The sequence below is a fragment of the Aphelocoma coerulescens genome, chromosome 4A, assembly GCF_041296385.1.
Source record: "Aphelocoma coerulescens isolate FSJ_1873_10779 chromosome 4A, UR_Acoe_1.0, whole genome shotgun sequence".
NCBI classification, from domain to species: Eukaryota; Metazoa; Chordata; class Aves; order Passeriformes; family Corvidae; genus Aphelocoma; species Aphelocoma coerulescens.
In genome coordinates, this window is record NC_091018.1 from 5237984 (window position 1) to 5380225 (window position 142242).

The 142242-nt window shown below is 45.7% G+C and overlaps 5 protein-coding genes and 2 long non-coding RNA genes across 9 annotated transcripts in view; 5 read left to right on the forward strand and 2 right to left on the reverse strand.

Moving 5' to 3' along the window:
* Positions 1-420, forward strand: part of HMGN5 (high mobility group nucleosome binding domain 5) — a 7951-nt gene extending 7531 nt beyond the window's left edge. For all 3 annotated transcript variants that reach the window (XM_069015077.1, XM_069015078.1, XM_069015075.1), the window contains one exon: positions 1-420. This exon is cut by the window's left edge and continues 282 nt beyond it. The gene's annotated coding sequence lies outside the window, so the exon portion shown is untranslated.
* Positions 421-13835: 13415 nt separating this feature from the next.
* On the reverse strand, positions 13836-20188 carry LOC138110334 (uncharacterized). Its single transcript, XR_011150894.1, has 3 exons — positions 20100-20188; positions 14422-14626; positions 13836-14142 (listed from the first exon to the last, which is right to left on the reverse strand). It is a non-coding gene; the product is annotated as an uncharacterized lncRNA (long non-coding RNA).
* On the forward strand, positions 19780-65166 carry BRWD3 (bromodomain and WD repeat domain containing 3). The gene is made up of 40 exons (XM_069015074.1): positions 19780-20003; positions 20089-20147; positions 20294-20323; positions 20575-20634; positions 28391-28541; positions 30596-30694; positions 36687-36847; positions 37883-38104; positions 39507-39607; positions 40246-40316; positions 41151-41251; positions 42396-42436; positions 43883-43987; positions 44928-45081; positions 45519-45653; positions 46046-46174; positions 46582-46807; positions 47461-47631; positions 49191-49374; positions 49826-49919; positions 50527-50676; positions 52156-52232; positions 52858-53035; positions 53808-53924; positions 54401-54508; positions 55556-55680; positions 55884-55966; positions 56394-56505; positions 56925-56986; positions 57072-57227; positions 57922-58042; positions 58538-58663; positions 58748-58829; positions 59378-59434; positions 59763-59903; positions 60121-60273; positions 61111-61274; positions 61789-61886; positions 62326-62484; positions 63677-65166. Exons 1-40 carry the CDS (start codon positions 19967-19969, stop codon positions 64462-64464), a joined length of 5388 nt encoding a protein of 1795 aa, XP_068871175.1. The 5' UTR covers positions 19780-19966; the 3' UTR covers positions 64465-65166.
* Positions 65167-72033: 6867 nt separating this feature from the next.
* Positions 72034-74304, forward strand: LOC138110184 (syntaxin-1B-like). The gene has a single exon (XM_069014894.1). It carries the CDS (start codon positions 72122-72124, stop codon positions 73001-73003), a length of 882 nt encoding a protein of 293 aa, XP_068870995.1. The 5' UTR covers positions 72034-72121; the 3' UTR covers positions 73004-74304.
* A 19456-nt stretch (positions 74305-93760) lies between these two features.
* LOC138110335 (uncharacterized) lies at positions 93761-97541 on the forward strand. The gene is made up of 3 exons (XR_011150895.1): positions 93761-93892; positions 95655-95735; positions 96226-97541. It is a non-coding gene; the product is annotated as an uncharacterized lncRNA (long non-coding RNA).
* A 10580-nt stretch (positions 97542-108121) lies between these two features.
* Positions 108122-122329, reverse strand: TENT5D (terminal nucleotidyltransferase 5D). Its single transcript, XM_069014895.1, has 4 exons — positions 122262-122329; positions 115406-115527; positions 114175-114289; positions 108122-109312 (listed from the first exon to the last, which is right to left on the reverse strand). Exon 4 carries the CDS (start codon positions 109295-109297, stop codon positions 108122-108124), a length of 1176 nt encoding a protein of 391 aa, XP_068870996.1. The 5' UTR covers positions 109298-109312; positions 114175-114289; positions 115406-115527; positions 122262-122329.
* Positions 122330-135771: 13442 nt separating this feature from the next.
* CHMP1B (charged multivesicular body protein 1B) overlaps positions 135772-142242 on the forward strand; it is an 8726-nt gene continuing 2255 nt past the window's right edge. Inside the window, exons 1-8 of the mRNA XM_069015079.1 lie at positions 135772-135898; positions 138069-138166; positions 138882-139028; positions 139822-139890; positions 140043-140150; positions 140497-140540; positions 140848-140920; positions 141505-142242. The exon at positions 141505-142242 is cut by the window's right edge and continues 2255 nt beyond it. Of these exons, the coding sequence (XP_068871180.1) occupies positions 135883-135898; positions 138069-138166; positions 138882-139028; positions 139822-139890; positions 140043-140150; positions 140497-140540; positions 140848-140920; positions 141505-141549 (600 nt within the window). The 5' untranslated portion in view covers positions 135772-135882 and the 3' untranslated portion in view covers positions 141550-142242. The remainder of the gene's footprint in view (positions 135899-138068; positions 138167-138881; positions 139029-139821; positions 139891-140042; positions 140151-140496; positions 140541-140847; positions 140921-141504) is intronic.

The following is a 142242-nucleotide window of genomic DNA, read 5'->3' on the forward strand; positions in this document are numbered from 1 at the left end:
GAAAGAATAAGTGGTGGTAGCTTTTGACTTCTGTCAGTGTGTCCCTTTTTGTGTAAGTCATGCTTACAGACTTCAGATTTTAATTTTTCCCTTGTATGTGTTGTATGGTTTCTTAAAGTGGGGAGGTCTCAAAACAAATAACCGTGTGAAACATTCCAGTGGTTCTGTGGGTTGCTTTTATAAAGAAGGTGAGCTATTTTCATGAAAAAACCTAAGAGCTGGAAATCTGTTGTTTCCCAAATGTAATTTTATTTTGTCAGTTTTGGAAAAAAAAAAAGAAAAATAAATAAATAAAAGTGTAATCCTGTTTTTAAATGAAATACAAACATTTCTTTTCAAAAAGGGCAGGTTGGTTGTATGTACCCACTGTTAGGAATTTTGCTGGATTTATCTTAATAAAAAAGACTCCTCAAAAGCTGATTGTGGTTTGTTGCTTGTGCTGCTGGAAAGCTCCCAAGTTCCAGGAGAGCTGCAGTGGGACAGGGAGAGCCCGCGGGGCTGGAGAGCTTTGGGCTTTTGGCTGGGGCTCAAGCCCCTCTCTGCCTCAGTTGAGTGAGTTCCCATTAATCCAGGCCTCCTTATTCTGGGACATACCAGCTGGGGTTAAGTCCCAGTTCTGTTACAGCTTTTTTGTGCAACTTTATCAACTCCTGCTCAAACCTGATTTCATAGAAAGTCTCTTCGCATCCATGAACCAACTACAGGATATGTTTAATAAAAAGAAAAATGTCTGAAATGCAGAAACCTCTCTCCCATTAAATTGTTCCACAGCCCAGCAATGGGAAATTCCAAGAGCTTGAATATTTTACTTTGTGTCTAAACCCCAAACAGCATCTCCGTGAGAGTGTCTTGCATTCAGTGGGGTTCAGGATCAGTCCCCCAGGGTCCCTAGAGGATGTTTAAACGTGGATTTCATTTTCCTGGCCTGAGGCACTGGGGGTTTTTATTCCTGCTGCCCCACCTGTTCTGTACAAGTGCTCAGGGTTAGCTGGGCTCCCGTTTCCTCAGCAGTGAAGGTGAGGGAGTTCTGAGGGGCCTTTTCCTTGGCAGTGTATCCCCTTAATCCAGCAGAGATTTTGGGGCATGCTCTGGTCTCTCCTCCAGTGCAAACTGATGCAGCAGTAACCAGATTCCCTGTGCCTGGTAGAAGTGTGCTGAGATGTGGGTAAAACCAGGGAGACTGAACATCCCAGTTGGAACATGATCCAACAACAGTTCAGATGTCAGCCTGACTCACATCTGAAAATGTTTCTCTGAATATCCTCTCTACAAAGACAGGCTGGGAGAGCTGGGGGTGGTCAACCTGGAAAAGAGAAGGCTGTGGGAGACCTTGGAGTCCCTTCCAGTGCCTGAAGGGGCCTATAAAAAGGAGGGAGAGGGACCTTTTTATACAGGCACATCGTGACAGGACAAGGGGAAATGGTTTTAAACGGAGGGCAGGGTTAGATGAGATATTGGAAAAAAATGCTTCCCTGTGAGGGTGGGGAGGCCCCAGCACAGGGTGCCCAGAGAAGCTGTGGCTGCTCCATCCCTGGAAGTGTCCGAGGCCAGGGTTGGACAGGGCTTGGAGCAGCCTGGGCTAGTGGAAGGTGTCCCTGCCTGTGGCCGGCAGTGGGGATCAGATGATCTCTAAGTTCCTTTCCCACCCAAATCATTCCAGGATTCCATGATTCTATGAGTTTAGCCAGCAGTCTGTGAGAAATCCCAATGCGCCTGTACTGCTCCAGGGAGAAAATGCAGATTGGAAATGTTTTAGATTTGTGTATTTCCGACCTCAGAGGTTTCTCTAAAAGGGCTTCAAACAGGAATCCAGTCCTGCAGAAAGGTGAAGCCCCTTCTCCCAGCCCTGGTGCCATGGGACCATCTCTCTTTGGCTCCAGCCTCCAGTCACTGAGTATCTCAAGCACTGTTATTTAAGCAGCAGATCCTGAATATAGGTGATATTTCCTCGGCACAGTATCTGTCCATATGCCAAGGTACAAACACAGTTTGGAATGAGGTCACTCTGGTCCCAAGTCGTGTCTCTCCATCTGAGTCCAGAGGTTGTTACACAGAACATACAACTGAGTGTTTGGTTTTGGTTATTTCTTTTTTAAGTGCCAGGGTGGGAGTTGTTCTTAATTCTATAACTATTGTTCTAATCAAATTCCTCTTTCAAATAAGTACAGAAAATTGCCCAAGAACATTTTGCTCAAATTCATAACTTTTCGGAGCCATGGGGTATTGAGAGAGTTGCACAACTGAATGGATTGTCTGGTTTATGCCAAACCCTCGTCACAGCTGTCCTGATGTCTAGACACTGAATCCAAGGCCAGCTCCATGGAGCTCCCAAGCTTGGCTTATTTTGTCTGAAAAGGAGAGGTTTCAAACTGTTGAGTCAACCTACTTTCAGGTTTATTTGGAACTTGTGGAGAAACTGCTTTCCCTGAGGTCCTTAGCTGGCTGTTCCCTGGGCTCTGGGTGTTACTGGGTCTGATGCTGATTAGGAAAGATCCACAGAATTGCTGATTATCATTATTCATCGTAACAACTGGGGACCTTGAAGATGCAACGGTGAAGAGATTCATGGTTCTGAGGTGGTGTCATAGGAAGAGATTTGAGCGATGTTGGCAATACCCTGCCATGGTGAGGTGTCCACTTCGCTTGTCAGGATGAGAGGAGACAGCCTCAAGTTGCACCAGAAGAGGTTTAGGTTGGATATTAGGGAAAAAAGGGTTGGCCCTGGCAAAGGCTGCAGTCACATCCCTGGGGGTATTTAACTGTGGATGTGGCACCTGGGGACATGGCCGGTGGTGGCCTTGCCAGTGCTGGGGGAACAGTTGGACTTGATGGACTTGGAGGGCTTTTCCAACCCAAATGTTCCTGTAATTCCATGATACAGCTTTTGGTGCAGGCTCCCAGAGCAGCACAGCGTCCTCACGCAGTGTCCTCATGGGATCTTCAACAGAACTGGGCAAGCATTTGCTTTTGTCTGCTCAGAACAATAAACCCACTGAAAACCACTTAGAAAACACTGGTCACTGTCCGGGAAGGGAGGGGGAAATCAGAGGAGGCACCTCCAGACTTCATCCTGGTCTCCACCATCAGCAACATGCTGGAGCAGCACAGGAGGATCAGGAGGGAAAAGGCACAGCTGCCTCAGCAAGCACAGAATAGAAATCACAGTGAGGTCCTTGGGATGTAAAAAAAGGAGGAATGGGGGAAAATAAAATAAAACAACCCCTCCAAGCACATAAAAGGAAGGGTTTTGCAGGTTCATCCCACATCCAGCTTTGCTCCTTTGAGTGAAGTGACTGTGCACAAAAGCCAGAAAAGCCCTCAGCTCTGGAGCCAGGCTGGGAGAGCTGGGGGTGTTCACCTGGGGAAGAAAAACCCTGGGGAGAACTTAGAGCCCCTTCCAGTGCCTGAAGGGGCTCTAGGAGAGCTGGAGAGGGACTTTGGACAAGCGATGGAGGGATAGGGCACAGGGAATGGCTTTAAGATGAGGGAGGGTAGATTTAGGTTGGATACTGAGAAGGAATTCTTCCCTGTGAGGGTGGCGAGGCCCTGGCACAGGTTGCCCAAAGAAGCCGTGGCTGCCCCATCCCTGAAAGTGCCCAAGGCTGGGCTGGATGGGGCTTGGAGCAACCTGGGCAGGTGTCCCTGCCCGTGGCAGGGGGCAGAACCAGAGGATATTTGAGGTCTCTTCCAACCCAAACCCGTCTGGGATTCTGTGACACTCCAACAGGTCTGATTTTCAGATCAAGAGCTGCTCCCTGGCAGTTAATGGAGTTACACTGGTGTTAATCTGATGAGGGAGACAGAAAATTGAATCCCTGGAATGGAAATGACGGCTCCTCCTTCTGACTGTCCCAGTGGTGCTGCTCCTTTCCCGTGCAGCTGCCGGGAGCCCCCGCTCTGAAACCTGATGCCCTGGATGGGCTCCAGGAGCCGGGAACACCCCGGGCCCGGCGCTGGGCAGCTTTCGAGGAGCCTCTGTCCTTGGAAAGAGCAATGTCAACGTAGCTTCCAGAGACTGTCCCAGTGCCTGGAGGAGCTGGAGCTGGTCACAAGTGAGCATGAACACGGGGACAGATGTCACTGATGACTCGTGTGGCCATTGTCCCCTGCTTTGGAAGGGGTGTGATTGGGATTGGGCTAGAGTGAGTCAAGGAGGGGATGGGGAGAGGATCAGAGCTGCTCCCACCCCCTTCATCCACACCTCTTATCTTTTCCCAGAGAAGTTGTGGCTGCCCCTGGATCCCTGGAAGTGTCCAAGGCCAGGCTGGATGGGGCTTGGAGCAACCTGGGATAGTGGAAGCTGTCCCTGCCCACGGCAGGGGATAGAATGAGATGTCTGTAAGGTCCCTTCCAACCCAAACCACTCTGTGATTCCATGATCTGCCCTGATTTATCCACCTCTGCTGGAAAAGACAGGGAGGGGCCCATGGGAGAAGATCCCAGAGGAATGACACTCCCTTCCTCCTGCAGCGCCAACTAGGGAATCACTGGAACTGTGTCAAATGGGAATGTGCAAGTGATGTCCAGGGATTAGTGTGAACTTCAGGCTGAAGTAACACCTGAAAGCACTGAAGGGAAGTTGGTGCTGATGTGACAGAAAAGGGAATAATGGCAAATTGGAAAGCTCTGTTCCTAAGAGTGGGAATCCAATTGACACCATAAAGCTCTCAAAAGGCAACTTAATACAATTGGACACATCTTAAACAATTCCAGACTTTCTTAAAAAGGGAGGAGGGGAGGAAGCATAAATAACACAGGGAAAAATGCTGGATTGAAACCTAAACACAGAGTGGTCAAGACCACTCCCTGCTCCCAGCCTCGGCAGCATTCCCGGTAAGGGGGTTCCAGGGCACGGCTGTTCCCCTTTGGAAGTGCCTCCCTCCCGGCGAGCGAGGCGCGCTGCTTCCACTGGAGATGAAGTGTAGCACAAGCCTGGAATTCTCAGTCAAAGCTGCTCCGAAGTTATCCAGCGCCAAAATCTCACAAAATCACCAGGATTTTGTTTGTTTAACATGAACAATTTGGGGAGGGGGTGGAAGTGCATTTCTTGGAGCTCAAACCAGATGTGCGACATCCCAGCCACAAAGCTCCGGCTTCTGCGCTGTTTGTTTTCCCCCCAGGAAGATAAAAGGAGCTGTGGAGAAGGTTTGGATTGCGGCAGCTCTCAGGTTTCACCCTGGCTCCGGGGGCGCTGGCAGAGGCTGCTCTGCGGGACCACAAATGAGCTTTGCTGTTCACGGATCCGGGGCCACCGCTCCCCTCGGAACACAGCTGGAGTTGGAGGTACGCTGTCCTTAAGCCTCAGGCTGAGCCTCAGCTTTCCAGCGGGATGGAAGTTTGCTTGGTTTGGTTTCTTCCTTCATGTAAATCCACCATCATGGAGGTGCTGACCAGAAGTGCTTCCCCAACTCGTGGTTCCATTTTGTGCCATCTCTGCCAGGAGAGAAGGGCCAGAGTTGCCTCTCCAGGCCTCATCCGAGGGAAATCCTGCAGGATCTGCCTTCCCCTCCTATAAATCCTTCCATGCTGCCAACAGAAAGTTCCAAATCCAGGCCAAACGTTCCCTGCTTTGGTTTCACCACCCATGTGGTTACAGCCTGGTTATCAACAGAGATCTTGGAGTAAACCCCGACTTCCCTGCTCCGTGTTTACTCCTATGCTCCTCTATACCTACAGCATTACCCTGGGAATAATTAAAATAATTAACAAGTGTAATTAACTGTTGGAGGGAAAAGGAGACTTTTAGGACATTATATCAGCAGCAATTAAATAAATTACCCTTTTTGTCTCGCAAAGAATTGACAGACGGAGGGGGGAAAGGAGGCGGGATTTGTATTCCCTGGTGCAGCAGCACAGGGACAGTGAATAGGGGTCGGTGGCTCTTGTGTGGGGACACAAAGCAAACAAAGAGGCCCCAAATGAAATTACTGAGTGGCAGATGCAAAACGAACATATTTCACACAATGAGTAATTAAACCATGTAACTCATTGCCCAAATTCAGCCCAGGAATCATAATGGCTTAGGAAGTGATTACACAAATTCTTGGAAGATGATCTGGTGGGGCTGTGGGACACAAAGACATGTCATCAGTGCAGGACCAGCAACCCATGGTGGTGGGAGAGGACCTGGAGTTGTCCCTGGCTCTGGACGGAACTGGGGGGTGAGGGGACACAGGTTTGTACCCCCACTTTGGTCTGAGCCCCTTCAGCCACATTCCAGACACTTTGAAAGGAGGAAAACTTCCCTGCTGTCCACTGCATGTGCCTGTTGGTGGGGACAGATGGCATGGATGTACCCAAGGTACCACCTGTGTCCCTGCCAAGCCCTGTGCCACTGACCTGGGCTGTGTACATCCCCTTGTGCAGGTGTGTTCCCAGGAATATTCCCCATTGGAGCTGAATTTTTCCCAGGAGGAAAAGGGCACCACATCTTCCTGCTCTTGGCAAAACTCCCTCCCCAAATGCCACCCTAGGGGCCAGGTTTGCTGGGTGCTGCTGGTGCTGAAGGTGGGGTGACGGTCACCACTGGACTGAAGAAGGGGTCCAGACTCCCAACTCTCAGTATTGCTCCATTTGGGCTCGGGAATTATTTCCAACTCCCTATTTTGGTCCATCTTGGCTATAAATCTTCCCAGCTTCACTTGGTGCTGTGGCCTCTAGGTGGTGATCCTAGCTGGCTGTTCCTGCACAGCTGCTCTGCACACACAGTGAGGTCATCCCTGGGAATTTGGGGTTATCCAGCTGCCTGGGGTGACGGCACCGGGATGAGGAGATGGTACCACAGCTCCCAGGGATGTGGCACCGTGGCAGTGGCTCCACAGGGCTTGCGGGATGGTGGCAGCAGCTCTGTCCCAGCTCCTGCTGCAGGAATGCCCAGCAATGATGCACAAGGCCAGCAAGGACCAGAGAGCAGCCAAGGCAAAATGTATCCATACTTCTTCCGCCATCACTTGGAAGTGTGACATCCCTGCAAGAGCTGGAACCTTCTGGAGTGCTTGGTGCTCTCCCTGCCTGCCCCACAGCCTTTTCACTGCAGAAATTTGGGGTGACAGGAACGGTGGTGTGTGTCCTATGAGGACAGGCTGGGAGAGCTGGGGGTGTTCTGAAGAAGGCTCTGGGTGACCTGAGAGCCTCTTCCAGTGCCTAAAGGGGCTCCAAGAAAGCTAGAGAGAGACTTGAGATAAGTCATGGAGTGAGAGGAGAAATCTCCTGGCCTCAGCATTCCATGACATCCTTGGGAGAGCAATAATGTGCCCATTGCTGCAGCAGGAATTGGTGATATCTGTGTATAGTTTATATACTTATGTTTTATACATATCACAGAATCCCAGACTGCTTAGGGTGGGAAGGGACCATAAACCCATGAAGTTCTACCCCCTGCCATAGGCAGGGACACCTCCTACTATCCCAGGTTGCTCCAAGCTCCATCTCACCTGGCCTTGGACACTTCCAGGGATGGGGTAGCCACAGCTTCTCTGTTCAATAATATTATATATAATATACATAATATTAAATATACACATGTATCTCTCTATAAAATGTGGTTCTGGGTCCCATGTTCAGATCAGAAGTGACTCTGTGGTGGATGCTGAAGTCTGGGTTGACATCCCGGCACCAAGGGCTGTGCACCCCCTCGCTGAGTGTCCCCAGATGCCCTGCACAAGATCCCCTTCCCTCAGAAGGGACAAAACTTGGTGGTTTTGGTTACTCCCTGGTTGGAGCCCTTGACTCTCCATCTCACTTCTCTCAAGATCTGCATGACAAAACCAGCGGTTCCAGCCCATTTTGGCGACCACTTGCTTCAGGAACCTCAGGAGTTTCATCAAAAGCCTGGATGGATTTCGGGTCTCCGGTTTTATTCATTCCAGCATTGGCTGACAAAGCCCATTACATCATCCCTTTGGAAGAGAAATTCTCTGCAGCTGCCTGTGTGGCACGGGGGGTGTTTAAAAAATAACACAGATTTTTGTTTCTTTCTTTCAGGGCAATTTTCCTCCCGATTGCTGGAAAACTGAATGCTAAAAAGCTTCAGAAGTGGGAAGGAAAAGGGTAGCGTGCAGCAGTTCCAGCCATTCCTGGGTTTATTATTATTATTTCCTTTCCAAAGACCAAGGGGGGGAAAATAGCCCCATTACCCCGCGCATCCAGCGCGCCCAGCCAGGCGTGAAAAGTAAAGCCAGTGTCTAGCAATGGCAGATGGCACGGAACGGGAGCAGGAACGGGAGCGGGAACGGGAGCGGGAGCGGGAGCGGGAGAGGGAGGGAGGGCTCCGGCCCCGACCTCCGAGCGGACCGCGCTCCTAATTAGCCCCAGAGCAGGGACTAATTAAACCCGGAGGTAAGGCAAGTGATTACTTTTCCTTGCAGAGATGGGGAGCAGGAGTGATGTGGATAGAGCCGTAGCCGGTGTTGGAGTCGTCCTCACATCAATGGTAGAAAATTATTTCAGTCTCGGCTCATCCCTCCCGCGCTGCCAGAGAGCAGGGAACCACAGCAGCTATTCCCTGCTCTCCCAATGATCACAGGCTGCAGAGAATGTGGGATTGCAAGGAAATACCGATGGGAAGGAGAGAGGCAGTGTCTGGATGCTGTGCTGATGACGTCAAAATGTGACATTCTCAATTATTAGCATTATTTGGCACCCAAGTATCCAAAGTACCCACTTGAACTCACCCAGGGCCAGAGCAGAACCTTCTCTTCCCTCCTCCACAGTGGTTTTGGAGTATTTTTTCATGCTCCATAACTTCATTCCTTTTAATCCACTTTCTCTAGTTTCCTATAAAAGAAGCAGTTGGAAGTAAATTATTTTCACTGCCACTGAACTGGGCGCAACGCTCTCAGAAAATGAGATAGAGGGAGGAAAATTATAATATTATATAATATAATTATAATATAGAATTATATATTATATTATATTATATAAGTATTGTATTGTATTATATAAAATACAGTTATTCCATAAATATATTTATTTTTGCACTGCAAGAACTGGAAGTCCAGAGTTGCTCATGGAGCTGTGGGTGCTGGCAATTCCTGCTGGGATGTGCTGGGCTTTCCACGGCTTTTATGAATGGGCTGAACTTTGCAAAGAACATAGGAAAACCTGTGACTCTGTGGAGTCTGGAGACTTCTTTGCCCATTCCCAGGCAGAGGCTCTGTCCCCTGCGCACACACACTGGGTGAGCACCACGCCAACGCCGGCTGCCTCTGCTCAGCTTAAAATAGCTCTGGCCCTGCCCTGCCCTGCCCGCCAGAGCATCAGGAGCATCTCTCCACCTGAACCATGATCACAGTCCCTGGGCACCACTGTGATTTCCAGAGCAACACCCCCCTCTTGCAGGGTATCATCTGGATGATTCAAACTCAAGCGCTGCCGGACTTCTGCTTCCCAGTGAAACACCGGACAATTTGTGTTCCTATTTTTACCCTGGATTAGTCAAGCGTCGCTGCAGGACCAAATCAGGGGTGCTGGGCTTTCCATGGCCTTATGCTTCATCCCATAAGTGCTCTTTGCCTTTGACAAGCAGGAGAAGAACCCGACAGGACAACTCCTCTTTGCTGCCAGGGTTTGGTCCCTGAGGAGCTGCCAGGGCTGCTGCAGCTCAGCACAGCACCCAGCCTCACCCCCACCACTGCACTTCCCATCCCGGCTTTCCTGACACAGAGGTGGTCAAAGTCACTCACTCCAGTCTAAAAAGCAACCAGGATTATGAGAAAACTTGGGAACATCTCACCAGCAGTGCTGTGGCTGAATCACCATGGTTCCGACCTGCCTGGGATGCTCATGGGATGAAAAGAGCCAGAGAGAGTCTGGAATTTCCAGAGAAATCTCTAAATTTCCACCTGTTGATGTTATTTAATGCAGAAACAATGGGAAAACAAACCTGTCTGCAAAGAACAAATATGGAAATGGAGTTTGGGATTGTTGGAAAGAGATGGATTATGTCCATGAAAAATATTAGCAATAATTAGTCCTGAATCACTGCTGTGAGCTGCAGATATCGATAATCTGCATCTCACATCCATCAGAATGACTTGTAGTTATCAACAGCTCTAGGGTTTTCCTGCCCTCCAGCAAAAACATTTTTCCTTCTTCTGGAGGTTCTGATCATGTTCTGTTTCATTTCATTGCTGAGAGAAATTAAAATATTTTTTATATCTGCATCAGCATCTGGTAACAGGGCAAGAATTTAGGAAGATGAAAAAATATTAAAAAACACATAAACATAAAAATATACACATATAAAAAAATAGGAGCTTCCTCCCTCTATTCCCTGAGCACATGAGGTTGCTTCCAATGCACATTTTATTTTAAGGTGAGTTATTTTGTTGCCATAGTGACATCATTCAGGTTTCCAACCGCTGCCGTGTTGGTTTTCTCCCAGGCAAGACTTGTCACAAGCAGTCAGCATCCCCAGCCCCTTCCTGGACAGCAGCTTCCCACAGTGCTGCAGGATTCCTTGGAACTCCAGTCTGCAGGATGAGGTGTCACTGCTCCCTGCTAAGGCACGGGGGGGACACGGGACCTGGGGGAGTCAGAGACGAGAGGCAGGCACGGAAAAACTCTGACCAAAAGGATATTCCTCTGCTCATTCCTTATCCTTCCTCCTCAGCCCTTGCAGTGGGCTGTGAGAAGGTCAAAAACAACCTGGTAGCTTTATTAATTAGCACTAATTAACACACTGAGCTGCCTCTGGTGTCATTGTGCTCATCTACCCCAGGCCCTGACATGGGCAAGAATAAACCGTGTTTGCCCCCAAAAGCTTAAAATCTCTGTAAATCCTATTTCTTGCTGCACAGGTGACTCATGGATTTATTTTATTACCAAGAGAACTGCACTAAAATAAAGATTTTAAATACAAAGGTCTGTAATAATGTTAATGAAGATGCAAAGAAAAGAGATTCCCTGGTAAGGGAATATTTGTGGGGTCATTTGGGTCAAATGGGCTTTGTAAGTGTATTGGAAATTAATATTTAATTTTATGTATTTTTATATTAAATATTTAAATTCATTGTGTTATTATGATGCTAAAGACTTTTAATGGGAAATGCTTTTTTTTTGGCTCTAATTCATCTAATTAAAGCAGGCAGAGTGTGCCTCATTAGCCTAAAACCTATTTCATGGGTGCCAGATCCTATATGTGACCAAGAGCCCGGGTGTCCGTTCCACTGCAAGGCCCAAAGGAGCTCAAAAAAAAAAGCTGTTTTAAAGGTTTTCTCTGTTTTTAATTTTAAATAAACCATTACCAGATTATCAAATCAAGGCTACGTTCCCCTGGCAGACCTGAGCGCTGCGTAAGCCTTCCCGGGATTGCAGCATCTGGCTAAATCCAGCCCAGATTAAAGCAAAGCTTTCATTGCACAAACTCTCCCTGAAAGGAGCAGGATGCTCCTGATGCCGGGAAAAGGACGGAGCTGGGAATTGCAGGCAGAGGATAAGGAATGCCAAAGCCAGCAGCAGGATCCAGAGGTGTGGAGGCAAGGTCCTGTGCTGTACGAGGGGCTGGTGCACTTCTCTGCAGTGCAGAGGGAATTCGGGAAGCAGAGCCATTCCAGAAGCATTGCAGCCACGGCCCTTGGGTGTTCCTGAGATTACCCCAGCTCCCTGATGGAAACCCTCTGGAACACAGCCTGGACACACCAGTCCACAGTCTCCACAACGAAGTTCTTTGCTTGCAGAGATTTTAGCCAAAGCCATTGTTTTAACACCCTTTTTTAATATTTATTTCTGAATGTCTTTGACTGGGGGAAGGGTGGAAGGGACTCCCAATTTAATTCCATAATCCCCATAAGCCTTGCTTAATGCACTCACTCAGCTTGGCCTCTGTGAGTTTTACAGTGGTGTTTTGGGTGGTTGCAGCACTGCACTGGAAAATGTCCCATCATTTATTTTGCAGATATTTGAGGGAAATGATTCCCAGGGCTGGAAGCCCGGTTGTTAAATCCATATTGCCAAAGGAAACAAACTCTGTCACCCAGATGGGGCTGGACCTCAGGGCTGCCACGCGGATTCTTGGATGAGGTAGCTCAGAGTCCAGCTGAAAACTCCCAAAATTAATGTTAAAGCAGGAGCAGGAGACTTTAGCAGTTGGTGAAAAATGTCATTTTTGGCTGAGGGGGTAGGTGGGGCTACAGGGAACAAAGCAGAGTCCCCAGCTCTGGGACACCCAGATCCCCTGGGATAAGTGCCCCCAAACATGGCCATGGCTCACTCCAACTGCCCTTGGGTGGGAGGGACGGAAGTGCTGCTGGAGGGAAATTCCAACAACAGATTTTGTCCTGCTGCTTTCTTCTCCCGATAGGGAGGGAGTGCTGCAGCCAGGCTTATTTTTCACATGTTCAAGAAAGACAAAACGAGGCTTTAGGAGTCTTGATGCATCTCACGAGCCTCTGTCTCCTTAAATCACTCCCTCAGTGCTCAGCTCCCAGGATTTCTCCAATATCTGCTCGACACCTGCACCAAGAGGTCAGCGTCTCTCTCAATGGGATTTTTCCATGTCCCATTTCAGGAGACACCGTGTCTCCCATGGAAATGTTCCTTGGCCATTCCAGAGGCATCCTGGAGTCAGCAAGGACAAAACCCCCAAATACAAGGGCATGGGGAACTGGCAGAGTCCATTGGCAGCAGCAAAGCCAAGATGGGAAGATGGGTTTGGAAGAAAGTCAAGGTCTGAAAGGTGTTACCTGTAACAACCTCAGTCACCAAGCAGGAGGAAGGAGCAAAGAGAGGAAAAAAAATGAAGAGACTGAGATCTACTGACTGCACAGAGCAGAGAGAGAAAGGTGAACAGAGACATCAGGAAACACATGAAGATAAGAGGATTCTCAGTAGGAAATGGCAGATCCTTTAGACTTAAAGGACAATGTGGAGAATGAACAGGAGATGCTTTTTTCCACCTTTACAGTCATATTCCACACTTACCCCATTGTAATCCAGGGGTAACACTGAAAACCTCAGGGAAATAAGGACTGATGGCACAATTCTGTCCTTATGGACACCATGTGAATTCACAGCTTCACCTCCCACCTACAGTGGTTTTCCAGCAGAAACTCAACCACACAGAACTTGGGGACTTCACAAACTCTAAATACACTTTTATTGGTGTAAGAGGAAATGAAAGGAAAATAGCCAACAGGGCAAGAGCTTGCAGGTGTTGAAAACCACCTCACTGGACATTAAATTAAATTAGTCCTTCTATAAAAATAAACACTTTAAAGGACCTTCCAAGAATGTAAGGCCTGTCCAAATCAAGATGACACACAAAACATATCCTAGCAGGTTATGTCTCAAGCACTAATAATTTGAGGCCAAAAATAAAAAGAGATTCTGAAATCTGAACTCCTGAGGACATCAGGGGAAAGACTTTCCCCAGAGATACAAAGCTGGAAGGCTACAGGAGAATGTGAATCTCCATTAAATGATGGAAGTACAAGAATTAAATTAAATATGGGTTGACTTTACTGCAGAGGAATTTATGGAGGTTTCCATGTTAAAGTTTTTCCTTATGAGGGATAAGAGGGAGAAGTCATCTCAAACTGAAGATCATGAGAAGAAGATTTATACTCAATAAATTTTAAAAAAAGGGAAGAGAATTCCTGTATGGGACAGCACTTTGAGAAATGTTCCAAACTCCCATCCTCGGATTCCACGATTAGTGAAAGTTCATTCTAAACTCACACTCCTGTGGACAGACTTACACAGGACAGTTTTCTAATCCATCACCTCATGCAGTAATTGAGAATTAATTTTGTAAGACTGTATTTAAAGAGTATTAATGAGGTTATTTACAATAACTGAATGCTAGGGATATCAATAAATATAAAAAATACATCAAATTGTTTTATAACCTTTTATTTCAATAAAAGCAGCACTCTAAAAAACCCTGGTGCACTCCTTCCCAATATTTCTGGTATTTTCATAAAGTGAAAATCGTAATTAAAACATAAAAATCCTCAAAACTTAATGGAAAAGGCTACGGGATACATAGGGATGCAATTTTATTAAACATATTTAATTAGCTGAGGGATTTCCAGTAAAATTTGCATGTCCAGGGAGAGAGGTGATGAATTCCCAGTTGCAGTTGGATGCTGTGTGCCCAGGCCTCCAGGAGAAGCCAAAATTGCAAGATTTGGCCCTAAAAACCTACAAAAATCACAAACCAAACATCAAAGGATTATTTACAAATATTTAGCATGACTTGAAGTTGCTGAATTAGCCCAGTAGTGATATGAGGTGGTATTTTTGTGGTGAGATCCCTGTGCAGGGGACCCCTGGACTGGTAGCAGCCAACTTTTTCAGCATCTCAGGAGAAGCTAAAAAAGTTGGGAACAGGAGGATTGATCCCAGCCAGGGGACAGAATCAGGCCCTTAGACAGGGATGGTGCTGAGTGCAGTAGTAACACCAACAGTAACAAAACCTACCTGGTCACTTACACCCAGTAGTGATTTTGCTGCTATAAAACTCGGGGGGTTCCAGGCATTTTGAGGTACACAGCTGGAATTCAGAGATGCTGAGGATGGACCTGACACTGACATCATTCCCTTGGTCCTTCTGCTGACAGAGCCCAGAGCACACAAGGACACCCCATTTTCCTGAGTGTTTCAGCCACAGCTGGATTTGGCATTTCTGTGTAAAATAGAGATAAAAAGAAATGTTTAGATAACAGGCAGAAATATCACTTCTTTGCAAACCAGGCAGATTAAGTTCTCCCAGTCGCAGCAGGGCTGCACACACTGATCACAGCTCACACGAGCTAATGGCTGCCATAAGGAATATGAGATATGGATCAGTCCATGGAGCAAGGGATGACACTGCTCCAGGCAGGTGGAATTCAGGCTCTGCTGAATGGATTTTAGGACTCTCAAAAGAAAAAAACATCATATTTACATCACCCAGAACAAGTAATTTATCAACAAGATGAACTATTGCAAGATAGAATTTAGAAACAAAGGCGAGTGGCGTCCTGGCTGTTCCTCCATTGCCTTCCCATGGGATAATGTTACACCCAACTCTTGGATGTCTGGCACCATCTAGAGGAATGACTGGAATGATGCAGCAGAGAAATTAAATATTAAATTATTAAAAATAGCAAAAATCCTAGAGCAGATCTTGTGTAATATCTAACAGCTATCTAGTTATTATTAAAGCTCTTGTCGAGGCAGAAAACCACAGGAAGGAGTGGGAACTTGGACATTTGTCCTGCAAAAACAGGATGTTGGTTTGCACACACGAGCCCTACATTCCAGCAACTGTAATTAGTGCTAATTATTTTGCATCTCATTTATTTTTTAAAATAAACTACGATACCAAAATTTGAGGTTTCTGTATTTAAAGATCCTAAAATAAGCTTGGACTTTTCAATATTCCCTTACTCACAACTGTGTAGCACAAGGCACCAACTCCTAAATTCCTTCCGAACAGCTTTTTCTTTTTTTTTTTTTTTTAACAGTTAAACAAAAACTTGGATTTAATTTAACTACTATCCTTGTTTGCCATTTAGCTCCATATGAAAGGCCCAAGATGAGCAGGATGTTCATAGAAATCCTTGTGGGTTGCTTCCAACTCAGGGTATTCTATGAAATGTGCACAGAAAATACACCCAAAAAACCCCAAACCAACCAACCAACCAACCAACCAAAAAGCCCTAAAGATGCTTAATTTGTTCCAGTGTTTAAATCCAGCTGGATTCAGGCATGTGCACTTCCATCTACATTTACTGGAAAGGTACAATGCAGGCAAACCCACCACACCTGCACAATTCCTCTCTAAACTTTCTTTTTTTCATTTTTAACTGTACATTTCTGGCTGTGCCAAACCACCATCCTGTTTTCACACACAGCTAAAGCAGGATTTGACTCATGAGGCAGAATAATCATAAATAAAATATGAGAGAGACACCTTTACCTGGTGTTACAAGCTGACTGTGGGGAAGTGCATTTAATTTTGTAGACAAATTAAACAAGGGTTTGAGTTTTACTGTCAACTACAACTGAGAGTAAAACTCCCTACAACACCCAACGGGGAGAAGCAATGGGTATTTGAATGTCATCAGTTCCTACTCCTAAAATCCCTCGAAAACTTTCATTTTTATTTATTTATAAAGCAATATGGAAAGAAACAGCTACAATCCAGCTTCTTCCTTAAAGCATCTCTGCTCCTGAATCCTTCTATGGCCCATTAGTCTGTTCTCCCTCCTGCCACCAGCTGCTTCTGGCATTTACATAACAGAGCTCTGCTCTGAGGAAAGATGAATCAGCACATCCATAAAATCCTGCTTTCACTCCGAGATTTACTATCACCCCCAGCATGCTGCTGCTTGGATGCAGAGGATCTGGAAAAAGATGAGTCACGGAGCTGCAGGATCCGCATGTGGTGTGGAAATGGAGCTCCTGGGGAAAGAGAGGATGGGCAGTACTCACCAGACATGACTCCTGGAGGGGAAAACCTGAGAGAGGTGGGAAGAGGTATCGATCACAGCCCTTGTAGCAGGCTTGGGGAATAAGGAAGCAACTGGGAGAGCGTTAGGGAGAGGACGCTGAGGTGCCAGGGAGTCAGGAATGTTGGGAAGAGGCTCGGGAGTGACTGCACAGAAGCACAGTCCAGCCACAGCCAGGCTGAGGGAAGTTCCCCAGGAGCTGTTTGGGAATGAGGAATGCTGGTTGTACCTGCCCTCGGTGCAGGTTCCTGCACAGCTGTGCCCTGCAGCACACACAGGACACACCTGGGGCATTCCTAACACTCTCCTCTCCTGCTAATGCAGGAATCCATCCAAGCTATGATGTGGAGCAACACTGAGCACAGCCAAGCACTGACACAAGGTCATGGATTGAGCACTAAGGAAGGAGCATGTGGCCAGGCTCCCAGCTGGAATGCTGCAGGAAGGACACAGCCAAGGCATGGATAAGCTTACTTTGGGAGCATTTGCTATCCCAGGCTTTTGAAAGTCCCTTGTAGTTACGGCAGAAATTCCCACGGGCTCTAGACAGGCCCAAACAGAACAATCCTGCCTGGTGGTGCTGCAGCTTCCCCTGTGCACCCCCAAGCTCAAATAAAAGCAAATCATGACTGGAGAGATTCAGCAAGGCACCAAAAGGTGCCAAGGAAATGTCACATTCCTAAAGAAATACAGAATCATGGAATCCCAGAATGGTTTGGTTTCAAAGGGATCTTAAAGCCCATCCAGTGCCACCCCCTGCCATGGGCAGGGACACTTTCCACTATCCCAGGTTGCTCCAAGCCCCAGTGTCCAGCTTGGCCTTGGACACTTCCAGGGATCCAGGGGCAGCCACAGCTTCTCTGGGCAACCTGTGCCAGGGCCTCCCCACCCTCACAGGGAAGAATTCCTTCCCAAAATCCCACCTAACCCTGCCCCCTATCAGTGGGAAGCCATCCCCCCTTGTCCTGGCACGCCAGGCCCATACAGTCTCTCTCCATCTTCTCTGTGGGCTCCCCTCAGGTACGGCAAGGCCACAGTTAGGTCACCCTGGAGCTTCTCTTCTCCAGGCTGAACAATCCCAATTTTCCCAGCCTTTCCTCACAGCAGAGCTGCACTATTCCTCTGATCATCTTGGTGCCTCTGCTGGATTTGTTCCAACAGCTTCATGTCTTTCCTGTGCTGGGGATCCCAGGGCTGGAGGCAGCTCTGCAGGTGGGGTCTCACCCAAGCACGGATACATCAAGGAGCTGTTGGCACCAGAATGCACCAGGACATGGCGCTGGGCAATATTTATGGGGCTGGTTTTCCCCTGACATGGAATTCTATTCAGCTCAGGAAGACGGATTTGTACTTTCAGGGCATATTATAAAACATCATTTGTGTTTTCTCCCTCGCCTTCCCATCATGCACAAAAAGATGAGCTTGCAGTTCTGGGCTCTGAAGACAGGTGGGAGAAACATTACCTCTCCGGGGAGTGGGATCAGTGTGCGCTTTTCCTGGCTGGGAATTTATTCTGAGAACAGCAGTTTCACACTGTCTCTCACAGGAAGCTCTGCTCTGCAGCTTTGAAGGCCCCAGGGTCCAGCTGGGAAGCTGGGAGAGCTGTTACTATTGGGAAGCCACTGGAATTTGCACCTTGGTGAGGTGGCACCTCTCATCTCTGCCACTGACGAGCTAAGCAATAAACCTGCCCTGAAAACATTCCAAGAGTAATTGTTTGGAGCCTACAAAAAAGATGGAAAGGGACTTGGGACAAGGAGAAGGGGAAATGGCTTCCCACTGCCAGAGGGCAGGGCTAAGTGGGATATTGGGAAGAAATCTTTATTGTGAAGGTGCTGAGGCCCTGGCATAGGTTGCTCAGAGAAGCTGTGGCTGCCCCTGGATCCCTGGAAGTGTCCAAGGCCAGGTTGGACGGGGCTTGGAGCAACCTGGGATAGGGGAAGGTGTCCCTGCCCAAAGTAGGGGGTAGAACAGGATGAGCTTTAAGGTCCCTTCCACCAAACCATTCCATGATCCTATGAACTGTCACTGACAACTGAAGAACTTTAGAGGATGATGAAGAGGAAACAGGGTCTACACATCACCCAGTTAATCCAAGCTCCTGGCACAAAACAACTTCCACAGCTGGATAAAGGAGCAGGTGAGTACAGGTGAATTATGTGAAGCAGCTTAATGCCAAATCCCCAAATCCTTCTCCCCAGATTGGCTGGGTGCCTGGAGGCACCCCATGGAGCTGCCAGCAGGAAGGACTGCATCCTGACTGCACAGCAGGAAAACTCTGAGCCAGTGGTTCACAGCAAACCCAGTCCTGAGCAGCTGCTATAAATATATGCTCAAGCTGAATTTATTCTTAATATTTCCAGAACATCGACTCACAATGATTCAGCTCTCAGTATTCCAGGCGCGAGGAGAGGTTGTCCTTTGTTATTCCATGATGACAGTGGTTTTTACACTGCCAAGGCTCTGGAGTTCTAACACCCAGTGTCAGGTACTTGTGATAAAATACAATTCACTTGATGTGTTTTAGCAACCTATTGCCAAAGTGACACTGATTTCAGGAGCTCTGACAGGATGCTTCCCATGGAAAAATATTTATTTCTGTTAAAACTATCTACGCTGACCCTGACCCCTTAGTTCCTTCAGGAGAAGAGGTGCTGTATCCATATTTTAATTTCCTGATCACTGGGAGAAAACATTTTTATTTAACCCCTAAAGCCACCCGAATTCGAGACCCTTCCCTGCAGCCAGGCCGTGTTTACCTGGAGCCAGGGAGGGCTGACACTTCCCCACCTCGCAGTCCTGTGTCCCCTCCACGGCATATGCGTGGGATCCATCCCCCTACCCGTGAGAGGATGCCTAAGGTTCCTGAATGCCTTAAGTCGCTTAAAAACTGCTTAATTTGAGGCACACATGGGGCTCCATTTCCCAGGCGCTGCCAGGTAGGAGGCCACTGAGGCCAGGAACACTGTGGCCGTGAGTGCTGGGAAGGGCTGGAGTCGCGAGAGCCGGAGCTGTGAGGGCTGAGGCGAGGAGAACCGGGAGCACTGAGGCCCGGAGGGCCGAAGCCGAGAGGACGGAGGCCGTTAGCGCTCCTCCTGTGAGGACTACCGGGCCCTCTGAAGCACAGCCCGGCTCAGCGCTGCCCCGTGACGGCGGCCAGACCCCTCAGGCACATCCCGGCCCACCCGGCCCTTCCTCTTCCTCCCCTTCCTCCTCCTCCTCCCTCAGCCACCGCCCGGAAGTGGCGGGCGCCCCCCCGCGGCGCGTCACCGCCCCGCCCTTCCTGCCCCCGCCCGCCCGCCCGGCGCTGCCGCGCGCGCCCCCCGGCGGCGGGCGGCGGCGGTGCGGGCGGTGCCGGCGGCGCTCGGTCCGCGGAGCCGCGATGAGCCCGGGCGGGACCCGCGCCCGCACCCGCACCGGGACCCGCGCCCCGCACCGGCACCACCGCTCCGGCATGGGGCGGCGCCCGCACTAGGAGCCGAGTCCCCCCGGGGCGCCATCCGCCACCTCCCCTCCCCCTCCTGAGGAGGATGGCGGCGGCGGCCGCCCCGACCCAGCTGGAAGCCGGTGGGTATCGCTGGCGGCGGGGGCTGCGCTCCGCATCTCCCCCGTTCTAACCGTGTCTAACCCGCTCTCCCCCGCCCCTCCGCAGAGCTCTACTACCTGATCGCACGGTTCCTGCAGTCCGGACCCTGCAAGAAATCCGCCCAGGTGAGCGCGGAGCCGGCGCTCCGGCCGGGCCGGGCGGGCGGCGACGGGACGGGACGGGACTGGACGGGACAGGGCGGCGGAGCCGCTGCGCTGCGGGCGCCGGACTCACGTCCTTTGTGTATGTCTGTGTGTCCCTCTGTCCCCAGGTACTGGTGGAGGAGCTGGAGGAGCACCAGGTGAGGCGCCTGCCCCGGCGGGACGGGGGAAGCCCTCGGGACGGCGGGGTCGGCGTTTGCCCTGCCCCGTCTAACCCAGCCCATCTCCGCCCGGGACACCGGGCAGGAGCGCGGCTGACCCGCGGCGGGGCCGGGGGCAGCGATCAGGGGGCTCCATCCCGGGGGGCGCGGGCGGGCACCGGGGGGGGGGGGGGGGTTCCCGGGGAGGGGTCGCTCGGGCTCTGACGGCCGCCCCCGTCCCCCTCCCGCAGCTGATCCCGCGACGCCTGGACTGGCAGGGCAAGGAGCACCGCCGGAGCTTCGAGGACCTGGTAAGACAAGTTTCACTCCTGACTTTTCCGACAACTTCCCCCCGCCCCCCGCGCCGCCGCTGCCGCACCGGGCGCCGCGTCCCCCCCTCGCCCCGTTTGTGTGTCCCCCCCCCCCCCCACCAGGGCTGCGGGCTGCGCCCCGCCGAGGCCGCGGCGGGCCCCGGGGTGCGGAGCGGAGGGGAGGGCAGGGAGCGGACCCGCGGCGGGGCCGGGGGCTGCCGGTGAGACCCCCGTGGGCCGCCCGGTAGCACCGGCGGAGCGGCCGCGCCGCGCTATTGTGGGGCCGGGGGTTATCCGAGGGCACGCACCGGGGCCCGCCGCGGCCAATGGCGCCGCGCCTTGCAACGCGGAGAGCGGTGCGCGGCGATGTGAGGCGGCAGCTGATTGGCTGCGGCGGCGCCGCGGCGGAGCCGGGGGGGCGCGGGGCGCGGGTCCCCCCCCGGTCCCCCCGCGTCATCGCCGCCGCCTCGCCCGCTGCCCCCGCGCCCCCGGGGCTGCCCCGCTCCGGGCCGGGCTCGGCCGCGCTCCCGCGGCCTTGCGGGGGGGGACGTGCCGGACGTGCCGCCGGGCCCGGCGCTGCCGGGCTGGGTCAGGGATTCCCGGCCTGCGGCGGCCTGCGCGAAACCCGCTCCTCACCGCGGCGTCTGGGCCTGCTGTCAGGCAGGAAAGGAGGGGTTAGGAAGTGTAATGTTGTGGCTGTTAAATGCCGGTGAAATAAACGGAGTGGCTGCTTTTGCTGAGGTATAAACCTTATGAATGTGTGTCATTGAGGAAGGTCAGTCCCTCTGCAGGGCCGGGAGTGGGGGGTGGCCCTTGGCCCCGCACCCCCGAGATGTGTCTGTGTGAAAGCGACAAAACTGAAGTCGTTCCAGCCCTTTTCCAAAGAGTTCAGACGGCCTTGGTTTCATTTCTGGGAGCTCTGGGCAATGACGTGTGGCGCTGATGTAGCACTTTGCAGCTGGAACGCTGTAAACTTCCCAATAGCGTTTATAGCATTGATACCTATGACCAGCACTGGCACCTCACCTGGAAGGAATGGAAGGCACGTCCTGGCCTCTCCCGGCTCCCAGGGAGAGCCATGGTGACGTGGGATTTTGCCATGACTGTTGCTCAAACTCCTCTGCATCTGGCTTAGGAGGTGGTTTTCCACTTTAGCGACTGTGTAGAAGCTCAGGTCTGGACAGAACTCCTTGTGTGCAGAGGAGACCTTTGGACCCCGCTGCCTTTCTCTTTCCAAAGCCTGTTCAGAATTTCAGGTGGAAGTTGGGCTTCCTCACACCTCTTGTGGATAATTCTGGGACTGTAAATTGAGTGAACAGACATAGAGTAAGTTCTGCATTCAATAAGTTTTGGTGCTCTATGGTCTTCCTAGAGAAGGTGAAATCTAACTGTGGGCTGTCTCAGGTTTAGCTTGGGACTGCACCCAGTATCCAAGAGGAATATTAGCAGTGCCACTGTGAAGTCTGGTGTCAGACAAAGTGGTTTTGCCTATCACTTAGATTAACATCTAATTTTTTCCCTCTTATTCTGTGTGGCACAGAAAAGCCTTAAAACCTTTTTTTTTAATGTGTGTGTGAACATGTTGAAACATGTACTTTTCTTAACGTTTCAAAAATGAGAGAAAAACAATTATGAAGTGAGTTATGGAGTTAATGAGAAATTTCTTCTTTCTGTATAAACTCATCATAATTAAATTTCAGGGTTTTTTTCCTGTATGCTAAACTAATCAGCACTAACTAATGCTTTTAGTTTGCCTTTTAATCTGGTATTATTTAACTATTTCTCATGGTTTACAGTAAGGACCAGGATTATAAATGAATCTTTACAGTGAGACAGGTTGATGCCAGGTGGGATGAGCTGAGTTTCTCTCTGTAAATCCTCAGAGTGTTGAGGATATTGAAGGAAGGCTTTTTCTACCCTCATTGCTTAGGGTTTGCTGTGTTTGGAATTTGGACTTTTGGCTGCATATGATTGTTTATTAACCTGAGCTCCTCGACTTCAGGGCTGGCTGGATGTCTGAATGCCATGTTCAGAACAGAGCCAGGGTTGTGAAGGACACAAAGCACTCCAACCTTAATTTTAATTATCTCAGGCACATAATGAACCAAAATTAAATTGGAGATGCCAGTGGTTGGAGGTAAGGGGTTTTTTCCTACCCATTTCTGGTAACTTTTTACAGAAGAAACCCAAAATTGTTTACAATCTCAGCTGGATGATGCAGCTACTCTGGTCAGGCAGGTAATTGAACTGATGACAGTTTACAATCTGGAGAAGTCTGATTTGTTTGTTTGCCCAATATTCTGACAGAGTATTTCTTGTTCTGGTGTTTCAGCTTTGTTTTCCATCCTCAGTGTGGCTGTTTAGGTTCGGAGTGGTGTTTTTCAGAAAATATGCCAATACTGTGACCACTCAGTATGTTGTTATTGCTCCTGGGCTTTTGAGAGTGATAAAGATGGAACAGCCCAGTGGCTACTGGGTGGTTTTTATCTAGGGAATGTTTACTCCCACTTCACTCGAGTTTTTAGGCAAGATCTGAAAGCTCTCTGTGAGATTTCTTTGTTCCTTTTTTTTTTAAACTTAATCTTTAAATGTCAGGTATCTCAGGGCAGATGAGTAGTTTAAGACACACTAATAAGAATTGTACCTAATGGAGCAAAATCACACAGAATGCAAGTTTATGTGCATTTGTGTTCCCTTTGTTTTTCCTGTTTATTTCCATATTGGAGCACTTTTTGCGCAGTGTGTGGCTGCCTGTCTAGGTAGTCACAGAATCACAGAATATCCTGAGTTGGAAGGGACACACAGGATCATCAGTCTGACTCCTGGCCCTGCACAGACACCCCAACAATCCCACCCTGTCCCTGGGAGCGGTGTCCAAACACTCCTGGAGCTCTGGCAGCCTCAGGGCCATGACCATTCCCTGGGGAGCCCTTCCAGTGTTCAACACATTCTGGGAGAAAAGGAACCTTTCCTGATCTCCAGCCTGACCCTCCCCTGGCACAGCTCCAGCCTCGGGTCCTGTGCCTCTCACAGAGAGCAGAGATTGGAGCTGCCCTTCAAGAGGCGCTGCAGCCCCCGATGACTCTCCCCTCAGTCCCCTCTTCTCCAGGCTGAATTCTCCAGGTGTACTCCACAGTGGTTTTACTTTGTCATTGGCTGCTGGTGGTCTCGAGACATGAGATGTGTTTGTAAAGGGGAGGGTCAGTGAATCACAGAATCCCAGACTGGTTTGGGTTGGGAGGGATCTTCAAGCCCATCCCATTCCACCCTCTGCTGTGGGGAGGGACACTTTCCACCAGATCAGGTTGCTCCAAGCCCCATCCAACCTGGCCTTATGAAGGTCTGAAGTGTGTCCAACTTGCAGGCAATTAGTGCTCTGGTTTTAAATGAGCTGCAGCAGCTCGGTGTGGAGTCAGCTGCTGTACAGATGAGTCAAGCTGAATGACTCCGATTATCAGCACAGTCTCCAGTGACCTGCTGTTCCACATTATCTTTGTTTATTCCTGATAAAGGTGACTGGCTCTGCTCTGGTTTTAAGAACTTTCTGATGGGCTGAGTCTTCTGGCTTGGCCTGGTTTGGTCTTTGTGTTGCAAAGCATGCAATTCCAGGCAAAACAGAAAATCAGCTGTTGTTGGACAGTGGGGAATTTGCATCCATGAGCGGCTGTGCTGGTATGGAACAGCTTATGGGATTTGGCTCTGAGTTCCTGACTTGCCCATCTGCACTGATTTAAAACTAGCCCTGTGTCCGAGGTGCTGGTATTTATAGATCCTGCCAATCCCAGCATTAGCAGAGCAGAGATGTTACGGTTTTGTCACCTCAGGAAAATGTCATCTGGTAGCATGGTCGTTCCAACCTGTTCTTTCTGGAGACCCCAGTGGGTAAAGGCTTTTTTAATTCCTGTCTATTTGCATATTGTTGGCATGTTGTGCAGGTCCAGTATCTGAGCTTCCTTGTGCTGAGATTCCCTGTTTGAGGTCATGAGTAATTTCCTGCTTGCTCAGCTGCCTCAGCCTCTTGGCCTCCTCCACTACTTTTTGATACAGTTGTCAATTGATTCTTAATTGATGGTTATTTTGGCAAATGAGGGAAGTGTTGGAAGACTACCTGGAGGATAGAAATCCACTGCTGAGGCCCAGCGGGGCCTGCCCACGGGAATGGGGATGGAGCAGCCTCTGAAGGGCCACGTTGCTGCCTCTTTCAGTCTGCAGCTCTTGCCTCAAATCTGTGCTTTGAAGAGATGTTCCACTGGGCTTCCCAAAAGAGGTTGTTCCCAGAGCTCCCTGGTTCCCATCTCTGGGAAGACAGACATCTTATTTTAAGTAGTAATCACAAAGAGTCTTTTTTGGGTTGTTTGTTCCCTGTTTATTGAAGCCTTCTTTGGAGGAGGAGTTGTCAGCAGCTGTAGAATCACAGACTCCTGACTTGGAAGGGACCCACAAAGATCATCAAATCCATCTCCTGTCCCTGCACAGGCACCCCGAGAATCCCACCCTGTGCCTGAGAACATTGTCCAGACAGGGATCAGAGTCACACCAGGGGATTTTGTTTCAGGGATCAAGAAGCTGCTTCTCCCAGCTCCAGGGAGGACTCTGTGCTCATGGTCTCTGAGGTGATGCTTCCAACCACGGGACCATGGACAGGTTCAGGGGTTGAATTTCTCCACGCCCTGACGTGACTTCACTAATAGTTCTTTCCTTATGCTTATCACTGGAGCAGCTTATCTCAGCCTGGCTCAAGCAGTCAGGACTGGGAGAGTATTTTCAAAAGAGAGTTTTTTAAAAAGAATGGATCCACTTCACTTAATCCATCACTTTTTAGATCCATTGTACCTGTGTGGTTACTGTGTCAGAGGACTCATCTGTGATACAATTGCATTCTTGTGCTCTCATATTTTAACTTTTATAGGTTTTTTTCACAATCTAAGGCAACAAAACATATTTTCTTTATGATTTATCCCAAGATGCAGCATTTGTTCTCACTTAGTATGTTTTCAGCTCTGCATTATTTTAACATGCGTGATTTAGGCCTGTACTACTCATCTCTAATTTTTTCCAATTTTCTGATTATTTTCTGAAATATTTTCGCATTATATTCTAAAATACTTTCCAATTATCTTCTAAAATATTTTCTAATATATTTGAGGAGCTGATAATATCCTTGCTGCTGTTTCATTTTGCCATGTGGGATTTGGACGAGCACACACTAAGAGGTGTAGCTGTACTTTTGCCTTTTTCCATCCTTCTTTAAAGGAAAATCTGATCTGGGAGACTTTGTTTTTTTCAGCTAGATGTTTGCAGCTTCATGTTCTAGAAAAATACTTAAAATCCGTTTACAACTCTCTCACACAGAGGTGAAAGGAAGGATTTTTGATTCAAGTTCTTTTGGGAACCTGAAAATAGAATTGCTTGTTTAGCTCTGGGCTGTGATTTAAGCATTTTTTCCCAGAAGTTATTATGGAAAAAAATCACCAGGAGAATTTGCTGCTCTTGCTGCTTGCCTATGGAGCTGTTTGTTAGTAACAGCAGTGATAATATTCAGATTAAGGGCTGCTTATTTGGGGCTGTTGTGGGTTGTAGAAACATGGAAATGTGCAGGGAAAGGAGTGTGATCAGGGAATGCTGTCAGGCCCCATGTGTGTCAGTGTTTGCTCTTTGCTATTCCCTGTAAAATTGTGTCTTCAAGCAACCAAGTCCTTTTCCATTCTGGAGTCAGTCAGGACTGCTTGTGGAACAACTTGGGCTCTGTCTTTGCAGTGGGATATTTGCTGCCAGGCTTAATTCAGCACCTTCCTAGGCATGGAATGTGGTGAAACTCCCAAACCAGCTCCAGGGTGAAGAGGGGAGTGTTTGCTGTGCTATACTGGGAAAATGGTTTGGATTTTTTACATTTCCAGAAAGAATGGTGTGGTTTGGATTCTTTTGGTACTCTGGAAGTAAAATTCCAGAGCTTTTAGGTTGGTCTTTTTGATCTTTTAATCTTAAGCTTGATACATTGCTGTTTGTTGGCAGTTGGTGACTGCGGGGCTTGTTGCTGGTTATCAGAGATGGAAATAAGAGTTTCATACTCAGATTTTACTTAATTGCAGATTCTCTCTCTAGAATTCCCCTTTCAGACCCTTTCAGAAATCTTACACCCTGAAGGGAGGCTGGTGCAGCATCATAAAATATTTTATAGCATGAACACATTTGCAGTGTTTCAGGAGTGAGTCAGAGTGAGAGGCAAATACCAAAGTTTGGATAATCCTTTTCTCTCATTTCAACTTCTGTTATATCCCATCATTTACAGTGAAAGACAATTCATGCTCATACCCTGAACTTCACTGCTTGTGTGACTGGGAAGGTGTCAATATAATTTTGGAACTCTGATTTTGGGGAAATAAAGCTAAAATGACTGGAGAAACCTGTCAGTGCAGGAGAGCATTCCCAGGGTCATTCCTTGATGCTCACTCACAGGATAAAAAGTCTTGGAATGAGAACATGTTAATGCAGTCGTCAGGTTTCTCATTCCTGCACTGAAAAAATGATGATTTTGGATCTTCAGAATTATCATGATTGATGAGATTGATGAGATGATTCTTTAATCAGCAGTGACTGAGGGATGAGTAGAGGGAGAAACCTGTCTCTTCTCCAAGGGTTTCATTCACACTGGAAGAGTTAGATTTAGTTAACTGTTAAGTTGTATATTTAATTAGATATATTTCCCTTTTCTTTGGATTAAAATCTTAATTATGGGACAGTGTTGATCCTGCTCATGGTGCAGGTGGGGACATTATCCAGCCCTGCCTGGCTATGCTGGGTCCTGTAGCTCCACTGCTGTTGCCCAATTGGAATGAAAAAATTCCCAACGCCATGTCCTAATAATCTGTTTGATGACACAGTTGAGTGAACAATGTTTTGGCAGCAGGGCTGAGGGAATTACAAACCTTCTCCTCCTTCCTGATGCCTGGCACTCCCTCCGGTGTGCTGGGGCGGGAGCTGGGCACATCCCTGGGGTCTGGGTAGGCAGGAGGCTGTTGATCCATGAAAAGAGGTGGATGGAGCTGGGTGTCCTGTGTCAGAGGAGCTCTGATGGGCAGCTTTTCTTGCCAGTTTGTAAATACAGGAGTCAGGCAGTGCAGGACATTCTGGATAATGCGGCACAATTTATTTGTTGTTCAAACAGAGTGTCAGAAAAAACTGTTGTCACTCCATAGAAAACAGTCTCTGTCCAAAGGGAGAAATAAAGGCTGTTTTCCCAACATGACAAAGTTGGACCTACACGTGTGGGTCTTAAAGATACCTACTCCCAGGAGGTGGAAACTGGAGACTGAGTATTGATTTTAGGGTCATGTTTAGGGGTTTTAGGTAATTTTTAAGGTTTTTATTCTTTTGCACACATGCTTCATACAGTAATGTAAATGCAAGGCTGTTTCAGTTAAGCAAAAAATGGGAAGAGAATGAACTGAAAGGTAAAAAGGCTTAAAAAAAGTTGTTTGAGCAGAGCACTCCACTGGGAGCTCCAAATTTCAGGGGATTTTTGTTTCTTATTAAGGGAAATCCTGAATTTACAATTAAGCTGTTACAACCTGAAATTTCTGGTGTGGCTTTTGCAACACTCCACATCACTTTAAAATGCAGTATAATTAATTTTGAGGGGGTTTTCAGGGGGTTTAGGCTTGGTTGCAGTAACTTTACGCTTGAATATGAAGCAAAGTACTACCAGTAGAAGGAAAATAAACCAGTTTTCTAATGTCTGTGTTGTTTGTGTGTTTAGGTGGCTGTCAATGCACACATCCCTCCAGATTATCTTCTTAGGATCTGTGAGAGACTTGGACCCCTCTTAGACAAGGAAATCCCCCAGAGCGTGCTGGGGGTGCAGACTTTGCTGGGTGTGGGGCGCCAGTCTCTCCTGAGGGCAGCAAAAGGTAAGATTTTCTGCATTTACCTGGCTTGAATTCTATTTTAATGATTAACTCCCTTTTGTTTCCATTCCTGTTGGGATATCTGTGTGTTTGCATGAGCCCTGGTTTGTCTCCTGTGCTTGCCGGCTTTTTTCTTCCTAAAATGCAATTGTTGCTGGCCCTGTTGGATATGTTTTCTTGGGTTGAAAATGCCATTTTATGCAATTCTTGCCTACAGTTGCCTGATCTTGTTACTTCCTGTGCCTCCTTCCCCAGTGTGTTGGTGTTTGTGTAAATGATGTGAATGGGATTAAGGGTTTGATCCAGTTGAAAAAGGCCATTTTTTCCATATCCATTTACACACACTTGTGTCTAAAATCACTGAGCTGGGCTGTTTTTCAGCCTGATTTCTTCCATTCTTTGTCTCCCTGGCTGTGCAGACACAGGATGGGGTGGTGGCATTTGGGGCAGCATTTAGGGAGTAGAAGAAGGCCAGGCTGATTCTTCATTGACAATTCCTGCTTGTCCTTGCGTCAAGTTAATTTGAAAGCCCCCAATCCTTTCATGAAGAGAGCACCAGTCCTATTCCCTTTGAAAAACTCTCTGCTTGAGAGAATGATCCTGAGAGCAGTTTTGTGTTAGAACGAAAGAGTTCTGAGAGCCATCTGCTATTGAAGTGATTCCTGCTTCCCTCCTCACTCCATGCCCCTGCCACTTCCTCCCTGTAGGAGCCAGAACTTCCTTGATCCTGTGATGTGCTGATTCAGAGAGCTGAAATGTTGCAAAATTTGTTGTAGTGAGTTAAATGAGCTGGTGGAAAAGGATCACAGGGCTGGAGGTGACACAGGAGGAGGAGCATCATCCTGGGAGAGGAGGAGGGATGGCAGAGCAGGACCTTCCTGTTTTGGTGGCAGTTGAGCACTTAATTCCCTGCATCCTGTGAAGTCACACTGTGATGCTGACGAGCATCTGCTGATCCATTGGATGTCTCCTGGAGGGATGTGCCGTTCCCAAACATGTTGCCCTACACACTTTTGGGGCTGAGTCTTGTTTTGCCTGTGCTTTGCTGTAATTAGGTGCAGAAATTCAGGTTTGCAGAGAAACATTCCTTCATTTCATACTCAGTTTGCAGCTTAGAAGCGAACAGCAGCAAAATGTAAAGAGAAAATAAACATTTTTCTGCAGGGGAACAGAAGGGTTTAGGTGGATGGATCTATTTTAGGAAGTGTGAGTGCTGTTTTTAATGAGTATCATTTAATACTCTGTGCAGCAGTTTGGGGTTCAATCAGAAGGTGCTCTCAGGAGTCTCTGAGTCACCTCAGCTTGTGCACTTTATGTTCAGAGATCTACATGGTGCTACACAGATCCACCAACCTGCGGCACTGTCCTTCTGTTTCAGTACTTACTCACCGTGGAAGCTCATTTCTCTCCCTCCAGATGGCCAGAAATGGAAGAAATCCAGGTCTAATTTCTGAGGCACTTTGAACAGTCTCAGAAAAATCACTATTGTTCTAGAGAGGAGCCTCTCCGAGGCCAGTTGGCAGCAGAGGGCTGGAGAGTCTTTAAAGAGAACAGTCTTGACTTTAAAACAATTATTTTTTTTGAGGGGGGGAGGGGGTGGGAGGGTGCAGAGGACAATCTGAAAGGAGGGCATGTTGCCACAAATTGCAGGAAAACAGATTTATTGGAAAAAACCCTCACTTCTCCCACTTTTAGGCAGCAAAATGTGTATTCTCAAATGTGCAGTTCCTAAGCAGAGGTGTTTTAAGTGTTGAGATTGCAGAAGGTAAACATGGCAGGATTTAGTCCTGCCTCCATACAAAGTGCACCCACTTTTTGAATTCACTTCTTCTCTCCATGGATTTAGAGTCAACAATCACCCAAATTAGGCAAAAAGAAGCTGAAACCATTTACAGTGACACTGGCGAGGAACTGGAAATCAGAGTTACAATCTTTAAATGAGGAATCTCTGACAAACTATTTAACGAGACAAATCTCATTCTGGGCTGCTGGGAGTGGTGCTTGATCTCTTGGTTATTTAATGTATTGATTATTTTTTGTCACTCTTGCTGGTGCAGACTTCAGACACACGCTATGGAAAGGATCTGCATTTGCAGCTCTGCACAGGGGCCGGCCCCCCGAACTCCCGGTGAACTACGGGAAACCACCAAACGTGGGTGAGTTTGGAAGTCCATAAAATGGTTTTTTCTCCTATCTATATTTATTCCTGTCCCACAGAAAGTTCCTCTCACTGACTAAAACACTAGTATGAGTTTGCATTAGTATTTTCTTTAACATTTCATGATGAATTAGTCTAAAATAAGTCTCTCCCTGACAATAGGATAATTTTTGTGTTTTTCAGGCTTGGATTTTCCACATTGTGTGTAGCCATGTTTTGCAAAGCTTTGCTTGGTTGTTTGGAGGGCAACGGGCTTGAGTATTTTTTTGTGATATGCCTCCATAATATGTACATGTGCTTGTAAGATTGGATGGGCATGGTCACAGGAGCATGGAATCCTGGAATCATCATGGTATCTTAGCCAGAACAGAGTCTGGCTGCCAGGGAACTTTTTTGACTCAAGAATTCCTTTTAGTTGGATTATGACAGAAAACAGACTGCTTGCAACATCCCTCTCCAAAAAGGAAATAATCACCAAAGCAACATTTGTGTTCCTTCAGCCTCAGTTGTCCACACAATTAGATAAAGAACTTGTATAAAACTCAGATATATGTGGGCTCTCAGCTTACATCTCATCACAGAGCTGCTCTGTTTTATATAAACTCAAGTGTTTGCCTTGTATGGTTTGAACTTTCATTAACTGTTTTTATAGCAAAAAAATTGATTCTTGCAGGCATGAAAGTAAATCCTGGTTTCTTTCTTCTTTAGGGTATTTTATCTCTGTTTATGCAAGTGGATACATTTGCCTGGTTTGTCAGGGAAGTCCTTTCACGTATGGATCTTCCCTCCCTTTGCAGAAGAAGGGATGGTTCTGGCAGTTTTCTGTTTCTACCCTATCTGTGTATTTATTATTTTAGGCTGGTTCTGCAGTTACTTTACTGTGAGCAGTTGTGCTGATGGATTACAAATAGTCTGCATTGTAGATTTATTGCACACAATTCCTCTGGTTGTATTTCTGCATGGATTCTTGGATCAATTCTTTCATCAGACTGGGTGTTTTTGGAATATGTGGTATTATTAATGAGGCATCCTGGCAGATTGGACTTCAGCATTTGTCATGCTTTCATGGCAAAGGGCTGTGCTGCTTGTTTGGTAACTCTTTAGTGACTTAAAGAACACGATAACTGTTTGGTTTGGGTGTTTTCCTAATTGGTTTTTTTTTTAAGAAAGGCAAAGGTATTATATGAAAAAGGGTCTTTCACAGCCAGGAATTAATTTTTATAAGTATTGATTCCTGGAAGAATGAAGTTCTTAGTGTAGCTACATAAACTACTACTAAGAGAGGGAAATGTGTATAAATATTAAAATAAGGATTTGACTTCAGACAGGAATTTGATTTTCCTTGTTAATCCTGAAGGGGAAGTTAGAAAATTCTGTGTCTATTTGTGCAAAATGGGTGTTCTTTTCCTGGTGAGTGGTGCCAGCCAGAGATGCTGCAGTGTGTGTGTCTTGTTTTAAGTGCAAGATGAAGAAGTGTGCCCAACCTCTTTGGTGTTTTGGCATAACTGAATTCCCACACTGTGCTGGCTCAGGCAGATGGACTTTTCTGGAATTACTTGCTGAAGGAGTTGGGTTGAAGTAAAAGATACCCATTAATGTGTGTGATGATTGTGTAATTACCTGAGCAAAGTGGTAAATCAAGGTTTAGAATGAGCAGCCAGGAGTATCCTCACATCGTTTTCCTTCCAGTGATAAGGATTTAAGCTTCCCACCATAAATGCTGTGAGAATGGGGTCACTGATGGTCCAAATGGGATCAACTGGGAGGGCCCAGCTGGAAGAGTCAGGAGCTGCAGCGGTTGCCTTTCCATGTGGTTGGGTTGGGATGGGACCTTGTGGTCTGTACTCCAAAATGAAAGGTCCTGCACAGTGGAACTGGAGTGGGAAATCCGTATTGCCTTTTCCCTGCGTGTTTGTGCAGAGCTGGGAATCTTTTGTGGGGGGAAGTCTCTGGGAAAGTGCTGAGCTGTGGAAGTCATTCCCAGGGATGTGGTATCTGTGTGCTGGGGCTGTGGTGATCTGCTGGAGGGGGACGGGGAGGGAAAATGCTGGCTGAGCTTCCTGCTGCCGACAGGACAACACAGAGGAGAGTCTGGTTGAGCCTTTCTGGGCAGCTTTTGCTGTAGTGGAACTTCTAGGGTTCTCTTTGTGCTCTTCCAGACAGAAAGTGGAAAGACTGGTCATGCAGTACCTCAGCACTGGGAGTGATTCCCCTCTGATAAACCTGCTTTTGATGCTACTTCGATTTTGTCAGGGCTTTTTTTTTTTTTTGCAAGCAACTCAAAGCAGGTCAGAAAGAAGGTTGTTTTCAGTCTTTAAGAACTGCTCTAACCTGAGGATGGAAATATTTCTGTGGGCAGCTGTTAGTGAAAACAACACAAAATTTGGAAGCAGAGAGTTTTCAGCACAGTCTCAGTGAACAAGCATTTTCGTCTGGGTGGAAATTCACAGTCAAGGTGATCCAGCTACCTTGGGCCTGCCAAAGAGCAGCGCCGGGATGAGGTCAGGAATCGATGAGGGCTCGTGCTGGAAATGAGTTCCATGAGGTCAGCAGCTCCCAGAGCTGGAACACGCTGTGCTTTCGCTGCTTCTCCTGCGTCCACACTCTTTGTGGCCACACAGCCATTCTCAGAGAAGGTGTTTTCCATGTGGAAGCCAACTGTGTTTGCTTCCTGGCATTCCTATGAAATCCTGACTTGTGTCTCTCCCATGAGTGGTACCTGATCCCTGCTTGGATTTGTGATGAGGGCAAAATCTGGGTCCTCGTTACAAAGTTGCAGTGCTTCTTGCAGAGGGTAAAACAGTCTGATAAGAGCTCATCACCCCTGAGAAACTGATTTTAACACGAACATTTGCACCAGTTTCCCATTTTCTAGTTTTCCTTGCAAAAAGTGAAGCGAGACAAAGGTTTTTAGGGAGAGCAGGAATTCAAGCTGATGCTGCCCAGTGACTTTGCCTCACTGAAATGCTTTAATTCCTTCTGAGGTTGTGATTTAACTTTGAAGTTGAGGCTGTCTGATGATTGTTTTTTAAATCTGGCTTTCACTGGTGGGTTGTTGTTGCAGGGTTTGAAGTTTATCCTTCCTAGGTGAGCTTTCTTGCAAGGGTTTTTACATTTGTGCTGTCACCTGCAGTAGAGTGTGGGGTAAATTGTGATTTAGGAATTGCTGTTGTCAGCCTATGTGACTTGCATTAAGGACTGCACTTTTCCTCAAGGTGTGGTCTTCCAGGACCAAGGGCTGTGGGAAAGAAAGAGAAAAGTGCCTGTATTTTACAGGTTGGTAGTTGGAGGAGCTGAGATGGCCCTTCAGTGTTGGGACAAAATTAACTTTTCTTATCAAGAAGGCTGGATCTCCTCCTTTTTTATGGGAAATAACTGTCTTGAAAGTTTTTCCTGGCAGGGAATAGTGAGGGGGTGGACTTGGCAGCTCTTACACCCAGTGTGGCATGAAATACATCAGTTAATGAGATAGGTTAGTAAAATTTTTTAGGGTTACTAAGTTGCTGTTTCTCCATGTGGGAATTGTTGTTGGGTTTTAATGCTTTGGGGCCTTAGGAGGACAATAGCTTCATTGTGCTGTTGAAAGGAAACTTCACAGGGATTTTTGTCATGTGGGGGTAATTCCCTATTTAGATATTGTGTATTAATCTTCCTAAAAATACAGGAATGGAGAATGTTTGGTTTGTTCCTTTGAAGCAGTGATAGGTTTTTTTTTTCCAAAGATGCTGTTGGCCTTGATAAAGTTGTTGCTCCTCATGGCTCAGCAATAGTTCTGGATGTCTCTGATGGAAGCATTTCATAAACAGGGCTTTTTATTTTGTAATTATCCATGGGAGATGGAGGAGTTTTGTCCTCATTGTGCAAATAGGGAAATAAACACAGAAAAAAAAAAAAATTACTTTCATATCCGCTGAAGCTGAACTGATCGCAAGGCTGGGAATCGACCGGAAAAGTGAGGTGCCAAAACTGTGGGATTTAGGTGCCTTTTGGTGCTTCCTTCATGGGATTTACAGCAAACAGCAGTGGTAAATGTTCAGAAGGTTTGCAGGGGGACACAGAAAATACTGTGATTATTAGGAATATTTTGACATGAGAGTGTATCTTTTTGATTCACACAGTTGTTTGTGTGGTTAAAAAAATACTCAAAGCCATTTGAAATTGCTTACAGGCAGATACACTGTTATTATGTATTTAAATATATAAATATAGATGTATTGAAATGCTTGAAGCCTTGAAAGGCACAGCAGAATCACCATGTTGCTGAATGACTCCATGTCTCTGTTGGCACACAGGGTGGGGGAAAGGGAGGTGTAATATTTTTAAGAATTCAGCTTTTAAGCTGTCATACTTGAAGAGTAAATAAAATAATGTGTAGGCAAAGCTGGGGTACCTTTGGAGAGCATTTATCACTGCAGGATCTCTGCATTAGAGGTAGGAAAAAGAGTTTAAAATTTCAGTTTTACTTTGCTTGGGGAGACAGTTTTGTTTAACAGCCCTCTGTAATATCAGGTATCAATTGAATAATAGGTAGGTAGTAAATTAATTTGTTTTAGTGTGTTTTGCTTTTTAGTATTGCTGAATATGTGTTTTTACTTGCAAAGCAAATATTGACTGAAGGTGAGGTTATGCTGGAGCCTGATGGCTTTTGCAAGCATCTTTTATGCAGCTTTTTTCCCTTGTGTCACGTTTCATGCTTCAATTGCCATTGAGGGATTAAAAATAAGCCACATTTCGGAACTTAAAACTGAGACACAAAAATACTTTCTTTAAAGCTGGAAACAATTTCTTTCCCTTGCTTGTGTGTAAATACTTCAATGGTATCAATTTACACAGGGAGTTACAGGTTAGGAACCCTTTGAAATGGCACTTCTTGACTTTGTAGATTAATTTTTTAACGTATTCCATGATCTTTTTTTGTGTAGATTGGCAGTGATATCATGAGACAATTAAGAAATGGCTCGAGTTTTTCACTAGACTTTTAAACTGAAGGAGTGAAAGGCACTAAAGAGCTTCGTGGGGCTCCTGTGAAGCCCAGCCCACATCAAGGTGCAGGAGAAGATAAGGAGTTGCTCCAGGGAATCTGGTATCACAGAGTCTCCACAAACCCACCAGCACAGCTCTGTCAGATCCTCAAGTGCCACTGAAAAACCCTCTCAAAACTTTCAAATCCAAAGTTCAAGTGCTGTGAATGAGGATAGGTTAGGGAAAACAGTAATAGGATAGGATTGGTGAAATTAAGTACCCCCAAATGGTCTCAGAATTGTGCATCCAATCAAAGGCTTTTTTACGGGATGGTTTTGTGCATTTAGGTTTTAGGCTGTTCTTGGAAGGGCTGCTGGCTATGGAAACAGGAGGGAATTTGTTGTTGCTGCAGTTTTCTCTTACCTGCCATTCTGCCACTGGGACTTTTCCATCAGTGGCACCTATTCCGTGTTCTTGGATTCCACTGCCATAGGAATGCAGTGATGTGGGTGTGGAGGTCCTTTGGCCCTCACATATGATCTGGAAGCCATTCCAAAGAAAGATTTTCATCACCAAAGAAGCACTTAAAAGAAACTATTATTATACTCGCCTTGTAATTGATATTAGTAATATGTAATTTCCTTAATTTCTTAAATTTCCTTTCTTCCTTCAAAGATTTTCCTTAAAGATTTTCCTCGTCTGTGTTGGATAAATGTATCTGTTACCTGTTCATGAACTGAGCATTGGAATAACTCCCAGTTGTGGTGGGAACTTTGCATTCTGCTTTCATTTTTAGTAAGGAAGCAGGTGCAGTCTGTGGAGGGAATTGAAAGGCTCCATCAGGAGTGGGATTTCTTTTTATAACACTGGACAGAATGTTCTGATAAGGTGGAAGAGGTTCAGATTTATTACTGTTTCTAATACTAAAGTTGTTAATAAATACTGTATTTTATTTAATAATTATCTATTCTGAGTTCTGGACAAAATTCATGTCTCAGTCTTCTTTCTGCTTTGTTTTTCTCTCCCAGTTCATATCCTTTCTGCCAGGCAATTAACTGGATGTGGCCGTTTCAGCCACTTGTTCCCAACATCCACCTACCAACACATGAAGATGCACAAGAGGATTTTGGGGCACCTCTCCTCTGTCTATTGCATAGCCTTTGATCGCAGTGGGAGGAGAATTTTTACAGTAAGTTTAAAATTTGGACTTTTTTTTGGAAGATTGCTTTGTTTGGTTTGATTTCTTTCTTTCTTGAGTCCCTCAACACCCTCTTAGTCACTGATTGAGATGCAGACATGACTTTGTTCAGCTGCAAGTTGTTTTTCTACTAAATTTACCTTCCAGGATTTGTAGTGTGTCAGTGAATACATGATAATTATTGTAAGTTTTTCTCCAGAATACAGTGACATCCATTTCTGTGCTGATGCCCTTGCTTTTTGTTGGGCATATTTAAAAATCAACAGATTTTTCATATGAGCATTGCATTTTTAGCTGTCAGTGTTTGTCACTGTGCATGGAGTGCCAGGACAAGGGGGGATGGCTTCCCACTGAGAGGGGGCAGGGTTAGGTGGGATGTTGGGAAGGAATCCTTCTCTGTGAGGGTGGTGAGGCCCTGGCACAGGTTCCCCAAAGAAGCTGTGGCTGCCCCATCCCTGGAGCCAGGTTGGACGGGGCTTGGAGCAACCTGGGATAGTGGAAGATGTGTGTCACTGCCTTCCAAATAGATCCTTTCCAGCATAAACCATCCTGTGATTCCATGATTCTCTTTTATCAAATTGAAATCCTGACTCCATAAGATGATCCCCAGACTCTGCAGTTCATAGAACCATAGAATCAAAGAGTGGTTTGAATGGGATGGAATATTTCAAGGTCATCCGGTTCCACCCCCTGCCATAGGCAGGGACACCTTCCACTGTCCCACGTTGCTCCAAGCCCCATCCACCCTGGCCTTAGACACTTCCAGGGATCCAGGGGCAGCCACAGCTTCTCTGAGCAACCTGTGCCAGGGCCTCCCCATGCTCACAGGGAAGAATTTCTTCCATATATCCACCTTCACAGGGAAGAATTCCTTCATAAAATTGTGCCTCTGTGGAATCCCACCGAAGCTGTTCTGTCAGTTCATGGGGCTTGGGATCCCTGTCCCTCCACGGTGACCCATGTGTGATGTGCACGGAACGTGTCCCGTATTTTCTGTAACCTTGGGGAATTTCTGTGGAATTTCAGGGGTCAGATGATTGTTTGGTGAAGATCTGGGCCACGGACGATGGGCGCCTGCTGTCCACCCTGCGGGGCCACTCGGCCGAGATCTCGGACATGGCTGTCAACTACGAGAACACGCTGCTGGCCGCGGGCAGCTGTGACAAGGTAGTCAGGGTGTGGTGCCTCCGGACCTGTGCCCCCCTCGCGGTCCTGCAGGGCCACTCAGCTTCCATCACTTCCATACAGGTAAGGACTGAAGGGGTTTTTCCCTAACCCCTTGAATTGGAATGGTAATAAGAGCTGTGGTGGTCAAGGATAAAATTGATCTTTTTGTCTCTCGTTTGTCCCAGCTCGAGGATGTTTTTCCTGGTTAAATCAATCGTGCAGTGCCCAGGGGATCATCCTCCTGCTTCCATGTGCTCTTAGCTGTGTGATCCCACTGCTGCTTCCTTAGGTCTAGAAAATGGGAGATCTGATGCTCTTTTAGAGCAACTCAGAGAGCAGCAGCCTCTCCTTGGCTCAACTTGCTGACATGTTTGGCATCTTTGGTGGTGCTCCTGGCACAGCACCTGACCCAACACTCTTGTATTTACAGAGAGCATTCGTTTTGCAGAAGGATCAGTTAAAATTCCTTACTCGCCATTTCTTGTTTCCTTGTTATCTTAGCTTGTAGCATAAGGAGCTGCTCTGGATGTTGTAGCAAATGCAGGTTTTCTTTAAAAAATCCTCACAACTGCCAGGCAGAAACCTCCAAAAAACAAAATTCCAGGATAAAAAAGACAATCCCTGCAATTTGGCAGGTGATGCACATAGAGGGGAGAGTGAGTGGGGCTGTTTGGCTCAGAATCCCTCTCTCCTGGAGTGGTGCTGCCTTGGATTCAGCACAGGCTTCTCCATCATGCCAGTATTCCCCAGGAGTCTCATTTCTCCCCATCTTCCCATCTCCCCAGACTTCCAATTTTGTCTGATTTCAACCATGTTAAGATGATTGTTTTGGAAACGTATTTTACACCTGGCTTTATAACTGGTGTATTATTTGTTTACATGAATATGTGTATATATATATATATATATATGTGTGTGTATGTGTTTCTCTCAAGCTCTCTATAAAGCTGATAATTTAGAGTATTATCAGTCATGGCTTTTTGAGGAAGCAGTGCTGGATTCCTTTATCAAATTACTGGGTAGCCTGAGGATTAAAGGTATTGCTGCAGTTACGAAATTAAGAATAAAAAGCTTTCCCACTCCTTGGAGAGATTTAGGAAGATAGAGGAGAGGGGATCCTGCTGTGCAGCTGTTCTTCATTGGGCTTGGATGCAGGAATCATTGTATTTGCTATGTTTGATCCAGTTCTATCCTAAAAAGAACTGTTTCCTCGTGTTTTTGCCCCATTTACGGGGTCTGGGCTTGTTTCATTTCTCCAATTTCCTTTGTATGATAAAAACAAAGAATTCCTAACCAAAACATAGGTGTTTTCCATTTCCTCAGCTTTATTTTTATGGAAATTCAGATTCTGTTCTTACCCCTGCTCTCTGTACTCCTGGGGAAGAAACTAATGTGTTAGTGAAAAACATTCTTGTCAACAAGTTTCCAGCATGATAGAAGAGAGGATAGGAGCTGGTTTAATTGTTACAACTTTTATTTTTAGTTCTCTCCTGCAAGGAAAGGAACAACTCGATACCTCACTTCCACCGGTGCCGACGGAACAATCTGTTTCTGGCAGTGGCATGCAAACACCATGAAATTCAAGTAAGACTGTTTAGATAATTATAATTATTTTAACTCAAGGATGAATTTATTTTTAATTTTGGCACAGAGAGGAATGCTGAGGTAATGAAATAAGGGCGTTTTCTTGCTCAATAAACTGGTGTGTGGGGCTGGAGCAATTTGGGGATTCTGTGGCATTTGAACCCAAAGGGGAGGGAGAGATTGGGGTTGTTATTTCTGGGGTTTGTGCTTTGCAAGCCAAAATTGTGGAAGAAATTCCAGCTTTTATATTCAGGATTAAATCCTTGTCCAAAATGTACAGGCAGAAGAATTAATTTGCTCATGATAAGAAGAATGTACATATGTAGATGTCATCAAACCCATATTTAATTGGGAGGAAATGCTATTGGATTAATGGTTTGGCAGGGTCTGTTTTAAATAGATTTGAACTGGTATCATGATAAATCAATTAAATAATCTTCAATTTAGAGAATTATGGCTTTCTTATTAAACTGAGGAAGAAAATTCCCAAAATGAAAACTAAGTTCTAGCAGACTTAGGTGAGAATTATAAAATTAAGAGATTTAAGATGAGCATGTTGACCTCAGCCTGCTGAACTGCAGGGAACTGTTTGTGTTGAATAAAGAAGGAAAAATAAAAATGTTGTGTTTTGTGTGTAGGGATCGTCCTGTGAAGTTTGCAGAGAGGTCCAGGCCCGGTGTTCAGATCTCCTGTTCATCTTTCAGTTCTGGTATGTGTTCAGCATCAGCTGTTTCATGAATTTGGGGCCTTTGGTGACAGTTCTGTTATTTCTCTTTAAATACAAAGAGTGTTAAACCCTTTTCCAGTTATTTTTACCACTGTCAAATTGGGATTGTTGGAAATTTTCCCTGAAAAGTGTCTGCTTCAAGCTGCTCTTTCTCTTTTTTCCTATAATTGAAGCTGAAATCTTGACCACTTCCAAGGCTTTCAGTCTCTTGTTTTGCACATCAGAGATATTTCTCTGTAACATCCTTTTAAGACTTTACCTCGTAAAGTTTTTGAGTGAAAAGTTCTGGAAATCCTCTGTTGAAGATTCCACTTTTGCTAATCTTCCAAATTTGGCTGAATTCTAAGAGGATCAATTCAATGTATTGGAAAATCTCAGCTGAACAGACCTCCTTTGCAGCTTTGAATGAGCAAAATAAAATGATTTTTACAAAGAAAATTATGTAATTACTCATTAAATTTGCTTTTTGAAATTGAGAGCCCTTGTAGAGCCACATTGCTTTTTTAAAGCTAGAAATCCTGAATTAACTAAACCCATTCCAATTCAGCAAACCACAAAATAGTGCCATTTTTGGGCAATATTGTAAAGAAATTACAATAAAATACCTTAATCACTGCATCCCAGTTCAGCAATAATTTCTCTGCTGTGTGTCAAGTAGATATTGAAGTTGCACTTAAATGTTTTATTTGTCATTTACCTGTTTACATTGAAATTTTCTGTTTAAAACTAGTTTGCTGCTTTGACAAGAAAGCAGCAAATTAAATGAAGTTAAGTTGTTCCTTGGATGACTTCTTCACAGAGAATTCTCTGTTTTAGGTGGCATGTTCATTGCAACAGGGAGTACTGACCACGTGATAAGAATTTATTATTTGGGCTCAGAATCTCCAGAGAAAATGGCTGAGCTGGAATCTCACACGGTAAGAGGCAAATCCAAAAGAAAATCTATTTTTCTACCCCTTTATCTCATTTCAGGAACTTGGTTTCTGTACATCCTATTTTTTTTTATTAACTGTCTAGAATTTGTTTGGCTTTCAACACTGTGGTATTTAAATGCCTGGAAAATTGTGGGATGTTTATTTTTAAATCCCTCTGAGGCAAGAGGTTTGTGCAAAATGTATTTCATTCCCCCAGAAAACTGAGGGAGCAGGTGATTTTCCCTCATTCTTGAAAAAAGTTTGTATTAGAATGAGGAATTAAAACAGTTTTAATGCACAATGTCATTGCACAATGTCATTTTTTCCCTATTAAACTTGTTGAATGTTTAGTTAAATCCACATAACAAGACAAAGTAATTCAGGTTTTGGTCTGTGCTGTCAAAGTTCGGATCATGATGGTAATTTCATTTCGAAAATAAAGCTTAAAGCATCTTTTTTTCAGGTAATGCAGAAGGGTTCCCATAAAAATTCAAACTACAAACTTACCTCCTCAGGAACATTTTATGGATTAAGCCCAAGGTCTGAATTGATTCCCTGAACTTCAGTGGGAGTCATGGCTCTCACATTTAAGTCTCCAAGCCAACACATCAAACAAGTATTTTGTTCACAAAAGAAAAGAATATTTTCTGTGTTGAACAGGTTTGGAAGAAGCTGTAATTCCTTTAATTTCTTTAAATCCACTCTTAATCCTGCAGACAGCTGTCAGCCCTCCCTAAAACAAATCCCAGTTACCAGGAGTTAGAGACATCAGTGGGAGTAAGGAGAGCAAAGCATGGAGCCAGCACAAGTATTTGGCAAATTAAAAAAGGGCAGAGCTATGTCTGAAACGTAACATTTGTTTCTCAATGATTTTTAAGTGTTAATAAAGCCAAGGTTTGCATTTTTGGGATTCAATTTTTTGATGCACTTTCATGTTAGGTCTAAAAATGGCAGGAAACCATCACCTCTCTGAAGTTTTCTATTTCAGTGTTTAACACAATGTGTCTGGGGAAGTTTTAACTTCAAATACCACTGTTCTGTACTTGAAATTTTTTGACAGTCTTTTTATTTGCTAAATAAAAAGCTTGTCATGAAGATCTTTTAGGCTGAGTCTTTCACTTCTGTTGTTTCCTTCCTTCCTGTTTAGGACAAAGTGGTTGCAGTGCAGTTCTGTAACAACGGTGACAGGTGAGTGCTGGGCTTTGGACCTGACAATGATGGTATTTAATTTTCCAAACAACATTTCATGGAAAATTTGGCGCAACAGGAAGATTGCCCATGGGCTTGGCTTAATCCTGGGCAAATTATTGCAGTGTGTTGCAAGATGTGTGTCATGTCCACAGGCTTGAACTCGTTGTCCTCTGCTGTAACAACACAAATGTTCTGTAACTGTGCTTTTAATTTGTTTTTTCTTTCAAACAGCAAATTGGAACGCAAATTCCCAAATTTTATGGCCTTTCTGTGTAAGAAGAGCCTTCCTTCCCAGGTAGCCCCCACAGAGGGGTTGCTTGTGGAGTCAGAGCGTTGTAATCAATGTAGTCTAAAGCAGAAGTTAGTAAATAGAGATGTTGTTAGCCCAGCTTTTGCTCCTATTCCTTATTTTGCTGGGAAGGAGGTTTAAGGGATGTGCCTTTAAGGGATGAGCCTTCCAAGCCAAGCTGTAGCTGTGCACCTGTGCTTGGAGAGCTTTGTCATGTGAAGTTATGTGAGAATGTGCTGGTGCAATTGTACCACCAGTTCCTTCCAAGCCATGTGAGAGGCAGTGAGGTCACATACTCACTGAAAATTATATTCTGTAATGATGTTTTGAATGGAAAAAAGGGGCACCTTCCTTTTTATTTTAATATAAAAAAGTAAAATTAAGAAGAAAATTAATTTGTCACAAGCATTTTCAAGCTCTTTTTCATCACAGTGAAAAAAATCAGACCAAGGAAACTGAAAAGGTGAAACAATCACTTCATAAAATTGAATAGATTTGCCTTTTAAGTGTAATTTTGTATATAAATTGAATATACTTCCAAAGGTGTTGGCCATCCTGTGAAAATGTATTACTTGAGGAGCTTTTTTCCCAGTTTCTCAACAAAAGTGATTTCTGTGACATTGATGGCCAAAGCATTATGGTGTGGTTAAATACATTTGCTGGATGCTTAAAATTTTTAAATAAGAAGGGGTTTAAAAATTAGAGTATTCCTGTTCAGCTCCACAGGCAGGACAACCTCCTTGTGCTCCATTTGGCTCTTTCCCTTGCCTGTCTTCACCCTGTCCCTAAGTTAATGTATTATAATTTATGCCAGACTCCTGGCACGCAGTTTCCCTTTCTTTGCTGCCACTCTGAGCTGCTCCAGGGATTTGCTGATGTCATTAAAAAGGGAATGTGCAGCTCATATGAATTACGACATTGAAGTCATTCCAAGGCCATCTGCTGCTGGAGCCAAATGTAATTAATGTTGTGGGCTAGAAACTCTCTTGTACCCCACAATATCTGATAGGAAAATTGTAACCTCGTGAGCAGGAGAGGTAGAGATACACAAGTACACACTTCCAAGTGTATATATATCATTTATTGGTGTCCATGTGGGGATGAAACCATCTTTATTCCGAATTCCATGGCTTTTTTTTCCCTTTGCCCCATAGCTTAAGGTTTGTCAGTGGAAGCAGGGATGGAACAGCAAGAATCTGGCACTACCATCAACACGACTGGAAGAGTCTAGTCCTGGATATGGCTACAAAAATGACAGGGTAAAGCAAAGCAAGCAGAACACACCTCATGGGCACATTTTACCTGCAAGCTAAATCCTCCATCATGTTGAAAACTGGTTATTTGCTTCCATTTTGAGTTAATTTCAGTGCATGTATTGAAAATGTCATGGCTCTGTCAATTTACACAGTCAATTCACCCCCAAATAAATAGTAATCTGTTGGTACTTCCCTATCCTAATGGTTGAGGAATATTTAGTATTTTACACATGAAATAAGAATGTCAAATAGTTTATCTCACAGAAGGAGGTTTTGGTGGAGCCCCAGAGATCATATGCTAATATATATATCCAACATGGTTCTTAAAATTGTATTTCTACCTTATATTTCCAAGTAAGAGGTGAAATTAGTGTTTGGTTCTCAGATTCAGTTAGGGTTTCATGTTTTTCCGAGATCCTCAAGTGACTTCTTTAAGTGCCCTGTAATTGAATTGTAATTGAATATTCCCAACAACAAAGAGCAGAAATGGAGATATCCATTAGGTTCTTGCTTTGCAGAATTCTCCATATTTCAGTGGCTACACTTGCAGTGTTTGCAGTTGGAGTGTGAGTTGGGTTTATTTAGCAGGTTCCTGCTCATCATGGAGTTTACTGATACTGATGACTGATAAGAAAAATGCCTTGTAGAAAAAAGCTTAATAGGTCTGAAAGTAAGAATTGGGGTAGAGGAGGGTGATGACAGTGGAATAGAGGAGGAAATGTCCTTTTTAAGGAAAGAGAGCTCTATAAATCTCAGTGACACTGAATATTTCCCGTAGCTGGTTTTTACCACTGCAGAACCATCCTTCCTTCTCCTGCCTTAGCCACAGTCACAGAGGTGGCTGTGAACCATCCTTCCCCAAAATTCATACTGAATTAGCTCTCCTCAATGTTCCCATATGTCGTTACTGATTTATTCCTTTTTAAATTACTGATTTCCTTAGAAACAATGTGGCATCTGGGGAGGACAAGGTGACCAAGCTGAAGGTTACCATGGTGGCTTGGGATCGATATGATGCCACTGTCATCACTGCAGTCAACAATTTCCTCCTCAAAGTGTGGAACTCGTCCACAGGGCAGCTTCTCCATAGCTTATCCGTGAGTACAATTCCAGGGGGAATCCCAAATGGATGTAGTTCACTCTGAGATTGATTTGATTAAACTGCATCACCATTCCCCTGTGAAGGATTTGGTGTTGAAGTATCCAGCTGTCCCATGCCTGCCAGGAGGAGGGTGTCCCGTGGGGAAAGGAGCTGATTGCAGAACCCTGGTGCTTGCTGGCTAACAGGGAACCCTTTGGAGGCTCCATTCATGCCCTGATTTCTCCTTCCTGCCCATCCCTCCCCATCTCAGCGGTGCCAAGCAGTGACAATGCCAAACCTGTGGCAGGAATGGTGACCAAGCACAGTTCCAGTAAATTGAGGTGTCCTGGGTGACTCCCTGCTCCGGGATGTCCTCTCAGTAACTCCCAGCACATCTGGAGATACCACACGGAGAAATGCAGCTTCTTTCTTTACCCCCTGCTGTTGTTGCAGGGTCACGATGACGAAGTTTTTGTTCTGGAGGCTCATCCCTTTGACCAAAGGATTGTGCTTTCGGCAGGACACGATGGGAATATTTTTGTTTGGGATATAGACAAAGGAACAAAAATTCGCAATTACTTTAACATGGTAAGAAGGATCACAGAAGGTTTGGTTTATTCTTTTTTCACAAAACTGGTCTTGAGACAAAAGCAAATTTCATTAAATACCTCTAGAGCGAGTACAGCTCTGAGATCTTTGGTGATCTTGCCCTATGTTTACAATTAACATAAAATGTAGACTTCCAGGTGGTTGTTCCAGAACATACATTAAAAGTTGGGCTGAAATTTCAGAACAGGGAGAAAATGTGAAGTTTTACTTCGTTTTTCAGTTTAATAAATAGAAGTGTAAATCAGTCTTGAGTGAGATGAGAAATCACAGAATGAGGATTCAGTACGTGTTGGAGCACAGGGGAAATGTTTGTGAAAATGCTGTTATAGAGAATGTATGGTTGTGAAAGGAATTCTCTGTGCTTGGTACAGATTGAGGGCCAAGGCCATGGAGCTGTTTTTGATTGCAAGTTCTCACCAGATGGGCAGCATTTTGCCTGCACAGACTCTCATGGACATCTGCTACTATTTGGTTTTGGATGCAATAAATATTATGAAAAGGTGGGTTGAATGAATTTTAAACTCTTCCCTGTCTTGACCTGATTTTGTCTTAGAAGTATTGTGCTACAATTTATTCCCTCACCCTGCCCCAGACAAAATAATAATTAGGTCATGGAGCTAAATCAAATTACCTGTTTATCTAAATCAAAAAGATTTCAGCAATAGACGCTATAGATAGAGGAGAAAAGCATTAACTTCTCTGTCCACCTCTCTTGGCCTATTTTACTGTTGAATTTTTGCATCAGGCCTTCGTAATAAACCACATTTGTGGCAGGAATCTGTTCTTTGTCATAACATTCCTTGTGCTGATCCCAAGTGTAGGAGTTGTGGTTTATGGGAGCCATTCCAGAGCAGCAAGACAGCTGCAAATGGCCATTGATTTATTTCCTAAATTGCTTTTCTTTCAGATTCCTGATCAGATGTTCTTCCACACGGATTACCGGCCCCTGATCCGGGATGCCAATAATTATGTGCTGGATGAACAGACTCAACAGGCTCCACACCTTATGCCTCCTCCATTCCTGGTGGATGTTGATGGAAATCCTCATCCCACGAGATTCCAGCGGCTGGTGCCAGGGAGGGAAAATTGCAAGGATGAACAACTTATTCCTCAGCTGGGATATGTGGCTAATGGTATTCTCTCTGAACATCATGAATAATACAAGTGTGGCACAGTATTGAGCACCAGCTCCTGGGATGGTGCTGTGGGGATGTATAAATTAATGGTTTAAATTCAGTATACAGATAGAAGAGGAGATGGGGTGGGGTTATGGCAAAAAGGAAGTGTGTGGAATCAGATTGACTGGAGGCAAGAGTATTCCAAAACCTGGGGATTTTTCCCTGATATATGGCAGATGTTTAAAGCACTGTCTATTAGCCTCTGTAACTGTGGATGTGAGGAAGAAAGCAGGAAGGTGAGGAAGACATGGAAAGAACAGCTTTTGTTTTTTAAAACAGTTCTTTTTTCTCATAGACACAAACTTTTGAAAAATGCTGATCCCCAAAAAAGACTTTCCATTCTTACCTACTGATGCATAATTTCTTTCTGCTTTTTCTAAGGGTTTGTGTTTATGTTCTACATGTGGTCTGGAGTTTTAGGATGTTATTGTAACTTCTCTTTTAAACTTTGCCTCCATTTATTACATGAGAGCAGAAAGCCAGCTGGTAGTCAGATGTTTTGCAGAGCAGACAAATAGTGGTGCAGAGTTCTAAATGGGATTATTTCTATGGTGTTTGGTAATACAGAAATCCATTTTATCAGTATTTTTGGCTTTGTTCTTGTCAAGGTGATGGTGAGGTGGTTGAACAAGTCATCGGGCAGCAAACGAATGACCAGGATGAGAGTATCCTTGATGGAATGATCAGAGAGCTCCAGAGGGAACAAGATCTGAGACTAATTAATGAAGGAGAAACTCCTCCAAACCCTCCACTCAATAGATCCCACTCTGTTAATGGAGGTTAGTGTCCCAGCCTTGTCTCCATCAGTTTCTTCCTTATCACAGGAAGGACTGATCAAAGTGTTAAAGTCAGGTATAAAACAGTGTCTTTGAGGATGCTTTCCTCTTCTCTTCTTGTACACCTTAATAACCCCTGTGGAGCAGTGGGATGTTCCATGGATTCCAACAGAGGAATTACAAATTTAAGGGGCAGCTGAGGGCACCCAGCGGTCTAACCGGACTGTATCTGATTGCCTGGAGTTGTTAGACTGGAATTATTCCTGTTCTAAACCAGTTTTCTGAAAAATAAGCATGAAATCCACTGTATTGTCTTGATATCGATGCAGAGATGAAACTTCATAACTGCAAAATGCCAAAATGAAAGCATATAATTAGGGGTTGTCAGTGGAATACAGTGTTGTGACAGACTAATGGTTTCCTGCTGCAGCACAAGGCTGAGCATCAGTGCTAATAAAATAAACATGTTGCTCTGTCTTAGTGTTTCCTTAGAAAGCTTGAGATTATTCTCCTGGTAAGTGTTCTGCTACTGTGATTTTATATTTAATACACAAAGTGATTAAAAATTGAAACCACACTCAATCAGATGTGAGCAGCTGAGTGAGTGCAGCTGATGGGAGGGAGCAGATGCCCAGGACTGTGCTGCGAGTCAGCCAGAGCCTTGGGAGAATTCACAGCTGCTAATAAATCACTTGTAGGTTAAGTGACTGATTACATGTGTTTGAAGTAGACTTCCTGGAAAAGCTCATTAGGATTTGGATTTGGAATTGCTTGTGTTTCAATTCAAGAAGGAGTAAGAAAGATATCAAGGAAATACAGGAAAATGCATTTTTGCTTTGATCTAAGTTGATACGTCAAAAAGGTTGCCTAAAAGGCAGCTTCAGGTCACACAAAGTCTTTCCTGCCACTTAGGATACACTGATGTTTTGTACAGCCCCAGTTCCCAGTTTTATTTGTGTGTCCCTGTAGCTGTGTAAAGGAATTTCCAGATATGACTAGTGTGGAAATTAAAGCAGTTCCCTTCTAGAACTTGCATTGATCAATGGCTTTGCCGCATGAACTGCCCATTTGAGTAAGTTAATTAGATGATGTATAAAGTATTTAAATAACCAGATATTTTTATATAGCTTTGCACAACCATAAATGCAATATTTTCATGTGATTTACTGTATTTAAGCCTATGGGAATTGTGTTGATAGGTAAGGACAATGATTGCAGTGATTCCATTATTATCAACCTTTGTTTATCGATCTTTGTGCCTTCCTTAAGCTTTAAATTGTGGATGGGATACAGGAAAGGAATTGTTCCCTTTGAGGGTGGGGAGGCCCTGGCACAGGGTGCCCAGAGAAGCTGTGGCTGCCCCTGGATCCCTGGCAGTATCCAAGGCCAGCTTGGACGGGGCTTGGAGCAACCTGGGATAGTGGAAGGTGTCCCATGGCAGGGGGTGGAACTGTTTGATCTCTAAGGTCCCTCCTAACCCAACCATCCTGTGACTCCATGATTTTATTGATGGTTCATGGAAGTGAGGAAGCTCTTTCTCTCTCTCTTTCTTCCTCCCCCAGCTCTGCGCAGCCCGGGCTTGGACGTGGCCTCCCCGCCCAACGTGGGGCTGCGCAGGAGCGGGCAGATCGAGGGCGTGCGGCAGATGCACCACAACGCGCCCCGCAGCCAGATGGCCACCGAGAGGGACCTCATGGCCTGGAGCAGGAGGGTGGTGGTCAACGAGCTTCCTCCAGGCATCAGCAAGTAAGAGGCTACGTGGGACAAGGGATTGAGTAGTATAATGTGTCTGATCCTTCCGTACTCCCGGAATGGTTTTTCAGTGATGCATCAGCTTTGGGGCTTGGTTGGTTGGGTTGTTTGGAATATTAGGATCAGAATGGAGCGTTGAGAACGGTAATTCCTTCTTTTCACAATTCAGTCTTTCTTCAGTAGTTCAAATACTGCATTTCCCTCCAGCTTTGTCTAAAAAAGACTTGACAATAATTTTAATACATTTGAAAATAATTGTGGATGCTCAGCTGACAAGTTTGCTTCCTTAGCTTGTGATTCCAGGAGTGAATGGATGGATGCTGCTAGGGGGATTTGTGCATGGATTTCTTAGAGCAAGACAAGTATTTTAATGTTTGTATTAATGAGGCTGTTGAGTTACATGATGATTTAATGAACATAATGTGTGTTTGTTATGTATAATTAGGGTCCAGGAAGAATGTCGAGCTGCCAAAGGTGAAATAGAAATCAGTTTATACACTGCTGACAAGAAGAGAAAGCCATCCCACACCTTACAACGGGTGAGTTAATGTCCTGGAAGAGAAAACCTGGGTGGGAAGCAGTTCTGAGCACGGAGCAACAAAAATAAGACCAACAGAAAACCCCAAACCAATTTTATTGAATTATTTAGAAGATCAGTAGTCCTAATTGTTTCTCTGGCTCACTGTCTTCCTTCTGTAATTGTGATTTCGCTGTCTATAACATCCAAATATTGGTAAATCTCTATCCTTGAGGCTTCAGTGGTGGGAAGTGGTGGGAAAGGAAAAGAGCAGAGCCACAGTGGGTTTTCAGTTGGACTTGTGGAAAGTAGAGGTGCCAAACTTTTACAAAGGGCTGGATTTATCTTATGCAGCGTCTGCAGGAATTTTATAGAAAAAAAAATGGCGTTTTCAGTCATTTCCTTTTCAAAGACTGCTACTTTATAAAGTAGAATTTCTATTGAACCAAAAATCCACACCTGAACATCCACAATGTGTCAGCGATATTATCTAATTCTACAATGATTTCCTACTGCTCAGTTGCAACCGAGGTGCCACACTCAGTCACTGTAACCAGGCACCTTTTAACTGTGTAACTCATGAGTAACTCCCTGCTCTGTCCCTGTTTGTGCTCCTGTCCCCCTGGCAGAGCGAATTGCAGGCGGGAGGCGGCCGCTCCCTGCGCAGGAACCAGCGGAAGCGGCAGCACGCGTACCAGACCCGCTCCACCATCGAGCACAGCCAGCAGGGAGCCAGCCAGAACCCCTGTGCACGCCACGAGTCCGACAGCTCCTCTGAGGTCTGAGCTCCCAGCAACCTCCAACAGCTCCCTTGTTCCCAAAGCGTCCACTGTAGGGAGGAAATTCATGCAGCCAAAGCTCAGCTGGAGCTGGAGCTGCCAGGACTGGAGGGGACAGTAAAATGAGGTTTTTCAAATGTATTCATGGCAAAAGGCAGTGTAAAAATAACATTGGCCAGTTCCAGGATGGGGATGGTCACCTCACAAACAGGGACAGGGACAGGGCAGAGGGATTTAACACATCCTTTGCCTCTGTCTTCAACACAGATGATGGAGCAAGGGGGTCCCAGTGCTCTAAGCTGGAAGGCCATAACTGACAATGATAAACTCCCAGTCAACCCTGAACTTGTGTGGGACCCGCTGCTCCAGCTGGATCCCTGCAAATCAATGGGCCTGAGAGAATTCATCCAAGAATCCTCAAATTGCTTCTGATGTCATCACAAAGTCTCTCTTGATGATTTTTGATCAGTGTTGGGAACCCAGAGAGGTCATGGCAGTGACAGGACCCAGGGAACAGCTGGAGCTGTGCCAGGGGGGAGGGTCAGGCTGGTGCTCAGGAAAGGGTTCTTCCTTCCAGAGGGTGTCAGGCACTGCCCAGGCTCCCCAGGGAATGGGCACGGCCCCGAGGCTGCCAGAGCTCCAGGAGTGCTTGGACACCGCTCCCAGGGATGCACAGGGTGGGATTGTTGGGGTGTCCATGCAGGGCCAGGATCTGGACTCTGATCCTTGTGGGTCCTTTCCAACTCAGGATATTCTGTGATTCTCCATGTGGGAAGAAACACTCAGGTCATTGAGCCTAGATCTGGGATTTGTGGTGTTCCTGTGGCATGTTGGTCTTGGAGAGTGAAGGATCATTTACCTGAATGCCAGGACAGGGTTCAAAAGTAGCTTAAAACAGCTCCTGTATTTTTGGAAACCTGAAACATTCTCAAGTAAATTTAACTGGGTTGTGTTAAACCACTTGCTATTTTGGGATTTCATACAGCACATGGATTCTAGGTCAGCACTTTGATTTCATCTTGCAGTGCTTTGATTTCATCTACATCTGTAGACTGCTGTTGAAAGAGATTGAGTATTGGTATTAATCATTGATTTTGGCAAGGGAAGAACTTAAAATATACCAGATTAAATATAACTTGTTCTCCTTAAGGAAGAGACTGAACATTGTTGCTTTGTAAATGCATTGGAAGTACAGAACAGCTCAGAAAGCTGGGCCCTGAGCACTAAACTTATTAATCAAATATTTAAATAAGAATTCATTCTATACTTCTGATATAATTAAAATTCACGTTTGTTTCTATAGGAGCTATGTAAGGATATATTATAATATTAATTAAGGAAGAAACTGTGGACTTATTTATTTAAAGCTAAACCAGCCCTTAAATACAGAGCTTTCCTCAGGTGACACAACTTGCTTGCAAACAAAACTGATACATTTTACCCTTGGCCCCAAAGTGAATCCTGTTGTTTTCACTACAGGAAGATGAGACTGTTGGCACAAGTGATGCATCCATGGATGATCCTGTGGCAGCCTGGCAGAGTGAAAGCAGCTCCAGGTACCTCCACTGGGCTCTGGATTGGTAACACTGCTTTATTGCGGGATTGAAGTAAGACAGTTGATATTGAGATACTCAGACTTCATTTTGAAGACTGATTTTTAACCCATTCTTCATGAACCATTTTATATTGTGATTTTTTTTCTGTTCTTTTTATTTTCAAAGTCAAAAACAATTTTGAAAGACCATTTATAAAAAAAAGTTGTCTTTAATTAAGAGCTACTTGAAAAAATCAATGCCAGTTTGCCATATAAATCCTGTACGTGTGTTATTTGGTATTAAAGAAGTCAGAACTGGATTTTTAGGGAAGTGCTCTAGTTCTTCAAATGTTTTATGCATTCTTTGCTGCCAGTTCTTACGGAGTCAGTCTGTGAATCAGTGAGATAATGAGAATTGATACCAGCCATAGATGTAGTTTTACTGTGAGTTTCAACTTGATACAATAATTTACTGAAATCACCAATCAGAGAGCACTTGGTTTCCTTTAAGTTCACATGATAACAAAATTTTGTGTTAATCCTGAGCAGAACCAGGAGAGCAAGTTGAATGTTTGGACTTTCCAATCCACTGTGAGAAAACTGAAGTTTTCTGTTCTCTTTCTTACAACTTTTTTTATTATCTACAGTGATTCATCAAGTGAATATTCAGACTGGACAGCAGATGCTGGGATTAATCTGCAGCCTCCAAAGAGACAAACCAGGCAGGCAGCTCGGAAAATCTGTAGTAGTTCTGAAGATGAAAATACGAAGGGAACAAAAGGGCTGGAGCCAAAGCGAAGGAAACTTAAACAGCCAAGGAAAAAGGTCAGCAAGTGTAATTCCTAGTGTCTTTTTTACTTTATGAATATGAATTTAGGATTTAGTGGTTGTTTTCAAAGTAAAATTTTTCATAAATGGGTATAGAGTAAAAAAAAAAAAAATAATAGCACAGTAATTGTGGTACCAGTGGTACCAAGAAATTTTATTGTTTGTTTTATTGTGCTTCCATGCTTCCCACAGGTGGTTCTCCATTACAAATGCCATTTTTTTCCCCCAGATTTATGCTCTTCACCACAGTCAGGTTTACTCCAGGGTGGTTTTGTTGTAAAATTATAATGGATCTGTATTTTATTGGCTTGGTCAGATTTCTTTTTCCTGTTTGGTTTTTTTTTTTAAGATATTTAGAATATTTATAAAAATACAATTTTTTTCTTTATTATCATGGAACCACGGACTGGGTTGGAGGGCTCTTAAAGATCATCTCATCCCACCCTCCTGCCACGGGCATTTTAATGATTTATGAATGTTTTAAGGCATGTTAATGATTTATGAAGGTTTTAATTTTCAATTATATTTATAACAAACCTTTCTTATTCCCTACTATTTAGTGGAGATTTTGGGAAGGATGACACTCCACAATTTGCTTTTCTTTGTATCTTATCTGCAGTACCTGCTGCATGATGAGTTTCCATATGTTCTGCCATAGTAATTAACTGTATTCTGAATATTGGATTTTGATTGCATTCTAAATATAATGCAATATACTTAACTTCTGTATGTAACTTACCTGTATTAACTCCTGATGTGCTGTGTTTAGAAAGCCAGTGGGCTGCTGTCCCTGGAAGGGGAGCCCAGTGAGGAGTGGCTGGCTCCACAGTGGATCCTGGACACCATTCCCCGCCGCTCGCCCTTCGTCCCCCAGATGGGAGATGAGGTACTGCCCTCAGCAATTCCCACATTCCCAGGGAATCCTCAGCTCAGCTTGCTTGGGACTGTTCTACCCAGCAATATTTGCAGGGCATTTTGCTCAGGACAGGCAGAGTTTTGATAACTTTGGTAATTCCCAGACAGTTTGTTGTTTACAGATCCACGTCCTGCGTCCCTTTTTCTGCACGGGTAATTTGGGATTAGCAGGAAGAACTGGTTGTGCATCTTCACCTGCATGTATCTTAATGATCTCAGTTTTAAAGCACAGAGCAGGTGCCAGTTTGGGGGCTGATATAAATATTTTTAACTGGAACAGTGGTTTATGATGAAATGAATCAGTGTGCAGTGTGTTCTGAAAGGGATAAAACCTGGTATAGAATGAACAGGAAGAGCACTATCAGTAAAATAATTTTCTCTATTTTTCTCTTTTCATTTTCTCTTAATTTTCTCTCTTAATTTTCTCTTTTTTTTTTCTCTTTTAAGATCATTTACTTTAGGCAAGGCCATGAAGCTTATGTGAGGGCAGTGAGGAAAGCCAAAATTTACAGCATTAACATGCAAAAACAACCATGGAACAAAATGGAACTCAGGGTAAGTTCAAGAAATACTTCAAAGAGCTGAATGTCTCTGTAATGTTAAACTGACGTGAAAAACCAGCATGAAAAATGTAAAGAAAGCATTACTTTAAAATGTTAATATCAAAGTTTTAATTTTAAATATTAAAGTTAGATTTTATTAGCACAAAGTCTTTACATCTGTTCACTTCCTGGTTTTGGACTTGATTCTCAGGGGTCTCTTTCAACACAAATTATTTTTTCTTAAACACTGAATTCATTCAGAAGCCAGCACTGCCGACCTGTTCGTGGTTCTCTCACCACTCCACAGTGACCTGAGTTCTGTTTCTTGTTTTTAATGCTGTGGTAAGAAGTAAGAAGTCATGGTGTAAACACCTAAATGTGTGCAGGAGTCCTCTTAAACGCTGGATCTTGCTTTGCATGAGTTCCCAATACTTAATCCACAGGGTCACCAGATTTTTCCTGCTTTCCTCGGATTTCATATCAAGAGAAGAGCCCATCTATGTCCTCATATTCACTGAACCATGCCAGTGGTTCTTTTAATGAAAATAATTACTTTACTGGGAAAATACCCAGTTACCAGTCCCAGGGATTCAGTGATTCCAGCTGCAATTTTCCAAGGCATCATCAGTTTGTGAGGAAAAGGAAATAGCTCTTCACTTAGGATGGGCTTTGACAGGACATGAACATAAAGGCTATTGTGGAATTTCTGTTTTCAGACAAAGAATTTCCTTTTTTCCCCCTGGGCAAGAGTGAGGGGTCCTGGGTTAGGTCAGGGAGAACCTTTGGTGTGCTTAGAACTGGGTTTGTTCCCTTAGAATCTTCTTAAATAATTTGTGGGAATCATGTTCACATACCTACCAAGGGCATGAGCTTCTTCATTTTTCTGTTTGAGGTGGCAGTGATTGATTTTAGTATTTGAAAAAGAAAAATTAATGGGTGAAATTACCTGTGCTGTCGAGTGGAAACATATTTGGGGTTTATTAATATGTTTCACTTTAAAATGGATATTTTTGTTGTTGGCAAGTTAAAATAATGCTGTTCCATGCTTCTTGCTAATTAGGAACAAGAATTTGTGAAGACTGTAGGAATTAAATATGAAGTTGGGCCTCCCACACTCTGCTGCTTGAAGCTTGCATTCCTGGATCCAATCACAGGCAAAATGACAGGAGAATCCTTTTCCATAAAGTAAGTCACTGAAATGCTGATGACATTCTTCAAGAGCTTTCCGTGCTGTGTAGAAGCTTCCCCCTCCTCCTTTCTTATTTCCTGTGCAAGGCATGATGATGGCAGTAATGATTATCCCAAATGCTTGGAATCTGAGGACTCTGTAGTTCATCTAGAGCTGTATTTCTGGGTAATAATAATTTTTTTGGTCTTATTTCCTGAAGGTACCACGATATGCCAGATGTTATTGATTTCCTTGTGCTGCATCAGTTTTATAATGAAGCCAAAGAAAGGAACTGGCAAATAGGTGAGTATTTTTCCCCCATTTCCATGTGTTTTGCACCAGTTCTGCAGCTGTTTAATGGGATACAGTGTCTTTATTACATGACAGAAAGGACTATACACACGTGATATTGTAAAGATTATTGGAAACCTTTATTTGATGTTTGCTGCAATTCCTGTAGCAAAAAACAACGAGAAATGAGAGAAACTGTTGCAAGGGCTGTGGTAGCAGGAGAATCTCCTGATCTATTGGCATCTGAGGCATGAGGCAGCTGTGAGTAATTCCCAGAGATGTGCAAGTCCTGCCCAGAGGGGAAGGGCTCAACTCTTGTAGTGCAAAATGTAAGGATGGAATTAGGGCATTCACAAAAGATGGAGTTGATTCTCTAAAAGGAAATATTTAGCAATTTTTGATGATGTTCTTTTGCTGAATGCAATGTCTGCCCTTCCAGGGGATAGATTTCGCAGTATAATTGATGATGCCTGGTGGTTTGGGACTGTGGAGAGTCAGCAGCCTTTCCAGGCAGAATATCCTGATAGTTCCTTCCAGTGCTACAGTGTCCAGTGAGTATTTCCATGTCCTGGGGCTCCTACACAACTCAGAGAACTTGAAAAATAGGATCAAGAACCTCAAGAAATAGAATCCCTTTTTCCATTTCAATACATACCCAGGCACTTTATTTACTTATTTAATATTCACTTATTGTACTTTTTATTTGTTACTTACTTTTTATTTATTTTAGAATATTTGGAATATTTACTTAATTTTAATATTTACTTATTTAATTTTTGAATTTATTCCTAAAGCAACACTTCTGGTATAAACAATAGTGCAGTGACTCTATAGGAGATACAAGAGAATAATAGGGAGTTGGAATGGCTTATTCCTAACAGGAGTGACCTTTTGGGTCAAATCTGGTAAAGAAAAGGTGTATCTTTATATTCAGCTCTAACTTGTGTATTTGCATGTATTTTTTTAATAGCTGGGACAACAATGAAAGAGAAAGGATGAGTCCATGGGACATGGAACCAATCCCAGAAGGAAGTAAGTGTGTGTGGGATTCCTGTCCCTGTACAAAGCAAACAGCTTTGGGGCCCTGGATTTACTCTCTGGAATTGTTCCTCTCCAGCTGCGTATCCGGAGGAGGTCGGTGCTGGAGTTCCTGTGACCCCAGAGGAGCTGACAGCTCTTCTCTACAAACCCCAGGAAGGAGAATGGGGGGCCCATTCCAGAGATGAAGAATGTGAACGAGTAATCCGAGGGATTGAGCAGCTTCTTTCCCTTGGTATGTCTGGAGAGAAAAGGGGGAAGGATTAAGAATATCAGAGTGGTGGCACAGGATTGAAGAGTAGATGGGATGGAGTGCTGGGATTTGGTGGGGAGTATTTGAAGTGTGCTCAAGTAAATTACTGAAAAGAGCCTTTTAAATTTCATATTTCAGTTTCCAAACTATATTCCCTTTTTTTCTGGGGCTTCACCTGATTTCTTCCAATGGGGCTTCCCAGTGGGTCATACCTAAGTGTTAAAGAACAAAACATTGAACTAAACCCCTCAAAACCAACCAACAAATCCTCACTAAATACCCTCACCCCCAAATTCCTTGTAACTGGTTTGAAGCCATTTAAGAGCACACTGTAATTTAAATTCTGCCTCTGTTCACACCCAGGACATGTCTGTGTTCTTACTTTATGTTGCCTGCTGTAGTATTCCTGTTGTAAGTGCATATGCCACGTTCCTTTCAGTCAGATTTGGCTGCTGGCACACAAATCTCAGATGTGATACTTAAACCAAAAGAGCTTTTTCGAGAGTAGGAATAGATGACACAAGAGGAAGAACCCTGCCCTGTGGGTAATGACATTCTCAGCTGTAGATCTGTGTTGCTTTTGCTGAATTCTTAGAAATCCCAGAAACCATTAAAAGGAATATTGATATAACATCCCTTGGAGGCATCTAAATTACTGTGGTCTTTTGTCTTGCAGACATTTCTAATCCCTTTGCTGTTCCAGTGGACCTTAGTGCCTATCCCATGTATTGCACTGTCGTTGCTTATCCAACTGACCTCACCACGATCAGGAGGAGGCTTGAAAACAGGTTTTATAGGTGAGTTTGGGTTTGTAGCTGATATTTATTACAGCCTCATGAAGGACAGTGTGGAGCTGAATGCTGTGTAAACTGCATAACATCAGATTGGCCTTGGGCAAAGTGAGTGTTCCTGAGCAATGAATTCTTCTGGCCACGTTGTTGAGGCAAAAGCTGCCATAGCTGGATCTGGAGTGTTGGTTTAATTCCCTGAGCCTTGCTCTGTGTTGGAGGCAGAGCATGTTTGCTTTGTTTCCATCCCTCCTGTCTTTGAACAGCGGCTTTGCTTGTGTTGCAGTTGCCAGAATAATGCTGGAAAACTGGAAATCTCCGTTTTTCTAGTTAATTTGGGAATAAATAATGTCCTGCTCTTCTTTTCCCCTCTGAGGACCACCTGTTTCTCCTTGATCTGAATTCCTAATTCCATTTTTTACCAAAGAATCCTACTGAATGTGGAAGAAAACTAACATACACCTTCCTCTCCATGCCACTCCTTTCATTTTGTGTATTTTTCAGGAGAATCTCTGCCCTGATGTGGGAGGTAAGATACATTGAACACAATGCCAGGACTTTCAATGAGCCAGACAGCCCCATAGTCAAAGCAGCCAAAATTGTGACAGACGTCCTGCTCCGCTTCATTGGGTGAGTTTGGACCTCACAGACCCCACAGCTCCAATTCCTGAGATCCTTCATTGTGTACCTTGGTTTTTTGTCACTGTCCTGCAGAGATCAGAGCTGTACTGATATATTAGAAATCTACAACAAGGTGAAAGCAGAAGACCTGAGCAGTACTGATGAGGAAGAGGAGGTAAGATCATTTGCTTTCCTTTTAAAATTCAGCACATGAAAGAAATTTTGATTTTTGTTGAGTCTTTATTTAATGGGTAATTGCACAGAGTTTTGGAGATGAGGCTGTTTAGGCTCACCTGGGACAATAAGCTCCCTGAAGTAAAAATGCTTCTTGGAACTGCCTGTCTTTAATCTTCTCTCAGCACATGCTGTTTTGTTGGAAGGATGAGTAATGAGGGGAGCTGGGAAGTGGAGCTGTTACTCAGTCAGAAGGACAACAGCTCTCCATTGTCAGCCAGGCAGCAGAGCTGTTTCCTTATGTAATTCTGTGTCATTTCCCATCAGTTGATCCCTGGAGTGAAATGTCAGGTAGAATCCAGGTTAGATATCACTGCCTTGAGCTGCTTCTCTCTCTTTACACCTTCTCCCCTTCAGTGCAGTTTGAAATGTGCTGTAGTTCCTGTTGCCAAGTGCCCTGTGGTTGTTGTTGGCTGGTTTTTAACCCTTTTTCCGTGGCTGAGGGTGCATCCAGACCTGTCTGTGTGTGATCATTCCCTTTGCCTTTAGGTGGCAGAAGTAGATGTGGATTCAGACGCTCCAGGCACTTCCTCTGGGAAAAGACGAGTGAGTAAACTTTCTGCTTTGGTCATTTTTTTAAAAATCTGATTTAAAAAAAATATCTCCAGCAGTCAATTTTCAATGCAGCTAATCAAAATAGCAAGGCTGGAGCTGAAATATGGCAGCTTCTCATGGGTCTGAGTGTTATATATGACCAAAAAAGGCAAATTTGTCTGATTTGCACATTGCTGTGCCATCAGCTCTGCTTTAATCTTCCTGGATTTCTGTTTTTAATAGGGGAATGCTTTGAATCAGAGCACTGGGAAATTAATAGGAACTTCAAGTGAACAATGTGAATATTCTGATAAAATCTGCAATACCTGTTTCCCTGCAGGTGAGACGAAGAGTGAAGAGGCAGCCCATGAAAGCCAGTGCTGATGCTTGGAAGGAGCAGTGCCAGCAGCTCTTAAACCTGATTTATGAACGAGAGGACTCCGAGCCTTTCAGGCAGCCTGTTGATCTCTTCTCTTACCCTGTAAGTGCAGCTTCCACATCCAGAATTGTTCCTCCTTTGGCAGGGCATCCATGCTGGACATGGCTTTGTCCTCTCCCTTTATGAGCTGATGTTTTCAGGGAATTATTGCAACAACTCTCAAAGTAAAATAATGACTTGAGCCACTGGATGAACACTGAGGTGATTTTAGTGCTGTAGGATTTGAGAGCTTTGATTTTTCTCTTGTGTGTTCTCACAGGATTATCGAGATATTGTAGACACTCCCATGGACTTCAGCACTGTGAAAGAAACCTTGGAAGCAGGAAACTACACCAGTCCTTTGGAATTCTACAAAGATATTCGCTTAATATTCTGCAACTCTAAAGCTTACACTCCTAATAAAAAGTCTCGTGTAAGTAATAAATTTTAAAGCCTTTTTTTTAGAAAGACCTTGGCCCTACATGAATAAACACATGAAATGAGGTCTGAAGAGCAAAGCGCTGCTTGGTGTAATAAAAATAACCAGGGTACACCAACTCTGTGGTTATAAACTTGCTTTGTTCTGCTCTCCCAGATCACTTCTAACATCCATTTTCATATGGAACGATGGTCACTGTTGTAGCTGTTCTTTGCAATGTTTGTAACAGAAAACTGGTCACCAGTTGCTTTTACTTTTTTCAATAATTTGTCCCTGGAAACAAGGAATATAACTTGATAACTGCACATATTATGGATGAGGCTACACAGAGGCAAGGCCTAGAAAGAGGACAGGAAAGTGGTTTAAAGATTTTGACATCTGGTTTACAGAATTTCGGAACGAGGACATTTTGGGTTGGTTCTCTGTACAGCTCTGTTGGGGTGGTGTAAGGACAGTTCACCAGGGATTTAGTGCAAAAACAAAGGTGAGGAGGCATGAAATCCAGTTGTTTTTCCCTTGGTATTCAAGTTATCTTAAGGCCTGCTTCCATGCTTTATGGGGATTGACAAAGTATTCCAGTAATCCAGATAGCCATTTTCCTTCAACTCTGGAAATATTTTGTACTGTTATTAAATCCTTTTATGAAAACACTTTCTGTTGCAAGAATACACATAGCCCATGGAAGGAAATAATCTGTAAAGAACCTCATAGTGGAACATCACCTTGAATTCTTTCTTTGTGCTACAAAGTCTGGCCATCTTTGTGATGTTTTTTTGGTTGATCTTCAAGTTACTCAACTCCAATAAGCCTGACCATTTTTCCTCACTGCAGATTTACAGCATGACCCTTCGACTCTCTGCCTTATTTGAGAATCACATGAAAAACATCATCTCTGAGTACAAGTCAGCAGTGCAATGTCAGAAGAGGAAAAGGCCTCGGTACCGAAAGCGGCTGAGGAGCAGCAGCAGTTCCCCTTCAACCAGCAGAGCATCCAGGTAAAACAGGGATGGTGAGCCTGGCTGGCAGTGCCATTCCAGAAGACAGTGGGAGATGTGCTTTTGGGAATAACCAGCAACAGTGTTGCTCATTTCCACATGAAGTTGCTCTTTTGGGAGATAAAATCATGCTCAGTTTGTAGTTTGTAATTCTGGTAAGTGAAAGATGATGTGGTTACAAGTGTTCCCTCTGGAGGAAATGAAAGATCAGCTGTCTCTTTACCTTTTAACTGTTGAAAGAAGCATTGTGTAACACTTCCCTATGTTCATCTGATACATTATTTAAGTAAACTGACTGTTGGTTTTAAAAAGGGAGATAAAATCTTGTCCCTGCAAACTCCTATACCTGTAGCAAACAGCACCATGATGTAACTGTTTTTAGTGTTATCACACGTGGGAAAAAGAGATCATTTGTGTGATGCAAAAATCAAGGCACTTTGCAGGAGAAATCAGTTTTGTATTTGAGTCTTTGGTGCTAACAGATTTATCTCTTTGGGGTATTCTGTGTTTGCAGCCCAAAAGGGAAACAGAAGCAAATGAAGATTCAACCTAAACCCAACCAAAATACCTCACTGCCCCTGACCAGGACTAACTCTTCAGTCTCATCTCATGGTGAGGAGAAATCCAGCCTTTCTGTTACAGCAACTTGTCTGTGCAGGTTGAGTCTGATCCTCATGAGACACCCACCTGTTGAAGGAGCAAGGTCCTGGAAATGTGGTGTTTGTAGGTTGTTTTAGCTGAGTTTGGCTGTTGGAAAGTTCTGGGTAAGGATCAGGGAATTGGGAACTGGGTCTGGCCATGTTAAGAATTAGTCCAGTGACAAAAGCCCAGACTTCCTGTGTATGGGCTTCTCTCCTACAGCAGTTATGGATAAATTAATCCTACTTGGGATTACATTCAGGAGGAATTTGTCTTTCCATGGCTGCAGAGCAGCTTGGTGAGATTACCCTGACTTGGGCTGTTAATTCAGGGGGTACAAAACCTCTCCAGACACAGCCCTGTAAAGAGAGCATTAAAATCAGCCTGTCCCCTTGTGGTGTCCTGTCTGCAGTTTCAGATACAGCAGAAGAACCTCTGGGTTCAGCCACTGGTGAAGAGCTGGAGGGTCAACCATCTTCGTCAGGCTCGAATGCACAGAGCCGGAGTGGAAATGCCATAGATCCAGGGAAAAGCAGACCAGTCAGGAGCAAATCTACACCAGTGAAACAAGGTGAGAAATAATAAGATTCTGTGCTTTGACTGACTGGTTTCACTAGACATGAAAGATTTTGCTTCTGTCTGATGTTTATGGAATTATTGCCTGAGTGTAGCATTAAATGTATCCCCAAACCATACCCAAAAATTGAATTTACTTTACACCTTACAGTTCTGTGGTGTCTTGTCTGAGGTGTGGAACGCAGATGATTCCATGTGCAGTTTAATGAAGTCCTTTAAAATCTCTCCAGATGGAAAACTTAATTGCTCTTAAGCTCCTACAGTTCTATCAGGAGTTAAAAAAAGCAAACAAACCAAGAGAATCCCGACCCCAAAACCTTCGCCTTAAACCAAAGATGAAAAAAAGTTTACAAAACCATTTAAATATTTTTCTCACACACAAGACAAAGTAGGTGTGATTAGAAGGGAAACACTTCCAGGTGTGGTAATCTCTGGGACAAGTTACTCAGAGTTTCCACCAAGGTGAGCCCTGAGTAGGCATTTCCTGAACCCTGCAGCCTTTCCCAAGTCCACACTCCTGAGCTGTAGCAGTGCTGGATGCTGTAGGTGAGCTTTTCCTGTCCTGTGTTAAAGAAGATACTTAATCTTCCTTGTCAGATTCATAACCCCGAAAATATGGAGGATTTTGGGTCCCAAGCCAGCAAGATACTTAATTTAATTTTCACTTAAGGTGTTCAGCAATCCCAGTGAGCTTTCTTGGGTCATTTACTCTCTTGAGTTAGGCTTTCCATTAATATTCCCTGGACTAAGCCTTTGGAGAACGTGCATTTGATAGGGAATAAATGCTGCTTGCAGACTGGTATTTTTGTGTATATATAGGTTTGAAAGGGATTTTAGAGTTTTTCCTGCCTTGGCACCCCAGGTAGGATTCACCTGACCTGAGTTTTAGATGTTTGTGTCCAACCGGGTCACTCTGGGCTTCTTTTATTGCCTCAATCTTCACTGAACTCTTACTCAGAAGAGTTTGCAGTCACTGTTTCCAGAGAAAAACTGTTTACTAGATAAGATTTCCCCTTAGAGCACCTGCTTGTGTCCACAGCATGTAAAGGGGGAGTACCTCCAAGCTGGATCAGCCCTGAGCACACCTCAGAGGCAGCTGAGGAGAATCCCAAAGGCAACTGAGGCAAACCCCACTTTCTGTGTCCTGTTTGGCTCTGGTGTGATGGGTTTATTCTGTGTTTGCTTAGATCACTCTCCTGATGGGCCACTCACCAACGGGGATGGCAGAGAACCCCGGGCAGGAGTGAAGAGGAAGCTGCTGAGCGCCTCAGAAGAGGACGAGCACTTGGAGGAGGCGGAGGAAGAGGAAAAGAAGAAGAGAGAAGTAAAGGAAAAGTCTGGTTTGTCTTCATCAGAAAGCGGGGAATCGGGATCCAGCTCCAGCTCTGAAAGCAGAAGTGGCTCTGATTCCGACTCGGAATCAACCTCCAGAACAGACCAGGATTACATCGATGGCGACCACGACTACAGCAAAGTTGTGCAATCCAAAAAACCCAAACGGAAAATCAAACGGAAACTCACCGGGGGCAAACGGAATTGGCAGGGCCGAGGGACAGGGAGGAGGGGCAGATGGGGCAGGTGGGGCAGGTGGAGCAGAGGGGGAAGAGGGGGCAGAGGTGGAAGAGGCTGCGGCAGAGGAAGGGGCGGCGGCCGGGGAGGAAGGAGAGGCCGAGGAGGCCGAGGGGCCTCGCGAGGAGCCACCAGAGCGAAACGCGCCCGGCTCGCTGACGATGAGTTTGAAAACCTCTTTGGGGGACAGTTTGGGGAGAGCGTGTTCGGAGGGAGATTCAGCCGCCCCCCTCGGATCAAAACCAGGAACGAGGGCAGGAGAACTGTCCTGTACAACGACGACTCCGACAATGACAATTTTGTGCACACCGAGGATCCTTTGAACCTTGGTACTTCCAGGTCAGGCAGGGTGCGGAAAATGACAGAAAAAGCCAGGGTCAGCCATCTCATGGGATGGAATTATTGACAGATGGAAAACTTTGGAACAATTTTAAAAGAACTTCAATGGCCTTCTACTGCAGGGATTTTACCAGAAATTCTACCAAGCAAGTTGTGCGGGGACTCCACTCACGTTTCACAGTGGTGCTTTTCCATCCTGTCAGTTTGTGTTTGTTTTAAAGCTTCAGATCTCCACACTTCATTGGTCAAAACAAGCCTTAGTCATTAGGCCTTAAATTACAGAAATTCTTCCCCACACACTACGAGTTCATCACATTACAGAGGCTTCCAGCTTCTCAGTAAGAACATGACATTTTTGAGTCACGCTTATGACTTCCCTCCCTCATTTTGTTTTTGTATTATAGAAATAGCACCTTCTTACAGAGTTTTTATGTGGTTTCTGCCATAAATCCTTAGACACAGTAATAATTATAACTTTTGCACAATACACCAATCCTAAAGGCAGCTATAAAATGTTTACAGTTTCTATATCGTAAGAAGGATCTGGATTATTTTAATCTTCCCAGGCCAAACGTTGATGGAATTGTGCTGAACTGAAGTATGTCCATACTACAGTTTTGGGGGTCCTGATGTGCTTTCTATCGGTTCTTTATTCGTGTAAAAAAGTGACAAAGGGTTGGTGCCTTGTAAATATGTAGCAAACCTTTGATGTGGTGTGTCCTATGTGTGCATTAACTTTATTAAAAAGAGAATACTTGAGAAGTATGAATATCTAGACAAAAGGTGCCAAATGCAAAAGTTACTTGCATCTATTTTCTTTTTGTCCTCTCATATTTTTATAGTATTAATTGAGATTGTGCAGCTAAAGGGGTGACTTCAACATTTGAAAGGTTCCTCCTCTTCAAAGCATGATTTTTAATTGTAGCTCAGCTACCTCTTATTTACAACTACTGGAAACTGAAAAGAAAATAGATGCTGTTATTCAGAGCGTGGTGAAGAAGAGGCGAGAAGGAGCGTAGAGGGGTGGAAGTTGTGAGTAGCTGTATCTTCCTTGTATTGCCACCATAAAATCAAATGCAGTGGTTCTGAGAGTTCTCAGCAGCAGATGTTTGGGGCAGGTGGGGATTTGGTTGTGCAGAGGGGCTGGCTGGCTCCCACTGCCCCGTGCTCCATGGAAATGTGGTTTGGGCCCTTCAGCCCCTTGGAGGTGCCGAGGGAGCTGTTGCTCTCCAGACTGACTCTTGTGTCTCAAGCTTCCAGAAGAGAATTCCTGTTGCACTGTGCTCTTGTTGTCCTGGGAAATGCTGACTTGAAATCCTCTGGCAGTGGTAGTGCAGTTGGTGAGGAGATCCCTGCTCACGCTCCTCGGTGACCTCGGCGTTGGCGTGGGCTGAGTTGGAGGTGAGCGGCCTCTTCCTTCCTTCCTGGGCTCTGGCTGGAATATATGTGGGATTCTGATTTCCTCCCGTTGTCTGACAGTGCAGAGTCAGGTCACAGAGAGAACAAGTCAAAAGAAACTACAAAGTTCCAGTGGAGTTTTTCAAGGTTTTTAGGTTTTTTTTAAGCTTTCATCCAATATCCTGAAGTTCTTCTGTGCACAGCTTGGTCAATAATTCTGGAAAACCTCAGGCAGCAAAGAGACCCATGTACTTTCTCAGATGCAGAAGGAATTTAATTTTTGACTTTCTATATTAAGCACTAGCTATTTTATCTCGCTTTCCAAAAAAATCCTAGTTAGATGCAAAAATGACTTGAAAATAAAAAAAGCAGAGGTTTAGTTTTGTGATGGAGGAGAGTATATCCTAAATTGCTCATTAATATGAGTTTATGGTACAGTACAAAACCCACACTTTTAATTTTGTAAGGAATGTTTGGAATCTGCCGTAATCCATTGCTAGACTTGATTTGGTTTTTGATGGGGGGGCGGGGGAACCAAATGCAGAGGCTCTCCTAGTTCTTTGTTGGGCTTTAAAGTATAAAAACCTGTCCTATCATCTCTCTCATATATCTGTATATATATACACACATATATATTTATAAGAAACGTATTATTTGTTTGACTGATTGGTCTTTTTACATATGGTAACCAGGAATAGCATGTATGCATCAGTCCATAGTTGGAGTCATATCCCTTAGATCAGTCCTGTGAGCTAATGTAAACACTATGGGTTCTGTCCTAAAGCCTGAAAAGCTTGAAATGCAAAAGAAATGCTTTTTCCTCTATTTCTGACTGGCCGAAAATCCACTTATTCCTTATTTATTTTGTGTAGGGGTCGGGGAGAGAGAAACCACAGGGATTCCAGAGAAATCATTTTATAAGTTGGTGTATTTTAACAGCAATTAGAGCAAGATTAAATATGTTCTTAACTGTATCTTTTCTCTGTACTGTGAAGATACCAGTGAAGCATCACTTGGCTGTGGCGTAAGTATTACTGTGTCCCATGACTATGAGCTAGAGCAGGGGGTGCTGGGACAGCAGAATTTAGTGTAAAAATTGAAAAAAAAAAGCTTTTTTTTTGTGCATGAGAACCTTTTATAAGCATGACAAATAACTTGGGTTTAGAGCTGTTCTTTTTGCTTGTGTCTGGATTCTTTCTCTGAGTTGGGCAGTTGATTTCTCATAGTTCTGTGGAATAATGGCACTTTTGTAGGAACATGGATGCTCTCAAATCCCAGATCCTATCAGGGGCCGCTTATGAGTGTGGCAAACTTAGGATGAGCCCACCAGGTGCAGCAGAAGCAGGATTTAAAGTGAGTTAAACCATCCAAAAGTCTCCCTGCTCCAGACTCTGCCTAAGGAATGGGATTTAAAGTCTGATTTTGAGTGGGATTCCTGAGGGTGAGCAGGCAGGCCGGGGGCTCTTCTGTTCCTGTAGATACTTGGGCATCGGTGCCTCTGTTCCCTCGAGATGTCCTGCTGGCAGGATCCCGATCCCGAGCTGCTGGGGCACTTCGGGGCACTGGGGGACGCCTTGGAAAAGGCCTCAGGCCCCCACACTCCATCCTCCACAGAGACAGGGCTGAAATCCTGTGTCTTTGCTCTCAGCTTCTCCCAGCCCCAAACCAGTGTCCCTGTAGTGCTCCCCTCTCTCTCCAGACCAGGGCATGGATGACAAGGCTTATTTGGCAGTAGTGAGGTGCTCTTGGATACTTGGATACTAGGGAAAATTTTTTCATGGAAAGAGTGCTCAGGCATTGGAAGAGGCTGCCCAGGGAGGTGGCAGAGTCACCATCCAAGAACTGAGAACATGCAGCCCTTGGTGGTTCAGTGGCCGTGGTGGGATTTGGTTGAAGGTTGGACTTGATGATCGTGGAGGCTTTTCAGACCTTAGTGATTCCGTGATTCAGCCCAAACCTCACCTGCTTTTTATCTTCTCCATCACTTTTTATTTTTCTCTTTGCCATGCCCCACCTTTCTCCTGTAGTTTCCTTTTATAGGCTGTTTATTTATTCTCTTGGAAACTTCAGATACCGTGATGAATTTTATTTCAGCTGGCCTGCCAGGCTGTAAGGTTAAATCCAAACCTTTGTGTTGGTGCTTGAACTTGGATGGATTTGGGCAGTTTTATTCCTCCTCCTCCTTTCCATCACTCCTTTCTCCATCAGCCGAGCAGAGGCCACCCCCTAATCCCAGCCACCCCCACCCTGCAGACAAAAAAACTATAAAGAATTGTGGAGAAATAATTCATGGAGGATTTTTGGCTGCTTCAAATTCTGCGTCCTGTTTGTGTAGTTTCATTTTCCTGGAATGTTTTCCTTAATGTCCATCAGCTGCTCCTCCTGTGGGGAAGCAGAAGAACTGAATAGTTCAGAGAGCATGGAAAAGAGCTCGCACTGGGGGTGTGGCAGAGAGTTTTTAATTAATTTAAAAAATTAAAATACATGGCAGTTCTCTTGACTCCCAAAAGCAAGATGACCCTTGCCAAGCACTTGGAAAAGCTACTCATGGGTATCTTGAGAATGTTCCTGTGCTCCAAATCACAGAATATTAACATGAGAAAATCAGTTTGAATCACAAATTTTTGATAAGAACTTGATTAATTCCATCTTTGAGTGGTGAACACCAGGGAAAAGTGAACAGCTGTAGGTTTAAGGATGTCGTGTCCTGATCTGGAGCGTCCTGTCATGGATCTCATGGGTTAAAAACGTCTTTGTGTGTTTACATGTCTTAATTTTATCTTATTTAAAAACCATCCTGCAGAGTTTTATAAAATGCTGATGTTTTCCTGAAGGAGCAGTTAACCCTCCAAGGCTAACTCTATATTTAGTAGGTAGGGAGCTGTTGTTGTGTTCTTACAATGTGTATTATAGCAAATCCCTGCGCATGAGCGACAGAGACTTTTCAACTCTTTAGTATATCCGAGGTTTACACAAGGTAAAAAAACTCCTTTATGTACAGTAAGTAACAGCCTGCAAAATTTAGCCTAAAAACTTGTCTTTTTTTAGTCTTAGAAATGCAAAGACCTGTTGGAAGCTTGTACATTTTTACTACGTCCTGTTTGGCCCACAGCGAACTCACACAACTGTGCTACGAATCCCTGAAAAATTTAGGTTTCCGGTGGGAATTGCTGTCACAGCCTTAACTCTAGTGTTCTAAAAATGGTGCTGAAATACATTTATGTGCGTGGATGTGGGTACCTGATCCGAGTCTGTGAGACTTCCAGGGCAAACCAAGCACTTGGAATTACTACTCCTGGTAGTAACTGCAGCCATGCTGGAGAGCTGGCAAATGTGTAAATAGTTGGGAGCTAATTCCACCAGTGGGCAGTTAGGAGCTGTTCCTCGGTTTGGGGGTTTTCATTGGCAAGCAGTATGGATCTTCCTGGGTTTTGAGTCTGTGAGGAGCCATTTGGGGGGGTGGGGGGTGAAATCCTGCCGGAATATTTGCAGGTAGAATCCAAATCTGCCGTTTCTCTTCCTAAAATTCCTCCTCAGAGAGTGGTGGCTGCTTGGGTGTGTTCAGAACTCAACATCTGAGGATTATTTTTCTGTAGAAATATTAATTCAGGCTCTTCATTCCTCCATGAGTCATTAGAGCAGATTTCATGTAGAAATACCACTTGATGTTGGAGCAAAATTCACATGATTTAGGCTCTCCAGGTCGTGTTCTGGGTTTAAAATACTCCAAAAATGCACAAAACTATTTAGAATTATGTCTACTTTCTATATTAATTTTTTTTCAGGTGATATTTATGCCCATATCTTCACATCTGCTATCTCAGGTCCCTTTAATGAATACTTCAGGGATTTTGATGCCACGTGTTGGCAGACCAAATGTAATATTTATATGCAATGAGCTGTTAGTTTTTTGTATTGTACAAATGTAAATTTGTAAAGATTTTTTTCTAGAGTTTTTTTGAAGTCACTGATGTAATCTAGGATGTTTCATTTTCCAGCTGTGGGATTGTCTTAATAAAAAAAAAATAAAAAGAGAAACTCTTACTTTGGTTTTGCGTTGCTTACTGAGTAGCTGAGACATTAAAACATTTTTTAAAAGTAGGTAAAATGGAGGTTTTAATGTAAAAAGAAAATTGTTTTTTAGTTCAACTGGATGATTTTATATTTTAATGGAAAGGTTTATAAACTGGATATAGAAACTTTATTTATGAAGTGGGCAGAGAAGCTTTATAAACTGAAGATCTCAAGCAGGATGGGATGAAGACCCTCACCCCAATCACCATTCGATCTGGCTCCAAAGTACCATTTTTCTGGGAAAAAAGGATAGGAGCAGTTAATGATTTCTTGGGAAAAGAAGGGAAAAATGCCTGAAAGTGCAGTGAAATGGCTAAAAATGTCATGAAGTAGCAGGGGAAGAGGAGGAGGCTCCTGGGTGAGGTCCCTCAGCCATTGTGGGACAGGGGGTGGGTTCTCCTCAAGCTTGGCTTGAGGAGAAGGTTTGTACCTGTTGTCTAAGGGATATTTCATGGAAAACAAGGAATTACTCCTTTTCCACCTCTGTTGGCGCCCTCTAGTTAAATAGCAGAGATAACAGTGTTTAAACGGGGATTTTTGGGGGTGGGTGGGTTTGTGTAGAGCTGCCGGGGGGGGCTCCGGGCTCAGCTGGAGGGAGGTGCTGACAAATACATGGAATAAACTCGGGAGGAATTTCTTCATGGAAAGGGCGGTCAGGCCTTGGCAGGGGCTGCCCAGGGAGGTTTGGAGTGCCCATCCCTGGAGGTGTCCAAGGAAGGACTGGAGGTGGCACTCGGTGCTCTGGGCTGGTGACAAGGTGGGGATCGGTCACAGGTTGGATTTGATGGTCTGGGAGGCCTTTTCCAACATTAATGATTCTGGGATTCTGTCATTCTATTTTGACTTTTCCCCTCATTAATCTGCTGACTTACTTGACATTTCACTTTATTGCGCTGATTCCAGTGGCATTTCCTCTCCAGTGGGAATGAATATCTCCTTTTTAACACAACACTCATCCTCCAAACCCCAGGGACAAAAGGACTTTTTTTTTTCCTTGGCCTCAATGATTACAGAGAACAAAATTAAACTTGTTTTGCAGAGATGCTGGAGCCCCCCTTTATGTACATCCATCAGATGGCATTGGGGGGAAGGAATTCCACTCCCTTCAGAGCTGCTTGACCTTTGTTAAACTCCCTTTGGCTGTCCCTGTGTTGGTATTATATCAATATTATATTGATATTATATCATAGCTGTTAAATATTTTATATCATCATGTTTAGGTCATATGTGATAATACATGTTATAAAATACATCATATAAAACACAAGTTATAAAATACGTGATATAAAATACCAGAGTGGTAGAGAACAATTCTTTTTCCCCTGCCCTTTGGAAATGCATTTTGTAGAAGTACCTTTTTAATGGTAATTTTTATAGATGTCTTAGAATTCAACTGTGATTTTTATGCACTTCAGCAGCGTGTGAACTCAACACTGCCTTGCAGTGATGTGCAGGCCAGCTGGTCATCCCAACGCTCATTTCCAGCCTGGAAAACCCCAAGAGCACCTTTTTGAATCCAGGCATTCAGGGTGCTGCCGGTGATATCGGTGGCCCCTGGAGCTTTCTCGACCTGCACAGCAGGGAGAGGCCAAGCTTTGCCTCCATCCCACCTTTCCAGTTCATATCAGGCGCTGGAGTGGGATGATCTGAGTTCCGGAGTGTTTGGACAGCGCCCTCAGGCTCAGGGGGGGATTTGGGGGGATGGTGCTGTGCAGAGCCGGGAGCTGGACTCCGTGATCCCTGTGGGTCCTTTCTCACTCGGCAGAATCAGTGACTCTGTGTGATTTGCCCTTCCCTAGGTACACGCGGGAGCTGGGTTTGGGGCACAGGGTGAGGCCGGTGGCTGGCTGGGTTTGTGCACCTTTGGAGCTGCGTGGAGCCGTTTCGAAGGCCGGGGGGTGCCGGGTGAGTGACCCCCTCCTTGCCCCGCCTGACGGGACTTTTGGGTGTCCTTGTTTCTGGGTGAATAAAAGCGTCTTTGTGCCGAGCCTCGGTGGATCAGGTGTGGAGCCGGAGCCCGTGCGGTGACGCAGGTGCGGGCGGTGCTGGCAGCGCTCCCGGCCCGGGCCTTCCTCCCGCTCTGCCCCGGGACAATCCCTTCCCTCCGCCGGCGGTGTCCGGCCTGGGGCTGACGCAGGACCTGCCCTCCTGCACCAATATTTGCTCTGGTGCCAGGAGGGAAGGCTCGCAGCGCTCCCGCAGGAGCTCCAGCCTCACACGTCCCCGCAGACGGTGCTGGAGCCCCGCGGAGCATGAGGGACCGGCTGGCGGAGCTGCAGCAGCGAGTGGCGGCCGAGGGGGACCCGCACGACGACTCCCTGCGCTTCGAGAGCCCCGCGTTCGTCGGGGACGACGCCAGCCCCGTGGGCCGGGCGCTGCGGGAGGCGGCCGAGCTGTGGCGGGCGCTGGAGCGGCTGGAGCAGCTCTCGGAGAGCATCGACAGGACGCAGCAGTCGGTGCTGTGCTGCACCTCGGAGGAGAGCATCGCCCGCGAGAAGAGCGGCCTCGGCGCGGCCCGGGCCGCCTTCGCCCGCCAGGCCGCGGCCCTGCAGCCCCAGCTCGGAGCGCTGCCGGCGGCCCCGGCCGGGGGCTCGGGGCGAGCGGGGCCCCGCGTCCGCCAGACCCAGCTGTGGCTGCTGCTGCGCCGCTACGGCGCCGTCCTCGCCCGCCACTACGCCCGGGAGAGCCGCTATCGACACCGGCTGAAGGAGCAGATCCAGAGGCAGGCGGAGCTGGCAGGCATCAACCTGGGCGCCCAGGACGTGGATCTGCTGGCCGAGAGCCCCCAGGGGCCTCGCATCGTCGGCCGCGACCTGGAGGAGCTCAAGGCCAAGCATCACCTCGGCCTGGCCCAGGCGCGGCAGCGGCAGCTGCTGGAGCTGGAGGCGCAGATGCTGGAGCTGCGCGGGCTGTTCCTGCAGCTGGAGGGGCTGCTGGCCCAGCAGCACGGCGCTGCCGACAGCGTGGAGCAGCACGTCCTGCGCACCCTCGACTACGCGGCCCAGACGGGCGGCGAGGTGAAGAGAGCCGGCAAATACCAGCGGCCGTCGCGGCTCTCGGCCCTGCTGACAGCGGCTCTCGGCCTCTGCTCCTGCTGCCCCTGCCTGCCCTGCCCCGGCCGGGGTCTGCGCTGAGCCGGGGCTGCGCAGGGAATTCCAGCAGCGCCCGGGGATTCACCCTGTGCTGGGCAAGAAACGGTGTGGGGAGGCTGCTGCTGTCCTGTGCTCCTTCGCGGCACCTTGTATGATGGTGCAAGGACCATGCACACCTTGTACAATGGTGTAAGGGCCATGCACACCTTCCTTGATGGCACAGAGACCATGCACAACTTACTCAGGGATGCAGGGTCCATGCACATCTCACATGGCAGCATGGGGAGCACACACACCTTTCCTGATGGCCCAGGGACCATGCACACCTGGATGCACAGGGACCAGCTGCACCTTGCACAGTGATGCGGGGACCATTCACACCTCGCCGGGCAGCACAAGGACCAGGAGCTTCTTGCACGGTGGGACAAGGACCACCAGCACCTTTCCTGATGGCACAGGGACCCTGCACACATTGCACGGAGCACGGGGACCAGGCACACCTTGTGTGGTGATGTAAGGACAGTGCACAGGTTGTATCATGGTGATGATACCATTGCTCGATGGCACAGGGACCTTGCACACTTTGTTTGGTGGCACAGGGACCAAGAACACCTTGCCTGGTGGCATAGGGACCACACACACCTCTCCTGGTGGCACAGGGACCCTGCACGCCTTGGTGGCGTCGTGGGGACTGTGCATCTGCATTGCAGCACCCAGCAAAGAAAAGCACTTTGAGCACTCCAAAACCTGACCTCAGAACTGTAAGATTTCTTCTTTCTGTTATTGTTCAAGGATGAAAACAAAAAGCCTGTTGAAGTTTTTGGCAGGTCTGTGGTTACATGTGAGGGGGCTCAATGGCTCGGTGCCACCAAGGAGCAGCGTGATGTGGTGAAGGCTCCACCACATCCCAGTCCTGATTCTCCCCGCTCTCTCCAATTTCTACTCCCTTGGGGTTTTTTGGTGCATTCATGTTGCATTTTGGTCATTGCTGGTTTGTCAGGCAGTGGGTCAGGTTTGGGCTGGGTGTCCCACATGGCTCATCCCATGCTCTGACACCAGGAGAAGGTTTGCACAATTTTTGGGGAATCTGCAGGCTTTTACTTTAACCTGCAAATTGCCAAACCAGCCAATATACCACATGTGCTGGAAATGCTGGAAACTTGGAGTGGCCCTTTTTTCTGGTCCTCATATCACCACCTGCATTTCCCAAAACCTCTCAGATTAGAGCCTGGGGCTTGGTTAAGCTTTTTGGGGCCCTTTGTGGAAAGTCCCTCTGTGTCCTGGCAGTTCCTGGCAGCTCATCCCAGTGCTCTCAGCCACCCTTACATTTATTTTCATCTTCTGGCTGGGCTTTAATAAAACAATTTCTCAATAACCTCTTGAGCGTGGAGAGTTATTTCTTTGCAGCAGGGAGCCCAAAGCTAAGGAAGAGTAGAAATGGAATGACTTCTCAGTGTGTTGATTGAGTTAAATTCTTAGGAATGTAGAAAACTTAATTTTCAGGCTAATTGATATTTTCTGTTGACCTGCAAGATCCCCACATCAGGAATGTCCATCCCTATGAGAGCTCTGGGAGCCAAGTTGAGTGGTCTCTGTTCCTGCCCTCTTCCTCCTTCTTTATTTTCCACTGGTGAGCTCTGAATGAATATTCCTTTTTCATTCAAACTTTGATGAATGGAAGTTCACGTTTATGATTTTCTTTAAAAAAAAAAATAATAATCCACCACTTCCAGCCCATTGGAAACACCTCTTGCATCTCACATCCAACCCCACATTTACTGTGTGGCTGCAAGAGCAGCCTCCTGGGAAGCACTGAAGTTATTTACAGATTCCCAGGATACAGAGAGAAGGGAACTAAACCTGCTGAGGTTGGGAGGTGGCAAATCTAAGCTAAATAAAACATATTTAACCTCCTTTCACGCCCCACTGTCACTGCTCCGTGCAAACAACCTCCCCGGAGCCCTCTCGGGTGGCTGGGCAGCGTCTGGCCTGACTGGTTTTGCTGCTCAGGAGATCATTATCCATAAAAGACAGGCAAAAAAGCTGTGTTCCCAGCAGTGCTTTCAGCCAGGACGTGTTCCCAGGGGATTTCATGGAGCACAACTCCCCCCGGAGCCTGGCACAGAGGGGATGGCCCTGTGCTCGTGGGGCTTCAGCAGCCACGAGCTCTCCTGTGTGTGGGATTAGCAGGAAAATAACCCTGATTTGTGTTCAAGGACCCATGAGGAGTTAAAGGAGGAGGAAAAGAGGAGAAACTTTACACCTCAGAGTGGATCTTCCCACCAATGGGTTCAGTGGTTAATGAGACTTTATGTATTTATGAATTTATTTTTTTTCCTGCTGCCTGGTGGCCTTTCATTAAATGCTGGCCTCAGACAGGATCTAATTACTGCAGAGCAAAATAATTAGCGATATTGTAATGTGGGCATGAACACCCAACAGGATGGGGAAGATTCCTTTCTCTTCCAAGGAAAGGCTGGGGTGTCATCTGGAGCACATTCAGGAGTGTTCCTGGAGATGGTGACACCGAGGTGGAGCACCCGCTGTAACAATTCCAAGAATAGACATGAGAGAGCTGTTTTAATGATGTCCTAAGGGAGCATCAGAAATGTAAAAAGGTCACATTTAAGGGGAAAAATAAGAGAAAGCCAAAGTTAAAAATTCAAGCCCCTCAGCTCTGCTCTATGCTCACACACATGGAAGGCACTGGAAGAGGAGTTTTTGGTAAAATGTGTAAAAAGGAGCTGGATGAAAAGCCCAAAGCTTTTGTAACTGTGCTGGCAGCACTTGCAAAGCCTTTCAGTTGAAGAAGTGTCACTAAAAATAATTTTTATTTTAAGAACACAAAATCTTTTGCTGACATTTAGACAAGTAAATAATTACAGAGCAAATTAATCACCCTGCAGAACTCGTTTCTAAGGTGAGGTGGGTTAGCACAGCTCACCAGCTCCTGCTCAGGGACCCCGGGGGGGTTGTGAATTTCAGCTCAAACACTGAGCTTTGGTCCCTTTGATGCTGCTGATTTTTGATGTCACAACAAACCCCCACAAACAGAATAATTTCTTGTAAATGCAGCATTTTAAAAGCCTCCTGAACACAGAAAAGGAATCCAGCTCCCTGAATTCTCTCGCGTTTAAAGCATCTCTTTGGCCAAACCTCTGGACAGCCACATCTATCAGCAAAACTGGAGGGGAAAGTTGAGCTGTGATTTCATTTCGTTGTTCTCCAGTTCCCCAGCACGAGAGGAAGGATGAATTCTTCATTCAAAATATTTAGATATTTTAATTCAATAGGAGATATTGAATGGATTATGTTTGCATTTTCTTCATTGAAAATCATCACCCAATATTTCCATTTCCAGAAATTTTTCAAGAAGGGGGTTTTTAGTTCTCAAATCACACTTGGTAATTTTATTGCAAATGTACTTAGTGTCAAATCAGAAATTCATTCTTCTGTGGGGGCTACCAAGTGATTGCCTTGCTTCAAAACACTTTTTACATTTCCCTCCCCAATCCAAGAATGTGTCAGCAGTTTAAATTGACTTGATTTGTTTTCTCCGTGGTTTTTCCTGTATTTTCCAGTGAATCAACAACTCTATTCACAGAGCTCATCAAATATCTGCTGCTGCCTCTCCAGAAAATACGGAGATCTGGCTCACAAGCCTTTCTGCAGGAGTAGGGATCCCTGCCAAGAAATTCAGGGGAGACACTGCTTGTCTTGGAAACCCCATCCTTGGGTTTTATCAACAAATTGAGTTCATTTGTGGTGTTTACTTCAACTGCATGTCTTTGGTGTCTCTGATCTGTGTGGGCAGCCTGGAGCAGGTCACATCTCAGTTTGAGATCATTTTTAAGGGTGTTTCACTACAGGCATGAACTAAATTGTGTTTTCCAGGGATAAAATATTGTGGTTGGATTTCCCTGTCAGGGATGAAATTTTATGTCCATGTCTCTTCCTGCAGTCAACTCATACAAAACCTACCAGTAATAATTTAGGATCACAGAATCCCAGAATGGTTTGGGTTGGAAAAGACCTTAAAGCCCATCCAGTGCCACCCCCCACCATGGGCAGGGGCACCTTCCCCTATCCCAGGGTGCTCCAAGCCCCTTCCAGCCTGGCCTTGGACACTGCCAGGGATCCAGGGGCAGCCACAGCTGCTCTGGGCACCCTGTTCCAGGGCCTCCCCACCCTCACAGCCAGGAATGCCTTCCCAAAATCCCACCTGACTCTGCCCTCTGGCAGTGGGAAGCCATTTCCCCTTGTCCTGGCACTCCCAGGCAGCTCAGACTGGAAATTCCTGTTTCCCAGAACCTGAAGCCCTGTGTGCACAAATCTTTGTTTTTCCAAGCAGAGACTCAGATTTAGGGGCTGTGCCTGGCTGGGAGGGCAGAGCTCTCATGATGGGAGAGAAAGGAGAGGGATTTGTGGCAATTTTTTACCCTCACCATGTTCCCATCACACCGTGGGAATGACGGATACGTCACAGCCTGCCAGGACCCCACATTGGCACTGGATGATGAGTCAAGGAGGCAACAGCTTCTCCAGGGATGATTTGGTGCCCAACTGCTGTTTGCAAAGCTCCAAGTGAGATCCAGGGGACAGCTGGATGTTGTCCCTGGCAATCTGCGTGGCTGAAGCTCTCGAATGAGTCACGCCCGGGACAGGACAGTGGTGATGTCCACGGGATCAGTGACCTGGCTTTGCCTGGAAATGGGGTCAGAGTCACCTTTGCAGCCACGGTGATCACCAAGGCTTTAAATAATCCCAAATTCGAGTTCTGGTGCAATCCTCACTTCAAAGGAAGTTTTTTATTCGGCTTCACACAACACATCCACCCTTCTCTAAAAATGGGCTTTGTTTGAATGATTTTGTCAATCCATGTGCACTACAACATTTCCGTGGAGGCTTAGATAAAGCCTTTCACTGGGAATACAAAGCTTTTCAGGCTGGATTAACGCTGAGAGACAAAAAATTGACTGTTCAAGCCCAGCATATGGGTCAAGCTGAACACTGTTGTATCAAATACACCTTAAAGAGAGTTTTACCTCCTGTTTGTAATGTCACAGAGCCATTTGTGATGAGGAGCTGTTTTACAGCTCCAATGTTCTGTCTGGCTTGCAGGAGTCTGTCTCCAAGACAGATCCTGTGGCGCTTGGTTTTATGGGAAAAGGATGAGGCCTCTGTGTCCTCCAGGAAAAGCCTGGTGGCTTTTATTCTTCACAAAATTACAGTGGCTGAGTGACATCATTTCCCTCATATTCCTCAACAGTGAATCCTACTTCCCAAATATTAGCACAGCAATAAACCTGAGACCTGTAGAAAGCTTTGGAGCCATCGGCTGACAGTGAGCGAACTTCTGGCGGTGACTTCCAGATGGAATCGTGGGCAGAAAGCACCAAACAGGAGCAGCCAATGTCATAAATCACAATTAATAACTGACATCATTCTTTGAGCCACAAAGAACAGTTTTTACTTGTCTTTAATTTTTTAACAGAGATGTGAATCAAACATGAAGTGGGAAAACTGGAGGAGTGGTTTCCAAGAGTGGTTTTCAAGAGCAATCCTCCTTCCTGCTCTCTGGGTGACATGGTGGAAACCTTTGCTGCCCTTTTGTCCCCAGGCCATATCCTTCAGAGGGTGAATATTTCTGCATTTAATCTGATGTTATGCAAATGGGAAGAGAAAAAATCGTGTCAGTGCCTCTCAGAGGTGAGGGTACAAAGGCTTTCCACACCAGGATGCCATAACTGCAATAAGACTCTCTTTTACTCACTACTTTACACTCAGCTCAACTCTAAACCAGCTCCTTTTTAAATCATTTACTCATTTTCTTTTCATATGGAGCCTGCCAGGCTTCAGAATAACTGAAGTGGAGAATATTAGGAATAGAGGAGCAGGGAAGATAAACAATCTTGAGAGCAACGTAGAAATGCAGCTCATTCCCTGCTGGAACGGGAACATTCAGGCACTTTTTCCAAAAGAAGCAATTAGCACTTTTTAAATAGCTGTATTATGTGGCTGCAAACGCTCCCCGTGTTCAGTGCCATGAGGAATGGATGAGTTTTATTCACCACAACAAAACAGATTTTACTGAAAACAGGGAACAGATAGAAGACCTGAAACCCAAACTTTTGTTGGAAGTTAGTGGCTGTATAATCCGAGTGGGGAAGGGAGCTGGGTTGGTTAAGGTGGACAGCAGATATCCACAGGTTTGCTACAGGAATTTTTTAAGTTTCCATAGTTCTTACCCCAGCATCCTCAGAGCTGAACTGTTTCCAGGTGTACTATTTCAATATAGAGTCCCAGGGTGGTTTGGGCTGGAAGGGACCTTAAAGCCCATCCCATTCCATCCCCTGCCACAGGCAGGGACACCTTCCACTATCCCAGGGTGCTCCAAACCCCACCCAGCCTGGGCTTGGACACTTCCAGGGATCCAGGGGCAGCCACAGCTTCTCTGGGCACCCTGTGCCAGGGCCTCCCCACCCTCACAGGAAAGATTTGGTAGCTGAAAACCATCAGCATCCAGGAAGAGCATGGAATTCCTAACCCACACCTGTAGGAATGGTTTGGATTCAGCCCTATCCATAATAGCTGTGGGAAATCCAAATCCCAGATGGGGTGACAGGAGGGACCGTGGGGCTCCTCCAGTCCAGCATCCCACAAGCACAGATCAGCTGGGGCTTTGCTCAGCCAAGTCTTAACAACCTTCAGGGATGGAGGCCTCAGTCTCTGGGAAATCACCCCTCAGGTGGATCTGTTAAACCAATTTCTAGTAAATTTGGTGGATATTGGGATAACTGAAGTGCAGGTTGGCTGTAACTTGGGATCTGCAATATTTCCTCTAATTTTGCTCCATTTTCTTGCTTTTTAACCATGCCTTGTCAACGTTCAGAAATGTAAATAGATACTGGAGCAGATGCGCCCCAGTCTCGGAGAGAAAAACAGTATTTTGTCCTTTTGTCTCTGAGCTGTTGAGGAAGCTCTGGGAGAAGATTGTGGACATGACCCAGCAGATCTGCTCTGCTGTGGAACACGGGCCCGCTCTCTTGTGCTGCCTCAGAATTGAGTTTAAAAGAAATAAGTCTTATTTCCATACTGAGTCATTGCTGGCACTTTGTTGAGTGAGTGAATTTCGTTTCAGCTGGTGGTGAATTGGGGACAGGGGCAGAGGATCAGCTTTTTGTTTTCCTGGCAGATGCAAGGAGGGGGGAGAGCAATGTGGTTCTCCTCCATAAAGCAGCCACAGAATAATGGTAAACTAAGACTAAAACATTTCTGATGAATAAAGGCAGAAGCACAAAGTTCCAGAAGAAAATGTGCTCCACAAAAAACCTGAAATTTTCAAACTTGCAAAATACAGATTTATTATAAAGCCAGATATTCATCATTTGTTTTAGTGAGTTTGAAACTTGTTGTGGAATCATTTAGGTTGGAAATAACCCAGCTGGAGGAGCAGAAGGTGGATGAAGTCACCCAGCCCAGCATATCCTGGTCCCAGGTAGGTGGGAGGTGTTACAACAGGTACAGACCTCAGTGCAGACCCTGCCCAGCACCTTGGACCCAGCCTGCTGGGTCCTGGCCACCACAGACATTTCTCACCAATTCTTTGCAATCTGTTTTTCACACTTATATCATTACTAAATGTGTTTTGGGGTGATTTGGGCCTGTTGTTTTATTCTTTAAATGGTTATTTCTCAATTAGAAAAGGCTACAACAAAAGTCTTCAGCAGTGTCAAAGCTCTACCTTGAGAAAAGTGAGGTAATAAATGAAATTAACTATGAAACATTTGATTCACTGATTAAATTTGTTTTTTAAACACTGGCAAACCTGCAAGATACTTTTCGCTGTTGGACAGTGAATCCTCCTGGCTTTGGGGACAGCCAGTTTTGAGGCAGGCAGATGTACAAGCACAGGCCTTGGAGTGAAAGAAAGCCCGAGTGGTGTTTTCAGGTGAGCTCCACCTCAGGGTTCACATCCTGCCTCCGTTTGTGCTTCCAGGGATAAACTCTGAGTTGTAATTCCACCCCAGGTGGGCAGTTTCATCACTTTTCATCGTTTTCCATCGTTTCATCGTTTTTCCAGCCAGCCACAGCCGTGCCCCGGCTCCTCTCCCGGGCCGTGGCAACACAAGCAGCCGCTTGGCAGCTCCAGGGACGCTGCTGAGGCTCCCGCAGCCCATCTGCCGCGCGGGTTCCAGGGATTTGTGTCTCCAGCGGGGAGGACACAAGGAATTATTTATGTGTGGGTTCACACGGGCTCCTCCTGGAGCAGCCCCGGCAGATGGATCCCTCCGGAAAGCCACAAATCCTTCGCTTAGCCCCCTCCTGAGCGGAGGGATGGGGAGTGACTGCTCGGACGGGGGATGCTGCGGGAGGCGGGTGCCGGAGCCAAGCCTCCTCCCGGTTCCATGTGGCCACGGGGATGTCCATGGCCCTGAGCCCGTGGACACTCCTGCAGGTGGGAAAGACCTGGGCGGGTCTGACGGTGCATTTTAGAGGAGGAAAAGCGCCAGGGAGAGGAAGGAACCGAGGCCCCGTGGGTGGTTTGCAGGGAGGCTGCAGGCTCTGCTTGCAGGGAATGACGGGCTGAAATCCTGGAATTCGGCCGTACCATCCCTGTCTCATCCAGCGCTGTCACGGCCGCCCCGGGCAGTGTCCAGGGAGCTGGAGCCATCCCTGAGCCAGCAGCAGCGACCCCCTGTGCCAATTAACCCCAGGGCAGTGGGTAATTAACCCGCGAGCGAGGGCACCGCGGGCAAACCCCGGCTCTGCCTCTGCCCGTGGCCGCATTCCAGAGCGGAGCCTCCCACTCAGCTCATCCCGGACTGGCTCATTCCCACCAGCCCTCGGCCTAATTAAAGGGTTTGATGTGGAGTAATGGCTGCACTAATTAAATGTTGCTGTTTATCATTAAATAATGAGGCTCATTAGCATAGACTGTGCAGTGAGACGCTCGTGGCTGAGCTCCACTGCCTGACTGCCCAGGAAACCTGGGAGTTCCCTGCTCCAAAACTGGATGATCCATGGTTTTTCCAGCATATTGAAGCATTTTGACTCGTTTAGCCAAAAGAATTTAAAATTGGGAACATTTTAAGAGGCTGTGGAGGGAAACATCCATCTGCTGGCTGGTTTGGGTCACTATTGATCCCTTCAGCGTTCCAGAGGCACGGGGAAAATCTGATATCGAGCACATTCCCAAAGGGAACATTTTTGCATGTGTACAAAGCTAATTGATTACAAGAGTGCAGCCAGCGCTGTGACAGATTTCAGCTGGTTGTTTTGCTGGTGCACCACAGAACAATGTTTTTTGTGTCATTTCTGCACCATAATTCTCAATTCCCTGAGCTAAGCAGAGAAAAGGTTTGAAGAGCAGAATATTAAAGACTCATATCCACTGAAATATTCACAATATAAAACCTTAACACATCCCCAACACTAGTCTAAAACATTCCAGCCACTGGGTCAAAAGAAAAACTGGGAAAAAAATGCCCAAAACACGCGGCAGGGCTGAAAATCCAACTTGCTTTCACCACTCGGTTGCAGATAGCCCTGGTGAATCAGAGTCCTTTTGAATCCTCATTTTATAGAATTTATTATCAGAGGGGCCAGCTGGGATCACTGTGGCTAAAGATTATGAACATTTCCATTACCATCACTTCATAGCTTGGCCATAAACATCCCTCAGAACTGGGATGGTCCAAGGCTTTGCTCAGGAAAAAATGTTTACCCTCAAAACTTTGAGTGACTTAGAAACCATTAAGGAGGGCAAAAGGAAAATAAAAAGTTGATTTTGCTCATGGTAGATGTTTTTTTCACCCTTCATAACATGGAAGGCCAGTTGTAGTGGACACTGCTCCTTCCTATTTGCTTGTTTTCTTGGAAAATAGCTTTGCATCAGGAGCAAAAATGGGGCAAAAATAGGATTTTTTTTGGTGCTAGGTCTGTTTCTGGGATGGGGTTTGTGCCTGTGCTCCTGCAGTAGGGCAGAGCTGGGATTTACCCTGGCTGTGATGTTTTTCCCTCTCCATTAACAATGGAAAAAAAGCCTGGATATAGTGCTGTGAAACTCCACTGAAAGAGGGAAAACTGGGAGTGATGAGAACCGGAGCAAATGCCCTTTTGCTGGTACAATGGGATAATTTTATTCATAAAACAGCAAATGATTTCCATGCTGGAATGCATTTTGCTCTTTTCTAGCAGGAAAACAATGGGCACAATTCATGCAGACACCAAGGAAAACATGTCTGAAGGCAGAGAGAGCTCCAGAGGCTCCATGTGAGCGTGGTAAATCCTCCTTTAATTCCACATTCCGCCCCGGAGCTCCCAGAGGGATCATTGCCATGCATGGTGCCGTGCCCTGGATCAATAGGTTAAAGCTTCCTCATCACTTTGTACCTGTGGGTCAAATAAAGCTTGTTTTTAGCTCAAAATATTATTGGATACCACCTTTGTGCTGTGGTATCCAGGAGGGAGGAGCTCCCTGGAACCTGCTGGATTTGGAATTCTTTCCTGTTGGAGTGTTATCAGTGTTATCTCCTCGTGGGCATCAGACAAGGGGTTTGACCCTGATCCATTTATTTCCCATTAGGGGAGCCCATTAAAGGAGATTAGAGGCCCACTCAAAGTGCACAAATGATTCTTCTTGCTGCTGAGAGCCTGGAAAATAAGAGAAAATAATTTTATTCATCCCTTGCCAAGCAATTCCAGGTCCTGGGGTCATCTGTGTCAGGCAAATCTGTGTCAGGCAAATATTCAGGAAATACTCACCTACATTACGCATGGACAATGTCAGGATGCCCAGGACAATCCCATCTCCTGGCAGCACCTGGACCTCACTAAGAAAACAAAAATATTAAAATTAAAATTAAAATTAAAATTAAAATTAAAATTAAAATTAAAATTAAAATTAAAATTAAAATTAAAATTAAAATGAGTGTTCTGCCTGGCAGGGAAGGAGATAAGGTATTAACTGAGCCTGGCAAGGGGTGCAGGGCTGTAGCACATCTAGGGATTCGTGTCCACAAGAGCTCAGATGGGACATGAGATTTGTGGGAGTCAGTGGCATGGCACCCATGAATCTATAATAAAATACAATATTTCATATATAAAAATATCTCCTACCCCACATTTCTCACAGCCACAATGTCCCACCTGAAACTTACCCTTCTGAGCAGATTTTTGGGAAGACTGGGAAGAAGGGTTGTGCTGCAAAACTACATTGATTTCTTATTCAAAATAGACTTTCCTGGGGTTTTGTCTCTGTGCTGACTCTGTGTGAGTGTGTGGGTTTTATTCTTTCATTAAATAAAAGCCTAATGAAAATAAGGGTCTATAAAGTTGGAGGGGGAAAGTGGCTCCATTGCCTCTGGAGAGAGGCCGTTGGCTTTGTCTGAGGTATTTTATTACTAAGAGCTGCAAAACCACTCCTTTGCTTGCAAAAACAGCCACACTTTAGTTTGGTAGCATTTGGGGGAGGACTGTGATCAACTGAGAGGTCGATTTTTTACATGTTCTGTACAATTAAAAACGCAGAAAATACAAATTCAAATTACATCCAAATTAAATTCAAACCTGAAAAAGGCTCTTTTTGCTTACACAGAAACAGCCTGAAACACCCCCAGTGCTGCTGCATGCAGGAGCTCTTGGCAAAACCTGAGTTTTTAAATGATTTTCCTTTATCCACACATCACATTCCTGCATCCTGGTAAAACCTGCTCGGAGCCATTCAACTGCAGGAGCTGAGGTTGCACCAAGAGGCACCAAACACCTGAGTGTGAAGAATGAAGAACAGACAGACAAAATAAGAGAGTCAGGATTTCTCTGGCTGGTGTTCTCCTGGGTATCCAGAGGGTTCAGGGAATTCAGGAGGAAATTCCACAGGAAATTTTGTGCCAGGTTTTTCTCTGGCCACCTCCTCTCCTCTGTCACCATTTTATGGAGCACACGGAATATTCGTGGATTCATTATTTCCACCTTTATTTCCCCCAGGAGCCGACACAAAGCTTCATTATTTTTTTAATTTAACTCACAAGAAATACTGAAAATTGCTTTGAGCAGCCAAGGCTGTACATAAAACACAACAAGCAAGCTCTGCTGTACATAAAATACAAAAAAACTGGTGCTGCAGTCCAGTTCTCCGTGGGCCTGGTAAAATAGTGGAACACAGAAAAACAGGCTTAAACCCCCCTGCATTATGGAATAACAGGTTTAAGAACCCTTGTTCTGTACCAAAACCTTAAAAACTGGCAGTGGGAATATCGAATTCTGCAGCAGGACTTTACTGCCTGGGTTTTATCTCTTTTCCAGCTCCAGGTTCCAGACGAGTGTGCAGATCCCAGCATCCATCCTGGTCCTGGAGATGAGTGGGGTGGATCCTGCTGGTGCCTGCTCCATTCATCACCATCAGCAGGGATGCTGCTCTACCTGCCAGATTTTTTGATCCATAATTGGATCAAAAGTGGGTATTAAAGGGAATATTTCAGGCAGGTGAAGCCATGGCCCCGGGTGGCTTGGAAGAACAGTGTTAACGGAGGAATTCCCAATTAGAAGGTCAGCAGAGCTGCGTGGAAAAGGGGAAGGAGAGGGAGGAGGCTGAGACTGCAGAGCAGGCACTCAGCAGTAATGCTCTGGTAACCCAGCAGTCAGGGATGCTGGGCCGGAAAACCAGGAGTGGATGGCACCAGTTTTTCCATGAGGGTAGGGACAGCACGGCCCAGTGACAGCAGAGCACTAACGGGATCATATTTCAGAGCAGGGAAAACTGTGTAGATGGAAAGAAAGACATGGCTTGTGGAAGTGGTTTATGAATAATTACAGTTTACATGCTTTAAAACATCACATCCCAGCAGAACAAGGTGGGAGCAGCCACATGGAGCTGAAAAGGGGACAGAAGTGCCACTCCTGAGAGTTAAACTGAAAATTCCCAGCTTTGGAAATACTCGGGAAAGCCGTGGGGCAGGCTGGCTGCTCCCACACCCGGAGCTCATTCCGTGTCCTGCCAGGCTGGAGTCCCTCCTGCTCCGTCCCATCTGTCGTGATTTTATCGCCGCAGACTTCAAATGAGTTGGATTTCTCCTGAATCAATCCCCAATTAATTACCTCAGCTGAACATTGTACAAAGGACCAATTTTTATCTCTTTGCCTGCCCATGTGACTGATTCACTGCTAATGGAAATCTTTGCCTTCAGGCAGAGGAACGACAGCAGCCGGGTCTTCTGCTGCCCATAAAAGCCAGAAAAACTCAGAGATATTGCTCTCCTTTTCCCATTTTCCATTTTTTATAGACATCTGCATCCAATCAATCGTAACAAACGTCTTCTCTAAGCTCCTTGTATATTTTTCAAAGGTCTGACTGGTGAAACTCCTGAAGGAAGCAATGGGAATATGGCTGTAAACGGGCAATTAGTGGGAAGCAATGCTCATTTATGATTTTTTAATAATTTCTATGAAACGTTACAAGTCATTTTACTGAAACCTGCTTATTTGTCTTGCACTGACCTCACCAGAAACACTCATCTTGCTAAATTGACCAGCAAGCCACATTTATTGGAATCATTTAAACTGGGAAATATCAAGTGAGTTATAAAGTGCAGAAGCTGGAGCAGAGGATTCACATTTGTAGAATCTCATCTTTCTGCCACTGGTTAAACCCAGCCACTTTAATGGCAGCAGATTGTAGCCCTGTGAGTCATAAGCGTGTAGGAAACAGAGAAAATCAGTCCAAAGCCTGGAATATTTGTGGTGTTAGGAGGGACAGCTCCAGGATTCAGCCACCACACTGGAGAAGGAAGGTTGAGGAGCTGCCCTCCAAGGGTCTCCAGCCAGCAGGACTTCTTCCACCAAGTGAAAGGAACTCACCCGTAGGATGCAGAATCTTTGTCTCCCCTGCTTTTCTGAGTAGAAGTCTGTCAGCTGTGCCATGCAGTGAATTTTATCACCTGATGGATCTCCATTTTCCCGGGAGAACAAACCATTCTCCCCACGCTGGGGACGTGCCCAGGGGATGGGCTCTGTTTGGATGACACAGGAGCGTGTTTGGGTTTGCTCTTTCCTCCTCCCTCAGCTCTTCCCGGTTCTCCCTTCTCCTTCTGACTCATAAATAATTGAGCTGTACAGAACAGCCAGAATTTACCCAGATCTTCTTACAAAAGAAGGTATTCTCCAGTGGAAAAACCAGTGTAATTGCAGTTCCATTTTATTATTTGATCTCTTTGCTGTTTATAGTGTAAATAAGGAAGACTGGGATTTGGGAGCTGCCTCCCAAAAACCTCTGTTAAAAAGGAAATCGGGTTATTTTGTTTGGCTGCTATAAATACTTCATGAAAATGACTACTCTGTCAAAGAGAATGTGAATTTGCTGAGTGTTGAAAGGACCTGCAGAAAGGCACATTAAAGATTCACAACCCGGCCCAGGCTTCATTCAGGAGAGGCTTTCTCATGATTTTTTCAGTTAATGGGATCCTTTGCAGACATGAGAATATTTGTGTCTTCCTTTGACTAAAAAGCTGCTTTAAAGCACAGCTTGATGGTCTTATTCAAACAGAGATGACGTTCAAAGCTGGCAATTAAAGACTCGGGGTTTTGGCCAAGGTATCACACCCCCACTGCTGAAATATTCAGAGCTTGGTGCTGGCACTGGGTTTGTCTCACTTGGTGAGGAGCAAACTCTGGATTTGAGCTCTGCAGGTCACCTCAGGTGCTTTGTGACAGGGCCATGCTGAGCTTCTCCATGTCCTCCTCATTGAATTCAAATTTAAACGGCCCAGAAATCACAGAATCCCAGGATGGTTTGGGTGGGAAGGGACATTAAAGCTTATCCAGTCCCACCCCCTGGCATGGGCAGGGACACCTTCCCCTATCCCAGGGTGCTCCAAGCCCTGTCCAGTCTGGCCTTGAACACTTCCAGGGATGGGGCAGCCACAGCTTCCCTGGGCACCCTGTGCCAGGGCCTCCCCACCCTCACAGGGAGGGAATTTCTTCCCAAAATCCCATCTGACTCTGCCCTCTGGCAGTGGGAAGGCATTCCCCCTTGTCCTTGTTCCTCTCCAGCTCTCCTGGAGCCCTTTTAGGCTCTGGAAGGGGCTCTCAGGCCTCCCTGGTGCCTTCCCTTCTCCAGGAGAACACCCCCAGCTCTCCCAGCCTGGCTCCAGGGCAGAGGGGCTCCAGCCCTGGAGCAGCTCCGTGGCCTCCTCTGGACTCTCTCCAGCAGCTCCACATCCTCCTGCTGTTGGGGCTCCAGCTGGACCCCATATGTGAAAACATTTACAAATAAATTTTTAAAAATCACTGCTTTGGGATGGGTGGTCTGTAGATTTTTGCATTATTTTCCACCCCGTTGGTTTTGGGGACACGTGGGATGAATCAGCCAAATGGCCCGTGAGATTTAAATTCCAGCTATTTTGGTTGGACGCGGCTTGGAACAATGTGGGATGGTGGAAGGTGTCCCTGCCCATGGCAGGGGGTGGGATGAGATGAGCTTTAAGGTCCCTTCCCACCCAAACCATCCTGGGATTCTGTGATTCTCTCTTGGATATTTCCAAGTGGTTGATTTTCAGTAGCCAAGGCCAGCGAGTCCCACACGTGTAACACAACACCTGCCTATTCTAATTAAATCCTGAATTCCATTTGTTTATTGAATACTTGTCCAGAGCTATATCTGATTCAAACCTGCCTAATATTCCCCCTAACAAACCATGATTTATTTGAGTAGATCCTGCAATCCATTTCTCAGGGCAGCGCCTCTCCCTGCAGTCGTTTGGACTGTTCTGTGTCTTACTGAGCTTCCATTCTTTTTGGAGGAAAATGAAATCTCCCACATGGATTAGCATAATTTCTTGTGAGAGTGACTGTGCTAAAGCCATTGACAAATGCAGTTTGCAAACCAGAATATTTTTCAGGGAGATGAGTTCCTTCCGGGCAGATATGCAAATAAATTCTTCTTTTTATTCAAATATCTGAGGAATTATTTGTGGGGAATTAGTTTGTGATTGTTCCTGAATCAGTATAAAAAGCACTCGGACACTGCCTGCATATTAAGAGTAGTTATTTATAACAACTCTTAATAACTCAGCGAAGGTCACAAGGGATAAATGGTGCTCCTGGATTCAGGCAAACATAATTCATTAAGGATTAACATCTGTCTGGTAGTACAAAAACACAAAGGAGCTACTTGGCCTTCACTAATTTTCCTAAGATCAACATCCTTTAGGGTTTTGGGATATTTTATCTATTTTCTGTGCAATACAGATGCAATGAGATATTGATTGGGATGTTCTAAGGTCAAGCCCTGGGTGTCTACACCAGGGGTTAAAGGGTGATAAAGCACAAACCCTTGGCACTGGCACTGCTAAAATCGACAGCTTGAGGTAGTCCAGGATCCAGAAAAGGAAGGTGGCCTCTTCCTAGGGTATTTCTGGGCTGAAATCACCTCAGCAGGAGCTTTTACCATTCCCCAGAAAGCTCAGGGTAATCAAATGCAGCCCAGAAACAAGGCAAGTTCCCAAAGAGCGAGGAACAGACCAGGAGCAAACCAGGAGTGGTGCCTCGGCCAAGGGTGATCCTGCACCACCACAGAGCTCCGAGAGCTGGAGAGCTCTTGGAGGGGAGGGAAAGGGGCTTGGAGATGATGGTGATCTGGTACCAGGGTGACCCAGTGAAAGTGAGATAAAACTGCCCACAGGGAAGTGTTCTCTAGGTGTCCCACACTCCACAGTTCATGAAGTGAAATGTGACAATATAAAGATATTTTCCATAATCACCACACTCCACCCTTGGCCACGTGGACCCTGCAGCAAGGGTGATCTGGGGAAATTCTGTAAGCAGGATCCATCTCCTCTCACTTCATCCAGGCCATGAGCAACTGGTGCCCACGGAGGACTGGGCAGCAGCACTCCTGCTTTCCTCTATCACCAACTTCCCCATGCCTGGAAGTTTTCATCTGACCAGCAAGAAAAAGCAGATTTATTGTTGAATTGACAACATCCCATTAAAATTCAGCTGGAGTCATCTCCTGCTTTGGTGGCAGCACATCCCTTTGGGCATCTCTCTTGTAGCTCAGACATCCTGAGGTACCACTGAAGAATCAGAACTTTATTACTACAGAGAAGAGATAAAAGGGAGAGAAAGATAATAATTACAGGCTGAGCAGAGGAGAAAGAAATGTTATTAGTGGCTCCAATGACCTGTCTGCCCAGGGTATTGAGAATCCACCAAAATAAACAATTGTTCCAGGAGATGTGAGTAAATAGATAATGCAAAATTTATGTTCTTTCAGTTTCTTTGTATTCAACGAAGGCAGTGACTCCACAAACAGGTTGTGTCAGACACGGTGTCCAGGAGAGCACGTCAGCTGAGCTGCTCTGACAAAAACCAGGTCACAAAGGGTGACCTGCTCAAAACTGCAAAGACACTTCGTGCACCACGTGGTCCTGTGAGAGGCTTGACATTGCAGCAGGAAGTTCTGCAGTTGTTTGGAAGGTAAATTTTCCTGCTGAAATGGAGAGGGATCCGCATGGCGGAGCTGGGTGGGGGAAGGGTGATTCTGCCCCTCTGGACCTTTCCGTGCACCCTCAGGGGATGGAGCCCTGAGTTACGGAGCCTCAGTCCTGCTGGGATGATGTGTAGTCACAGGAGTGATGATCGCCTATGTAGGGAGGTAAATTTGACTGAGAGAACCTCACAAAGGAGCCCCAGCTCAGGTTTGCTCCACAACTGCTCACCATGGGAAGTTTAGCCCAGTCCCAGGATTAGGCTTCTAATCCTTGTACTTAATCTACAAAGTGAAAGATGTCCCTGCCCGTGGCTTGGAACCGGATGATTTTGAGGTCCCTTCCAACCCAAACCGCTCTGTGATTCTATGAAAATAATGAAAATCGTGAATCCCTGGTCATCAGGCTTCAGCAAGAAATTCCAAGTCTTTTTTAGAGCAGATTTCCCTGGCTTTTAAAAACATTTCTCCTCAGGTGTGGCAAAAATCCACTGGCAACCACCAGCTCCATCCCGAGCCAGCCCATCCTCTGAGAAGGGGAGCCAGGCTGGTCCCAGCATCCCGCCCGGTCACCATGACAACGGGACTGCACAGGACAGCGAGCGAGAAACCCTTCGGAAACCTCTGGATCTCAAGAGGAATCGAAATAAATACCACCCCAGACTCCCTGTGTCTCCGGGGACGACTGTGAAGGACCAGGGTGACGCAGGCTCTGATGTCACCCAGCGAAGCCACCGTCGGAATTCGGCGGCTCCCGGTGCCAGCGGTGGCACGGAGAGAATGCCAATGAGGCAGGAAAGCTTGGCTCTGCGGGAGGACCTGGCGTGCTAATGATTGTTAACAGCTCCTAAAGAGCCCGTGCTCTGCATGTTAATGACGGGCCCGAGGCAGCGAGGGGCGGGGGTGCGATGGAAAATAATAATTGTGATATCGGAGGGAAAATAAATGGATCAGCTCCCGGGAAATGCGCCTCAGCTGCGTGGCAGGGCTTTGGTCTTTGTCTGGGAAGTGGCCAAAGGTGGGATGAGAGGGAAACATGGAAGTGCAGGAGGTCTGTGACCTGCAAGGATCAGTGTTCTGGGTATTCGGCTGTTGGTATTTGAAACGGTTTTTTCTTGGAAGGTGGCACAAAGCAAAACATCAGATGGGCCAGACTTCTTCCCCTGGTGGCTCCAGGTGTTCTTACCCCACACCTTCTCCAGCCATTCCATAGAATCCTAGGATGGTTTGGGTGGGAAGGGACCTTAGAGATCACCAGTTCCACCCCTGCCATGGACAGGGACACCTTCCACTCACCCAGGTTGCTCCAAGCCCTGTCCAGCCTGGCCTTGGACACTTCCAGGGATCCAGGGGCAGCCACAGCTTCTCTGGACACCCCACCCTCACAGGGAGGGAATTTCCTCCTAATATCTGATCTAAACCTGCCCTCCTTCAGCCAAAAGTTATTTTCAGATCGCATCTGCCCAGCTGCATGAGGAACAACTCATTGGGCACTGTGAATCTTCTCCACTGCTGTTTTCTTTTTAAATTTAATTCAAGTTTCAGATTTTCAGAGCAGAAAATTTTAATTAGAACAATGGCCACGAGCACAGGGTCTTTCTGCAGTGATTTTTAGCATCAATAACAATTAATTTCTGAAGCTCATTACATGGGTTATCTGTGCAACAAGCTCAGGCAGTGTTTGGAGTCACTGCAGCTATTCCAGGAGAGACCAGCTGAATTCCAGGTGAGTGATGATCTGTGCAGAAAATCAGACTCCTCCCCACCTCAGTGAGGGGTTGAGCCCTCAGCCCTCACACAGGGGCTGCTGTGCCACCACTGCACAGAGGGATTTAGGGAACATCACAGCTTAGCTTCCTGCAAGCAGAAAGCAGCAAAGACCAGGAAAATCAGGGGAGCAGACACTTTTAGGGGAATCCCAGATGTGAGCAAAGGGCATTTTGGCCATGAGAGGGGGCTTGCCCAGCCCACTCTGAAGAATTTCAGCTGCTCCTCCAGGATCAGCAGCATCTGTGTTTTTAAGCAAGCTAAAAAGTGCAGGCTGCTCTCTGCCCACTTCATCATGCTCAGCTGGGAAATCCCAAGGATGTGGAGCAGAAATAATTGGATATCAAATGAAAAAGTGGCATTATTATATATCACAGACTTTCTGCTGAATCAATAGATGTCAGGAAGCATTTGCTGCCCCGAGCTATCAACAAAGAAAGTTCACCATGGCATTCCCCTAAGTTTAGTATTTTCTTTTCTCCTGCACACTCTGCACCTGTGAAGGAGCCCATGGGCAGGGCAGGGAGAGCAGGGAAGGAGCAGTTTGTTACAGAGCCACCCCAGAGGAAGGCAATAATCCCCTAATATGATTTACCAATTTACCCTTCCAAACCATTCTATAAAATATTTACTCAGCTTTTTCTCCCACAGAAAGTCAAGAGAAAAGCTTTCAAGTGTTTGGGTGAATCAGATGGATGAGCAGGTGTGTTAAAATTCAGGATTTTTAAGCCACGTTCTGAGGATATTTTCTGAGCAGGTGCCTGGGAAAGCACAGCCATCGGTGCCCAGGTCCCCTCTCCTCAGTAGATTTCCACCCTGATAAACAAATGGCTTTCCTTAAAATAGCCTCATCCTTCCCCAGAGCTCCTCTCCACGCTGTGGTTTTCCATCTAATCCCCCAGAGCAGCAGGGCAGGGCAGGGGCAGATAAAGAGCCTCCTGCACACCTGGACACACTCGGGAACCTTTGGGGGATGCCAATCTGAGCATCCCCCACTCTGCTGACGCTGATCCGAGGCAGAAATCCCTTTAATTACTGGTCCAAGCCCTAAAGCACAGCTCAAACCATGTGGGCACAGCTGGAATAAGGTGACAAAACATCCAAGCAGGTAACAGTGCTGCTGCACAGCTCTCCAAACATTCCCTCTCCCTGCTCCTGAGCAACCCTCCGGGAGCAGCCCTGCCCCTTTCTCCACTCATTATCTCCAGAGTCTCCCCACCACCAGCAGCCCCCGGGATACAGCTCATTACAGCAGATAAAAAACCACCACAGCCTTATCAATGCCACAGTCAGTAATACCAGAAATAAACTAGTTTTTAGTGGCAGGCACTGCCTCAAACATAACCCCAGCTCCTGTGAGTAAAGGTCCCTCACCAAGGGAGGACAGGATGCCTGAAGCTGGAGCACTCACGGTGCTGCTCAACAGGTTCAGGTGACAAATGACCTGCCTGCTAATTAAAAGCTAATTATGTCCTGCAAGAAATTGCTACCAGGTGTTCTGAGTAAATAAAAGGAGAGACTGAGCTGGTCCTGCCCTTTCTCCCAGCCCTGGAAAGGTGAACTCTTATAAGGGTCTCTGGTTGTTCTTTGCCCTCAATTTTATGTAAATCATAATTATTTTGTTAAAGTTTTCTTGTTTGTCTCCTGGGTGCAGCATTGTCTCCATGCTGGCTCTGCAGGTAAATGTCCTTTTCTATTTTTCACTGGCATTCTTTTATTTGAGCAAATATAACTCTGGTGTTTCTGTCTCCCTGAGAAACAAACCAAGCTGTCTGTAAAAAGCTGTGATACTTTAAAAGAGCTGGGAGTTCTTAAGGCTTGTCCCTGGTTACCAGCCAGGGGGATGAGGCTGCAGAAGGAAAGCCCCTGGAACCCCATCCCACCTGGGGTAACAAAAACACCTCTGTGTTTTTGTAAACTGGGTAAAAATCCAGTTTCAGCTCTAAATGAGCAGAAATGCTCCTTCTCCAAGGATGAAAACCTCTAAATCCTCTGAGCAGTCACAGCCCCCAAAACCTGGGCAAGGAAACTGTTTTGAGGGGGAATTAAAGGATGGGAGAAACAGCAAATACCCCTCAAGTGATGAAATAGACCCCAAAATTATTCTTATCTGGCAGAGGTGATCTGGGGTCATCACATGCCCCCTGCCAGCTCCTGTTTCCAGTGCCTCATCCAGGCTGCCACTTGAGAGTCCCATAACTGGAAAATTAACTATTTCTGGCCAAAGCAGCCAGAATTTGGCTGTTGCAGACACTCAGTTGTGGATGTGGGGTTGTTTCTTCATTTTCCTGCTTGGATACCGTGGAAAGTCTGAGCTATTCTGGGATAAAAGGATGCAATTTCCCTCAATGTACTAATTCCTGTGCTCTCCCTTGCTCCCCTGTAATGGAAGCCCACTGCATTCCTTTTATTTGCCCTTCAGCACAAATAACTTTATATGGTGAGTGCAGGATTTTCTCTTTATAAAAGTGTGTTAACCCAGCTATGAAAGGTTTGTAGGATTTGATGTTCCTGAGAATATGCAGCAGTGGGAAAGGGGGGACTGGGAGAAAAATCCCCAATGCTCATAGCTCAGGTGGCAGAGTTGGGTTTAGCTGGGAGGGAAACCTTGGATGAACTCTGTGTGGGGCCGGAGGAGGAGGAGTGGGAGAGGCCTCCTGGGTGCCATTTGGGATCCTTCCCTGGGCGTTTTGCTTCCCACATCCCATTTAAATGCCAAAACAGAGTCTCCAGAACCACATGCCAAGTCAAGGAGGACGCATTCATCTGTCCCAGCCCACCTGGAAATGTGACCTGGGATGACACAGGGTCCTGAGGCACTGCAAACTTACCTCGTGCAGTGTTTTACATCCAGGAGTGATTGCTCATTTAAATGCTTTGTCTCTGCTCCCACGATGTGCACAGCAATATCCCATTATCGTGTTCATTTATCAATAGCACATCACTGTGTGTGTTTTCTGTGACATTTCAGCAGAGCTCTTGCAGATGTCTCTGAGCAGCGTTCACAATGATGATAGTTTCATTTTTCTCCTCTTCAGAGTGAGTTTTTCCATACCTCATAGAGCTGGGAAGGTTCATTTTAGGAGAAATCTCATCTTTTCTATCACCCATTGTAGAATCATACTTTTCTTCCATCCCAAATCAGACTCTGGCAGCCTGGGCATGGAAGAACCAGACCTGTGGACACTCAGGATTCTCTTCCAGGTTTGGCACCACTTTATTTCCCTGTTTGAAGGGCCATGGTGAGATACCAACACCCACAGCAGGCAGGACCAGGTTTAACCATGAATGTGATACAGGCCCCTCCTTCCCACCCCTAAAAGTAATTCTGGTTGAGACTTAAAATGGATAATTGACTGGAGCTAGAAAAGCTCCTCTGATGCAAAACAAGATGCAGGATTGACATCAATATAATACAGTTCCCCATTTTTATCTCAACAGGGTGAGCCCCCAAGGAGAGGGGATGTAGCCATGGAGTGGCCAGAAAAGGTGTTTCCTTGCCAAACCTTCCTGCCTCATCCAGTGAGTAAATTCTGATCCCAATAAAGCTGGTGGAGGAATATTCTTTCCTTGATCACAGTTTTACTCCCTCACTATAGGTTTGTGTTGCCTTGGTCTAGCCAGGGGCTGGATGAAGAGGTTTGTATTGGTGACTGGATTCCATTTCCAGGCATTTCTCCTGTCCCTGTGCTGTTACAGGAGGTTGTACTGGGCTCTGTTTTGGGAAGTGAGGGATTTATGAAGGAAGAAATTTCCCCCCTGTGAGGGTGCTGAGGCCCTGGCACAGGGTGCCCAGAGCAGCTGTGGCTGCCCCTGGATCTGTGGAAGTGCCCCAGGCCAGGTTGGACGGGGCTTGGAGCAACCTGGGAGAGTGGAAGGTGTTCCTGGGATTGTGGGGTGTGGAATGGGGTGACCTTTAACATCCCTTCCCACTCAAACCATTCTGTGATTCCATGAAATACCTTTTATTTTGCATTGTGCATAAAATTATAAAATTTCAATTGCTTTACAGGGAAGCCACTCCGGAATTTCCAGCTCATGGCACAACACCCCTGGCTCAGACCACGCTCTCCTCACACCTGCCACCAGCCTGAATCCCAGACAGCTCAGCTGGAAATTTCCAGCTGGGATTTGTCCCTTCCCACCTCTCCAGGGATCCTCCAGCCCAGCAGCTCCTGCAGCAGCCCAGTTATGCAATGATTCCGTGGCCCTTCCCCTGCGTGAGGCAAAGGCTGGGGAGGTGCAGGGAGTTCAAGCTCTGCTGAGGAGTGTTTCTATTTCTGGCTGGTGCTGCTGAGCCTCTGTCCTGCTCTGCGTGGGCTGGGGGAGAGGAAAACACTCACACGGTGATTGGAGTGATTTTACCTTGAATGGAGACATGCAAAATCCCTGATTTGGGCAGAGATGGGATCAATGTGTTGCTCTGCCCTTGAAAATCGGGAGGAGGTGCTTGTGCCTCTTCTAACTGAGAAAAACCCCTGACTCATTCATGCCTCACCTACACACCACATCCCAGGTCCTAAATGGAATTCTCAGGATGCCTCAAAGTCCATTAAACCCAGTAGAGTTCCTCCTGATCAGGGAAAGCAGGCTGGAGTTTGTCTTTCCATGCATTAACATCATGTGCCGTAAACGTGGAGCTGCCCATCCTTGCCTGACCCTGGGATGGATCAAAAGATCAATAAGATTTCTGTTTACATCATTTATCTGTCATTTCAGATGCCTTTAAGCAACAAATTTACTTAATTCTTCATTATTCTGACCTAACCAGAAAGCAGCAATCGTTTCTTCCCTCAGAGTGGGAGCATGGAGCTATTTGCTCTTAAATTCAGTGCTGGGTGTGGGTTTGTTCCCAAACTCTGTCTTCGGTGGCTGAGCATCCCAAATATTTACCAAACTACAAAGGACAAGGTGGGAAAGGCCAACTTCATTTATTTAGCCTAAACCCTTGGGCAACACAAATGCTGGGCTGCTCTGGTGCTATTTAAATATTTATATAGAGCCATCAGCTGCTTGACCTGTTCCCTTCTTTATTAACCCAGATCCTCCGGGTAATGAACGAGGCTTCTGCCACTTCCATGGGGATTTTGAGCCAAATCCCACGGTTTGCTGTGCCGTGGGGGTGGCATTCTCTTTTGCCATAAGTAATCCCCTGATGATGAACTTCTCTCCCAGTCTGATGGATCACTATTCCAACAAGTGTTTCCCTTCAGGATGGGAGCCCGAACTTCTCCACTCCCTGGGCTGATTTAATCAGAGTTTTGGGAAGAGGAAAATTTGGAGTGTCTTCACCTTCATTATATTTTAATTGATTTTTTTAATAGCTTTCCTGATTGGTTTTGAGTTGGTTTTTTAACTATGCTTACCCTCAGTCATTTTTTACTCTGTCACGTCCTGCAGCCTCTCCCCCCCCTGCTCTGCCCTTGCTCGTTTTTCATTCAGCTCCTGCAACTGGCTGCAGGATCATTCCAATTCTGGGTTATTAATCACCTGGCAGGATCCAGGTTGGCATCTCCACAACAAACCCATAACAAACCTCCTCTCAGCAGAGCTCACCATTCATGTTTGGTGTTGCTTTTCTTTTATATCCTCCATTATAAATGTATTTGTTATGTTATATCCTCACGCCCTGACAGGCAGTGGGTGTTGTTTTCCAGGGATGACGCAGGCAGGTTTGTTCCCAAGTGCTGCCTCCTGCTCCTGACAAAGCCACTGGTGTGGATGTTCCCATAGAACCTCCTTTTCCACGAATCCATGAGCCTGAGGGGTGTGCTGGTGGAATTTTCACCCCTTTGCACAACCTGTTTCAGCCTCAGCTCATCTTTCCCGCCTCCTCAAGAATTTTCCACTGTGTGGAGACCCTTGAAACCTTCCTTAGGTCAAGTTTTCCTTAATTTGCTAGGAAAAAGTCCTCACCTCTTCTCCTGTGATTTTATAAATCCTTCCGGACTTGTGTAGCTGTTCTTTGGGCTTTTGGTTGCAGTTGGTTTTATTTAAAAGAAAAAAAAGTTTGGTTTATGTTTCAAAACCCAACCAAAAAAAAATATAACAATTGCAAATTGTTTTAAATGCATTTGATATAAAATAATATTAAAAAAATATGAGAAGAGCTGCCTGCCACGTGTCCCCACACCCCCCTCGGCAGGGCTCACCTCCTCTTCCCCCACCCCAGCACCAGCAGCACCTTCTGCACTTTTGGGGTTGCCCATGGGGAGCACTGGGACACCCCAAAGGTGTTGGCTTGGTAATGCTGATTTAGCATTCCAAGATCCAGCTGGATTTCAAGCATCATTTCCCAGCTGGGCAATGGACTTTACCCTGAAAATCCTCAGAAAACTGGTGAGAGCCCACCCCTGTGCTCAGTACAGAGCCAGGAGCTGGAAAAAGCCACTTTGTAACCTTCCCGAGCAGGATTGGGGCAGAACCCCTAAAAGATCCCTGTAATAAACCTGCACTGAGCTGGGCTGCAGCTCAGCCACGTCATCAGCAGAAGAAACAGTTCTATTTCATTAATTTTGCAGAAAATGTATGGGAGCTTCTGCCTAATGAATACTAATAGACCCTTTAAAGCTCATTTAGCAAATCCTTACAATTAAAGGACAATGGGAGGCATCACTTACAGAGCACATCTGAGCAGCCCCAAAATATTCTATTTGTTTATCCCAATAACTGCAAAATAAAATACATTGATTGCTCCATATTTATGAATTCAAGAGCTATTTGGGTCTGTGCTCTGTGTAATGAAGGTTATAAAAGCATCTTAATGCAAAATACAAGGAAAACTCGAAAACTGCATGAAATTTGGGAAATAAGACCTAGTGAGTCAGTCATTTACTCATGTTCTCTCCCACCAAAGCACAGGGACGATGATGCAAGCAGGATGTGGGAGGATTTGTGGATATTTATGAGCAGGTGCTCTTCAGCTGGAGTCGGGTTTGAACTAATTGGCACCTGAGGCAGAGGCTGCCAGGGGATTTTGGTGGGAGCAGGAATTCTGCTGCAGAGTGTCCTTGGATTTGCAGCAGAATCTGTGCCAGGGTCAGTCCAGGCACAGCACTGAGCAGCACCTGGAATCCCAGGATGGTTTGGATTGGAAAGGACCTTAAATCCCATCCCACCCCCTGCCATGGGCAGGGACACCTTCCACTCTCCCAGGTTGCTCCAAGCCCTGTCCAACCTTGGACACTCCCAGGGATGAGGCAGCCACAGCTTCTCTGGGAAATCCATTCCAGGGCCTCACCACCCTCTCAGGGAGGAATTTCTTCCCAACATCCCATCCAACCCTGCCCTCTGGCAGTGGGAAGCCATTCCTGCCCCATTTCCCTCTGTCCATGGAGAGCAAAGACCATGAACAGGCTCTGCTGGTGTGCTGCAGCCCGGCTTTCCATGAGATCTTCCCAACAGGAATCTGGGAGAGGAGCCCAAACCTACTCTGCTGACTGGGGTGACAGGGATGGGTTTGGGACGGGGTGGGTGCAGAAATTTGGGCCCTCCAGCCCAAACCTTATGGTCAAGAGCCACCTGCTTCTTTTTATTTCCAGTCTGGAGTAGTTTCATGTTGACATTGTTTCCTCTACAAGGACACGTCATTTTGCCAGGTTTTTTTCTGTTTTAGAGCAAGAAACAGCTGCAGCACAGAGCAGGCAGAGGAACTTCAGGAACTCCCATAAAGGAATGTCAGAGCTGGGTGCATGGCTGGGCCCAGGGATGCTCCATGTGGAGTGATGGGCACAGGGGATACACAGAAGCATCACCAAAAGGGGAAAAACTCCCATTGCATTTGGACTGTGGAGTTGAATCCCAGCAAAACAGTCCCCAGCTGCACGACTTGACTGAAAAATGTCCACCAGGCACTTGGGTTTATTCTCAGGGCTTTGGGGGCATCTCCACAACATCCATGTCCCTGTGGTTTCCGTATTCCCTGGATAACCCTGTGCCTCCTGCAGTGCTGGATCTGTTGGTTATCACCTGCTAACGAAGCCATCCATCTCTCCCAGGTGAGGGGAGCCAGACTCACGTGGTTCTCAGTGGCTCTTTAGTGATTTTCATTATTTTTTAACCAATTTCTCTAAATCCACAAGCACTGTTCTCAGCTTTAATGTGCCCATCCATCCCTCCTCTTATTTCCCCTCATTCAGGAACCACCCCCTGCAGCTCTGGGGAGGGATCAGCCTCTGAAAACACACTGATCACCCCCAAAATGCTGCCAGCCCCAGCCAGTCGTGGTGGCAGCACCTCTGTGGAACAGCTGGATGCTGATGATCAGCCCCAGCCCCACCAGCCCATCCATCAGGGCTGTTCCTGGGGGGGGAAGCAGCTCTGGAAGGATGCAGAGCCAACGTGTGCAGCCTTCGGGACAGGGATTTAATAATTCAGCATTTTTTTCTTCCAAGCATCATTTATTAGCTCTTTACAGAGCTGTTTGCTGCTCAGTGAGAAGCTAAAGCCAATATTCTTTGTGAGTGTATGGCTCTAACGCTGTTAAACTTCACAAAACCCATCAGCAGTGATTTGGCCTCCCAGGTTTGAACAACTGAGGAGGAAAACAACAGCATTTTCCTGCTTGCCTGTGGATCTCAGGAGCCTGGCAGGCTCTTGTTGCAGCAGATCCCAGCTGGACATGGCTTTTGGACATGGTCACACTCCCCATGGAACCAGTGGCTTGTGCCAGGCAATGAATGGTTTGGACACCCACCAAAACCTCCTCTGAGTCACTCTGAAACCTTAAAGTGCTGATCAACACTGCTGGGGCTGATCAGGAAGCCCTGGGAAAGAGGGAGGAAAGCTTTCACTTTGCTCTTTTTTTGTAATTATCTTTTATTGAATGAATTCTTTTGCTTCAGTGGATTCTGAGGTGGGAGTGCTGCTGAAGTCCCACACATGGGGATGGCAGCAGAAATGTTTCAGGGCAGAGCGCTCAGTGAATCAGACTGAATTCATCAGCAGTTTCTTGCTCTCCAAATACTCTTTTTTAGCCAATGCAGGACTGGGATTAGCCACCAAACGTGCCCTGGGAGGAGTGGCAGAAAGCCTTGACACCTCACCCTGGTCCTGTCACATCTCGGGCACGTCCCCTCTGAGGTGTGGAGCTGGGTCATTCCCATGGAAACATTGGCAGCACCAGCCCAGGGAAAGGATATGGCCGTGGTTAAGTGGCCCTGACACTAATGATGTAATTAGCTGTGTTAAAAGTCATGTCTGGGAGCAGCTACTTTGTTTCCAGGGTGACAGAAGTGCCATAAATAACGATGTCCGGCGGTGTTTCCATAGAGCCGCTGTCCTCAGCCGAGCGGGACAGAGGGTCCTTCATGGCCACTGGGCAGGACGTGGACACGGCCAAAGGTTCCATCCTGCCTCCCAAACTGGCAAAGCCCAGATCACCAAGCCTCACCCAGACCAAGCAAGCAGCTCCAGCCTGGGATCCTTCTTCCTTGGCTTCCCATGGCTGTTGAGCACTCCTTGTTTTGTACATTCACGGATTGATTTTACCTAAACCACGCTCTGCCAGGGCCCTTCCCTAGTTCTTGTCCTAGAATCTATTTTCTTGTTATGACCTGGGGAAAAATCTCGTTTCAGTTCAGGAAAGCACCTAAATGTACCCAGGGCCGTGTGTCGGTGGAAGGAGCACAACACATGCCTGGCTCACACCTCAGGTGGGAACACTTGTGACACTTTGTTGTCCTACAATAAGAGTTGAGAAATTAATTCACTGAATACAGTGTTAAAAGGTCTTTCCCAACCTAAATGATCCTAATGTTCCACAACTGAGTGTTTGGGATGGAACTTCTGGTTGAACCAATTTTAAGGAGGTGTAATGAGTTGTTGGTACTTTAACATGGGAAGGTCACAGCTCTTTCTCCTGACCTGGGGGTAAATCAGCCGTTCAAGGCTGGTGGTGAATCCAGATCCTTGCTTGGGCAATGCCATTCCCTGGGAGCTGCCAGGGGATAAGCAGGCAATACAATAAAAAGGGATCTCTTCCAACATCCATGTGGATCCTTTACACAGAACCACGAGCTGCAATTCCAGCCTATTGTCTGGAAAATGTCAGGAGCTGAGAAAATGCTGGAGGAAGAAATTGTTGGCATGAATGGTGAGAGCACTGCAGGGTCGCATCATCTCAAGCTGGGAATTATCATCCTCCTGCTGCTCCAGAGGGAAAACAGGAGGGCAAAGCCGGCCCTGGGCAGCTCCTGGGACATGGAAACGCTGCTGGTTCCGTGTGTGCAGAAATCCAGGAACATATGGGCAGCATCCTGTGCCTTTCTATCCCGGCAGCAAACCAGAAGGAGTGTGAATAAACTCCTATCAACAACAGGATGGGAATATTTACAGGAAGATGAAATAGAGGATGGGGGGAAGGGGTTCCTGTCAGAGAGTGGGCTTGGGAGGGAGCGGGGCTGCATTGTGGAGGGGTTTGCTGTTCCCATGCACCCAGACACGAGGAAAATGAATTCAAAAATGCCATTAACCTGGGGATGTACAAGCACATGCTGCCCATAAACATCCATGATCTGCATCCAGTTCTCCAGAGGACTTATTTTTACTTTTATTTCGGAATCCTAGGCAGAGTGAGCAGCCTTCGAGTGTATTTATTACAGTCTTGAATTGCTTTCCATGGTAACTAATTGTGATTTCTGAGGCACAGGTTCTGCAATGGCACAGGATGAAATGGAGCTGAATATGGAGGCAGCTGGGAAGAAGAAAATCGCTTGCTTATGAAATAGTATTTAATGATGGGGGTTGATGGAGCAGAAAAAATGGGGGTGGCAGGGACTAGAACACAAAACAGCTCTTGCTCAGTGTCATGTATTTCCTCAGATTTTGAATTCCTCAGGAAAGCATCTGGTGAATATTTAAGGAAGGGAAACTCCCCTTTATGTGCTGCCTTCTCACTTCCCCACTTCCCATTTTATTGAGGCAAACTCTTAAAAATCCAACTGTATAAAAAACACAGTCAGGAAATTATTATTAAATGGTGTTTGCTGGTTAAAATAATGGGAGGGCTTTTACAAAAATTTGCCCATTGCACAGTGAAAAACAGGTGAAAAAACCCTGTTTTTAGCAATGTCAGATAGAATTGAGGAAAAAAGGTTTCCCTGCAGTGCAGGGGTCTCTCTGCCCTCCCACACCGAGTCTGGGATGGCTCCGGTGCCCAGGGAAGAGTTGAGCAAAGTTGGGGAAAACACTGAGGACCATTGTGAGTCAACTGGGAATTTCCAAGCTCTCACATGGGGTCAAAACCTGTGGAATGTTCCTGCCCCTCCTCTGTAAGACTCTGATTGAAGAGCTATGACACCCCCCCAGAGAAAGAACAATATTGTCTTGTCCTCTTTAAAATCTCTGAATTAATGAGCAGTAGTGCAAAGCCCAGGCCATGAAACAAAAAAAAACCCTAAAAAATCCCAAACCAAACTCCCCAAACCCCAGAAAATCCCAGTAAACAACCAGAAATGGAACTGTGATGAGCGTGGTTATGTTGCCCAGCTAAAACCCACAAGTTTGTGGGAGTTTCTCCAACCTTGGTGCAACATCACCAGAAATCCTGGATAAATATGGGATTAAATTTATGGGGATGTGCATATGTAAAGTCCAATCTTTGTCACTGAAGTATTAATTTTATTGACCCAACAGACAGTGAGGTGTTTATTAAATAAATACAGAGATGTAGGCACTTCAAATGTGAGTATCTGACACAAGCCTGGTGACAATGAGCACAGAGCCATTCCAAGGGATGGGAGATCCACGGGAACCCGGCCCCTCTGGAACCTCCCCTGTGGGTCAGCCAGGATGAACCTGAGCCTGTGGTTTATCCACCTAAGGAACTGGAACCAAATTTTCATCTCTCTTGCAGTTACCCCACTCCAGTTTGGCTTCCTAGAGAAACCTGCCTGCTCCAGCTGGAGCAATGAAGGGATTACAGGAAACCACACGTTAAATAAAATGTTCTTTTAATGATCACCCCCCGAATACCCAAAGGCACCAGTCAACACCGTGGACTAATGACCTACAAATTAGTGGGATTCTTACACATTTGTAGCATTACAATATTTTTTCCACAGCTTCAGATGGCACATTAAGAGGAATATTTCATCTGCAACAGCTTTGTCCTGATCGCCCTTCCATGTGATTAATTTAATAGAAAAAGGATCAAACCAAAACTGAGCTCGCTGCCCTCCTTTCTCCAGGTATTTCTGCAGCTCATCTTGAATCCACACCTGTGCAACTCCAAATTTATTCCCAATTTATCACTGTAACTCCTCTAACACCACCCAAATCCCCTCACAGATCCTCCAGGTAACACACGGAGAGGCAACACTCCCACTGAGGACAATTTGCATTTCCTTTATCCATTGCAAAAACCTCTGGAACGTCTCGAGTATAAAGCTCACAAAATACATTTTAAAGGAACTACCATAAAGTATTTGCTTCAAATAGACCTTTTACAATGAAACACAAAATTCAAAGGACATTCTTTTAGGAAAGCACTTGAAACTGTAACACTTAGGTCCTGACAACATTAGATTACTTTAAGCTGTAAACCCTAAGAAGTTTTGTGATTAAATAAAATCAGCATTACAATTTCCAGGCATTATAATCATTGAACAGATTGTAACAACGAGATATAATTATAATGCAAACATGAAGCTCAGGAGACTGGCACTGAGAAAACTCTCAATTCTTTGTAGATTTAGATCTGCACATGATAAAATCAGTAACAACTGGGGAAGAGGTTCCAATATTTCATCCTACACACTGATATCACTGTTTTGCAAGCAGCAGTCAATGCATCATTCCTTTAATATTACTTTACAGAGTCATTACGACCTTGAAAAAAAAAACCCTCCAGGTCAATTACTGCTGCCAGGTATCAACAGAACATCTGGAAGGAAATAATTTAAACCATCAGGTTTTGTTAATTGCCCCTGTAGGTGTAGATACACGAGATTTTATATATGTAAGGCAAAATAAATTACACATATATGCTTACATATACAAAATCACAGCCTCAACCTTCAGAACTGAACTACCTCTAGGTAAGAAATATAAGACCTTTTTCCATAAATTTGAAGGGTTTATTTTATACCTGAGAGATTGTTGCATATTGATATCATTGTACCTTTTCCTGTAGGTGCTCCCCTAAGTCCTTCCTCTTTCCTGGGGTACAAAGCCCATCGCAGCCAGGTGGGTTCTTCCCACCAGCTCCATGGACTTTGGCTGAGCCCTTCCTTACCCAACCTGGATTAACAGAGAGGTGACAGAATTCAATTTATGTTTAAATAAAGTTCTGTACAAGTGCACAGGCTGGTTTATACAAACCCACAGCGAGTTCACCACTCCTGACACTTCCACAGTATCTGACTTGAAAAGAAGTTTAGTCCTTTACCCAATGCATGTTTCTACTTGTTGGTTACAGAACACCTCAGTGAAGAATTTTTCCGGCTATTGGATCACTGGCCATGCAAGACACGCTGAAAATACTCCTTCCTGCCTGACCCATTCCCTGGTTCCTGAGATCAACCCATTCTTCCACCCAGCAACCAAGGAAACCAGGAGGGGAGGAGTAATAAATCAAAATGGCAACACTACATTAAGGTCACAGGCCAGTGCAGATGGACTGAGACTTTCCAACTAATCTAGAGAGATCAGGAGCCCCATTCCTCCTGAAATTTAAGGCATTTGGATGCCTGATTCCCCCAGATTCCCCAGTCCAGCTCTCAGCTCCTCATCCCTGCAGATCTCAAGCAGTAGCAGGGACACGACCCACGTAAGGCTCTTACAGAATTTCACAGTGCTATTTAACATGGCAAACACCAAACTAAATGTTAAGGTTCCCTTTGTCATCCAGACACTTCAATTAAAACAGAAATAAAAGGAATCCACCATGTCTCACTCCATTTTGCTCCTGTCAGGGGGAATTCCCTAGAAGTGCTTTCATGCAAATATGGTGTTACCACAGCTGATCACGGAGCAATCAGAACTGATGGTTTTTATTAAATATTGTTTAACCAATGGAAAGATCTTAGTGGAAGTGGAATAAAGTGTGCTTTCAGACACTAAATTGGACATACCTGAAAAATCAGTAAAAGTAACAGTACTCTATTCATGAAAAACATCACAAAATGAGTCAGCTTAATTAGCAAACCCTTCTTATGTTGCAAATACCAATTTTTTGCACTGTATTTTACAGAAAAAAGTTGACTTTAGTGATGATGGTCACCAAAGCTGTCTTTGAACAATTCTTTGTTCAAATGTACAGGAATATAACGGGGAAAAGGGAAGCTACATTTCACTGGCAATTGGACTTAGAAAATTAAGAAATGTTTGATTTGAAACAGCACATTTATGGACCACATTTCTGTGTAAAACAAATCAAACTCTTGTGCCCAAGTCGAAAAAATTCCCAAGGCCTGACAGCTGTTGTAAATGGATGCAATGCAGCCACTGCTTTGGAGCAGGAGGAGATGAGGATGAACAGTGACAGGGATGACACAGCGACACATGAAGTCGATGTAAGAAACTCTACAGCTTGCATTTCCAGTTGCCTGTTCCCATTTTATACCCACACCCCTTCCAAACCTCCTTTTCCCACTAGTCCTTCTTGTTCCATACTCCTTTTCCCATGCCTGGTTTTGGTGAAACCACTTTAGATCCATCTGTCCCAAACCTGCTCATCCTGGAGCAAACCCTCCGCCCATCACAGCTACAAACACTTTGCAACCTCAGGGCGTGTTTCCCTTTCCACATTTCTCTTTCCGTAATTCAGGAGTTCTCTGGCACCATTTCCAACATTTCATGGAGCAACTGGCACAGGGAGGCACTTATGTGACATGTTTAAAACTTATCTTTGGTAAACACTCACACACACACAAATGTGTAACTCACGTTTTGCTTCCTGATCATAAATCCTCGTTTGCTACCGGTGGATGTGTGCAGGTATCTAAACACAGACAGGACTTTACCAGTATAAAACAGTTTTTCAAATGCCACTGCCAAGGATTTGTTTTAATTCACCTAAAAATAGCGCAGTCCTGGGCTTCTGGAGTTTTTTCCTGACTCTGTTTGTTGCGCATTAAAGCAGCTCTGATCAATAACAAATTAGCAATAGAAAGTGAACCTGATCTGCTCAATTTTTACCTCCTTTCTCATTCTCTTGCCTTGGCTTTCAAGACCAGTTTAATCAGAACAGTTGTATCCTACAGCTTTTGTTATCTGTGAGGCAGATCCTGAGCTCTGATGCTGCCTGACTTGAGCAGCCAAACCTTTCACTGGGATCAGTGGAAATTGCTCTTGGTAGGGGCATTGCCTGCTCACCAGTACGAACCAGTACTCTGGAGAGGGGAGTGACCCCGAGTCTCTGACTGACCTGAGGAACGATCTGCAGAGCTCACACCACCACGAGATGACCCATCAATGTGTATTTTCAAAGGTGCTGTAAATAAATGTTCCTGGAACTGCATGGATAAAACCAAGGGATGATTGATGTACCCAGAGCACTGACCCTTCTAACATCAGGCATTTCTACAAAGAGGTATTTCATTGGCTTCAGTTTTCATTGACACCATTTAAATTTTGCTTAAGAATTTTTTTTTTTTTTTTTTTAGAACCCAGAACTTAGTGCATTTCATTTTTATAAAATTAGAATAATTTATATCCTTCTCTTTTCATTGCAAAAAAATACAGCCCGAACACACATCAAGGTATAAACACTTCACGAATGACAGACGCTTCACTTATTTCACCTGCTTAATGGTGAGTTAGACATCGATCAACCAAACAACTTTGGCAACTTGCACAAAAATATGTCCTTAACTCAAAAGTGCTGATAAAACTTGCTTTAATGAGGCCTTTATTAAGGAGAGAACTGGAAAGAGAGGAGTGGTGAGTGCTTGGAGGTCGGAGCGTTCCTACACCATCCCGCTCTGTAGCTGTATGTGGAAAGGGTACGGCTGGTAGAACACAGGGGGTTGTCCATGAGCAATGTAGTAGCTGCTGAAGTTTCTGTCACTGATATAGGGAGCAGGCTGATAGTAGCACGTGACATTGGCCGCGTTCGGGATGATGTTTTGTTCTCCGAGCACTTTTAAAGCCAGAATTGTGATCATGTTGAGGGTTTGCCTTCGCTCGTGTCCCATGAGGCAGACTGTGCTCTTGTTCACCACCCCACGCAGGGTCATCAAGTAGTCGTACTTGCTCTTCTCCTCCCCGATGAAGTGGTTGCGCAGGTAGGACTCGATTTTCCTCTGCTGCTCGGCAACGTCGGGAAAATCAATGAAGAACCTGGAACACATGTAACGTTCCAGAGATTTAATTTCAGCCTCATCTGCCGGCTTAAAGTCGCGCACCAGGAGGTTGCTGTACTTCAGGAGGCCACCTCCTCTGATCTCCTCCGGGTTCCGGGTGGAGATCAGTTTGTATTTCAGGTGGTCCATGGCTTGGTTGAAGTCCCCGTACATGCTCTCGGCGATGACGGTGGGGTGACAGTCCTGGGTCAGGGGCTGGTCTGTGGCTCTGTAGACAGCCAGGATGGAGTCCAGGATGATCTGGAAGGAGTCCACGCTGAACTCAAACTGCCGCCGGAGCGAGCTGACAAACTTCAGCTCCACGTTCTTGCCGCTGTTGTTGGACAGAGAGATGAGGCTCCAGCGGTCGTGGTCAGTGGAGACTTTGACCATCTTCTGCACATAGGCATCCTTCATGGTCTGAGCCGTGATTTTTTGCTTGTTAACACATTTTGGCAAGAAGTCCAATAGGCAATTGAGAACTGCTTCCTTAACGACCTGGAACTCGAGCTCACTGGGAAGTTCCACTCCAAAAATGATGTCCAGGTCCTTGTAACTGGTTCCATTGTGCTTCACCAGGATGTGGCTGGCAGTGGAACCGTTCAGACGGATGTCTCTAACCTGGATCTGCTTCTCAATGAGCTGCTCCTTTACCATATGGATTATATCCTTCGGCTTTACTTCCAGGGTCGGAAAATTTCCTCTCCCATGAATAGGTATAGCCTCAGCCAAAACCTGATCCAGGATTTTAATCTGATCCCAGGTGAGATAACTGAATCTGTGGTCCAAGTCCTCAGTCATTGTGATATCAGTTGGCTAAACAGGGGGAAAGAGAATTACAGACAAATGTTAGAATTTCCTGGAATATGAGAGAGGACATTTCACTTGGTTATACCAAACTTCCTCCCTCAGTGTAGTGACAGAGCTGTTCATTTTACAGAGACACAACCCCAGTTAATGGTCTGAGTCAACCACTGCACTTGTTGCAGGCTTTTAATTGAATCTTAATGTACTTGGGTTTTAATCCTGCTGAGAAGCCATCATGTTATTGTATAACCCATGACTCAAAGTAAATGCAGCAAACCATACAGACCCAGTTTAAAACTACTCAAAGGTTAATAACACGAAATATTTGGTGGCTCTAATGAAACTCCAAATAAATTTCACCATGAAGAACTAAAAGGAACAAAATGAGCAAATTTGTTCTTTCTGTCCTGCCTAGACATCTCCCTTGATCTTCAGTGACTTGAATACTTAATAGTACTGAAAGACCAGGAAGTTTTTTTGTGAAAACCAGGAATGATGCAACCTGCTCCCTGTTTATCCAGCCATATGCCTGGATGAACTTTGGTCTCTGTGGCTCATCTAAACACATGCATCCTTTAATCACTTGTGGTTTAAGGACTGGATGTCTGATAACTGTTAAGCTGTTTCCACGATGTTTCTGAGGAAAATATTTCCCTTCTAAGCCATTAACCATGTTTTACATCCATGTATCAATGCTGCAAGTCGTGGTTTGCAGATCTGGTGAGACAACCCCTTCCAGTCTTGTGGAGAAAGAACCTCAAGAGAACCCATAAAGAAACACCTATAGAATACATGGGATAAAGCTCAGATTTGGGAACTTCTCTGTTTAAAATGGTATCTTGCCTTCATAACATCACATCTAGCAAGGAGATGAGACACTCAGGTGGTTTCCAGGTGGGATCTGAACGTGTTCAGTGAGGTACCAGCCGGGTGGAAGAAGTGCCTTTGGGAATCTGCCAGCACCCAGAACCTGCTACTGAAACACCCCCGAGTGTTTCTGCAGCCAGATGGCTCAACCATATTCTTTCAGCCAAAGCTCAGGAATAAAAATAAAATAAAATCATACTAAGTAATAACACTACTGAAAAGTCCCCACTGTTGTTTCTTAATCAGTAGTGACTCCATATGTACGTTGTCATACATTCCCCTTCCCTCGCCTTCAGATTCCACATTTTGGAATATTTTAGTAATTTCAAGTAACTTTGTGAGCTGCCAAATAGCTTTGAATATGGCAGAGCTCTATTTCACATACTTCTGCTGGAATTTCAACTCCCATTAAGCTGATCAGGAGCATATGTAATTCCAAGCACCTTCCTGGCCTCATGACAAAGAATGGGACAAACCAGATGTTTGAAGTTGAAGGAATGTTTTAAAAGTTGGCCAAAGCAGGACTGAAGTTGGGAATTTAATTGACAGTGTGAAGGTCTTGGAATCAGTCCCGTAGGTCTGGCACAACCACGCAGCTCCTGACATCGTGTACATAGTGCATAATTCCACACACATAACAGGTATGTCTTCAGGTGTATTCAGAAATATCCATGTTTTTCCTGCAGGCATTTAGAGGACACATTTGGACTGAAAAGCAGAGAAACTGCCATCCACAGCACTGCCTATTTTACATGCTAATGATTTCACCATTAAATATTCATCAGAATTCCATGCTTATTCCTTTAGAACTATTGCTAAGCATCCTTCAGAGCCTTTATGACAACTCAGTACAAGTTTATCCTAAAAAACAGCTGTTACAGAAATTGTGGAAGTGGGACGACCCTGGGTGGAGGCAGGTTGAAAGGAGGGAGTTTTGTTCAAATGTTTTTGCTGCCATGTTGTCACCTGAATCATTCACAGAATCACAGAATTAAGGTTGGAAAAGACTTCCAAGATCATCAAGTCCAGCTTTTTATACATCAGATTACAGTGGACCAGCCCCAATGATCCCCTAGCAAACTTAGAATTGTCAGAATTGTTGTCTAAGCAGTAGTTTTTATTATGGCATTTGTCTAATATTGCAAAACTTTGACCTTTTTGAGGCTGATGCTGTGATGTAAAAAAAAAAACGGGAATAGAAAATGGAATGTTGAAATTCAATCCCCTTTCAGCAGAGGGACCCTCTTCAAACATTTGGAAAGTCAGAAGATGGACGTATCCCTAAATAAGCTTAGAAATCCTTCCTTTATTGCTACATGTTTTTAGGTATTTCAGATGTTATTCCAATATACTGAGGTTTGAAACTGAAACGAGAAGGTAATGTCAGTAAATCTCTCTTTTGTGTTGAAGAGTCGTCCCTCAAAATGTCATTTCTCTGAAGGGATTCCTGGAGAATCTGGGGAAGCTTTGGGAGCTCAGAGTCTCACCACTAATGTTTTATGATAAATATTAAAGAATTCTGTGCTGAAATAACCCCTTCAGCTTTGACAAGTGAGGAAAATGTGATAGGAAAAAAACCCAGGAACTCAGTTTTCAAAAATATAATTAATTTGCAGGTAAACCTAAATAAACATTAGTAGAAGTATTTATTATTTACTAATTTTCTACCAGTTTGCAACCCAATACTTTAACCCTGCACTCCCCTAGAAGGATTTTCCCTTACTCTTTTCCTCAGTCTTGTCTGGCAACAAGAACAATTCCTAGGCACTTTTATAGTCCTTAGGAACCTGATTTCTCAAAGCAGGGGGAAATTTATTTACTGAGGTGCTCAGGTTAATGCCAGGAGTTATTATTAATGTAATTAACCTCAGTTGCAATACATCAGCAGCAACACTGAGGTTGCAATTAGTCAAAGTGTTGAGTAAAACAAGAGATCCTGAGATGAAGGGAAGGAAACTCCCTGCACATGACAACAGCACTCGGATGAAGCCAAGCACAAGTGAGTACTGGTTAATGGGAAAAGAGGCTGGAAAATCACTTTATTCCTTGGAAACTGGTGCTGTTTGCAATGGAGGGTGATCAGTTTACATGAGAAGAGAGTGATAGGACATGGGAATGGTTTTAAAGTAAAAGAGGAGAGGTTTAGAATAAATTAGGGAGAAATTCTTCCCTGTGAGGGTGGGGAGGCCCTGGCACAGGGTGCCCAGAGAAGCTGTGGCTGCCCCTGGATCCCTGGAAGTGTCCAAGGCCAGGTTGGATGGGGCTTGGAGCAACCTGGGACAGTGGAAGTGGAACTGGAAGCAGGTGATCTTTAAGGTCCCTTCCAACCAAACCATCCTGGGATTCCATGATTCCTGGATGCAGATACATCTCACTTCACTGGCACCCCTAATCCCAGCCTTCCCTAAGATTTCCCTGCTGCATCCTGCCAAAGAATTCCATAGGAACACCCCAAAGCATGTGTTCCACATTCAGGGCTTTCTTGTCCTAAAGTCTGCACGTGGGCAAATGGAAGCTGCACAAACATCACCACCATGGTAGTGAAATTCAAAAGAGGGTGTTTCTTTCCACACTTCATTAATATTTGTAATTTACTGAGATTCTCTTAAGTTTTTTTGTTTATGGGATTTAAATGTTACCATAAACTGCAGTAGACCCTGAATCCCACCTGATTAAAGATCTCTGACAGATGAAATGATGAGGAAAAGCAGTTTTCAGGGTGTTTTCTTTTACATACACTGGCTAGAGAAACACAGAATAAGATGGATCAGACCCAGTCAAGTTTTGTGATATATTATCCTTATTATAAGGTTAGAAAAATATTTCCCTGACTCAACTTCCAACTTGTCCTTGAGTGGTCACCTTCAGCTGATAAAGTGGTCACAGTGTGGAAAAATGTTTGGATACTCTTGGATCATTAAACATAATGTTGTTAAATTTTATCATTTGTTTTCCTATTGAAATTAGAGGCTCTTAATTTTCTTTTTGGACCAAGCAGCTCTGAGTTTGGGCTTACAATGATGCTAAAATGTTTCATTAACCACTTCTCAGTACTCCACCATGCATGAGCTTCATCAAAAAAATCCAAGCAGATCTGGCTTTACATCTGAATGAAGCAAATCTGCCATGCTAATGACAGCTTTCATGCTCCCCACAACTTTCATAGAAACAGATACTTACAGTCTAGAGAACAGTCTCATCAAATTTAGCTCACATTTTACTGATAAACTGTTTAGATTCTTTTTTTATATATTCCATAATGTTGATTCAGTGTGTTTTCAAAGGGTTCGCCATGTGCTGGCATTTTCAGGCAGGATACAGCTGAAATAGTTTTTGTGCAGCTGCAGCAGCTCCATCCTCTTCCCTTTGCTTCTATCTGCTCCCATATTTTTCTGTTTACAATAAAGGTTGGGAATACTTAAATGCTCCAATTCTTTCTACTTTGCACTTGAAATCAGTTGTGCATGGACCTTTCACAGGTCACAGAATTCCAGAATCACTGAGGCTGGAAAAGCCCTCCAAGACCACCGAGTCCAACCAGTGCCCCATCCCCACCTTGTCACCAGCTCAGGACACTGAGTGCCCCCTCCAGTCCTTCCTTGGACACCTCCAAGGACAGGGACTCCTCCACCTCCCTGGGCAGCCCCTGCCAATACCTGACCACCCTTTCCATGAAGAAATTCCTGCTGCTGTCCAACACGAACCTCCCCTGGCACAGCTTGAGACTGTTTCCCCTCATTCTGTCCCCTGTTCCCTGGGAGAAGAGGCTAAAAAGGAGATGCAGCAGAACGTCTTGGGAGCTGCCACGGTGTCTTTGTTTTGGGGGATCACTTCAGAAACACCCACAGAAACTCTGCCATTCCTCACATCTCTGCACTGGTTTTCCTGCTTACACATGATGTACATCATTAACAATTTCCATGATGTCCTGCTAAAGCTTTATTTTAATTAAAAGATCCATTTCTCCATTAAGCCAGGCATTTAGAAGTATTTTGCTCACTTACTTCAGGACTGCAGCTGGCATAAGCTCCAAAGGCAAGAATGTCAAACGTGGAAGGACTTCCAGTTGTAATTTAAACCCAGACGAGACAAGCAGAAGCAGTAAAGCATCTGGGGAACCTAAATGGGGACATATTTAAATTGGTTTGACAGTGTTTTCCATGAGTTTTTCCTTCCATTAATGTTAATGCACACGGTGGAGGCAGTGTTTATTTATCCTGTTATCAAGAGATAACGCATGAATTGCCATCAGTTTTTCAGTCCAGTTACCATCGAGTTTCCCTGGGATAACAAATGATATCAGCTCTTCCCTGACAGATAAGGTTGCAAGGTGGGCAAAATGCACTGCAAAGCAGTTGGCTTGGGCCACACCACAGAATGTCACCTTCAAGGGCACAAAAAGTAAACACAGGAGGAGACTTGATCCACAAAAATGTGTCCTACTTTTTCCACCCAACCCAAGGAACATGGATAATGGCTTTAAGGGAAAGAGGGCAGGGTCAGATGGGATATTGGGAAGGAATTCTTCCCTGTGAGGGTGGTGAGGCCCTGGCACAGGGTGCCCAGAGAAACTGTGGCTGCCCATGGATCCCTGGAAGTGTCTGAGGCCAGGCTGGATGGGGTTTGGAGCATCCTGAACTATGGCTGTTTCCCTACCCATGGAACAAGATGGGATGTAAGGATGCTTCCAACCCAAACCATCTCGGGATTATGTTTGTACTGGAATGTTCCAGGATATTGGCTTAATGAGCTGGGAGCTCTCAGGAGGCACAAAATGAGGAGTTTAATTTGGGCACCCAGTATGAAATCATAATCCATATTCTGCCATGCTGGATATCCAGGGCTTTTTGGATGTCCCATTTTTCCATCATGATTCATGGTACACTCATTCTTAGCCAGATGGGGATCCCCTGACAGGGCAACATTTTCAAGGGCCAATTTATTACGACCTGGTATCAGTTCCCACAACACACGAGGCTCCTTCTCACAGGGCCTCCAGTCCAAACAAACCAAGCAGTGCACAGAACACGAGGCCACCAGTATCTCAACTGCTCTAAAATACTTCAATAACTTTTTAAAAATAGCTGTCATATGCAATATTTGGTCTATTTGGGGCTGTGGTCGTCCCTGGGAAGTTCCTACTTTAGGAAAAGATTATTTGTACTACCAAACACATACTGTGGACTAAGTCCTGAATAATATTCCCAGCAAAGATGCAAAATTCCACAGACTCACCGTGGCAGGACGACTGGAAGCGTGTATTCCAGCGGAGTTAATAGGATGAGTCACTGGATCATTTGGTAGAAATATGAATTGTCATCTTGTCACTGACAGAAACACGAAGCTCCCCGGGAAAGCTGCAGGAAATAAAACCCAACAAACAACCACATTCATTTGGAGATCAGTGTTAACCACCAGTCACCTGCTGGACATAATAAATGATGCATTACAGCCTGGCAGTCCTGCAGGTATAACAACAGCCTTTGAAGTTGGAAATTATAAGGTAAAAGTAGTGGAAAAAGAACTAAAGTGCTTATAAAAACTCTGGGTTTCAGGTCATGCTTAATCCTCTGCAAGGATATTAACAAACTTGGCATTTTCCCTACGGGATTTTGAGTGGGAATTTAATATTATTAATAGACATGCAAATTAGCAGGGACATAGTAGAATCATATAAAATTTAGAATGAATAATAACTCAGCAGAATGAAGTATTATGAATTGTGTAGTGGCTTTAGAGTCTCTCTATCAGAGTGTGCAGCTGACAGGAAGGTCTTGTTTCCTGGCACGGGAGGTTGGCTCATTTAGAGTAAGCCCAGGATCCTACTGCTGGAATTTCTGTGTTCATTGACTGGCTGTGCTGGAATGAAATGTTTCTGTAAATATCCATCTGCTGTCATAAAGGCACTTTCTTATATTTGTTCCTCATTTCAAACATGCTGACAGTCTGTATTCTCAGGCTTTCCTTCCAAGACCTCCCATTCCAGCACCCCATCCCGCAAAGCTCACAACACCCACTCAAGTTCCCTGACTATCCTAAGCAGGGTCTGTCCACTGGATGGTTTGATATCCACAGGAATTTACTCCTTACTGAGTTGTGTTCCACAATCTCAGCTTTTATGCTGAAATTATATATGGTTCTTAGGAAACATAATATTGCAGGTATGATTTAAGTGTAAATATCTGCATAACCTGCAGGAAAAGCTGAAATTATAGCCCAAGGAGGTATGGACTGTGTTATTCATTTTTTAGGAATATAATGGATTTTTCCTCCATGCTACAGCAGGCAGATTTTTATCCCTGAAAATGCCATTTTAGTGCTGCCAGAAGCACAGCACTCGCTTTGCTCACCCTGTGAGGACCTGTCTGCTGTGCGAGGGCCTGTCTGCAGCTTTCATTTGCTTTCCAGCTCCTGATGGGCTACTAATTAGCTGGATGCATGTTCCTGACCTGCCCCTAAATCCCTGCACTGACGGCTCACACTGGCAGCTGGAATAAAGGGTTAAGTCTAGCAAGGGCTGAGCTCTGCTCTAAGCCTGGCAGTGAGCAGCCAGTTAGACCCTGATGGCAAAGGAAAGAGTTCTGGGCTGCTTAGATAAAAGACTCTTGGCATGTGGAGTCTGGGAAAGTCAGACAAATCAGTCACTTTGCATAAAAATACAAACTTCTTTTTAACGCCGAAATATTGTTATTTCTTTCCGTGCAAGGATGGAAGGTTTAATGGATATATGATATCCATTAATGGATATATCACCATGATAGAACAGATTAACACTGGAGCAGAATTTATGGCTTCCCCTGGTGATATTTATGGTAAGAAGAGAGAGACCTTTATGGCATTTTTTTTAGAAGAGGCATTATTATATAATATGTTCATAGAAGCAGCAGCTGAGATTGATGAGCTGCTTTGCCTACGGGGACATTATTCCCAACAGCTGCCTTTTATTGGCTCAGTCACCGCAGGAAAAAGCATCATTTCCTTACTCTACACTCAGGCTTCCCAGGACTTTTTCAGCTGAAGGAGAAACAAAAATAAAAATGACTATGTCAACAATCACCCTGTGTTTTAAAGAGAGCATTTCCCTGTTCCTGAACGCGGGATGCGAATTGTGGCGACACGCACCAACAAACCCCTTCCCAAGCCTTTTCCCCTGGTGTCTCTGTGCCTAAGGAGCACAGGACTGTTCTGAGATCCAGCAGGGTCTGGGAGATGACGTGGGGCTCTGTGTCCTGGATTTCCCTCTGTCCTACAATCTCCCAGCTGGTCACTCCTTTGGGTGTCCCCACTGCCAGGTTCCACCCCGAGGAATATTGACCCTCAAACCTTCCAGGTTTCCATGTCTCCCATGGGCTTTGGTGGACATGGAGGTTTCTCAGATACCTCGTGAGCCCTCCCAGGGCATTTCATGGTGATGCCCCCCAAAGTGGCAGGAAAAAGATCCAAGGATCCAAGAGATTCCTTCCTCCCCCTCTGTGCTGCAGCTTCCCCTGACTGCTCTGCTCAGCTCCTCAGACTAATCCCAAAATCTATTTACTCACTCGAGATCCCAGTGACTCAATCCAAAGCTCACTTATCAAAAACTCTCATTATTATGACTAAACTGCAGCAAAAGCAGGCAAGGTAAAAATTGAAACAATCTTTCTTTTCCATCTTTTAACCATCTTCATAACCATCTCTCCTCTTCAAACTCCAGAGGAAGAGGGATGAGCGATGCCATGTGTCACTGCAGCCCTAATGCTGGGCTGCTTTCAGGGTAAAAAGGGCATTACAAAGTCAAGGCTCTCCTCAGGAACTCTCCAGAACCACTCATCTCCCCTCATCTACACCAAAGGACAAGCACCAAATATCCCCAAGAACTGCCTTGGTCACTAAACCATGAGAGGATCCTCCACGATGACATTTCTGTCTATTTTGAGAGGGTTCCAACACAACCACATCCACGGAATGGATTTCTCTTTTCTGACTGATCATACCCAAAAACCCTTGCTGGAAGCTGCATTTAGTTCCTTCAGTCAGTGCAGTGTGGGGGTTTTCCCCTCTAAATCAGTAATGAGCCACTGGGGTATTGAGGGTGGGTTTTGATGGTTCATCCAGAGTGGATTTGGAGTTTTCCTTGGAAGGAGCCTGAAAGCTGAAAGAAATGCACCCTGAAAGCCTCCCTGCATCACCTGTGCTCTGCTCCGCACATGTTAGAAAAGTGTTTCTGTTAAACAATTATTCTGTTCCACTCCAGGAGTATTTTCATTTCATGGCAGCAGCTGTGAACTCCAGGCCCAGGCTCCAGGTTGATTTGTGAAGCAGTTTAGGATCACTTCAAATAAAGGCTCTTCCTGACTGCGACTACAAGGGGGGAGTTTAAATTGAATTGAGAAAAATTCTGTATCCTGGAGCAGGCTGGGCTGACACCTCCACAGGAATGTGTCTCACAAGCTACTCAAAGATTACTGTGTCTTCCACTGCTTAATTATATTACTATTTGTGTTTACAATGTTCATATAGAATTCATATTTTTATGAATTAATTTCCATACTTATATTAGAAAGTTACTCTCAGAATACAAAACACAGCAGTGGGATTTCATTTTACAGCCATTTTCCCAATTTTATGAGTTATACTGTAAAAGTGGGGAAAAAGAAATGAATTATTCATTATCTTCAACGTATTTGCTGCACAAGAGTTTATGTTTAATTTTGCATCAGTGACAGCCTAGATTCCCCTAGAAAATAGTTTTTTGATAAGTGATATGTTTTCTAGAGTTTTCAGTTAAAAAATCTGCATAACTCTGGTCAAACTACAGCAGAAAAAAGGATTCTGGCTGCAGCATCAGAGCAGGGAACTGCTCCTCTTTTGTGGTGAAGGCAGCATGAAATCTCTGTTGACATTATTACTAAGAGGCAGAGAGGAGATAAAGTGATGATTAAACCCAAGAAAAAGGCCCAGGCCCTGCAGCACAGCTGTGCATTCGTGACTTTTCCGTCACTATCAATAATTCATAATGACCATCATGCGCCTGACGACACCAAGTTGGGGAGAAAGACTGAGTCAAGCTTTCACCAAATGTGCAAAAACATCCAACCTGACATCGGATGTCAGGGCGACAGGACCTGCTGGATAAGCAAAGATCCAGCAGAAAGGGTAATGGAGAAGAAAATCAGCTGATGTGGACATAAATCAACATCTGCTGTACCCGTTCGTGGTGTTTTATGGAGGAAAACCCTCCTTTTGCTGATACACACTGAGAGAGAAACAGTTTTTAGAGCTTCTAAAATAACTTGGCTAGAAAAGAACTGAAATGGTGGTTTACCTGTGAGCAATTCTGCAACATGAAGGAATCACGCTCAATATTATGCTCCAGTTTTGCAGCTGGGTTCTCCCCTGCTGTACCACACTAACTCAGCATGGCCATAGGCAATGGCACGTTGCTGATTTCCTGGGGCATCCTAGATTTCCCTACTGATACTTTGAATAATTATTTTTGCATGAGATCATGGTGGCAAAGGGAAAAAGCCAGACTGCACTTTTCAAAATATTTCTATTTTTTTAATGTTTGAATCCAAATGGCATAAATTCATAGAACGGTTTGGGTCGGGAAAGACCTTAAAGCCCATCCAGTGCCACCCCCTGCCATGGACAGGGACATCTTCCACTGTCCCAGTTTGCTCCAAGCTCCAATGCCCAACCTGGCCTTGGACACTGCCAGGGATCCAGGGGCAGCCACAGCTTCCCTGGGCACCCTGTGCCAGGGCCTCCCCACCCTCACAGGAAACAATTCCTTCCATATATTGAAGCTAAATCTCCCATCTTTCAGTTTGAAATTACTACTCCCTGTCCCACCACTACAGTTCCTGATAAAAGAATTGACTGAATAACAATTCAATTCAGCAGGAATTGCTTTGGTGTAAATGGGAGCAGAATTGGCCTGGTCTGTTCATGGCTGAGCATCTGTAAGATAAACCCTGAGCTCACTTCCACTCTCCATGGACCATCCCTCACTCCCTACTTTGATGATGAAATTTGACTTGGAATTTGCCTCCAAATCCTCTAACTGTTCATTGACTTTCACCATTAAACCACGTGGGTTAAACATAGACACATAAGAGAGATATGACATAGAACACGTAACTATGTGTTAAATCCATTTTAAAAAATCTATCCCCATATGCAGAGACCATCAAGGTACTAAGAACTCAACAAACTCTGTCAGCAACCTCAGGATGACCCACCAAGGTCTTCTCAACACAAATGAGGGACGGAAAGCAGAGCACAAGGTACCAAAATTTCACCCCCTCCTGTGCCCAAGCACGGATGGCACAGCCCAAACCTCTCCTGCAGTCTGATCATCAGAGCCCAGAACCAGGAAAGCCACGAAACCACTCTGGATTAGGAGTGTTTTGAAAACATGGGTAGAATTTCATTCCTTCAAGCAGTGTTAATTAATGAATTAATTTCCACTGCCAGCCTAAATGATGCTTAATTGACTCTCCGAAATAACTCAGTCTCAATGTGATCTTTCAAGGAACTTGGTCTACTTCTGTCTCCCTGATTTATAGTTGATTCATAAATTATGGGACTCTACTGTGTCAGCAGTTACTCCTGAGCTTGAGCAGGAGTTCAAGCCCTGATCTACACGGCAGGAATTTAGGGTCAGGCTTTTGCTCTCAGGGGGCAACATGTCTCTGTGTGGCAGCTGAATCATTCTAGAGCACACAGTCCTTACACAGCCCTGTGTGTCTGGTGCCTAATGAGGCAACAAAACTAAATTTACTGTAAAGTTATGCCTGGGATGCACAACTGGGCTGGGAGGGTGTGCAGGCAGCACTGCCCTGAGGTCAAAGGTCTGCAGCACTGCAAATTAAAGGAATTATTGGTGCTCCCTTTGAACTAAGCTGTGGGAATGCCAGAGGGATAAGACATAAGGAACAGAAGGTATAATGCAGACTGCTATTCTCCCTCCACGCACCAAGCCCATATTCCCAAATCCTGGACGCCGCAGGCACAGCACACAGAGGATGAAAGGGCACAGGGATTGTTTTTAACATTTCTGAATGGGACAGACACATCACATCTGTGTCTAGAGCTTAAGGAGAAGTCAGGAGCACGAAGCGTGGGAGAGTCCCTGCTCTGGAGTCACTGTCATTTATTATTCATCCCTCGGCCTTTAGCGGAGAATTCGGCACATCCCCATTCATTCCCACCTGGCTGCTTTTCATGGGAGGCACGAACAGGCTGTTACTGTTAAGGCAGCACACGGAACACAACGTGTGTGAGCCTGCAGAGCCCACCCTCCTCTTTCCGAGGGAACAATTAATGTTATTACAGATTTGCAGCGGCTTAAAGATGTATCAGAGATGCCTGTGAGAGAAGGCAGGGAGCACAGGAGAGTGATTCCTGGCTGGGAAGACACAGAATTCCAGCCCCGAGTTGCTGGAAAGCAGTTTTGCTTTGCATGCAGGCACTTCCGAACAGTTTAGGGCACAGAATCGCATCTTGCTGTCACTGTCACTTCACTGTCACTGTCACCTCCAGGCTGTGACCTCCCCCAAAACACGGATGGTCCTTGCAGAATACACAGAAAAGGCCTCAGCTACCAGGGCTGTCATCATCTAAGTGGGATGACAGAGCTTCCGACAGCGAGTAAGTAATGCCACGCTCCCACTACTGCTATACTACGAATGTGGCGAGGCAGGGCTTGCCCAAATCCAGGGAGCTTTTAGGATTCATGCAAAGGAACGCCCGTAGTGAGACGGAGCTCACGTGCAGCCAGACACACACAGCCCCCTCCAGCACCGCCGCGCCGCCAAACCGCCCTTTTTACAAGTTCACCCGTAAAGTTTCTAAGGAAAACGCCTTACGGAGAGAGAAGGAAAAGGCCCGAGCCGAGCCGAGCGCTCCGGGCTTGGCCAAGTTTTTTAACCGAGCCCAACCGCTCCCGCAACGGCCCCGCCCGGCCCAACCCCGCGGGCACCCGCGACCCGCCGGCCCTGCGGGCTGGGCGCTGTGGAAACACTCCCTCGCCATGCGGGGACACCCGTTCACCGAGCGGCTGTGGGGGACACGCACTCACCGAGCGGCTGTGGGAACACTCACTCACCAAGGGGCTGCGGGGGACACGCTCCGTGCGGGTGTGCGGACACTCAGTCACCGAGCGGCTGTGGGGACTCTCACGCACCGAGCGGGTGCGGGGACCCTCACTCCCCGTGTGGCGGACACGCACCGAGCGGGTGGGGGGGACCCTCACTCCCCGTGTGGGGACACTCACCGAGCGGGTGTAAGGGACACTCACCGTGCAGCCGCCCCGTGTGCTGCCCGCGCCGCGCCGGGGCCGCCGCTGTCCGCGGCCGCGCTGGTGCTGAAGGGGCCGCCCCGCCCCGCGCCCGCCCCCGCCCGCCCCCGCGGAGCGCAGCGCGGCCGCCATGGCAACGCCGCTGAGGGGGCCGCGCCCGCCGCCGCCCGGCCGGGCCCGCCGGCACCGCCGGGACCCCCGGCACAGTCCGGACCCCCGGCACAGTCCGGACCCCCGGCACCGCTGTCACAGCCGGTACCCCCGGCACTCCCGCAGCCCCGGCTCGGAGGGTCCCCGCACAGCGGCACCGCGGCCGTGCTCTGCCCTGCGGTCACACCGAGAGGACACGGCCACCATCGCCTCGTCCACCTCCCCTGCCACACACTCCCCGTGGAGGGCATAGAACTGTGGACGCATGGAATCAAGGAATCGTAAATTCAGGGAATTGTTTCGGTTGGAAAAGCCCCCTAAGGCCACCGAGAGACCTCAGTGCTGCCAAACCCACCACTAACCCGTGTCCCCAAGTGCCACATCTACATGGCTGCTAAATCCCTCCAGGGACGGGGACTGAGCTCCAGGAGCACTTGGACAACGCTCTCAGGCACAGGGTTGGATTGTTGGGATGTCTGTGCAGGGCCAGGAGCTGGACTTGATGATCTTGATGGGTCCCTTTCAACTCAGCATATTCTATGCTTCTGTGATTTCACCACTGCCCTGGGCAGTCCATTCCAATGCTTGAAGAACCCTTACCATAAAGAAATTTTTCCTAATATCCAACCTGACCCTCCCCTGGTGCAATGTGAGGTCCTGGCAGCCCGTGGAAAGAAGGTCCCACTGACTTGGTGGAAAGCATTTTTGTCCTGGTGATCCAGTTCTCAGATCACTAAACCCAAGAAAAGTGAGAACTAAACTTGTTTGGTTTCAAGGTCCTTCCTGCAGAAATAGTCTGTGGGTTTGGCCTCACTATTTCATAAAATCCTTGAATGGTTTGGGTTGGAAGGGATTTTAAAGACCATTGTCCTACTCCCTGCCATGGGCAGAGACACCTTCCACTATCCCAGGTTGCTCCAAGCCCCATCCACCCTGGCCTTGGACACTTCCAAGGATGGGGCAGCCAGAGCTTCTCTGGGCAAGACACATGCACAGGATGCAATTGCCAAGGAAATCTACGTTTCAGAAGCGCAAATAGAAGGATTAAGATGATTGAGGGGAAATCAGTGATGTGAGCACCAGCACCTGCAGTTTGGCCACTCAATCCCCCAATTTCTGCCTCATCTGCAGCCCCACCCTTCCCAGAGGGAAAAAGTGCTTGGCTGCTGTGTGATCCTCAGCTCTGGAGCCAGGATCTCCTCCAGCGTGGCTCTGCTCAGAGATGGTCCCGCTGTAAACATTCCATATGCCCTTCCCTGTACAAGGCATGATGTCATAGACTCAGTTCAGCTCTAAAAACCAGGCTTTCCAACGTGAGCTTCTAAAATTTATTATCTTTGATCAATTACTTCACTGGATGAATGGGATAAAACCCGGCATGAGATGAGGTTATGGCATTTGTGCCATTTTTGGTAATTTCCATTCCACTGCGACACTGAATACCTTTGCTGCTGTACAAGGTTTAAGTTTGCTTAGACACAGACCTAAAATGAGAGAGAATTTACTTAACTGTTCTGAGAAAATATGCCAAATGGGTAAGCCATGATTAGTTTTGAAAAAAAGTGCAGATTTAGTAGTACAGTGACTCATAACAATGAGCAAAAAAAAAGGACATGAAAGTATTTTAAACTGCATTTTATCATAGGGAAATATAAAATCACCCTAAATAGCCGTGTCTGTACTTGACCTTCCAGCACCCAGGTACTGCTAGGCTGGCTCTTGGGTATTACGCCAAAGCAGGATTTTAACCTTTTCTCCTAAAAGAATCCACAGCAAGGAAATATGACCCTTGTTGAACATAAAAATCCCCAGACCAGCTGTTATTCTTTAGGGCCCTTAAAAACATCTTTCCTCTTGGGAATAGTTTTATGATGGAGCAATTGCAGCAATTGCAAAGCACTTGACAGTTAAAGAATCCCACTCCTGAGACAACTTCATTTTATATCATTAAGTCAGTTTATAATATTTTATATTCCTAGCTCTGAAAAGCACTTATATTTCAATTACTTTATATTATTATACTAGTTTATTATTTCTTTTCTTTGTTTATTATTATTATATTAATTTCTATTCCTAGTTCAGAAGTCAGGGAAAAGAGGTGAGGAGACATTTGAAAGCCTCACAAATTCCAAACACAAACCAAATCTCAGCCCCCCAAAGTCTCTTTTCCAGTTGCCTGGTCCTGGACCACCAGAGCCAAGCTGGAGGGAGCCCAGTGGCCCTGGACATGCAGCATTGCTGGAGAGAGGAACACGATGGGAGCTGCACACTCAGCCTGTGCCAGGATGAAGCCCATGGCTTACCCAGCCATTGTATGTAGCTATTGAATGATTAATTGGGCAAATTAATTAGTTAATGGTCCTCCTGCACTTCGTAAACAGTGAATTACTTAGGAAAAGATACATATGTTTCCTTTTTTTTTCACTTTTATCACTGGGAAGTTGCAGCACCATGGCACGGCTGGGCAATGGAATAGTGTTCAGTACACCGAGAATAGCTCGTGTTCAATGGGTGATGAATGCAGTTTAATGTCAGGGAAAACTGAATTCTCTTGGAATTATGCCTTTACCTCTTTGCACATTTTCAGGGAGGCAGATGTAAAAAGGAGCCATGGTGATGTCAGCAGGCTGCTGGGACTGGCCACAGGCAGGCAGGTCAGGAATGCCACCGCAGGGCTGACAGCACCACATTCTCCGTGTGGAAAAGTGACAGGAGATTGGGTGAAGGACAAGGACATCTCTCTGATGACATCCCCGGGCCACTGAAGTTGCTGGAACTTCTGCTCCTGAGTTCAGTAAAGCCAGGATTTCACCCAGCTCCCTTTGTTTGGTTTGGAAATGAGGATTTTAAAGGCCACCCCTGAGGCCAGGTCTCCTGCGGTGATGTACAAGAAACACTCCCTAAACCTGGACACTTGCTGCCTCCTCCTGCTTTGGCCTTAATTTCAGAAAGCACTCAATATACCCATAAATACATTCCTCACCGGCAAAGCTCTTGAGCAAACACCTCGTTTAAAGATTTGCTTATCTCTAATTCCTTGATGAAGAAGTAAGGTATTACTCCAAAGGAGTAAAAAGGGATAATCAAGCTGTAAATCCTCACAGTTTCTATCATTTATAACCAGAGCTTAGTCATCTTTTGACCAGTGACGCACAGCACTGATTTCTTGCTGAATAAAATTGTAGAGGCACAGCCAGTTTTTCAAAGAGCTTGGAACCGTGCCCTTTATGGGGTTTTATGAATGCAGAGCTCAAGGTCCATAGTATGCCATGGATAACCTAATGCAAGGTCATGTTTTGCTGGAATAACAGCGCCTAAATCCTCCACAGCAACGATGGGGTCCAGTCCTACCTGGAGATTTTATCAAATTTCACAGGGATTTGGCTGTGCAGAAGAAGTTCAAACTGTGAGAGCAATAAAGGCAGTTGTAAAAGGCTGAAGACTGGAACTGTAAAGGTCAGAGCCTGATCTGCACTCCCCCAGTTCTCACGTGTATTTAGATCTGAGATACCCTGTGCATTTAGCTCGGCACTCTGCAGTTCAGCAAGGTGGAAGGAAATATCTTTACCTTTGGAAAATTCCATCACAGGGCTATGTTTTCCTTCTAAAACTCCAGAATTTCAAGTTCATGAATGATGCTTATTCTGTCTCAAAGGAAATCACCTCAGAAAAAACATTCCTCATGGCCTTAACTTTAGGCACATGCTTCTGAACCAACATGGGGGTGGGTAAATGTGCATTTCCCAGGTGAACTGGACATTCACTTTTACACACGTACACACACAAAGAGAACAGAACCATGAGAAATTTCCCTTTCCAGCTTGCCAGAGTGAAGCCAGATTGCACACAGGACTCTCAGAGCACTGTAAACTCTTCCACTCGTCCCCAGGCACCTTGCATTGAATGCTCGGCCAGGATTTGGAAGGAATTTATATTCAATTTAGTAGCCACTGAGTGAAAGTACTGAGAGCTCCTTGCTGTGCACATTTCTCTTAAAGAAAGTCCCAGAAGTCCATTGAGGTCAGGGGTTTTATAGTGCCCACTCCCTTTTATGGAGTTTTACTCTTAAATGTGAAGAGATTTGTTAAGTTTTTGTATTGCCTCAACCTAGAAGTGGAGAATATTTTGATTCATCCAAAGAAACTCTCTGAAGGCCATCAATGCTCAGAATGAAAATGAATCAAAACAATCAACCCCCTGAGATTAGTCAGAATTAGCTCTTTTCCTGTACTGGTCTGGATGAAATAATTTCTTGACCTTTGACCAGGGAGGAAAAATTTAAAAAGCACAAAATAAGCTATAAAAATGACCATTAAAAATTTCCTCAGGAAATCTATTTAAATGCTGATGTCATTTTCTCCAGTCACCACTTCAATTTTACTCTGTGTTAAACCAGAAAGGCACCACCAGAGTCAAGAGGAGGAGATGGTTTGTCCAGGCAGCAGCAGGAACATGGGAGACACATCCAAGGGGGAATCCACGTGCAAAGGCTGCCAGGAAGACCCTGCTGCAAGATGAAGGAACAACCTGAGGAAAGAGGTGTCTCCCTAGTTTGGGATTTGAGGTGGATCCTGAGGCTTGAAGCACAGAGTGGTGTGGGTTGGAAGGAACCTTGAAGATCTTCTCGTTCCAACCCCTCTGCCATGGGCATTGAGCAAGCCTTGCTGCAGATGTCCAGGTTTGGAGAAGCTCATGGGAGTGTCAGATTTAAACAGAGGTTTAACAGTCCAACAGGTGAGAGGCTGCAGAAAATCCACTTGGGATCATAACTCTATACATGGAGGGAAGAAGAGGCCTTTAACTCAAGGCACTGAGTGGTGAGTGCCAGTTTGTTGGGAGGCCAAGGGAAACAGATCTGGTTTCTCACAAATCTGGTTATTCTTCCAAAAATACTCTGCAGGAACATGAGATGCTACTGGGAACACACATAGTGCAGCACAGGGCTCAGCAAAGCATGGTAACCTAATTTCCGTGTTACATGAAAGAAGAAAACCCTGACTCATATTTTATGAAAATTGTAATGGTGAATCAGCAAATTACTTCTGTTTATCTCCTCCAACGTCAGCACGCTGAAGTCTGGAGCAACTTGAACTAATCCCAGGGGACTTGCAAATAGAATATATTCAGGCCAGCTGAAGCTGGGCTAAATGGGAACAAGCAGGAATTCATCATCAACAGACAGCTGGGAAGCTCAGAAAATGCTATTTCCTGCCTGTCCAGTCAGAAGGAAAGACAAGGTCTGTGTGTGCCCTTCACCTCTGACTCCTGTATCAGATCCCACATAAAAATGTTTACACTTCAGACATGTGTGGCTGTTATAACAAGATGTCCCTGGATGGCAAATGCTGGTGGCTTTATGTATGTGCCTGTTTACACATATCCCTGTGGTGGTAGGAAGAAAATAAAACTGCACAGAAATCTATAACCTGATCTGGTTTGTTTAGCTGCTAATCCAATCTTCTCTCCTAGTAGAGCTCCAATAATTTGATTGTGTTGTGTAGGGCACTCTGGAGCACCTGAGGGATGAGAATGAAATACTGTAGATGAGCAGAGAAACTGCTGAAATGCCTTCCTGCATCAGTGCTCCAAGTATGTCATGAGACTGCTGCTGCTCACCCTCAGACCCAGGTGAGGACACATAAATCCATGAAGCATTCCATAGGTGTTTTTGTTAAGTATCAGAATGGAGCTGCCCAGGGAGGTGGCGGAGTCCCCCTCCCTGGAGGTGCTCAGGGAATGGCTGGAGATGGCACTCAGTACTCTGGGCTGGTGACAAGGTGGGGATGGGTCACAGGCTGGACTCGATGACATTGGATGTCTTTTCCTACCTTAATGATCCTGTGATTCTGTGATCTCCTGCTCCAGGGCTCTTCCAGCAATCCCAAGCTGTTGAGGGGAGCACAGGGAGCACAGCAGCACCGTGTCCCTCCTGAGGGGCTGCTCCCACAGCCAGGACTGCTCTGCTGCCTGGACCAGGCACTTCGGCTCCCACTGGAAGCAGCAACATCCCCGATGGGGTCACACCTGGCTGCACATCCTCCTGCAGGTTTGTTGTGTCATTGGTGCTGTAACAGCATTAACTACCTGTAAATTCCCATTATCCCCCTCTCCCCCTCGTGAGGAAGTTGAAACTGTGATGAGTCTCCCCTCAGTGTCCTCTTCTCCAGCTGAGCCGACCAAGTGACCTCAGCCACTCCTCAAGACCCTTCACCATCTTTTTGCCTCCTTTGGATGCTCTCTAATAGTTTAATGTCTTTCTTACACTGTGATCCAAAACTTCCCCCAGGACTGGAGGTGAGGCCGCTGCAGTGCAGAGCAGAGCGGGACAATCCCCTCCCTGTCCCGGGTATCCCCCAGGACAGGGACGTCCCTCCTGCTGACTCAGATCCAACTTCCCATCGACCCGGACCCGCAGGGAAAAGAGACGAGCTGGCCCCTGCCCTCCAGCGGGGGCAGAGGCCGGTGGTGGCACTGGCGGTGGCACAGGTGGTGGCACTGGTGTCCCAGGGAGTGTTCCGAGCCCGAGGGCCGGAGCCGCAGCTGGGACTGACCTCAGCGTGACGCCAGCAGCGCTGAGTCACCGGGACAGGCGGAACAACGGGAGTACTTTGCACATTTGCAAAGTGGGAACGGCTTCGATCAGGCTGGATGGGATTGTTAAGGGAGAAGCAGCAAGGCTCTGCAGTGGGATTCATGGGCTCCAAGGAACTGTTTCATGGGCTCTGTATGAAAGGAGCTGTAGTGGAGCCTGGTATTATTATTTACTGTGTTGTGCAATATTGCAGCAATGCCAAAGAATGACAAATCCAGAGCAATTCCTTTAGAGAATCTGATAAATACTGCACTGACAGGAAGGATTTGTTTTGATTATCATTGAGAAAACATGTTTTAAGCACTCGGCACAGCTCAGACAGCCCTGGCAGCAGAAATCTGAATCCCTGGAGCACAGAGCAGTCACGCAGGCTCCTGGTGGTTCCCTGTCACATGATTTCAGCTGGGAAAAAAAGAGGGAAAACCCCTAAAAGTACTGTGGAGGATTATTTATTAAGTGCCCCAAAATAAAATGCAACAAAAGGTAAAGCAAGGACATAAAAATACTGTTTTAATTGGAAAAAAAAAATTGCTATTCCAGATAAAAGCTTTTGTAGTCTCTGTGCGCCTTTGGAGGTCCTTGTCTTCCTCCACGGTTGGGCTGAGTTTAACCACAGCTACACAACCCCAAGTAGTGGCAGAGCCACTCCTGGCTGCTGTATTGATTTATTATTGAAAGGAGGTTAATTTTTTAAAATAAATAATTTTGATTTTTTATCTTCATGCTGGTTCTTTTAACTGCTTCTCTCCCCTAGACATTTTCCAGAAGAAAAATCACTTCCCTGTCACATTAACTAAGTTTAATTTTCTCCTTAAATCTGTCCCAGCTTCTCATTTGCTCAGTGGTTGACAGAGTATTTTCAAAGGCTAAATATTAATCTATTTAAGAACAGAAAGGAAGCATTTTGGGGAGAAAAAATAAACTTTCACATCTTTTTCAGACCTAGTGGTCTGTTTTCCTCAATCTGTTTTGATTTGAGTGAAACCCCACATCCCTATTTTAAATTGCACATCCACAAACCATTGCAGAACACAACCAGTACAGCTCAGTAGAAGGTTGTGCCAGTGCTCCTGGCAGAGATAAGCTGGAAATTAAGCTTATTCAGGAAATTTCATAGTAACAGAACAGGGAAAAAAAAACTTATTAGTAAAAATAAATGAGCCCAGTGATGTAGAGCCCTTTGGTTTTCCCTGTCCTACTGCCTTTCAAAAAGGCCTAACTTAGATTTACACCAATTTTTCTGAAAATGACACAATCTGGGGGACCTCAGAGGTGGAGATTCAGATCATTAATGCTGCTATTGGAGAATTAAATGGTTTTATTGAACTGATTCTTTCATGCCCTCTGGCTGCTGCCTTTCAGATCCTGGCAGGTTTGCTCTGAATTCCTAAACACTTCATCCTGGGCTTTACAGTCCTGCCTGTATTCATTGTTCCACAAAGAGTCAGGAGAAATCCCTCTGCTGCTTCAGATAAATAATGCCCATGGTGGAAGAAGCTTTCTTTCCATGAAACTTTGAAGGAGATGGCAACATTTCAAAGGACAGCCAGAAGGTTTTAAAGGCAATGATGTTTAAAGAACACGAAATATGACTAAGAGGAGTTTTTTATGAAAAAAAAATGATTAAACATTAAAAAAAGTCTGGAAATGAGCTTCTTCTAAAACATTAATTATTGGACTCTCATTTCCTGGAAAATTCCGTCATTTCTGGTGGGCACTCTAAATGAGAACAATATTTGGTGAATTTTCTGTGCAACAGAAACTCTGTTTTGTCCACTTTCAGTGGTGTCTTTTAGGTGGAACTGTTACAGACGTGTCTCTGTGAAAGAACAACCAGTGGTTCAGTGCTGAACAAAACAATATTCAGTTGCCCAGAGAAGCTGTGGCTGCCCCTGGATCCCTGGAAATGTCCAAGGACAGGTTGGACAGGGCTTGGAGCAACCTGGGGTAGCAGGTGTCCCATGGCAGGGGGTGGAATGGGCTGGGCTTTAAGGTCTCTTCCAACCCAAACCACTCCATGATTTTATGGTTCTATGATTAAATCACCATCACTGGCAACCTCAGTGTCTCCTGTTGTTGCCTTCTACTTGTAGTGATTTTATCAAGTCAAGGAAATGCTCATTTTAGGATGTAACCATGCAGTGTGTGGTACAAAAAACTGCCAGGATCAACAGGCCTTTTACCCCCAGAGGTAGCTGGCTCCCTATATCCAGAGCATCCCTGTTTATCCAGGTCCAGACAGTTGGCAGAGCTGTATTTTGCCATCATCTCTCCATGCTGAGCCAGGACTGATTTGTTGTTACCTCTCTGAACTGGACTCGTGCAGTTGCCAACCACCTGCAGTGGAAATCTGGTGAGTCACCAGCATTTTGGACCATGAGTAATTCTGAGCTGCCGAGTTCCCCTGCTGTGGTGAGTCTTGCTGCAAGCAGAAAAGCAAAGTAGCCGGTGGGCAACGCGTGCACATCCCGGTGCCAGTGCTCCTCCATCCAACGGGATGAGGCCAAGCTGTCTGGCTCATCCCAAGGGATAACATCATCCCTCTTCCCATAGCCAACTGCTTCTGCTTCAGAGATGCAGCCAAGATGCCACATCCCCCAATGTCTCTATCACCTTAATTTCTTTGTGCTGTATGTAGACTTTAAATACTATGCGAGTCCAATCCTTGTATTGCTTTCTTTGGCATCCACTAAAAAACCTGCCAATTAATTACAAGTGTTCTCCCAGGGTCAGAGTTCTCAGCAGTGCTGTTTCACACCTGGATTTGCTTGTTCTGATGTTCTACCCCCTGAATTCCTGTTTAACATTTGCTGCCTCTTGCACCTCATGCGTGACTGACATCAGGAGTGACTAAGGGAACAGATCAATTATTGTGATTAAAATTGATCCTCATCACTCTTGGTGTCACAGTTCACAAGCCAGCGCTCATGAGCTCATTTGGCTTGGGTTTGTAACCATTGCATATGGTGAGAATCTCATTGAGCAGAGTAAAATCATTGCTTCATCAAAATTAAAGGATTGATCGTCACAAGAATAAAAATCAAGCTGTGTTTGTGGCCTTTATACCTAATGGTAAAGTAATGTTTGGGTTTGGATGCATTTCAAAAATGCCATTTTATAGTAAGAGCCACTGTTCGGGAGGTTTATGCAATATGGGATCTCAGGTACCCTGAAAATAAAATGTACCTTTCTTCCCTCTTGCAAAAAATGAAGGATATTCCTGTAGGCTTGGCTGAAAGGCATCAAGGAAATGCCAAGTGTTTGTAACACACTGCACTGAAAAGCTCGTTATAATCAACAAATCCTGGCTTGGTCAATTCCTGCATGTGAAAACACACAGGAAAGGGAAAAAAGAGATGGAAAATAGCATGATGGAGGCAAGAAAGACTGAGCTGAAACACCACGGACAGAGAAAGAGAATTTTATGTAATGAATGTTTTCCACCTCATCACCTCCTTCCTGCCCTAAACACCATCACCACCTGTAAGTGCACTCACTAAGCTGGCAAATCCATACACCTCCATCATGCCTGGAAATTCAATTCTGCTGAGTTTTCAGCACTTTTATTTAATAATTCTGATTTTTTTTCATCTTTTCAGTTTACTTCTTTCCTAACTCATCCTCTTGTGCAGCTCAGTTTATCAATCTTATTTCTCCAAAGTGCTATGGAGGGAGGAACATATAACTCACAACTCAATAAAATTTACAGAAAAATAAATATTTTCTGCATCCAAGATGAGATGGAGATTGTGTAGGAGGGGAGGAGGCAGGAGGTAGACTTGAAATTGGTGCTTTTGGAAGAGATTTGAGAATTGAGAGTTGGTAACTCAGTACAAAATGGCTGGGGCTCTAAAATGGATTTATCAAGAACTGAAATGCAAAACGCAGGAGGGAACTGTTCGGAAATTGTGGCTGTGCAAGGTGGTTTCAGCAGCACTGGACATCCATGATTGTTTGAAGGTAAACCAATTTACTTACAATTTTATTGCTTGGTAAAAGCCACCAATTGCGCCTTCACCTTTCAAAACCTAGGATAAAGCAAACTTCTCATTTTAGAGGCAGAAGGTCTGTACCAAGAGTTGAGAGATTATTCAACAGCTTTATTCCTTTCCAAGCACTGGTGACTCAGATGTCAAAGAACAGGGACTCCAATGTCAAAGTTATTCTTTTTCTCCTGGGTGAGAGAGGCTGGAGGGTCTCAGCACTGAGTTCCCGTGAGTGAAGCCTCACCCTGTGCCCAAAGCACAGCTCAGGAGGGACCCTCCTATACCTCCAGACTGTTACTATAATGAAAATATTTCTAAATAATTAAATTACACAGGTTTCATTGCAATCTGTGCCAACAGGTGTCTCTACACCTGCACCCACAGTAGGTAATATATTTAATTCAGGTTCCTGAGGATAATTGCTTGGTAATGTATTTCTTCCAAATTCAGGGGGTTTTTTAATAATGAAAATTCAGTGATGCTTGTCAGGAAAAAAACCCCAAACCAATAAACTGTATTTCTTTATTAACTCAGGTAGCTTTTAAAGGCATATCACCAGGATATCTCCTCAACAGTCAAAAGGAAAGAGGGATTTCAGTGGGAATTTGTGAGCTGATGTCCTGAGCAGCTCTGAGGAAGCTGCAGCCCAGTGTGTTCCATCCTGTGTCACCTGTGTGGCACTGATTGATGCTTCTCCAGGTTTAATTGAGGTAGAACATTACATGCTCCTGTTTCTGAGCAGGTTTTGCTGCTTTGCTCTCTAGCACTGTTATGGATAATTAGGTCAGGTTCACTTCTCTTTGACAGCACTGAAATGAATAATTTTTTTCAGAGTAGATGATCACTCTAATACTTCCTATCTAATATCGCTGCCACCTCCAAATCGTGTCCTAATGAGAAAGTTCCAGGAAACAGAGAAAAAAAAGGTGGACATTCAATGATCTAGTGTCTGCTTCTGACCCTGGAAACCCTTATTCATTTAAAGAACTATTACTCATGAGAATTACTGTCCAAGCTTCCAGGAGGCTGAACACAGGAGGGTCGTCCAAGCAGGAACAAACTCTTTTAAACAGAACTATTAAATATGTTAAATCTCTCCTACAGCCCTCCAGAGATTTGGTTTAAAACCATAGACAAGAACACTTCTGTGAACTGGTGATACTGAGAATTATCAGATCCAGAAAATCACATCTTTTCCCATCTCCTGGATAAAAAGATTTTTCCTGCAGACCTCTCTCATTACACACATGGAGTCTGCCACTGCTGTGGTGTCACCAGTTGGGTTTCAAAGCTTTCACAGCCAGGACTCAGCGATCTTTATCACTATAAATTCAGACTCCTGAGACACCAGCAAGAATAATTAGTTACTGGCTTTGTTCAAGTGTCTTCTGCCACACTCTTTGCAGTTCATTTGCCACAAGCGCTCCTGCATAATTACCATATCCACAACTCCTACAGGCATTTCACCTGGGAGGAACTGCCAGCTCAGATGCATCACTCATTTGGCAGGTTTTGTCCGAGATGCCTCAGCAGAAAATATCATTAAATATCCCGGTGGGTGAGAGGCTGGACATGCCCCAGCCCAGAACCCCCCAAGTCCTGGGCTTATCCCCAGCGTGGACAGCAGGAAGGGGGGAATTCTGCCCTGCAGATCTGCCTCCAGGCCTGGGCTCCAGAAGGATATGGAGCTGCTGGAGCCAGTCCAGAGGACACCACAAATGATTAGAGGGAATGGAGCAGCTCTGCTCTGGAGAAAACCTGGGAGAGCTGGGGGTGCCCACCATGGAGAAGCTTCGGAGTGACGTAATTGTGGCCTTCCAGTACCTGAAGGAGCCAACAAGTAAGATGAAGATACACTATTTATTTACACGGGCCTGGAGTGACAGGACAAGTGGGGGATGGATTCAAACTAAAGAAGGGGAGAGAGTGTCCAGAGGAGGGACACAAAGATGGTGAAGTGCCTTGAGGAGCATCTGAGGGCACTTGATCTGTTCAGCTGGAGAAGACTGAGGGGAGGCTCATCGCAGTTACAACTTCCTCGTGAGGGAAAGCGAAGGGGCAGGCACTGATCTCTGTGGCGGTAACAGGGAAAGGACCCGAGGCTGGAGCTGTGCCAGGGGAGGGTCAGGCTGGAGATCAGGAAAGGTTCCTTTTCTCCCAGAATTTGTCGCACACTGGAAGGGCTCCCCAGGGAATGGGCACGGCCCCGAGGCTGCCAGAGCTCCAGGAGTGTTTGGACACCGCTCCCAGGGATGCACAGGGTGGGATTGCTGGGGTGTCTGTGCAGGGCCAGGAGTTGGACTGATAATCTTTGTGGGTCCCTTCCAACTCAGGATACTCTGTGATTTAGACTGGGTATTAGGAAAGTGACACTGGATATTAGGAAGAAATTCTTCCCTGTGAGGGTGGTGAGGCCCTGAAATAGATTTCGCAGAGAAGCTGTAGCTCCCCCATCCCTGGACGTCTCCAAGGCCACGCTGGCCGGGATTTTGAGCACCCCACTGTATGGATGTGTCCCTGCCCACAGTAGGGGAGGGCCGGAATGAGTCTCCCCATCCCTCCCTTCCCAAAGCCGCAGGCGCGGCTCCGCCCCGGCTCGTCACGGGGCCGGAACCAGGAGCCGCCGGAGCCGCCGCCGCCCCGGGCCCAGCGCTGCCCCAGCCCGGTCCGGAGCCGCGCCGCTCCCCCCGGGGCCGCCAGCATGTCCAACATGGAGAGTATCCTCGGGCGGGACCGCGGGCGGGCCGGGAGCCGCCGGGGCCGGGCCGGGCCGGGGGGAGGTGGCGGTGGCAAACGAGGCCTCCCCGCCGGGAGGAGCCCCCGGGGCGCGGGGAAAGGAGGAGGCGATCCTCCCTCACGGCGGTGGTCGCGGGGCCCGAGGGGCTGCAGCAGCAGCAGGACGAGGGCTGGGTGTGACACTGGCAGGAGCTGAGCTCTCTGAACCTCGGAATTCTCTTCTAAAGACGAGAAAACCGAGAAGGGATTTCATGTTCCATACCAGTATCTCCAAAGGGTGTCAGAGGATGGTGCCAGGCTTTGTTCAGTGGTGTCTAGCACCAGGATGAGGAACAATGGCCATAAACTAAAAACCAAGAAGTTCCACCTCAACACGAGGAAGAACTTCTTTCCGTGGAGGGGGCAGAGCACTGGAACCGCTGCCCGGGGGAGTGTGGAGTCTCCGTGTCTGGAGACATCCCAAACCCACCTGGACGCGTTCCTGCTCCAGGTGACCTTCCAGGGCAAGGGGGTTGGACTGGGTGATCTCTGGACGTCCCTTCTAACCTCAGTTATTCCGTGATTCTGTGGTTTCACCGCCCTGAAGGGAAAAGGAAGTGAGTGGGAAGTTCGGTGTCTCTTCCCAAGATGTGATCAGGCGGCCTTGGCTGGGAGTGAGGGGGAGGAGGCAGGACTGTGGTGGATGGAAGGACAGCCCAGTTCCTGAGGCAGAAAACACAATTTATACTAAAAATAGTGCAAATTGTGCGGCAGGGACGACATACGTGTGTATAGACTGGAGTGATGTCAGCAGGGCTGTCCGCCAGACAGCCACCACATCAGCTGTGCTTCCTGCTCTTGCAAAGAATTTACACACAGAGCCCTGTGTGGCCTGACTGAAACTTTCTTGCTGTATAAAACCATCTTAATGCACAGGGGCAGAAAACTCACAGATTCCAGTGGTCTCAGCGTGATTGGAATGTGCAGGCAGTGCTGGCTTTGCCAGTTGTCCTGGTATGGACTGACGGTGATTGCTAGAGCAGCTGACTGTGAGTCACAAACCGAGGTGGAAGTTGGGTTCCACTTGGGTTGTGGCACGTTGAGAAAGACAACTCCTTGAAGGGAGGAGCAGGAATGTGCTTCTCAGGGATAGCTGAGCTGAGGAGGTGGCAGATGAGCTGGTTTAATGTCAGGTAAATTCCCCAGCTGAGTAACTGAGGAAGTTACTTCAAAATAAACTGCTCTGCTACTGGTACCTACATTAATAGATCTCCTAAATGCAAAGCCACACCTGTTACCTGTTTGTAGCCTGCTTGTGATGTTTATAGGATAACAAAGACATTCCTAATGTCTCCAGGTTGCTGTCATAGTAAGAGGCATGGCTGGACTTCAAAGCAGAAAACAGCTCTGGAATAATTTATGTGCTTGAAATATTGAAGAAACCTCAAGTACTCACAATGTTTAGCTTTGTGCTTCCACTTAATTGTTAATTATCTTAGTACCTGGTGCATCTTCCTCTTGAGATAGCACAGGTGGCAGGAAAGAAGCCTACAAACTTCTTTCAAAGTCTTCCATATTGTTTGAGAATGACTGATATTACTTGGAAGCTTTCATCAACAGTATTTTAAGAGAATGTTTTTTGATTGTTATTTTTACAGCACACACTTCATTCTCTGTTAGTAGTAGTCTAGTGCAGTCATTCCAAGTCACTCTTAAGGCTTGTCTTACTGTTTTCTTGGAGCTGTCAGTTTAAGCAGGACTTGAATTTTTGTTTTTAAAAAGTTTCTTTTCCTGGCTGAAGTACTCTCTGCCCGAAAGTCACATGATGGAGCTGTTGGAGAGCCCAGGATCACTCACATGACCCAGGGCTGGGAAGGAGCTGGATGAGCAATTTAAATCCAAGATCCTTCTGGGTCGTAGCTGGCCATGGCCAGCTGAACCAGTTTGCTGTTACACTGGTCATTTGTTGTGTTCAACAGTGGCTTTGGGCTTTTTTTGGATGGCGAGATTCCAGGCAGGTCAGGAAACCACATCATTTCACTGAGAGTCGCAGCTCCCGGGTGTGGGAGTGAAAGTAACTGGCAGAGAACCACTCTCAGTTCCTCTTGGGGGGTATTTGGTGGTTGGATTTATCTGTCTGAAGTAGGTTTGGTCCCTTAACTTGCACTGCAGAACACCTGTTTAATTTGAAGTTTGCTGCAAAGGAGCTCAACAGAAACTCCAAAAAATGCGACAAAGAAGAAAAGGCTGAGAAGGCTAAAATTAAGAAGGTAAGTCTGAACCAAGCTTTTTAGGTCTGTTGCTTGCCTGTTAGAGCAGGAAGACATCTGGTGTTTTGTCATTTCCCTGGTGTGCATGCTGATAATCATGTGGTCAATGTTTGTGATTTAAAATATGTGACTATAAATCTTCCTTTGCTTATTAACAAACATGAGCATAAATGCTTGTGTATCCTCATGGCCTGCTGGTGGCGTTTGCTTCCCGAGAGGATCGTCTTGTATGTGCTTGGTAGAGACTATTGTTCTCAGAGTTAAAACCACTTCATGTTTATCAGCTTGTATTAAAAGGACTTGTGGAGAGGAACTTCAAAACAGCTTTTGAGTCCTTGAAGTAGTGAAGAGAGACTGAGTTGATTTGCCTGTATTTTTGCCCATGAGATACAGCTGTACCACCTGTGCCCGTGTTTGTGTCTTGAGACTGAAGATGTTTTCAGGAACAGCAAATTATATTTCTGTAGCTCTGCAAAACTTCCTATTTGAAGTGCATTATTTCCAATGCCTTCCTTGGAAAAAAGTTCGGAGTTCACATCTTGGAAATGTTTGGGATCTATTGTGGGAGGAGGGAGGGGTTTGTTTTCTTTAATAGAAAAAATAGAGTGACTAATTAATGCTTCTTTCAAAATCAAAAGAGACTACACAGAAATCCTGTTTACAAGAGTGGGGAAGGGTAAAGGGCTTTTCCTTTTGTCTTTCCCCCTTTCCCAAGGCCATTCAGAAGGGGAACATGGAAGTGGCCCGGATCCACGCGGAGAACGCTATCCGCCAGAAGAACCAGGCCATCAACTTCCTGCGCATGAGCGCCCGCGTGGACGCCGTGGCTGCCAGGGTCCAGACTGCCGTCACCATGGGCAAGGTGAGGCCCTCCCCATCCTGCAGGGGCAAGGAGGACGCCTCTCATCTTCTGTGAAGTGACTTCATCCAGCTGGAATGAGCTGGGAACTTTCAGTTTGAGATGTAGCCAAGAGTCAGTTGGGTGCTGGAAATCCTCTGGCAGCTGCTCTTTGGATTGTTTGACAAAGACAGTTCTCCCCTTCAAAATACATAAAGTCATGAGGTGGGAGTTGTGATTCCAGAGATCTTTTTTAGCTCAGGTAGTTGTTTAAAGTAAACTGATTTACTGCTCTTCATCTTGAAAGTTTATTGTGACCTGTGGACCAAATGTATCCCTTAACAGCGACAAGTCTCAAGTCTACAGAAATGAATGCCATATAAAGCTCATTTTTAGTGAATTTTGCCTCAGAATGTGTATTTCAAGTGGCTGAGTTAATTTCTAGAGCTTGGAATGGTAGGAGCTATTTAAAATATGACTTTCCAGATGGCAATAGTATGTTCCCTCTTATTTGATGCTGTCAAAGCTCTGTGGACAGAGATAAGAGAGCTGGGTAAGAAGTCACAGAATCGCAGAACAATTTGGGTTGGAAGGGACCAAAAACTCGTCCTGTTCCATCCCCTGCCATGGACAGGGACAACTTCCACTATCCCAGGTTGCTCCAAGCCCCGTCCAACCTGGCCTTGGACACTTCCAGGGATCCAGGGGCAGCTGTGCTCTGGGCACCCTGTGCCAGCGCCTCACCACCCTCACAGGGGAGGGTTTGTTCCTAAACTGCTCATTTTTCCCTGTAATAATTCCCTTCCCCTCGTTTCAGGTAACAAAGTCGATGGCAGGGGTGGTGAAGTCTATGGATGCCACATTGAAGAGCATGAACTTGGAAAAGGTAAATAGACTTAATTTTCTTAGAGCTGACACCAAAAGCAGAAGGGACAACAGACACAAGTTTTAAAAAGGGAAATTCAATCAAGAGTTTTCCGGTTGAGATGTATTTTTTCTGTTATCTGAAGATAAGTGATTTGGTTCATATTTTCATAGATATCTGCACTAATGGACAAATTTGAGCATCAGTTTGAGACACTGGATGTTCAGACACAGCAGATGGAAGACACAATGAGCAACACTACAACGTTAACAACACCACAAGTAAGAATAATAAAATATATTTTAACAAGGTGATCTTAAATTATGTGTCTTAGCTGTTCATTATCAGCATTTGAAACACTCCAGGTGTATGTTTGCAATTCTTTGCAGATAAGTTGAATTCCTTAGAAGCATTATTTACAAGCCAGAGTTCAATTAATGTCATTTTGACTGCTGAGCACCTCTGCTCTTTTGAGTTCATACCTTCTGTGGTTAAGCACAAAACTGTTCTGCTGAAGGTGTTTACCTTTAAATCAGTTTTGTTAAAATAATTCCTGTTCTCTAAAAACCTAACAGGAGAGGTTGTTGGAAAGTCCAACCACAACAATCCATTTTTGTTTTCCTTTAGAACCAGGTGGACATGCTCCTGCAAGAAATGGCAGATGAAGCAGGGTAGGTGAAGTTTCTATTTCTCAAATAAATCTTGGTTCCCACAACCCTTCCTGGTTATAACTTAGGTCAAACACCCTTGTTTTATAACTCTGTCTCTTGGAAGCAGAGAAAAACCACAATTTTCCTTTTACCTCTGGACATACATGACTTGTCTTAGTAGTGAGTCAAAATTACTCACCAGCTTGTGTAGCTCTGGAGTACAGCATTCATGGGATGCTGTCTCATTATTCCTCTGCTGTCAATTATTGTGCTTCCCCCTTTATCCACCTGTGCCTGACTTGGTGTTTACTCTGTTTTCTCCTGTTAGCCTTGATCTGAACATGGAACTACCTCAAGGACAGACAGGTTCTGTTGGTACAAGCGTTGCCTCAGCAGAGCAGGTAAATTTTGGATTTCAGTGAAGTCATTGTGTTCTGGAGAAATGGGATGTGAGAATTATTGCTTTACTCTGTCAAAACAAAATGCTAAATTATAATTCTTTTCCAGCTGTCCCAAGGAAACTGTGTGGTTAAAAGTCTTGCTGATTTTAGCAATACAGTTGTTAAAGGGAAGGGACTTTAAAAGCCCATCCAGTGCCACCCCCTGCCATGGGCAGGGACACCTTCCACTATCCCAGGTTGTTCCAAGCCCTGTCCAGTCTGGCCTTGGACACTTCCAGGGATCCAGGGGCAGCCACAGCTTCTCTGAGCACCCTGTACCAGGGCCTCCCCACCCTCACAGGGGAGGATTTCAGCCTCCTTGTCCTATCAAATATTCCACGTTCTTTGAAAAAAACCACAAAACCCCAAACCTTTCTCTACCTAATTTTGTGTTCTGAAACTCCTCCCTCACAGCCATGCTTGAGATCTTAAGCAAATCTTGTTAAGCCATGAGAGAATTTCTCATCAGCTGGACATGAGGTGGCAAAAGTTGCTTTTCCTGTTCCTGATGGATGGTTTTCTCTTTGTGTTTTCCAACTGTGCAGGATGAGCTGTCACAGAGACTGGCCCGCCTACGTGATCAAGTCTAACTGAACAGAGCTGCAGTTCTTTGGACCTGCTTCCAAATTCCCTGTCTGGAACTAACCCTGCACTCCACTCGAGGTGTAAAACAGTCCAGCTTAGGTGTTTGAATATTTGTAATATAGGGGACTTCACTCCCAGCTTGCTACTCTTTCTGAAATACATTAAGTGACCCAAAAATACCAGCTCTAATGTCCTTTTCTGTACATTTGGAAGTTGATCTATTTTTTGCAAGCTTTTTTCACAAATTCAAGTTGATGTTCTAAGTCAGCTACTAATGGTGGTACATTCTAGTTCCAAGCAAAGCAGAGTGTCAGTGAGATATATTTTAAATTAATAAGTGATTTTTTTTAAATTATGAGAACTGTTCATGGTTGGAGAACTGATGTACCAGTTCAGATGATTGTTGTAGATGATTTCCCTACAGAGCCAATCTCCTGGAACACGCAGGGATGGACAGTGTGGACCTCTTGGAAAATGCACTTGTTGAAACAAATAAGTGGACTTTGAGTTTTTTAGTCTTTAAAAGTTAGGATAAATGTGCTTAAATTAGCAGTTTAGTTCAAAAATGAGTTACCAAAAGCTGATCTCATATAACTGAGGACTTGTGTGGTGGCATCACTTTAGCACAGGAGGAATAAAATATATTTTTGGACTCTTTGCCAGGTCTGTTGCTGTCTGCAGATAAAACCCCATGATTT

Coding starts and splice junctions, on each gene's coding strand:
- BRWD3 (XM_069015074.1), top strand. CDS start 19,967: ATGGCGGCGGCGGCCGCCCCGACCCAGCTGGAAGCCG. Junction 45,082..45,518: donor AGCTTCTCCATAGCTTATCC/GTGAGTACAATT, acceptor CTGTTGTTGCAG/GGTCACGATGACGAAGTTTT. Junction 56,987..57,071: donor GGAACCAATCCCAGAAGGAA/GTAAGTGTGTGT, acceptor GTTCCTCTCCAG/CTGCGTATCCGGAGGAGGTC.
- LOC138110184 (XM_069014894.1), top strand. CDS start 72,122: ATGAGGGACCGGCTGGCGGAGCTGCAGCAGCGAGTGGCGGCCGAGGGG.
- TENT5D (XM_069014895.1), bottom strand. CDS start 109,297: ATGACTGAGGACTTGGACCACAGATTCAGTTATCTCACCTGGGATCAG.